At 36.4% G+C, this 116,867-nt stretch overlaps 4 protein-coding genes and 1 long non-coding RNA gene across 5 annotated transcripts; 2 read left to right on the top strand and 3 right to left on the bottom strand.

Moving 5' to 3' along the window:
* Window positions 1–955: 955 nt before the first annotated feature.
* LOC123655676 (protein-L-isoaspartate(D-aspartate) O-methyltransferase) lies at window positions 956–8,215 on the bottom strand. The gene is made up of 6 exons (XM_045591433.1): window positions 7,974–8,215; window positions 7,657–7,793; window positions 6,697–6,922; window positions 5,721–5,806; window positions 3,019–3,096; window positions 956–1,324 (listed from the first exon to the last, which is right to left on the bottom strand). Exons 1-6 carry the CDS (start codon window positions 8,146–8,148, stop codon window positions 1,229–1,231), a joined length of 798 nt encoding a protein of 265 aa, XP_045447389.1. The 5' UTR covers window positions 8,149–8,215; the 3' UTR covers window positions 956–1,228.
* An 80-nt stretch (window positions 8,216–8,295) lies between these two features.
* On the top strand, window positions 8,296–23,797 carry LOC123655677. Its single transcript, XR_006743446.1, has 2 exons — window positions 8,296–8,335; window positions 23,486–23,797. It is a non-coding gene; the product is annotated as an uncharacterized LOC123655677 (long non-coding RNA).
* Window positions 22,300–25,037, bottom strand: LOC123655675 (TATA-box-binding protein). Its single transcript, XM_045591431.1, has 4 exons — window positions 24,670–25,037; window positions 24,313–24,443; window positions 23,442–23,685; window positions 22,300–22,583 (listed from the first exon to the last, which is right to left on the bottom strand). Exons 1-4 carry the CDS (start codon window positions 25,012–25,014, stop codon window positions 22,308–22,310), a joined length of 996 nt encoding a protein of 331 aa, XP_045447387.1. The 5' UTR covers window positions 25,015–25,037; the 3' UTR covers window positions 22,300–22,307.
* A 4,618-nt stretch (window positions 25,038–29,655) lies between these two features.
* LOC123655729 (WASH complex subunit 4) lies at window positions 29,656–44,472 on the top strand. The gene is made up of 5 exons (XM_045591485.1): window positions 29,656–29,945; window positions 30,087–30,253; window positions 31,040–31,521; window positions 38,094–40,211; window positions 44,244–44,472. The coding sequence occupies exons 1-5, from the start codon at window positions 29,668–29,670 to the stop codon at window positions 44,448–44,450; spliced, it is 3,252 nt and encodes a 1,083-aa protein (XP_045447441.1). The 5' UTR covers window positions 29,656–29,667; the 3' UTR covers window positions 44,451–44,472.
* Window positions 44,473–47,042: 2,570 nt separating this feature from the next.
* Window positions 47,043–110,630, bottom strand: LOC123656013 (pre-mRNA-processing factor 40 homolog B). The gene is made up of 17 exons (XM_045591735.1): window positions 110,622–110,630; window positions 108,646–108,909; window positions 108,359–108,514; window positions 107,955–108,103; window positions 107,581–107,741; window positions 107,302–107,423; window positions 106,567–106,715; window positions 106,319–106,430; window positions 93,473–93,598; window positions 93,213–93,342; window positions 71,838–71,944; window positions 71,082–71,187; window positions 70,596–70,825; window positions 64,528–64,725; window positions 63,499–63,768; window positions 60,859–61,025; window positions 47,043–47,127 (listed from the first exon to the last, which is right to left on the bottom strand). Exons 1-17 carry the CDS (start codon window positions 110,628–110,630, stop codon window positions 47,043–47,045), a joined length of 2,541 nt encoding a protein of 846 aa, XP_045447691.1.
* Between the last annotated feature and the right edge of the window lie 6,237 nt (window positions 110,631–116,867).

The following is a 116,867-nucleotide window of genomic DNA, read 5'->3' as shown; positions in this document are numbered from 1 at the left end:
ATCAACTAAAATCAATCAAATTGCCATAATAAATCTGATGATATCGCTAATCTGGCGCATCCCTAGCGTTTCACCATTAATCCGTTTACTACACGCCGTTGTCAAGCATAGACGACACTGTGGTGACGTCATAAGCAAATAGTGAGAAAAGTTGTGCAGTACAACATGAGCGATACCTTAGAACATCGTCGTATTTTGGAATGCGTTGCGTCGATGATTTTAATAATATACCATTACAAATAAAAAAAATATTTTTTTATCTAAGGATAAGAGCAAAGATTACGATTTTCTTTCTCATTCTCAAAATCATCTGGCAGCATCAACATCATCTCTAACCCCCACTCTCATAAAAGCTTTTCTTCAGTGCTTATGTTAGCCTTTTGGTGTCGTTTAATCAAATGGCGGGATCTATTACTCGGTACTGTTTTAGTACTATTTGCTACCTAAACGGAATAAAGTACTTCAGTAGTTGATCCGATGAAGCAAATTAATACAATCATTGCGGTCGGTGCCAGTCTTACTTTAAAAGAAATATTTACACTAACTAATAAATACTACTAAATAAATAGTAGACATATTTAGGTAAGTACCTACTTTAGAGTTTTTTAAATATTAAACTTTTATTACTCCCTTTTTAGTTATTAATTATCTAATAAGAAAGATTACAAATTTGAATTTAGTTAATTTCTTTAAAATTACTTTTCATATATATATATTCGAACTCGATATATATCGTGCGGCTTCCTTGCGTGCGGCACAGCACGTCTTTAAGAAAGTTTCAAAATCGTAGGTCAGCTGCGCCATAGTCGTCCAGTCGTGACGGTGACGTCATGGCGATAGAAAAGAGTGTTGTGCTTTACTACGATTATTTTTGTAATGCTTTATTTATGTTATTGTAAGTATATATAACGAGTGCAAGACAACACAAGAAAAATATTGAAAAAATAAATCTTCCTAGATTATTTAAGTAGTAATTTAATTGCATAAAAACCAACAAAAACAAGTCACTGTGTGGTACTCGATAACGACTCTTGGCAACACTATTTTTTTCGTAAGTATTTTTGTTTATTTTATGCCTTGGCGTACAGGGCACGGGAATGGATTTGAGGCGTGGCGGTCAAAAAGTTAAGACAAATAGTGTCATCACAGGGATCATTTAGGAAGCAAAGTAGGTAATAGTCATAACAACTGCTATTGTTGAAACAATCAACATTAACGTAATATAGGGTCACTCACGATATTGGTGGTTCTTATCGGTAAGAGGCACATAAATAACGCTCATGAGTTTTTTTACAGTCGTGGTTCCGTCGAGTGCTTTATCTACCTGAAAAAGAAATCATGTGAAGAATATTTTAGGTATTTTTTACACCTTGGGTTACATTGTTGGAGTTTTAGTAAGAATCCCTAACTTTTGAAAATATAATATAGACTGTCACTCGCGGATAGTGAAGCTATCACAACAGTGCAAGAATTTTCCAAATCGGTTCAGTAGTTTTGAAGCCTATTCAATGCAAACAAACAATCAAATCTTTAGTCTTTATAATATTAGTATAGATTATATATTAGACAAAAAAAATTAAATGTCTCCATATTTTTCTATTTTGATCCACCCATGAGAAATTACACGAATCTTTCAAGTCATACCAAGCGACTGAGTTACTTACGAATGCTAACAAAATATCGAGCATAAATGGTGAGTTATGAAACTCACTTCACTTCACTTCAACTTATCGCAGTCCACTGCTGGGCATAGGCCTCCACAAGTTTGCCCCAAAAATGGCGTAAACTCATGTGTTTTGCCCATAGTAACGTTGGGCAGGGGGGTTGGTGACCGCGGGGCTAACTTTATCGCACCTAAGACGCTACTGTCCGTCTTCGGCCCGTGTATTTCAAAGCCAGCAGTTTTATCCCGCCATCGGTCGGCTTTTTTTTAAGTTACAAGGTGGTAGTGGAACTGTGTTATCCCTTAGTCGCCTCTTACAACACACACCTTCCCGTAGGGAAGAGAGGGAGTGGCTATATTCTTTACTGCCGTAACCACACAGCACACTGCCGTAACCACACAGCACACTGCCGCTACCACACAGCACGCTGCCGCTACCACACAGCACGCTGCCGCTACCACACAGCACGCTGCCGCTACCACACAGCACGCTGCCGTTACCACACAGCACACTGCCGTTACCACACAGCACACTGCCGTAACCACACAGCACACTGCCGTAACCCCACAGCACACTGCCGTAACCACACAGCACACTGCCGTAACCACACAGCACACTGCCGCTACCACACAGCACGCTGCCGCTACCACACAGCACGCTGCCGCTACCACACAGCACGCTGCCGTTACCACACAGCACGCTGCCGTTACCACACAGCACACTGCCGTAACCACACAGCACACTGCCGTAGTCACACAGCACGGCAACAGTTATTTTAGTTTTTATTTTATTTATGAAAAGGTAAGTGTTTTCCGACCTCAAAATAGGAGGTTTTTAATTTGAATGTATTTTTTGTGTGTTTGCCTCATAACTTTTACAGGTTGTATAGATTTTGACAATTCTTTTTTTTTAATCAAAGGCGTGTCATGTGGTCCCATTTAAATTTGATTGAGATCTGACGTGCACTTTTTGAATTATCCCTAATTATGCCTATTTAATTGACTATTTTTTGTCTACTAACGTAATATTACTTCATACTTGTTGGATGTACCTAATTGAAATCAGTTATCTTCGTTAGCAAGCAAACACAATTATTAAACGTTCGTTTAAATACCGATCAGTGGATCATCCAGAGTGAACCCGGAAATTGGAATTAACTCTTTGTTTTCAATAACTTTTAATTTATAAAACTTACAAGGCAATTAAATATTAATTCTTACATTATCATTTACAGCTTTCTTTAGACTGATTGTGTTGGGCGTTTTAAAGGATGTATGTAATACAATTTGTGGCTGTTATAAATGATGATGATTCATATTGTATTTTGACATTTTAATAATTCATTTATTTTTACCTGAGTAAGATGTTGTTCACCTCCTTCTGGGCCAACGGGAACAATGAGTCGACCTCCAGGTTTCAATTGCTCAACCAACTACCATAGCAGCATTATGGAGCAGAAAAAACATTTTAAATATAAATATTTGATAAGTAAACTACTTACTTTAAAAGGTCATTTCAATTTTATTTTTCAATTACAGTTGATAGGCGATATTAGTTTAAAAAATTACCGACAGCAACTTGCTTATTTTGCATTATTTCTTTTCTATTTACTAGCAGAGGCCTTCAAATAGGAATGTAAAAAAACCATTCTTTAAGATTCATTTAAGAGTTTTCGTTTATAGTAGGTCGGGGAAAAAGTTTCGTCGTATTTTATAAAGAAATTCAAGGTAAGATTTTACAAAATTTATTCACATTAATTATAATGTATATGTACCTATGAGGTCGGCAGACAAGCGTACGGCTCACGAGATAGTAAGCAATTACCGTAGCTTATAAACGCCTAATACACTTGAAGCATCGCAAACGCACCCCAGGAGCTCCGATTACCTTACTCACCAAAAGGAACACAACACTGCTTGAAAACAGCATTATTTAGCTGTGATCTTCTGTAAGGTCGAGGTAATACTACTACCATAATCGGTCAGCTCAGCCTATTGCAGTCCACAGCTGGACATAGGCCTCCCCAAGTTCGCGCCAGACATACCGGTTTTCCGCAATCCTCATCTAGCCTACACCGGCAATCTTACGTAGATCGTCGGTCCAACGGGCCGGAGGACGTCCTACACTGCGTTTTCCAAGAAGCGGTCTCCACTCCAGGACCCGTCTGCTCCAACGGCTATCGGTCCTGTGACACAGATGACCAGCCCACTGCCACTTCAACTTGCTTATTCTGTGGGCTATGGCGGTTACATTCGTTCTCTCGCGGATAGTCTCATTTCTAATCCTATCTTTGAGAGAAACTCCAAGCATAGCCCGTTCCATTGCACGTTGAGCGACTTTAAACTTGTGGACCAGTGCCTTCGTCAGAGTCCACGTCTCGGCTCCGTATGTTAACACAGGCAGGACGCATTGCTCGAAGACTTTTATCTTCAAGTATTGTGGAATCTTCGAAGTGAAGACTCGACCCAACCGAACCGAATCCTCCTATCGGCCTTCTTCTCGAAGTTGTTGCGGCCTAGTTGGATAGTATGGCCTAGGTAAATATAATCCTGAACAACTTCGAGAAGGGTACCATCGACCGATACCGGTCTCGATATGACTTGGTTGTTAAACATAACTTTCATTTTGTCCAAGTTCATACAGAGATCGCCACGCTGGGAGAACTCGTTTAGGCCGGCCAGCATCTGGCCTAACTCATCCAACGTCTCCGCAAATATAACAATATCGTCGACGAAACGAAGGTGAGAGATGAATTCACCGTTGACGTTGATGCCTCGTTCTCCCCAATCTAAGATCTTAAAGACATCCTCCAACGCAGTGGTAAACAGTTTCGGTGAAATTACATCTCCCTGTCTTACGACACGCCGGAGGGCAATAGTTCTTGTTCTCTGGTCATGGACATGAACGGTCATCGTCGCCGCGTCGTACATACATTTCAGTATCTCGATATATCGCCAGTCGACATGACATCTCTGCAGAGAGTCCAGGACAGCCCAGGTCTCGACAGAGTCGAAGGCTTTCTCGTAGTCCACAAATACCATACACAGCGGTTGATTATATTCTTCTGTCTTTTGAATAATCTGCCGAACAGTATAGATGTGGTCTACGGTGCTGTAGCCATTTCGAAACTCAGCCTGCTCTGGTGGTAGGAATTCGTCGAGCCTTCTGGCGAGACAATTCGTAACAACCCTCGAAAACGGCTTATAGACGTGGCTCAGAAGTGAGATCGGTCTGCAATTCTTCAACAGAGACTTATCGCCTCTCTTAAAGAACAGCACCACTACACTCCTGGACCACGACTCCGGCGTGGTACCTCGGTGGATGACGGCGTTAAATAGTCTTGCCAAGGCTTTTAGAGCAGGTCGCCCTGTGGCTTTAAGGAGCTCAATGGTAACTCCGTCATCCCCCGGGGCTCTTCTGTTTTTAAGCTGCCCGAGCGCTGCACTAATCTCATCCTCTTCGAAGTCCGGGATACACTCCGAAAATTAACGCAACAATGGTGCCTGTGGATCTTCGGTTTCCCAAGTCGCAGGCTTACGCATCCTAGTCGGGCTGCTCCATATTTTTTGCAGAAAATTTCCTGCTGTGCCTCAGTAAAAAGAAATTAAGAGTAAAAAGTCCATCAGATTTCATTCAGTGAATTCAAATTTCGATCTAGCTCCTCTTTCTTAAAAATTTCGTCATGTTATTCGTATCTGGGTGACTAGAGCGAAATTCAATTTAGATATTAAAATTTCGCTTAAACGAATTTTGTGCTCTTATTGACATTAGGTCCGTAAACATCACAAACTTTTTTTCGCGGCTTGAGTCGCATTTTTCCTATTCTATAGTAAGACTTTGAAATTTACTGAATTCTTTGTTGGATTCATCCATTTTGTTTTTTACTTTGTTGAACTGTTATTATTTTCCTTTTACGTCACCATTTCATGGTTTCAAACCAGCCAGTTACAAACAATACAACCGAAAGATTATATTGAAACTTTTTACTATTATAGAAAATACCAAAATACTCTTTCCCCAACCTATTATTAAAGTTAAACACAATGATGTACTAACAGCTTGTGGTAACGTAGGGGCAGCTGCACCAACATGAATTGCACTATATGGAGCTTCAGAGGGATATCCCAGACGACCATCACCAACTATAATTAAAAAATATATTTATATAATACATTCAACACCTTCCATAATGTTTCCTATTATCTAAAGAAAATAAAATCCTGGGAACCTTGCAATGTCTATAGCTTGAATTTCGGCCTTCTCGTATTGTTTGGTTCTCAATATAGCTAAACTGAACTATTTCATGTCCATAAATTTCATTACACTTATAGCTTTTAATTTTCATACCTGACTAATTAGATTTTACTGCATAAATAATACACAGTGTTTATTCCACCTTTTAAACTCAGCTTCATAATGAAACAAGTCTCATAGTTCTCTCAGTATGATGAAATCTTATGCAGGTGTTTCAGAAACACCGCTTTGCTTTGCTTCAGCCTGTAATATTCCACTGCTGGGTATAGGCCTCCTTCCCCATTTAGGAGAAGGATCAGAGCTTAATACACCACACTGCTCTAATGAGGGTTGGCAGATATATTCCCTACTATGAGTTACAATCACTATCAGGTGTTTATGATAACAACCGGGACCAATGGCTTAGCGTGATATCCTAGGCATGGTGAGGAGCTCCACAAGGTATGTACGAACCCCAGACCATGGCAAATACTAATTTTTGTCATGTGCGGGGATCAAACCGGCAACAGCCACAAACCAGTGCTGTGACCGTTGCACCAACGCGTCGTACAGAAACACCAGATTATGATAAATATCTATATAGCCTACAATCTATATCAAACCCACAACGGGCAGCACAAAAGCCTGGCCACTGTCTCAACTAATTATACTACAAATCATCATACATCATTTATATTATTATACAGAAGATAAGAGCATAACATAATTAACAAAACTGTATTTTCTCGTCCATAATACAAGGCATGTTAACATTAACTGCACAAATAAAATAACATACCAACAAGTTTAACTCTTTCAGATGTAAGTAATTCAGGATGATCACGTTCAATATTTTTAGTTGCTAATGATACTAATTCAGGAATATGATCAATGCCAATCACTTTTCCTGTTTCTCCAAGCATAAATGCCATGCAAGCAGTGAGATATCCGGATCCTGAACCAACATCCAACGCCTTTTCTCCTGGTAAAAGTTGATTTCGTAATCTTTCCAATGCATGCGCATGCTAGAAATATAAAAATCTCGAATTAATAAAGAGGTCAACCAGCACTTATCAGTTTGATTTCAAATGTACTAAATAGAGATTATTTTAAAAAATTTGATCCTAATAATAACCATAACTTTATATCATATAAAAAGTCATATAGCATAATTTCGCAAGCATAAGAATTTTTAAGAAACCATGTATATTAATAAAAATAATTAGCTCACTAGTAAATGAGAATTTAAGGCATTTAGTATTATTTGTTGCTAATTAAATTTCTTTTAAATTTAAATTAAGCTTTTACCATTTACATACATACATGTACATAATATGTGTGGTAGGTTTGATTCCCACTCAGGATGCATATTTGTATCTGTACAAATATTTCTTTCCGTTTTGAATGTCTGTTTTTGTAGTCCCGGTTGTTATCATAAATACCTGATAGCGATTGCTATTCATAGTAGGGAACATATCTGCCAATCTACAGTGAAGCAGTGTGGTGGATTAAGCTCCAATACTTTTCCTACATGGAGAAAGAGGCCTATACCCAACAGTGGAATGTTACAGGCTGAATGTTATGCAATGCTTTAATCTATATATTTAAAAATCTCTTGTCACAATGTTTGTCCAGGCTAATCTTCGATACTGGACAGATTTTAATGAAATTTTAAACAGATGTGAATTTCATTTAGGCATTTATCTGTTAATGTAATAATAGATCTAAAACAAGTGCCTTAAAATTACAAATACGCAACCATATGTGGTGCACTAATTGTAGCTGAATATCCAATGGACTGTGGAGAGTCGTGGTAAGGAGCGTGCGGGCAGTAATATTTCCGATCTACCGCCACCATGGCATTCGCAACTGTATCAGACTTTATAATTCCATTGACTGCAAATAAAATAATAAAATAAGTTTCTACTACACTGGTCACAAATTACAGATGTTTGATATTTTTTTTTACAAACATCCAATTTGGTATCAAGACTATTTGATGTAACCATATAGAAGTACTTGATAAAGAGTATGTTTTGAATAAATTCTGTTTATTTGCTGTTATTACACTATTACCTCTAAGGTTTCGAATCATATCGGCATTGTTGACGCCGTGACTTCTCCAAGCCATGTTTAATAAAATTAAAATGACAATGTGCAATTTTATTTTATTCCATGGGCACTTTATTGTACTATGTTGATTTTGCAGGCAAAGAAATTTCTGTAAAACTGTTATATTTTTATTTGGCATTGGCAAAATGACCAGAGTCACTTAAACCTCTTTCCTTTTTGCTCAGAGTTTTTGCTGTTTAGCATTACTAACCATAGATTATACACTTATATACTGGTATTACTAACTATAAGTTCCTTGTGCACTGCACTTTACTCTATGGTATGCATTTTTAGAGTAAAGTAGAAAGTAGTAAAGTATAATGAAAGTAAGTTTTTAATAACATTAAAATAAAAATTTAATCAATTTTTTGAATAAGATAACCATGTCGCGTAAAACTAAGTCCTTGAATCAATATTTTCTTAGAATTTTGTTATACAACGAAATACGTTTATTTATTTATTTATACGTTACATTATAAAATCTTAATATTTTGTTATTTCATACACATATATTAATTATCAATCCTTCAAAATTAAGTTATATTTTTAAAAAGTTTTTAATGATTCAACAAAATGTTAAACTATAAAATCTTCAATTTATTTTTCACTGACCTTAAAAAAAGGATGTTTATTTTATTTATTTATTTATTCTTAATGTACACCAAAATACAGACACATATAAAGAAAGATACAATGCAAGACGTACAAAGGCGATCTTATCGCTAAATAGCGATTTCTTCCAGATAACCTTCGGGTACTGGACACGATACAGTAGCAGCGGTTAGAAGTGTGCACAAATTAAGGAGGAAAAATCAATAATAAATAGATAAAAACTACGATATGATAGACTTACATAATTATTAAAGAAAAAAAATTGTACAAATAAGTAAATATTTTAGTATACAGTATATTATACATACATACATATACACACACATATACATACATACATACACACGCATACATACACATATAAAAATATATACATATATACACACACACACATAAATATATACATATATGTACACATAAAGAAAACTACAAATCGCGACAGTTATGACTTAATGAGCGACATAAATTATAATGCTTTTTAAGGCGTTGCTTGAAGCAAGCTTGCGTTGGAGCTTGTTTTATTGAAATCGGAAGAGAGTTCCATAGACGGATAGCATTTTTTTTTTTTTTTTTTTATTCCTAATCCTCCGATATAGGGGTCGGAGCCGGTTTTTTCTTGTTTCTCTTTCATACCAGTTCTCGCGTTTATTCTTCTCGCACTTTCATTCCTCATACCTTATCTTTCTAGCATTCATCACCTTTCTCACACAGGGTGGGTTCCCTCTACTTTTAAGGCCTACTTACAATTAGTAACCGCTTTTTATTTCCATGTACACAGGGTAAATAATTTAACACATTTATTTATAATAATTTTTCTTTTTACAAAATGGTTCTATCTTTTTTATTTTAAATGCTTTACAATTTGCTATGATGATAGTCATCATCACCATTACAAAGTATGCTAATTTCTTGTTTTATCTTATATATTACATCGGGTCTATCCAATTTGTTCCACATTAACGTTTCGAATATTCTATACTTTCTTAGTATCTTACATAAAACATTAGAACTTACTACTTTATCTATTTTATAATTTTTTATGCAAGGTTTTTTAATTTATTCAGCCTACATTAAACAATTTTTATTTTCTTACGTAATCCTAACATACCTAATTTATTAATTTATACAACAATTGTCTTACTTTATTCAGCCTACTACTTAACAATTTCATTGACATCAATTTACTAGTTTATACAAATTTTTTAATTTGTTCATCCTACTTCATAACTGATTTTTAAAAACTTTAAGAATTTACTAACTTAGCAAATTAGTTATTTTATAATACCAGTCTTACTATAAATATAGAATTATTAAAAACAATACAATATTTTTCCATATTCGATCTACTTTTTAACAATTCAGTATACTGTTTATCCTAATTATTCTACTTAATGCTATGCTAACGAAATATATACTTATTATATAAACTTAGCATATTTGCCTATCTTCCTGTTAAGGAGCAAGTCATTTTCCAACATCTATAGTTTTAGGATAAAATGGAAAAGATATTCCCGATTTAACCCTATGTTGTTATCCTTGTGCCCAACGCGGAAGTACCGCACATGCAACAGTGGCCGCGCATTTCCCACTTGCTCTGCGAGAATCTTGTTCTGCATCAAACATACAAGTTTCCTCCAAGGCCAAGACTCCCGCAGATCGTCCCGCGCGCGTCTCGCCAAGGGAATGAGGACTTTCATTTTGCATGCCTCTGTACCGGCCGTCGCACCCTTAGCAGTACGCGACCGATGATCGCGCCAACTCGTCCCATTTCCTCCTAATTGGGCAGGAACTGTCGAACGCATTATGCTCTACGTTTTCGAGCTTCGCCCTCCTACAGTTCCTGCACGAGGGAGGGACGGAGGACGCGACATCGACACACTCCACCTTCAAGTGCGGGCCGCCACAGTGGCTACAAGCGTCCACCGATTCAGCGCAGTACCTCTTACTATGGCCGTACCCTAGACACCGCGCACACTGGACCAGCGGCGACTGGTCCTCAGCCCTCACCCTCTGAAGGTCTATGTGAGCATACCCTTTTTGGGTAATTCTGCTCCAGAGAGTGGGCGAGGTTTCCAAGACCACATGGGTCGTATGCGGGTTCCTCGTCTTCTTTCGGAAGCGGACCCTAGCCCTGCTGGACGGATAGCATTAACAGTGAATGAATTGGAGTAGAAGGAGGTAGAATGGGGAGGAATTTTCAGAAGCAAATTGGATTCAGATCTAAGGGAGCGTTCATGGGAATTGCAAAGAAACGTAAACCGTTATTTAAGGTAATGAGGGGCATTAGGATTAAAAAGAATAGTAGAATAGGGTAAGCACGTAGGTATTCCTGCGAAGGCGAATTGGGAGCCACTTGAGTTTACTGCAAAAATCGGAGACGTGGTCATATTTGCGAAGACCAAATATGAACCTTATACAGAGATTCTGAAAGCGCTCAAGCTTATTTAGTTGTTCCTCTTTGAGATCCAGAAAACACGTATCTGCATAATCAAGGATTGGTAAAAGTAGTGATTATGCCAGCGCAATTTTGGTAGGCAAGGGAAGAAAGTACTGGAGTCGATGGAGCGAACCGAGGGCTGCAAACAATTTCCGGCTTAGCTCAATTAATTGAGGTGACCAAGAGAGATGACGATCGAAAGTTATCCCTAGATTTTTCACTTTATCGCTAACATTCAAAACAACTTTGTTGAAGAGTACAGGAGGTACAAGCAACCAATCAATGCCATTGACTAGTTTAGGACTACCCACGATAATCACTTGAGACTTAGAAAGATTAACTTTTAACCCGTACGAGTTACTCCATTTAAAAATAAGGTCCAAGTCATTATTTAGTTGGTAAATACTCGTGGGTAGATCAGCCAGCTTAGAGTGAGTGTATATTTGAAGATCGTCTGCATACATGTGATAGAGAGAAGATAAGTTGGTAGTTACTGAATTTATAAATAAAGAAAAAAGAAGAGAAGACAATACGCCACCTTGCGGTACGCCAGCAAATACGTTAGCCCAGTCAGAGAAAGTATCTTGAACTTGCAAACGCTGCCGACGTCCATACAAGTAACTTTGAAACCAGTCAATTACTGGTGGAGATATCCAGCCAGAACCGTAAGTTTTTGATCCTCCATTGCGTGTCTGATGTCGTCAGAGATTTTGACAAGTGCTGTTACCGTGCTTATGACCCATCCGGAAGCCAGATTGAAATGTATTTAGAAGATTGTTGAAGGAAAGGAATGATGTTAGCTGTTGGTGAACAAGACGCTCTAGAACCTTGGACAAGAAAGGCAGGATAGATATTGGGCGGAAATCGGAGAAGTCAGATGGATTGGATTTCTTAAGTAAAGGAATAATATGGGCGTCTTTAGAACAGGAGGGAAAAGTACTAGATGCGAAGGAATAGCTAAAGATATGGGTTAAGGCAGGAAAAATGAAGTCAATGATAGGAACGATCGTTTTTCGGCTAATGGATTCACAGTCCACGGCATTGGAGCTGACAGCAAGTATATGCTTTTTAACACCACACTCAGATAATTGACTTAAGCTGAAAGATGAAAACTCAAAAGGAGTACGGAAGGCTGAAAGATTGATAATAGTGTTATGTGTTAGGGTTCGAAGGATTTGGAGAGAAAGACCTGCTGACTCTTTTCAAGACTTTATTCACTAGCACTAGGTCCAACACAAAGCACTAGGTTCAAACACTAAGCACTAACAATGTCCTAAGTCGTAGCCAACGTCGTAGGTTTCGCTGGTACCACTCTTGATCACTGGTTTTCACTTTGAAGTCGCCTCGAAGATCGCTCAAACTGAACTGTACTCGCTCGCCTACCTGCGGCTATTTATATCGGCCGACACGAGACCCAGACCATTCTGGAAAGTTCGCGCATATACCCGGTTTTCGAGACTTTACTTCTATATAGTTCCACAATAGTTCCTCTAACGCCATCTAGTATTGAGTAGAGAGTTTCATGCGGACTCTGTCTTTGCGTGGTTTCAATGGTTGCCGCTAGATGGCGCTAGTTTCTTTGTGTGTCCTTAACAATAGTATTAGATTTACTGGTACTATCGATAGTACACGAGTTAGTAAAGTAACTGTTAAGGCCATTAATATCAACAGAATTTGTAGGAATGGATTTGGAATTTGTAGGAATGGATGGTTCTCAATTCTACTTTTTTTATGTGTCCTCAACTTTTTCCTAGGTGCACCAATTTTGATAATTCTTTTTTATTCGGAAGTTATAGTGCTTGTGTAACGTATACTTTTATTCTTTGTTCATTCTCTTAACAATTATTTCGTTTCGTCGAATTATTATTCTTCATTGCTAGGCGTTTCGCTGTTGGCGTGTTTCGTGTGACGTAGGGCTGCGTAAGCAGTCGTTGGTGGGGTTCGCGGTTTGGATTAGGCTTAGCACTATATGAGCGCTGGTGCTGTGCTCCTTCCTTTTCCTTGATCTTCAGCCTCGGTCAAGTTCAGGGTGCGATTTTGTTGGGTTCCTTGGCGTGGTGGACACGTGCGGGGCCGTTGTTGCCGGTGATACCACGTGGCAGGATTTTGTGAGTTGGCTGCTATGACCCCGACATCTACGATAAAGAACTGCTCAACCTCTTTGAATCAGCATCGGGATTCTTCTCTCTGGCCAAGCAAAATTTTTTTTTACCCCGGCTGACATCGTGATGGAGATGGCGTCGTGGAGTTTGGACAACTGAACTCGAGTGACTGGCGGGTTCTGCCGGGGAGTTTCTGCGGAGCCACGTGTCACGGAAACCCGCTATGATAAGTGACCATAGTTAACCTCCACCCACGTGTCAAAAATAATTCGAACCCGCAGTGTAGTTTAAATTAATATTAGATTAATCAAAAATGTATTCCGGTCCATGGTGTAGATTTAAAATAATTTCGGGTTGTATTAAACTCGTTCGTTTAATCCATAAAAGGAAGATAAAGTTGTTTGTTCATTCAAATTTGTATTAAGCTTATAATTTTGTTTGCTTGTATTACATTACTTTCTACATTAGTCTAATTTAATTTTGTTCTCCAATCCAATCTGATCTATAACCTTTTTTTTAAATATATATTTTCCTCTCTGTGATTTAGTTTGTCGCGTTAAGAAAGAATTAATATTCTCTTATTCAATGCTCTTTTAATTTAATCACATTTACATATATTTATTACATGTTTTTTTTTAACGCGCGACACTTGTAATGTCAGAAAAGGTTACTTAGGATTACTGGTTGGCTACAGAAAAATCGCTTAACATTAAATATTAAAAAGACAACTTTTTTTCAATTTACTACTGCTACAATTAGTACCCCTAACGTGGAACTTAGGGTCCATACATGCCATCTTTCTATGACCGATTCTTGTGCGTGCTTGTCTATCTTGAGATCCTCTACGATCAAATATTTGGGTATTCTAATAGATGATAAGCTTGGCTGGCCACAGCATATTTAATTATTAACAAAGCGTACTCGCAAGCTCATCAGGATTTTCAAGAAACTCAGAGATGTAGTTGACCTCGATATTTTGCGTAGCGTTTATTATGCTTTAGTACAATCTATTTTAAGCTATTGCGTGGTTTTTTTTGGGGGGGGGGGGGGTGCCTCAAAATCACATATGATATTAGTTGAGAGAGCTCAAAGTTCCCTGCTTAAAACTATGACATACAATCCTTACAGATTTCCTACTGTGGAATTGTTTTATTTATTTTATTTTATTTATTAGGTTAGCCAACAGTTGTTTACACTGATTCACAGACATTTAACATTTAAATATAATTAGTACATAGCACAAGTGCAACAACCACTTACAGGCTAACACCACATGCAAAAATCACCGTTGCACTTAGTGAAAGATAGATTATGGTTGCATTAGATAACACAATAACCCAGCAATAATCACATAATATCAGATAAAGTTTGGGAATTACATAAAAACACATCATAATGTCATCATTACTTACAATATAAAAATTTCACAATTGATAGAAAAATTGATTCATAGTACATTAGAGACACAAGTATTCACGTTTCACAATTTACAGAAGCATAATAAATAATTTAAAAGGAAGAAAAAAGAAAGAAATAAGTCACATACTAAATTCACACTTAATGAAAATAATCTTAACTTGGTGGGTAGAATGTAAGCACAGCAGTGATCGACAGTGTATATAATATGTTGCGGACAAAACATGCATTAAAAATGTGTGGATGTGGCATGGCCACAGAAATCCAAATAATAAGACTGACTTATTATTTAGACTTCTGCGGGCATGACACTTCAGAATAGCACAGTGATACGTAAATATAACCTATTTCCCCTGTTCTGCTTTTAGTTCTTAATATGTAATTCATTTATTTCTTTACTCATCTCAAATTCATTAATATATATTAAATAACGTATAATTAAGAATGAAATGACTTTGGTTTAAAACAAATAAAATAATAAAACAAAATAAAAATAATAATTAAAAATGAAATCAAATAAAAAAAATTAAATTAAATCAAATTTAAAATTCATCATTGCATGCATGTTTAATACAACTATACCTAGTAGTAAGTTAAAAAATGGAAAAAAAATATTAAAAATTATAAATCTATAAATTGGATCCTAAATACTGCAATACAACTCTATAGAACATTCCGTACGAGTCAAAGTTGATATCAACCATATCACTGCAAGAGTTTAAAATTTTACAAAGCCGGTACACTGGCGAATTTGAACCCAATACCGTTTTTCGCAGAGGAGGGCAGAGAGGAGTTATGGTACTGCGAGGGATCCTCGATGGAGCGTAAAATCGGAAAAGACTTAGCAAACATCCACTATCTATCATTCCTCTTATTAATTTATAAAGAAAAAGCAAATCAATCAAATCCCTACGCAGTGCCAAAGAGTCAATATTAAAATATTTCAGTCGAGATTCGTATGATCGCAACTGACTCTAGTCTTCTGCACGGTATAAGCAAGATGCCAGAGAAAACGTTTTTGTACACGTTCAAGTTTTAAGCAGTGCGTTGCATAATGTGGTCTCCAAACCACACTGCCATATTCCAAAATACTTCTAACTAAACTATTGTAAACAAAAATTTTGGTTGAAGTATGACGGAAACCCCTTACATTTCTAATAACAAACCCCAGAGCTTTGACTGCTCTACTCACCATACCATCAATATGTGGAATGAACGTAACTTTTTTATCAAAAACAACGCCCAAGTCGCGAACCGATTCTACCTCTTTTAACAATTCGTCCATGTGATAATTTGAATTAATAGTATGTAATTTACGCGAAAACTTCACATGTATGCATTTTTTTGTACTTAAGTGCATTTCGTTACTCTAACACCACTCCATAAATCGTTCTAAAACAGATTGAAGTAATTTAGCGTCATGTTCACACTTGATGACCCGTGCAAATTTTAAGTCATCGGCATACATAAAAACACGCGAATACAAAAAGCTACTAACTACGTCATTTATAAACAAATTGAATAAAACGGGACCTAAGTGCGAGCCCTGAAGAACTCCTGAGGAAATTGAACATTCTTTAGATTGGGATCCATTTATAACGACAGAAAAAGAGCGGCCAGATAAATAAGAAGTGAACCAAGAGAGTAATGCGCCTTCGATACCGTAAACCGACATTTTATATATCAATAATGAGTGTGGAACCCTATCAAAGGCTTTAGTGAATTGTATAAGAAATGCTCAGTATTAACTGTTAGGCAACCACGGGCGTAGCCAGGGGGTGGTTTTGGGGGTTCCACCCCCCCCCCCCGGAAAGATACGATATTAAGATGCATAAAATTAAAATAAAGACAGGCGTGCGGCATATCTCATTCTATTACTATTCCTACACTAAAAAAAATATGTGGTTTGGATTTCCTATCATCCCACCCGCCGAGCGTTTCGCCACCGTCGATTATCCGATCTCGTTCGGTAAGCTTCGTATGTTTTCGTGCCGTTTCCTATTCCACAAATTTTGCATTTGAATTACCAACGATGAACGATTACCGAGCGAGACTATAGTAAAGCAGATTGCATTTTATTGTGAACGTAAAGTTATTTTGAAACAAGTGACAAGAAGAGTTTTAAAAGTTATTTTGTAATTTTTGTGATTTGACCTACGTAAGTGTTTTTAGAATCTCCACTACATAATACGTTTAAAGGACTTTATAACTAAATTTGTAAAGTACTAACCTAATCTTATCTCTTAGTATAGTATTTTTATTATTATTTTAGGTTACAAGAAAATGGAGAAAAACAAAAGAAAAGGCGATAAGCTTAAAGGTATGGAGCATTGGAAAAAGTGGTGCGGTCTAGTGGCTACCCGTAAAGAAGTGTTTATGGAACCATCAACAAGTCTGCAAGCTGACTATAAAATTGTGATGACAAGCGAGCCTTCGACTTCATCTGCAGTGTCCAATGTCGAGACCGAGTCGGTGGTGTCGCCGGCGCCCTGTTTCATGTCTACCACTACCGAACCTACACTTAGCCAGGAACCGACTAGCAGCAGCACCAGCTCACCGCTATCTTTACGTTCTGCTAAATTGGATGTTGGTTTCTATGCGACTAAAGACAATATCGAGGACGAATATCTAAGGCCCAAATTTTAAAAGAGCCTTGGACTCCACCTAAAGATTACAAGTTTCCCCGTTTCTACAAAACGAAATTTGCGCTTTCAAATGAAATGGATGGAAAGATTCCCCTGGTTGGCATATTCTGAATATGTAAGTGGAGCATACTGTAGAATTTGTGTCGTAATGAGACGTTCGCTTGATGAAAGTAAAAGTCCATCAGCGGGTCGGACAAAAAATGGAGCGTATTTGCACGGTGCCTAAGCATATATTCATCAAGACTGTCCTTTTGCTCTTTATGGACATTGTAGTGCACACTCTCTCAACCTCGCTATTGCTGACTCGTGTTCACAAGCAGATGTAAGAAACTGCGTTGGGATCATACAGTCTGTTGGTTCCTACTTTAGACATTCAGCTCAACGCACTGCCGTTCTGAAAGAAAAAATTAGGAATTTCTTACCGGCTGATCATCAAAAAAGTTTGCTTGCAATGTGCGAAACACGGTGGGTTCATAAGCATGAGGCCGTTATAGGATTTAAAGAAATTTATCCAGCAATTGTGCATGCTCTCGAAGAACTCCAATCTAGCCACAATAAAGAAACATCGCAACAAGCTGTCCAAATACTTAACACACTTCGATCTTCGAATTTTGTTATGTGCCTAGTGATTCTGCAAAAAGTCATGAGCTATACATTGTCGCTGTCAAAGCAACTGTAGGCCATTAACACAGACATCATAACAGCATTCAGCCACGTGGATAATGTTATTAATGCTTTGCAACTTTTTTTTCATTACTCATAGTAGGGAATATATCCGCCAACCCGCATTGGAGCAGCGTGGCGGATTAAGCTCTGATCCTTCTCCTACATGGGGAAAGAGGCCTATGCCCAGTAGTGGGATATTCCAGGCTGAAGCGTCAACTTTTGAGGCATAAAGTTGACGAAGAGTACATCCATCTCTATGAAGAAGCAAAGGTGTTGCTCGAAGAAAATGGTGGTATACTACTTATGCCACGTATTGTCGGAAGGCAGTTGAATCGATCAAATATTCCTACGTCGGATATATCCACGTATTATAAAAGAAATTTATTCATCCCATTTCTCGACCATACAATTCAGCATTTGATTGAGAGGTTTACAAAACACCGTAAAGTTAATATCGGCACTATCTGGTGTGTTACCATCAAATTTTGCGACCGGTTGTGAAATTGAAGAGGCATTTCGTATGTATTCGGCAGTGCTGCCTGAAAAAAGTATATCTGCCGTAAAAGCAGAACTTGAAGTGTGGAAAGCAGCTATGACTCTCACCTCCTCTATTCCAAAATCAGCTCTGGAATGTTTAGATAATAACTGCGACCAAAAACTATATCCAAATATTTACACATTGTTGCAAATATTGTCTACCATTCCTGTTTCCACTGCTACCCCAAAAAGGACTTTTTCAAGCCTAAGAAGACTAAAAAACTACTTGCGGAACACAACGAGTGAAAACAGACTGAACGGCTTGGCTCTCATGAACATTCACTATGGGATAGAAATTGATGCGAATGAAGTAGTGGATATATTTAAAAATAAAAACAGAAGATTAATTTTGTAATGCGTAGGTATATAACAGAACGTAATTTTTTATATTTAGTCTATACTGTTCCACTGCTCAAAAAAGAACCCAAATTACAATTTTCTTACGAATATAAGGTTTATTTTATGTACTTTTGGTCATTTCATTTTCTTGACTTTTTCTTTCTTTCTTTTTTCTTGAATTTAACTCGCTGCCGGCAACACTGCAAGAAACTTAGAAACCAATCAGCAACCTCAGGAGATGTGTTAAGAAAACGTAAAATATCACATAGTATATCAAAGTCCACAGTATTAAAGGCGTTACTAAAATCGAGTAACGTTAATACCGTGACCTGTTGCTTTTCCATATTTGATCGTATATCATCAGTTATTTTTACAAGCGCAGTAGTCGTACTGTGACCTGGGCGAAAACCGGATTGCATGGGATTCAACAGACGATGTTTCTAAAGGAAACTGCTGAGCTGTTGATACACAAGCCGTTCGAGTGCTTTGGACAAAAAAGGGAGGATGGAAATAGGACGATATTCGGATAAGGACGACGGATTAGTTTTTTTGGGGAGAGGTACAATTTCAGCATCTTTCCACATTGATGGGAAAGTGCAGGTAGAGATGGAAGTATTAAAAATGGATGTAAGTATCGGTGTTAGTATATCAAGGAGATGAATGATCATTTTACGACTAATGCTATCAGAACCAACGCAATTTGAAGTTATTGCTAATATATTAAATAAATAAAATAAATAATAATCTTCTTAACATCACATTCAGAAAGCTGATTAAGAAAGAAAATGGGAGTATCAGGAATTGACAAAGCTGAAAGTTGATTTCTTGAATGGGCTTTAGTTGCACTATCCACGGCAACAGACGAAGAGAAGTGGAGGTTTAACTTATCAAGATTAAGATTTTGAGAACTATTATCCAGACGCGCTTTGCCAACTCCAAGAGATTTAAGAAAATTCCACACATTGCTAGCATCTTCTTCTTCGATGACAGATTTGTGGATATGGCCACGATGTGCATCTCTACACACCCCATTACAGTTATTCTGAACCTTTACGTATAACTTCCTATTAGCCTCACTGTTATTCAGTCTGTACCGCGACTTAGCACGAACGTTTTTTTTTCCTGCAATTTTTTAATTTCGGGTGTAATCCATGGGGCAGGCAGATGTTTTATTCTTACTGGTCGAATAGGTGCGTGAATATCGTAAAGTTGTGTTAGCAGAGAGCTGAAAACAGCTACCTGGCTGTCAATTGTACCTGCATCGTAAACCGCAGTCCAATCAATTTCAGCTGCATCCCTCCGCAGTTGTTCCACATCTATTCCACCAAAACTACGCTGCAGAAGAATTCTTGAGGTAAGCTTAGGAGGTTTGATTTTGTCGATAATGATTTTAATAGTAATGGCAGTTCACAGGACATAGGTTAGGCACCCTATATTACATTATTTGGTTGTTATGGACATAGGCCTACTCGGGTTCGCGCCAGATATCCCGGTTTTCCACAATCCTCTTCCCGCCTACACCAGCAATGTTATGTTTATTTACATGTTAGCCGTAATAATGCTTTTTTAATTTACTAATTACTACTACTTTGATAATGTTCCTATTTTTAACCGACTTCCAAAAAAGGAGGAGGTTCTCAATTCGACTGTATTTTTTTTTATGTATCATCATTACAGCCTATACAGTCCACTGCTGGACATAGGCCTCCACAAGTTTACGCCAAAAATAACGTGAACTCGTGTGTTTTGCCCATAGTCACCACGCTGGGCAGGCGGGTTGGTGACCGCAGGACTGGCTTTGTCGCACCGAAGACGCTGCTGCCCGTCTTCGGCCTGTGTATTTCAAAGCCAGCAGTTGGATGGTTATCCCGCCATCGGTCGGCTTCTTAAGTTCCAGGGTGGTTGTGGACACCCACGGGAAGAGAGGGGGTGGCTAAATTCTTTAGTGCCGTAGCCACACAGCACTTTTTTTTATGTATGTTACATCAGAACTTTTGACTGGGTGGAGCGATTTCGACAAATTTTCTTTTAATCGAAAGGTGATGTATCCCAATTGGTCCCATTTAAATTTATTTGAGATCTAACAACTACTTTTCGAGCTATATCTAATAATGCGTTTTTACTTGACGCTTTTTTTCGTCGACCTACGTTGTATTATACCGCATAACTTTCTACTAGATGTACCGATTTTGACAATTATTTTTTTGTTGGAAAGGAGATATCCCTAGTTTGGTACCGTGATAAAGAAACCAAAATCTGATGATGGGATCCCAGCGAAATCGAGGGAAACTCTCGAGAATCCGCAATAACTTTTTACTGGGTGTACCGATTTTAATAATTTTTAATTTAATCGAAAGCTAATGTTTGTCATGTGGACACATATAAATTTCATTGAGACCTGATAACTACTTTTTGGGTAATCTTTGATAACGCGCAGTTACTTGAGTATTTTTTCGTCGATCTACGTTGTATTACTCGTCGATGTAATTGAAGTCGGTTTTTTTTCGTTTGCGAGCAAACACAATTATGTTACTTTTTTAACAGACTTCCAATAAAGGAGGAGGTTCTCAATTCGACTGTATTTTTTTTATGTATGTTAGATCAGAACTTTTGACTGGGTGGAGCGATTTCGACAAATTTTCTTTTAATCGAAAGGTGGTGTGTGCCAATTGGTCCCATTTAAATTTATTTGAGATCTAACAACTACTTTTCGAGCTATATCTCATAATGCGTTTTTACTTGACGCTTTTTTCGTCGACCTACGTTGTATTATACCGCATAACTTTCTACTGGATGTACCGATTTTGATAATTCTTTTTTTGTTGGAAAGGAGATATCCCTAGTTTGGTATCATGATAAGGAAACCAGGATCTGATGATGGGATCCCAGAGAAATTGATGGTAATTCTTGAAAATCCGCAATAACTTTTTACTGGGTGTACCGATTTTGATAATTCTTTTTTTGTTGGAAAGAAGATATCCTTAGTTTAGTACCATGATAAGAAAACCAGGATCTGATAATGGGATCCCAGAGAAATCGAGGGAACTTCTTGAAAATCCGCAATAACTTTTTACTGGGTGTACCGATTTTAATAATTTTTAATTTAATCGAAAGCTGATGTTTGTCATGTGGTCACAGATAAATTTCATTGAGATTTGATAACTACTTTTTGAGTAATCTTTGATAACGCGCAGTTACTTGACTATTTTTTCGTCGATCTACATTGTATTACTTGTCGATGTAATTGAAGTAAGTTTTTTTTTTAGCAAACACAATTATTATGATAAAAACACAATCATTCACATTATTTGCAATTAGTATAGCCAAATTTTTCAAAAATATTTGGTAAATAATTGGTTTGGCTGCAGAAATTTAGTTTACCCAACAGAAATCTTATGACAACAATAAGTGTTAAGTCATTTTGATCTACAATTTCCAAATAGGTTAAAATTGTGGGGTATAAATAAAAAAAATAGGAGCTCCTTAAAGTAATATTTATTTATAAATATGAACAACATACAAAAAAAACTAATATATAGATTTACTACTGTTTTTTAAAACTTTTTAATATAGGGTAAATATTGTCAAATGCTTCATATATTTCTTGACGCACTTTTGCACCGGTTAACACTACTTTACCAGAGACGAATATAAGCAAGACAATCCTAGGTTTAACCATTCGATATATAAGTCCAGGGAAAAGTTCAGGTTCATAGGAACTAAACTGTCCATGAGTAAGTACTAGACCTTCAAGACGAATAGGAAATTTAACATCACAACTGCCAACCATATTTTGTATTTTGAAGTCCAAAAACTTTGCCTGAAATAGAAAAAAAAAGAGTAAATAGTTTGAATATTTCCATTTTTTAAATCCTATTTTCTTTCCATTTATAGAATTTATTTATAAAAAAAAGAAAGAAAGACATTTATTCGGGACATCACACAAATCGCAGACAATTTTTACACAAAAAAAAAACATTCAAATAGAAATAATAATAATTAATAAGTAAATACCTATAGAAAAAAATACAAGAACAGTAATATAGACTACAAAAGAAAAATCAATATCATCAAAAATATGGGCAAAAAACATTAAATCTAAAAATTTCCAAAAAGTTATGACAAAAATACGAATAAAGTTGCAATAATGTACATCATGATGTAGAATTTTATATAAAAAGCATAGTTCGAGAAGTGTCCTGAAGACCTGAACCAAGCAAATCCTTGATTGTATGGCTGTTTGTGTGAGATGCCACTAGCAGAAAAAGCGAGATACCTCGTAAAAGTGCGTTATATACTTTCGACACGTTGAGAGTGCACAATATAGGTGAGGCTCCAAACCACACTACCATATTCGAGAAGGCTGTGAACTAAGGCATTGTTCAAAACTATTTTTGTAGCCCAACAGAAACTATTAGTATTACCTCTAATAAACCCCAGCAAACGAGGTTTTATAACTTTTATAACCACTTTGTCAATGTGGGATGTAAAAGTTAATTACTTATCAGTAATGACTCCCAAATCTCAAACTTCCGCCACTTTATACACAGAATAAATATTACATAGCTTTGTTTAATACTAATGGAATGATCATGTAGTAAAGTTCACTTAATAAGGAAATTAATGTGGATAGAAAAGCATGCATGAAATCCTACATACTATAATCAAAATTACTTACAGTGAAACCAAGCTTTTGAATAATTCTTGCATATTTTCTTGCAGCTAGTCGGGAATCTTCTTCACTTTTGGCACCTGTGCAAACCATTTTACCAGACGAAAAAATAAGTGCTGTAGTTCTTGGCTCTCTTATTCTCATAATGACAGCTGCAAATCGCTTTGGATTATATTCAGCATTTCGAGCATGCAGAGCTATTTTTTTTAAATCCAATTTACAGTTGAGGTTTACTGTAGACACAATATTCCTGAAATAAAGGAAATAAATAAGTACTAAGTTTACCAAAACTTATATTGTGGAAAAGAAGAAAAGAATTTGTATGACTACTTTTGTTAATTAAAAATTGTATTACACCATAATAAATACATTATTAATAGAGTTCTTTTGTTTTGAAAATGATCAAGAAAATTATATTTGACTATTCTCAGGAGTGTCACCATTGCCTTGGTGAGTAGTACATTTTGAAAATTTCCTTGCTACACAATAAGAGTTGTAAAGTATTTAGAGTACTTTTGCAACTGTGACAGTACAGGTAGTAGTAGAAAATTATAAGCAAACCAGGTGCTTTCTTGTACAAACAATTGTAACTGCTTTCACAAAAAAAAATCAGTGTTAAAAGTCAATTATCAAAAATATCTTTTCTTATATCCCTAAGTTTTAAGATTAAAATAATTATTGTTGCCTATACTGTATTTTTAAAAATAATAATCTATTGTCTCTGTATAGAGCAACAAGCATACAAAACTGATCTACAATATGGCAATGGTTTGCTATATGGATTATGTGATGATACTCTTGTTATTAGTACAAGGGTTTCTTTAAAATTAGATACACATATTCTAAAGATCAGTACAACATGTATGATAAGACTTACTGTAATTGAGGCAAGATTCCAGGATCAGCAGAGTGTGGGGTCATAGGAGTCATGGGTGCCGGGCTAGCTTGACTTAACATTGGTGGACCTGCTATACTACCTCCTGTTATCATTGGTGACATTAAATTTTGCTAAAAATCAAATATAATAAGTATGTAAATTTAAAGTGGCACTTTATTTCCTATAAATACTCAATAAAATTTATTGATTGAATCAAATTAAGGTCAACAAAAACTTCAATCTCATGTTCATTAAGCTCTCCATAATTTTTTGAAATAATTGAATATATAATATAAATATAAAATTGGTATATTTTATGTTTCATAAGTTTATGAATATAGTTATCTATAATTATACCGGTGTTTGTGGCTGCATCATCTGTTGGGGTGTTGAATAGCTTGCTGTAGGAGCATAGGTATGCATAGTTCTTTGTGGAGTACCCATAATTGAGGTGCCAAAACCAACAAGAGGTGATGACCCTAAAGAAACCAAGGAATGTTGTTGTTGTTGCTGTTGTTGTTGTTGATGATGTGGTTGTTGTTGCTGTTGCTGCTGCTGCTGCTGCTGTTGCTGTTGTTGTTGTTGTTGTTGTTGATGCTGCTGTTGCATTGCATTAGGTAGAATTTGTTGATCCTCTTCAGGTTGATGCAATGGGGTACCTATACCCGGTATGTTGTACGGACTCGGTAACATTTGATCCATGTTTTCTAAAGTTTGTTATGTATAAACAAGGCTTCAATGTGTAGGTCTGTTATTTACAGAGTTATAATACATTAATATTTAAAAGTTGCTGTTCTCGTTGCGGCTCCCAGGATTTGATGTTATTTTAATTGTCTTTTTGCACAGTGATTTCTTTTACAAAAGTCTTTGTTTATGTCTTTTTGTATTGTTTCACATATAATTGTATAAAATAAACAATTTTCGTACTAAGGCCTGATTTGAGAAATTGCCGTCACTTCGACAAAAACGTCATAGGGAAGGGCACCAAATATCAATATATATAAAAATCGGCGATATTTTTAATTTCAAAATATCGATAATCGATATTTATTTTTTAATATCGAAGTCGATATTTTTTTTAAACTATATTATATTTTAAATGAATTATGTATTCTACTTTTATTTCAACATATGGTCCGTTTTATCTGTAAATGAATATAAAACAGAGCGCGCGAAAGTTTGCGAGTTTTGGTATTAGTGCTGTCTATATCCCTCTGTAGTTTGTGAACGCAACCAAAAAATATGTCTATGGGTAGTTTTTTTAGACTTAATTTAAGTGTGATCAAATACTACAGTGTGAATCTAATGCTAATCTATGGTGTAACGTGTGCGTACATGTTCATTAAGCTGGACTGATTTTGACGGGTCTTTCACTAGCAGATAGCTGGTGTAATAAGGTGTAACTTAAGCTAATTTTATTTTTCATTTTTTTTTATAACTGCGAACTGAGCAATAACTTTTTTGTTAAATACCACGCGGACGAAGTCGCGGGCACAGCAGCTAGTTCGTTCGCTTCAGCCTGTAATATACCACTGTTGGGCATAGGCCTCTTTCCCCACGTAGGAGAAGGATCAGAGCTTAATCCACCACGCTGCTCCAATGCGGGTTGGCGGATATATTCCCTACTATGAGTAACGATCGCTATCAGGTGTACATGATAACAACCGGGACCGACGGCTTAACGTGCCCTCCGAGGAAGCAGCTAGTAATAATATGTAATTCATATATACAATAATATATATATATTCTTATATATATATATATATTCTTCATTTTTATCATAATACTTAAGTCTTCATTGTAATAATATGTAATAAAATTAATATACTTGCCAAATATGTATTAATTTTCAATTTGTAGTAAAAATATCGATATTTTTTATTCAGTATATATCGATACTTTTTAAAAATATCGATAAGATATATATCGATATATTTTTTTCATTTGCCCATCCCTATAAGGTACTCGCAGTACTTTGATCACGTGATCAGTCAAAACAACTCGAGTGTCAACGGCTAAACGTCTTTTAAACAATACCTCCAGCGTAATTACAAAATTATAAAGTTCTGTAATTAGTTTAAAAGAATAAATAAAACATCAGAAGAATTGCAAAAATTAATTATATTAGACTGTTTTTTTTTATGCCACTAGGTCGGCAAACAGGCGTACGGCTCACCTGATGGTAAGCGATTACTATACTCTTTGACTGTAGCTTATAGACACCTGCAACACCAGAAGCATCGCAAGCGCGTTGCCGACCCAATCCCCAATCCCCCCAGGAGCTCTAGTCTTAGACTGTGTTAAAAATGTTCAAATCGAGCTGAAAGTTATGCAGAAAATTTTTGACTGTACAAATAAAACATGTAAATTTGCCATTATAGGTACATTAACTTATACGCAAAGTTAATATAAGTTGAACAATGAAAAACATACTTTTTAAAGAAAAACTACTTAATTTTATTATATTATAAATTTAATTTACAATTAATATTAATTAAAATATTTTATATTTGATAGTACTACAACAATATTTTTTTTTAATGAACTATAAAACTTTGATACACTCATTTGAAATTTGAACGCTGCGTCATAAAATGCGGCTGACGTTCTTCGGCTCTCGTTTCAAATAGTAACCAGTTTAGCTGGCTATATAGGAACGGGTTTACAGTATACCAAGAAGCTTATATGTATTTTGTATAAGCTTCTTGCAGTATACTAAATTGACGTCAAGTGGTCGCAGTGGACATCGGAACACAGCCTTAGTGAGTAGTCATAGTGAGTAGTATGCAAGAAGCTTGGTAGTATGTAACTCTGTATACCACTGTCTTATACACAGGTCGTGCAACAATGGTAGTGAATGGATGGGGGTACGTCGGCTTCATGGTTGCGCTTTTCTTTTTAATTTACGGCCGCCAGAGGCATGACGATAGATTATGTTTTAAAATATAACCAATTACAATGAAACGTCACTCAATATAACCAATCACAAATAAACGTCACTCAACCGGCGTGCGTAGTGCGTACTGCGCACCGCACCTAGCTACATATTACCTATATACTAATCTGTGACCGCACATCGTTAGCAGTGGGCCAGTGGCGTACAGCAGCGTTGACTCGAACAAAAAGTTATGCAACTATCGTACTAATCTCTAGCGGTACCCATTAAAATTGGGCTCAGTTGCATGACTTGTGTTGCCTGTGCTGTATACTCCATTCCAAACGTCAAAAATAAATAAATATATAAGGTCGAATTGAGTAACCTCCTCCTTTTTTTGAAGTCGGTTAAATAATTATTGTCAATATCACAGACTCACGTCTCATAGTCACAGATTACGTCATGGAGTATTTTCTCTATGCTCCATGGATTACGTAGTAACTAATACTTAATCTGTGGTCACAGAGTACTTTATATCTAGACTTTATATATGTTTATTGTTTATTAAAGACTAAAGAACCTACCCCACCCCAGCCTGCAAAATAATGATATTTGTAATCAAAAAAATACTAATTGATAGATTTTGAATTGCTCAATTCAACTACGTTGTCCTTTTAAATTGCTCACCTCAAATTATTTAATTAAAAATCATTTTTTTTTTAAATCAAGTATTTTCAAACTCCTATATCTTTTGATGTATACAATATTTTAAATTGCTCAAAGTGTTAAAAAACTGCTCAAGTTGCATTTATAATTGCTCAAGTACAGTTTTGAACAGCTCCACTTTCCTTAATTTCGATTTCCTTTCCTTTCCTCCATTTTCGTTTCCAACAACTGATCGGGACGCAGACGTCCTACCCGTCGACGAAGATCCGGGCGTAGGGAAATTACCGTATTCCCGGAAATTATTCGAATTTTTCTCACCTTTTAAACCTTCCCTAGACCTCCACGAACATTTCAAGACCAAGATAAGATAAATCCGTTCAGCCGTTCTCGAGTTTTAGCGAGACTAAAGAACAGCAATTGATTCTTATATATATAGATAATAGATAATAAGATTAAGGAAAGTGCAGCTGTTCCAAACTGTACTTGAGCAATTATAAATGCAACTTGAGCAGTTCTTTAACACTTTGAGCATTTTAAAATATTGTATACATCAAAAGATATAGGAGTTTGAAAATATTGATAAAAGGATATTTTTCAAAGACTTTTTTTATTTTTAATTAAATAATTTGAACTGAGCAATTTAAAAGGCCAACGTAGTTGAATTGAGCTATTGAAAATCGAACGATTAGCATCTTTTTATTACGAATATCCACAATTTTTTTGGCTTCCCATCATTGTCTATGCGCATCTGCAGCGCTCACTTTATCGATATAAACGGTAATTTGGTCCAACTTTATATATTTATTTAAAAATTAAGGAAAGTGGAGCTGTTCGAATCTGTACTTGAGCAATTATAAATGCAACTTGAGCAGTTCTTTAACACGTTGAGCAATTTAAAATATTGTATACATCAAAAGATATAGGAGTTTGAAAATATTGATAAAAGAATAATTTTCAACGACTTTTTTGATTTATAATTAAATAATTTGAGGTGAGCAATTTAAAAGGACAACGTAGGTGAATTGAGCTATTGAAAATGTATCGATTAGTATTTTTTTTTTTTACAAATATCAATATTTTATTTGTTCAAACTATTTATATTTATTTAAAAATTAAGGGAAGTGGATCTGTTCCAAACTATACTTGAGCAATTATAAATGTAACTTGAGCAGTTTTTTAACACTTTGAGCAATTTAAAATATTGTATACATCAAAAGATATAGGAGTTTGAAAATATTTGATTTTTTTAAAAAAAATTGATTTTTAATTAAATAATTGGAGGTGAGCAATTTAAAAGGACAACGTAGTTGAATTGAGCAATTCAAAATCTATCAGTTAGTATTTTTTTGATTACAAATATCATTATTTTGCTGGCTGGGGTGGGGTAGGTGACTAAAGAGTTCCTGTATGCTTATATTACTCTTTGCTAAAGAGTATAATCACAGAGTACATTAACAGAAGTATATTAATGAAATACGGGGTATGTTTATAATTTACGTGTGTTCTTAATTTTTTATTATGAAATTTAAACATAAATTTGAGTGGGTTTTACATATATTCTATAGACAACGTTAAAATAATATTAATGTAATCAAGAAGGTAAATAATATTACTTCATTTTCGAAAACAACTACCATAAGGAGGTAGATAAAACCATCCAATACAGTGGCACAGGCTTTTTAAGTTTATAAGAATTATATCAGAGAATATATAATTATATTAGTGAATATATGATTATATTAGTAAATATATAATTATATTAGTGAATATATGATTATATTAGTGAATATATAATTATATTAGTGAATGTAGTTATGAAGAGCGATATGGAAAAAGAAGCTGGAACCTTTATTTTGAGAAGTTATGGAGAATTCTTCAAAAAACAATATCAAGATTACACATCTATACTGGATACAGGAAGTAAAGAAGAAAACAAAACATTTGCTCCAGTGCAAGTTATCATGAAAACAAATGAACTCACTTCTTCATTAGATCTGGTAGCATCTGATAATACAGTGATGACCAAAATTTTAAGCGTATTAACATCACTATGTGTTGAAGTAAATGAATTGAAAACAGAAGCTTTTGAAAGGTTTGTTTGAAAATATTTATACTTTTGTCGTGAACACTTGCTTGTAGAATTTGTGTTTTCTGTATCCCCTATGTATTTATGTATTCTAAATATTGATTTTTATATTGTAAAGTATAGTAATTCATTGATCATCTCTTTCAGGCATTTTCATTTCTTATCAATATATGATGAATACAATACAACAGATATATCTTCTCAAATGGATTCAATATGTTTGCTAAATCTGTTTGTTAATCGCTGTAATGATATTGGTAATAATTTATGCAGTCAAATATTTGCAATATTTAATGGAACTGTAATAAATTTTGGTAAGTTTTGAGTTGATATTTTTTGCCTAGGATATTCAGACACTAGTGTGACTCCAGCGGTAATTTAGCGTGACTGGTTAACCTTAGATAGGTTAATTTTATTTTTTGTTTACCTGAAAATAAGACTGTTCTTTGGCATAATTTCATTCCGTGACTTCTCCGGCTACTAAAGAACACTATAGGGTTTTTCAGTTTGAGTAATTTACGGAAACAGAACCACAATAGATTTGAAACTGTACTTAGTGCCAGTTACGCTAGTCGTGCTAGTATCCAAATATCCTTATCGTTTTTTTAAATCAGTTATTGTACATACTTATCTTATAATATGTACCATAATATTAAATAAATTATTAAAAAATACATAAGTTAAATTTTATATTGTCTAAGCTTACTTGTAACTAATAAAGCAACTTAAGTTTAATTATTGCTTTTACAATGTAGTTAAATAGCCATTTTGGTGAAAATTTCTTAGTCCTATTAAGTAGTGATTAAAAGCCACAAACACTATATGTTATGTTATGTTATGTTAGTATTGAGTGCTTGCTGCAACCTACATTGCCATTGCTAGTGATTTTAATAGTAAGTATGTAAAATACAAATGTAAATAATATTGCTAAACTGTGTTTTTAGTACACTTTTTGTTGTTATTTTGATTAGCTTATTATTGCTCCTTTTTTGTGGCTATTTAATTTCAAAAGGATATGCTCAAGTTATTTTTGTCAGTATAACATTTGTAATTGTTTAATATCAAAGCAATTCAAATTAAAAATTATTATATATTTTTAGATGGAATACAGTGGCACTTTCTGATAAATAAAATTGGGGAAATCTTAACAATTCTGGTTATTATTGAGCTGCTGATATCTAGATGCTCATTGGTAGCTAACTGGAACAAATTCTGCAAAACTTTTAAGAACTGCTATGATAATATTGATTTTGAAGGAGAAAGACTTAAAGCTCTGACTGGAGCTGTTAATAGTATAACATCTAAATTGATGAATGATGATATAGTACAGACAACTTTTAATAATTTATTGCATTTAAGAAAAAAAGATTTAAATACCAAGAACTGCTCTCTTGTGTCAGCAGAATTTACAAAGTACATAAGGCAAGCTATACAAAACCTAGATAAACTGTCACAGGAAAAGCCAAATGGAGAAATTATGTATAAATACATTAAAATAAATGTACTATTTGCTTTCAACTCACACTTGTTTGGAAATAATGATAAAAAGACATTTAAAAGTTTGATGGAATTAAATACAAAGGTATGTGGTAAATACACATGTGACATTAAGTGCTAATTATATTTCATACTATATCCATATGGGTTCATATCTGTTCTAGCACATAGTTTTATTTGTGTTTTTGTTTTGATGATAATGAGAGAAGCCTGCTTGAAGTATGCTTGGAATGGAATCTTTGCGTGGCCAACACAATGTTTGACCACAAAAAGATTCATTTGTATACAAGAGATGAGGCTGAGTCTAGAAGTATGATTGATTTTGTAATAGTGGATGAAAGATTTAGGAAGAAAGTGCTAGACAATCGGGCATACCGTGTTGTAGGCCTCAAAACAGACACTTCCTGGTCGTAGCCCGAATGCGTGCCCTCTTTAAACGGTGGCGTCATCGAAGGGCCGAGCCTACGAGTGTTTTGGACAGAGTGAAAATGGAAAATCTACAAGAAAAGGAAAAGAAAGACGAGTATGTAGAGAAACTGAAAGAAAGTTTTAAAAGCATAGAAGAGATAGGTGTGATTGAAGATTCATGGGATAAATTTAAGAAAGGGGTGGTGAATGTTGTTATTGAGGTATGCGGGGTAGCTAAAAGAAGGAAAGGAAGTATTGTATTGGGCTCAATTTTCTGCATTTAGACGCAAAGGTGGTCCATTATGCGTGAAAAGAGGGCTGACTAGTTCAGCGAAGGAAAGAAAGAAAGAACTATAATGTGTGGATAGATAAAGATGTACAAAAGGCTGTGCAAGAAAAGAAGAAAGCGTGTTTCGTGTTGAAAATCTAACCAAAAAGTTCAAAAGGCAACAGATGACGAGATAAAGGAAGCAAGAACGAAGTATAAAAGATTGAAATTAGCGGCGAAAGAAGTTGTGTCTAGAAATAAAGAAGAACGATAGGATGATTTTGATAGAAGGCTCACTGAAAATTTCCAATCAAAAATCAAGTTTTTCGGGAAATCCATCAAAACTGCCAGAGGAAAAACCTCTACATCGGAACTGAGTAAAATCAGGAGTCAAGATAGGAGCATTATAAAAGGAGAAGAATGTGTGTTAAAGAGATGGAAAGAGTATTTTGAAAGTTTGTTCGAAAGAAAGGAAGTGCAGGTACAACATACGGCACCTTCCATAGAAGAGGGTATAAATAGTGATGAAAGTGAGATAAGCATGGATGAAATAGTGAAAGTGTTAAAAAGTATGAGATTAGGTAAGGCTGCAGAGTATGACAGGATTACCGTCGAAATGCTGAAGACGGGACATGGCATAGTGGCTAGCCAGCTGTACCGCCTTTTCAATTTGTGCTGGCGAAGTGGGCAAGTACCGGGAGACTGGTGCAAAGCCGTAATCGTCCTATTATACAAGGGAAAAGGGTCACGGCAGGACTGCAGGAATTACCGCGGTATAAGCCTCCTCAGCGTCGTCGGTAAATTGTATGCAAAAGTGTTGATTGAGAGGATTGTGAATGAAACAAACGATAAAGTATGGGATGTACAAGCGGGATTTTGAAAGGGAATGGGATGTGCGGATCAGGTCTTTTCTTTGCGGTGCATAGCCGAAAAGTGTTTGGCCAAAAACAAAAAAGTTTATTGCGCGTTCGTGGTTCACGTACACCGGATAGCGATCGTTACTCATAGTAGGGAATATATCCGCCAACCCCCATTGGAGCAGCGTGGTGGATTAAGCTCTGATCCTTCTCCTATATGGGGAAAGAGGCTTATGCCCAGTAGTGGGATATTACAGGCTGTAGCATAGCGTTCGTGGATTTAGAAAAGGCCTATGATAGAGTGATGAGAAATGAATTGTGGTCAGCATTGTCCGTGAATGGTGTGAGCAGTGTCCTCATACGAGCATTGCAGTGCTTGTGTGAGGATAAATGGGGCATACATAGAATGGTTTAATATCGAAAAAGGTGTTAGACAGGGATGTGTAGCGTCACCGTGGCTGTTTAATCTGTTCATGGACAATTGTTTGACAGATTTAAAAGAGAATGAAAATGGGTTGAGAATGAATGAGTTACTCGTCAAATGTCTTCTCTATGCTGATGATCAAGTATTACTTGCGTCTTCGCCCGAGGAGTTGCAGGAGATGGTAACTGATATGAGTGGAGCTTTTGTAAAAAAGGGAATGAAGATGAATGTAAAGAAGACGAAAGTGATGGTGTTTGAAAGAGACGAGGCAGTGACAGACTGCAATATCGTGATTGAAAATGAACAAATTGGACAGGTGAATGAGTTTGTGTATCTGGGTTCAAAGTTTACAAGAGATGGCAAGTGTGAGAGTGATATTGAAAGAAGAATGAATGCAGGAAACAGGGTGAATGGAACTTTGCACTCCTTTATGAGCAGTCGGGAGGTGTCTAATAAGGCTCGTTTGGCTGTGCACGGGGGGGGAGGGTGTTGGTTCCGACACTCATGTACGGAGTGAAAGTTGGGTATGGCAGAAGAAACATGAAAGCAGAATAAATGCAGTTGAGATTAGAGCGTTAAGAAGTGTGATAGGAGTTAAACTGAGTGACAGGATAAGAAATAGTGAGATAAGGAAACGTTGCGGTCTGAAAGAAGGTGTAGTGACAAAAATTGAGAAAGGTATGCTTAGATGGTTTAGTCATGTCGAGAGAATGAGTGAAGAACGATTCACGAAAAAAGTATATAAGGCGAGTGTCGATGGAATGATTGGAAGGGGTAGACCTAGGCGGACGTTCCGAGAACAAATAAGGGACGTCTTGAAAAATGGCCAGGTCAAGAGTACCCTAACCCGAAGAGCATGTCTGAAGGGAATAATGAAAGTGGACGAAGCGAAAGAAGTATGTAAGGATCGTAGCAAGTGGAAAGAAGTGGTCTCTGCCTACCCCCACGGGAAAGAGGCTTGATTATATTGTTACGTGTTAGGTACACCATCCAATGGCCGTGTTGCTTGCATCCGTGTCGACTATAAACCGACCTTCGGTTTGTGGATATCCCAGGATTGATGTTTCACACAGATGTTTTTTCAGTTTCTGAAAAGAATCTTCACAAGTTCCATCCCAACTAAATTGTCGTTTATCTTCTGTCAGCCGATGTAATGGCTTGGCTATCTCTGAGAATCCCTTAACAAAACGCCTGTAGTATGAGCATAGTCCGAGGAATGCCCGCACTTCGGTTTTGTCCTTAGGGGTAGGCCATTTTTGGACTGCTTCCAGTTTCTCCGGGTCTGTCTGGATTCCATCACTGGAGATAACATGGCTGAGATAACTGACCTTATTCCTAAAAATGAACGACACTTTTTCGGGTTCAACTTTAATTTGGCCCCCTCTATTTTAGCGAAAACTCGCTCCAAGTTTTGCAAATGGTCCTCGAAGTCACGGCCGACAATGATGACGTCATCTAAGTAGACTAATCAAGCCTCTCCAACTAAGCCTGCCAGTACACACTCCATGAGTCGCTCGAATGTGGCAGGTGCGTTGCACAATCCGAAGGGCATGACTTTAAATTGCCATAAACCTTTACCGGTCGAGAAAGCTGTCTTCTCCTTGTCTTTTGGATGAATTTCCACCTGCCAGTATCCAGATTTTAGATCTAGGGTTGAGAACCATTCCATGCCACTCAAGGTATCCAAAGTGTCGTTGATTCGAGGTAACGGGTAACTATCCTTCTTAGAGACATCATTGAGATATAGTCCACACAAAATCTCGTGCTACCATCTTTCTTTTTCACTAATACAACAGGTGAGCACCACGGACTTGCAGACGATTCAATAATCTTATTCCTTCTCATGTCCTTCAAAAGGCCTTCAACTTCTTTTTCCTTTGCAATTGGTATCCGTCTTGCTCGTTGACGAATTGGTCTCTCACTTCCTGTGTCTATCCTGTGCTGGACCACTGATGTTCTTCCAAGGTCCCCTTCGTGACTGGAGAAGATATGCGCGTAGCGCTGTAAAAACTTGGCTTTCATGCTCTGCGAATAAGAGAGATTACTCTTGCAGTCATTGAGTAACTCAGTCACTAATCCGTAGTTGTTGCTCTTTGCCAAGTCTGCGCCTCTCATCGAACTACATTATTTCATCCAGACAACTACTTCGCACTTTCCAATGACGTCACCTTTGTTCAAGCAGATCTCGCGATCATCAAGATTCAAAACCTTGACCACAGCGTTACTGCTTCCACTAACAAGGGTTCTCGCCGTCATCAGTTTTTGCGCCGATGTCTTGGTAGGTGTGTCTTCGATCAACACGCATCTGTTTGACTTTTTCTTTCCAGCTGTCGGTAGTTTCACCAACACCCGAGCTTCCGTTCTTCCAGGTATAATGACTTTCTTTACACATGCGACTTTCCCGCAAGCACCACCAAGAATGAAGATTTCTTCTTCACCACACTTGAAAACTCCGTCAGTGACATTAATTCTGCAGTTGTGTTTCTTCATGAAATCCAAACCCAAGATGCAATCATCCATAATCTCAGCCACGATAACGTTATGAGAGTATGAGGACCCCCCTACATACATCATAACTGACATTTCTCCCAGGACGGGTATTGGCTGACCGGAGGCCATAAGAAGCCGACAGTTAATTCTCCTCTTGTGTCCCCTTGCGGCTTTTACCAGCTTTGGTTTCACTATTGTTCTAGAGGCGCCTGTGTCTAGAGTCATTTTGCAATCAGTCCCGTTAGTAGTTCCCTGAATCGCAAGACTATTCCCGCTGCATGCCTGGGAGATAACAGTTATTGGGGCTTTCTCTGCGTCAGCCAGTACTTAGTCCTGGCTTTTATTCGTTTCCCTGCTCCCGTGCAAGGGACGAAGCCCCTTGTTTCTTCAGCTCCTCTATTTGTTCCTCGATCCTTTTCATCCTTGCTATCTGGGTCTCCTTCTGCGGGCAGTTGAGCTGAAGATGACCCCTTTCGCCGCACTTGTAGCACATAACTCCAGAACTTTTCTTCGTAGGAGCCTTAACCTCCTTGACTTCTTGGTGACTGGTGACGAAGCCTCACTGCAGCTCTGACCTCCAGGTCTTTGATTCCGTCGACAAATGCTTGAACAATATTCGTGTCTACCATCTTGGTGTCTGCTCCTGGGTGTGCCTTCCTGACGAGTTTCTCAATTTCCAACGCCCATTGTTGTAGTCCTTCTCCGTTCGTTCCGTTCCCCGTATCGGGATTCAAGTGCCTCCATTAAGTCTTGGAACCCGTTTCCTGTATGTGGCAGTGCTTCCAGAACCGACAAAGCTTGCCCTCTGAGCGCAATAGTGAGAGCGGTCGGGCATTGCTCTTTCGTCCATCCGTTGGCAGTAGCAACAGTCTGGAATTGTTGACGATAAGCGTTCCACGGAGTAGTGCCGTCGTACGGAGGCACTTTCACTCTTGGTCTTTGCACCGCTCCGGTACTTCCACTAGACATAGCGACTCCCGTGGTTTCAAGGCGCACTACTTTCTTCTGTAGTTCAGTGAGGCCGGTTTTCACATTTTCAACATCCAATCCTAACCCGGTGACTCGTTCTTCCACTACGTCGACATCTTTTCGAAGCTTAGTCACCGCGTCGCTAATGTCTTTTATAGCCCAAAGCGTTTTTTCTTAGAGCTCTTTTTGTTGCTCTTGTAATTCTTGCAATGTGAAACTTCTTTGCTCTTGTAATTCTTGCAAAGCACCACGAATTTCAGCCCATTGTTGCTCCATTAATTTAATTAAACTTCCTAATTGAAAAGCCACTTGACAGTCTGTAGAAGCTACGATGTCGCTGGTGGGCATGGTAAGGTGGGCGGATCCAGTGGGCGGGGCTTGAGACAAAGTGGGTGGGGCCTGAGCCTGAGTAGGCGGGGCCTGAGCCCAAGTGGGCGGGGCCTGCGTCCGGGTGGGCGGGGCCTGAGTTCAAGTAGGCGGGGCCTGGGGGCGTGGTCAGTGGGCGGGGCATGATAGACGGGGTCAGTGGGCGGAGCTTGGTCCCCAGTGGGTGTGGCCTCCGCAGCTCGTTGTGCCCTTGTCCTGTCCCCCCTTGAAGTCTTCTCTCGGAATCAATGCCATCTCCAAATCCCACTTCTGACACCAGTTGTTACGTGTTAGGGTTCGAAGGTATTGGAGAGAAAGACCTGCTGACTCTTTTCAAGACTATTCACTAGCACTAGGTCCAACACTAAGCACTAACAATATCCTAAGTCGTAGCCAACGTCGTAGGTTTCGCTGGTACCACTCTTGATCACTAGTTTTTACTTTGAAGTCGCCTCGAAGATCGCTCAAACTGAACTGCACTCGCTCGCCTACCTGCGGCTATTTATATCAGCCGACACGAGGCCCAGACCATTCTGGAAAGTTCGCGCATGTACCCGGTTTTCGAGACTATACTTCTATATAAATCCACAGTAGTTCCTCTAACGCCATCTAGTATTGAGTAGAGAGTTTCATGCTATCGCTGTCTTTGTGTGGTTTCAATGGTTGCCGCTAGATGGCGCTAGTTTCTTTGTGTGTTCGTAACAATATGTATGTATATGTTTTGTTTTAAAATTCATCGTGCTTGGCAACGTAGGAAAACATTACAGTTACAGCTGTATATTTTATAAGAAACTTAAAATAAATTAATGTCTTTTTCGAGCAGGATATTAACAGGCTGCTTACAGAACAGGATTATAATGAAATATTGTTTTTAGGGTCACAGCATATATGTAGTTGGGACTGCTATATGGTTTCCTGAACAGTTCCTTCAACGATATGTTCCTTCACTGTGTGGTAATTATAATAAACTATCGCAAATCATGCTTAAAACTCGTCAGGCTTACATGAACAATAAAAAAATGTCTTTAAATAAAGATATTATGATTCTACAAAATGTAAGCACACAGTGGATATTAACCGTTGAAGAACTATTTTCAAGTAATAATAGACTGAGTGCTGCGGAAATGGCTCTTCATTCAAAAACGATTCTGGATGGACTCAATATTGTCTCGAATATAAACTATTCTATTTTATCTTTTATTAATCTACATCTTTCGCTCGGAATGGCGCTGTCAAAAACTATACTCATGTCATTGTTTGAGATAATGGACATTTTGAAAAGTATGTGGAATGCTATCAGGAGGAATTATAATGAGATCATAAATTCGATTACTATGATAACGCAACACTTAACATTTCAAGCTATATCTTCAATATTAGAATTGAAAAAAACATTGATGAGTGACAAAAAATACGCCATAAAAAAGTTGGACGAACTCACTTGCATTGTAATAGCGGAGCAAGCTATACGAGGGGCGTTAACTTTAAATCGTAATATAGCCACGAATATTGCCCTCAGTTTTGTGCCTGAGACAACCTTTGCAGAAGATAGCTATGTAAGACTGGGTTTATTACTTGAAAAAATACAAACCTTATCAAATTTAACTGAAAATATAAATAAATATTGTAATTGCTCCTGGATGTTGTGGCATCAGAATATAATTCCTATATACTTGGAACAAAATTTCACCATGCAATTGGAGGCAATAAAAATAAAATATTTTTTTATGGCCATAGAAGACTGTGTCGTCTTTCTAGAAGAAACAGATTGTCACTTCAAAGAATCAAAGACTTTAGATTTTAAAAATAAAATGAGTCGAATAATTGATGAAACTGTTCTACAAAATATAAGCCAAAGTATAGAAACCAATCTACGTCTCCATATACATTCTCATTTACAGTTAGATGCCGTGAATCCGTTAACATTAGACATGATTAAGAAAAACCTCTTACTTATGGACATTCTTCATTTACACAATACAAATATGTCAGTAGTACACTCCGTGGAGCATTATCTGTCAAAAACCTACTACAACTTGACCACAGTTGTTCTTTCTGACTGGAAAACGTACGGTGAAATGCGACAAATGGCAAAATTGAAATTCAATGTTTCAACCATCCATGATAACCTTCCAAAACAGACATTGGAACAGGGTTTGGATGTTTTGGAAATAATGCGAAATATTCATATATTCGTTTCTAAATACCAGTATAATCTTAATAATCAAATTTTCATTGAAAAGAGTAGCAATAACAAACACTTGAACTCGATAAATATAAGGCACATTGCAAACTCAATAAGAACACACGGTACAGGCGTAATGAATACTACTGTTAATTTTACTTATCAATTTCTGAAAAATAAATTCTTTACGTTTTCCCAATTCATGTATGACGAGCAAATCAAATCACGACTTATCAAAGACCTGAGGAACTTCAAAGAAAATGGACAAGTCTATTTCTATAAAAATGCAGAAAAATTTAATAAAGGTATAAAAGTTTTGGGAGTCGCCGAAGACGGACAAAGCTATTTAGATTTATTTAGAGATTTAATTAGTCAAATTGGAAATGCGATGGGATATGTTCGCATGATTCGTTCCGGCGGAAGACATTGTTGCTGTGACGCGACTGCGTTCCTTCCTGACCTGGAGACAAAAAAATATAAAGAATCCTGTCAAGAAAACGGTCTCAACGATAAAACGATTGAGGCCGCGGAAAATCTGGACGAGAATATTAACGACTTGATATCCAATTTCATTCAAGGAACAGAATATTTTAAGTTACTTGTTGAAGTTTTCGCTCCTGTGTTTAGAAACCCTAAGAACGTTCATCTTAAAAATTTCTTTATCATCGTTCCACCGCTGACACTTAACTTCGTAGAGCACATGATATTATCAAAAGATAAAATGTCGAAAAAAAACAAGGTGGGAGCTTCTTTCACTGACGATGGTTTTGCAATGGGTATAGCATATATTCTTAAATTGTTGGACCAGGTAAGACTTTTCTCTTCATACGTATATTTGTTAAGAATTTAACATAAACATAACATTTTAGTTTTACACGTTTTTTTTTTAATTATATGCATGCCCGTAATTATAAAAATAACTTATTTCTAATAAATTATTTCCATTTAAATAAAAAGCAGAAGCATCGCAGAAGAAGAATGTTATGCGATCGTTTTGTCAAAAAAAAAGCTCTGCAGTTGTCTTCCTATCCTCTGTGGTCCCGTCTTATCGAATTATCCTCTCTTTGCCCCAATCACATGAATAGATCCCCCTCCCTCGTTTTAGACAGCTTTCTTGAATTCACCAGTCTTCCCTTTAAATCCTCTTTTCTGCACTCCATTCCAAGCCCTAGTTTATATCCCTCCTGTTATCACAGATCTTGGATCTTCTAGTCAAAGGTGCATCTGAAACAAAAATAAACTTCCAACATGTGGTCCATCAAAATTGGTCAGACTTCCTCCACATCTATACAGATGCATCTAAGCTCTCCCCAGATACCTGTGTCGTAGCTGCCTGCTGGATACCTAAATATAAAATTATACTTCTGTATAATTGTATTATAATTTTATTTTTAAATGTCCCCCTCTAACCTCGGTATTCACAGGAGAAGCCACTTTCTCATAACATTTTGAAAACATTTATTTGCTGTGATTCCTTAAGTTGTTTGTTAGCAATTAAAAATAACCCTTTCCGTAGTAAATTTAAAATTTCCATCATTTTTACGATCAGGGAGGCTCTACTCTCATGTTATCAATATAGTTTACAAGTTGTCTTAGTATGGATCCCAGGTCACTCTGGTATTCCAGGTAACGAGACTGCTGACTTTTGTGCCAAATCAGCAATCCCACTTGGCTCCCTAGACCATTTTTATAACACATGTTTAGACCTGCGGGCTCTGGCGCGAACTTATCTGAAGTCTGAACCAATCGTGAAACACATCATGGGCATCAGTCAAAATTGGTCAAGGGCAAACATTATATGCCTCCATCCAACCTTCTATTCCAAGACGCCCTTGGTTTTTTCTTCATAGACATGCAGACCGCTGGGTAACATCTACAATCTGTCGTTTGCGTCTTGGACATTCGTGCATTCGTGCGTTCCATCTGGCTAAGATTAGGGTGCGTGATCATTCCGTGTGAATGTGGTCTACACGAAGGTATCATCCCATATCTTTTTCAACTGTCCAAAACTCGTTTGTCCCATCTATGATATCCTTCCTTGTAAAATCCCCCGTCCTGTAAATATTGAATGTCTGCTAATGCTCGTGTTTAGTCCTTTTTGTCCATTCTTATGTAAATATATTAAACGAAATTAAATTAAACTGTAAATATGTGTTGATGGTTCTAACATTACTTAACTGTACATAGATTACTAACAATGTTTGGATGTGTTTGTTGCACTCTGTATGTTTGTGTCGTTTTAGGTTACGGGCTAACTATTAAATACCTACTATTACTACGACCTTCAATAGTCTATTGATGCCGTATTCTCAACCGCACCGATTAATCTCCTGCGTGTCTTCTCCATTCCACGTGACATTCGCGAAATCATCTGTGCTAGTTTGGCACTGTGTTGGAAGCCATTAATCTGAATGAATGAATATATATATATATATATATATATATATATATATATATATATATATTCATTATATATATATACAGGGTTATTTGTAAAACACCAGCATCCTTGCAGGACAAGATAGCTAACATCATAAGTAACAACATTTGTTCTACGACTTTTCATAATTTGTTAGATTTTACTTTCATACAAAAAAAATATTAATTTAATTTTCCGTTTGAATGTTATAAACTCTACGCGCATCCCAAATATTAGGTAAACAGTTACTACTTGCGGGTGTGAATGTGAGGGGGGAAGGAAGGGCCGGAGCGGTACTAGGGCCCTTGAACTTGAACTATTTCGCTAGCCGAAGCAGTCGGCGCGGCGAGTTTGATGCGCCCGCGTCATATGATTTTGTGTGCCACTCGTATTTATTTTACTCGTATCGATCGATGTATTGTATCCGTACTAAAGTAATTTTATAACCATGGCGTACTGCTATTCTAATGTCGAATACACGGAAATGGTGAGGATGATTATTATCAAATGATAACGAATTCGGAAGTGTTAGCACGTGTTAGTGAACAGCTGATTTTTAGGTGTGGTCTGTGTGTTGGTTGTGATGGTGACTATTTTGAACGCTATGTGCGCGATGTAGAGGTAATAGGAATTTAGTTTGTAAATATTATTTTATTGTCAATTATTTATTTATTTTTAATTATTGTAAATACGCTGATTCCACTTTTTTAATTCGCCTGCATTAAACAATGAAAAGTGAATAATACCCAGCTACCAATATTTAATATTAATTTGGTTTAATTAAACTTTAGTAAACGGTAAAGAATAATAATTAGCTAAGTTAATAATTTTCACATATTTTGGATGTTCAGAATTCAGATAGCTAATCTACATACACATTTACCTAAGTCACTGCGACATACATACTGTGATACTGCCTACAAACCCACCAAGCAATTTATATTATTAACTTGAATTATTTTATTAACTAGAATTATCGGGCAGAGAAAGTGTTATTTATTATTATTATTAGCAGTGCATGCGCGCGCGAGCTTCGCGTCGTCCTTTCGATAATGAATGAATCAATGAAACATAGACTTACAAATGTTAGGACAGTACAGTAAAAGCTTAAAAAATCATTTTTAATTAATGTATTGAGTTATGTCAAAAGTCGTAGAACAAATGTTGTTGTACATAATGTTAGCTATCTTGTCCTGCAAGGATGCTGGTGTTTTACAAGTAACCCTGTATATATATATATATATATATATATATATATATATATATATAATTTTGATAATTAATTTACAAAAAAAGTAATAATAGATTTTTAGTTGTGGATGCCCGTAGAGCAAGCAATTATCTATAATAATTGTGTTTGCTCGCAAACGAAAAAAAACCGACTTCAATTATACCGACGAGTAATACAACGTAGATCGACGAAAAAATAGTCAAGTAACTACGCGTTATCAAAGATTACTCAAAAAGTAGTTATCAGATCTCAATAAAATTTATATGTGACCACATGATAAACACCAGCTTTCGACTAAATTAATAATTATCAAAATCGGTAAACAGTAAAAAGTTATAATATAAATATAATAGTTATATATCGGTAACCAGTAAAAAGTTATAAGTTATTGCGGATTTTCGAGAGTTTCCCTCGATTTCTCTGAGATCCCATCATCAGATCCTGGTTTCCTTATCATAGTACCAAACTAGAGATATCCCCTTTGCAACAAAAAAAGAATTATCAAAATCGGTACATCCAGTAGAAAGTTATGCGGTATAATACAACGTAGGCCGACGAAAAAAGCGTCAAGTAAAAACGCATTATTAGATATAACTGGGAAAAGTAGTTGTTAGATCTCAAATAAATTTAAATGGGACCAATTGGCACACACCACCTTTCGATTAAAAAAAAATTTGTCGAAATCGGCCCACCCGGTCAAAAGTTCTGATGTAACATACTTAAAAAAAATACAGTCGAATTGAGAAACTCCTCCTTTTTTGGAAGTCGGTTAAAAAGAAATATAATACGGTAGTTTTTTTCTAAAAAGAAAGGCAAACATCTTAACCTTAGCGTATTGATAAATTATAAGGGAGCGTCAATAAACCGCGTGGTCAAATTTTAACCCTTAGACCCCTCCCTTCCCCCACGTAGCCTAACGTAGCTTTCCTGCCCAGACGGAACGTGGTTTTTTTTCGCGAGATTTTCCGTTTTTTTTTTTTTACTTTACATTAATTTAAAAAAAGTATTTTAAATTAATAGGAATCCTCCCCCCTTTACGTAGCTCAGCGTAGCATTCAAACATATCCGTCCTCCCCTTCGACCAGGCTTCGTGGTTTATGTACGCTCCCTAATGATAAACACAGTAGATTATTAATTAAAATTATTTGAATGCATAACAAGTAATAATGATGAATTTTTCATTTTTTCAGGATTCTAATTTCGAGACACTTCATTGGTTTGACTCTGTATGGAATCATATAAAGGCGGAAAAGGAGACTATCGACGAGCAAAAAAGTAAAGGTTCTTTGCAACTACAACAAGCATTAGCTCTCACTGAAAAGAAAATCAAAACGATTGAGGAGGAATATAAGCTTCTATATTACAGTCTTACAAGTGCAAGAATCTTTTTTAGATAAAATAAAAATATAATGAAACAATAATTTAAATGTCTTTTGTATTTTATTATCACTGTTATAGACAGCTATAATCTATGTATATAAGCACAACTACTGTATTAAGTAATAAATATTACATTGAAATATTAATTTGATATTTCATCTTAATTACTAACATGTATTTATTATTCTCGTCATTACGACGTAACTAATTTTTTTAACAGCTCAGTGACAAACTAGTACTAGCTAATGGCTAATAAGTATGTAATTAAAATCATAAATCATGATTATTTTCATATAATTTTACAGTATAAAACAGTAACAAATATTACTAATACACCCGAAGAAAAATGTAAAGTAATCGTAATTCGTACGTACGAACTGATTTTTGTTTTAATAACATATTGTTATAAAAATAACCTCCGATAACTTTTGATAATTTAACAATTTAATGTTGGAATAGCGACCCGCCCCGGCTTCGCACAGGTCCAATGCTGATACTAAATATACTACAGAATGTCTTTATTTATGGTGTGAAGCTCGCATGGTTATTATTAACATAATAACAACAACATTCAAATATGCGTTATAGAATGCGTTGAAGAAATAAAGGTTCACTGCTCGTTCCCCGTAGGTGATAGCGTGATAATATGTAGCCTATATGTTGACCTGACATCTTAATAATATTCGTGCCAAATTTGAAGTAAATCCATGCAGTACTTTTTGAGTTTATCCCGGACATACATACAGACAAACAGACAAAAATTCTAAAAACTATATTTTTGGCTTCGGTATCGATTGTAGATCACACACCAAGTATTCTCTTAAAAAAATATTCAATGTACAGTTTTGACTTTCCTGCCATTTTATTATATGTATAGATAAACATTTTATACTATTTAACAATTATTTCTAAACAAGACTACAGTTAAACACAATAATTTCTTATATATTAATAGTCAGTACTCGCTCCATATTTACACGTCGGCGTCGGTCGAATCAGCTTACACTAAAAAACATCATGCCTTGTTTATTTGTCTATTTAGTTAACATACAAATTATACTCGTGTTAAGCTGGCCGTTGACTATCAGCTATTCGCGTCAGTTTAACTGATCAGTTTTTGGCGTCAGTTAAACTGATCTTTTTCGCGTCAGTTGAAATATGTTCCCACTGACTGACGTCACTCCGGCTCTTCAGTTTTCGACCGACCGGGCTGTTTTAAGGACGTGTAGGTACTACCTATTTTTGTTGAGAAAAAAATGGATTCTGATTCCGAAGAAGAACTATTAATTCTTAAAGCGGCTACTGTTTGTAGCCATATACTGGTCTACAATGATCTATATGAACAGTTTTTATTATTAGTTGTGCCTCATCTGTAATAAGTATGTCAATGGTCAATCGATCATGCACGGTGTCGTTAATGACCATTAATTATAAATTTATTTATTTATTTCTATGTATTATTTATATGTATTTATATAAAAAAATGTAGGTATTTATCACAAGCATTACATTGCTTACTTGCAGGAAGAGACGACCGTGTGTATGTTATAAATATAAAAAAAAAAAAAATTTAAAAAAAATTGATGTGTAAAATAAAACTTTTTGTCGATACTGTTTAATTTTATAATTTTCGTCCGTTTTCCACAAACATTCTGAATTTTTATATTTTTCAATAAATTCTGTCATTATGACGCGTCTAGGGGACACCGACGCCAACGATATAAAAACCAAAAACTTACACTAGTGCACTCTCAATCACCGCGGACGCTGCGGGCAAAATGACGCGATAGGTTGGAACGACGATTACACACACACGGGCAGATCGGCGCGACGCGCCGGGTTAGATTTTCGTGGCGCGTCGTCAGTTAAAATTCTGGAGCGATGGTTCTATACTCACGATCAAATTTTGGAGAGCGCGACAAACTGATCAGTTAAACTGACGCGAAAAACTGGTCGTTAATGCCCACCTTTAGGGTTAAAAATGAAATACAAATCGTTAGTATAACACTTACAACATGAGTAGTGTAAGGTTAGTACAGAACTAACTTCACATAACTACAAAATGTTAATACTACAAATGTAAATATATTATCATATTTACAATCTTATAAAGTAATATTGCAAAATAAGTATTCTAAAATAACTTTTTACATTAAATGTATACAAAACATGCCGACGGGTATTTAAATTTTTCATTCGTCTGAGTTCTCAGAGGACATAGTGTCCGTCATCGGTGATATGAGGGGCTGCTTGATGCAGTCCTCCGATATGGAGGAGGGGCTGGCCACGCGCACCCGGTGGGAGTGTGGGGAGGGAGGAGGGGAGGGGGAGGAAGGCTCAGTGTTTGATGGCGGTGGGGAAGGAGAGGAGGGCTCGGTGTTTGGGGGCGGTGGGGAGGAGGGCTCGGTGTTTGGGGGCGGTGGGGAGGGTGAAGAGGGCTCAATTCTTGGGATCGGCGAGGGCGGTGGGGATGGGGACGAGGGCTCGGTGTGTGGGGGCGTGGCGGGCTCGGCGCGCAGGAAGTAGTCAGCGGGCGGGAGGGGACTGCGCGGCGCGCGAAGGCGACGCGCGGGCGGGTACCGGTTGAAGACGTGCACGGTGACGCGACGTCAGTCCGCCTCGTGCTCGTGCAGCTGAGCCAGCAGAGCAGCGCGCCGCGACTCCAGCTCCGCGTCGCTCCACGCAGACCCCGCCCTGCAACACAGGCGCTCTTACACCGACCCTTTTTTTAATTAAAACTAGGTCCACAAACAAGCATACGTTTCACCTGTAAAGGTACCACACGGTAAGCGATTACCGTAGCTTATAGACGCCTGCACCACCAGAAGCATCGCAAGCGCGTTTCTGACTCTATCCCCAATCCTCACAAGAGTTATGATCACCTTACACACCACAGGAACACAATACTGCTGTGTTGAAAGCAGTATTATCTAGCTGTGGTCCCAACACTTGTTAGTTGTTGTTTGTGTTGTATTCGTGTGTTTCTACCTCACTGTCACTATTTATTTTACACCAATACTAATACTGTAGTCAGTATATTTCATTTTCTCGTAAAAATTTAATTTTTTGGCGTCTAGTAATGTTATTATTTTCCCGGCCTCGGTCTGTTCGGTTACAATATTACTAAAACAATAATATTGTTACAAAACAGTAATGTTGTGTACAAGTGTCTTTAAAAACTCACAAGGAAGACTCTATGATAAAGTGTAACAAAGATTATATAGAAATAAATGATTTTTGATCATTTTATATATTTTTTTTCTTTAATGCTTACGATTGCAGGACAAGGGGAAAACGGGTTTATTTTTATTTTATTTTTATTTTATTTATGAAGAAAACATACAGCTTGTAATTACATATATGATTCTTACAAACTAGAAAATTTATAAGCCAATTAAGTTTTCACTTATTACTTCTGACAAATATTAATTGGGCAAACTTTAAAATTGTACAAATACAAACTTTTTTTTTTTTTTTTATCCAACATTATATACGATACAAGAATTACAGTAACAGTATTTTGTGACAATCACACTTCATTTAATTAATTTAATTGCTTGATGTCAGTTTTTAATATATTCGGTTTTAAATGAAAAATGTCTAGCATATTATAATTATTATTATACAGTCTGCAGGCCCTAACGACAAATCGATTCAAAGCATAATTGGTTCTGCAGAATGGAATAGCAAATGTGTAAGATCGGTTTGATCGCGGATTATATTTAGGACAATTGAAGGATATTTCATATAGTAAATATGGTGAATCAATTTGGTTATTTAAAATCTTATACGGAAAAATGATATCACGGTGTTCACGTCGAGCTTCAAGGGCTATTAATGTTCTAGGTGGAGATGTCATAAACTTATATTTGAGTAGCTTACAGAATTAATCTTGAATACTTATAAGAAGAAGAAGCATATGCTTATATTTGTCATATTGCGGATTCCATGTAACAGAAGCATATTCTAGATGCGATCTTACGAGTGCATTATATAGAATAATAAAAGTATTTATATCTTTAAAATCAGCTGTTTGGCGAATCAAGAAACCCAACATTTTGTACGCCTTGGCAGTAATTTTCTCAAAATGTGATCGGAAAAGCAACTGGCTGTCCAAAAAAACACCCTCTCACCTCGGTCACTCTATTAAGGATTGAATTATTAATCCTATAGTTATATTGAATAGTTGCTTTCTTCCTACTGAGATAATGCAGCATTTACTAACATTAAAAATAGCTTATTGCCCAAATAATACTCATTGAGAGCATTTAAATCCTTCTGTAAATGTATGCAATCCTGAACAGATTTTATTCTGGTAAAAATTTTAGTGTCATCAAAACATTCCAAAACATCATTTATAAAGATGTTAAATAGAAGAGGACCGAGATGCGAGCCCTGAGGCACACCAGACTTAATGGGAACGAAACGAGATGTGAACCCTTTGACAGCAACCGCTTGAGAACGATCCTTAAGATATGATGACAGCCACCTGAGGAGGTCACCATGTATACCGATGCGCTCTATTTCATAAATTAACAATGAATGGGAAATTTTATCAAAGGCTTTAGAGTAATCAGTATACATTAGGTTTAATAATTTAAGGGTTTTAAGGGTTTAATAATTTTAACCAAATTTCAAAGCAATTTTAAAATTAAATTTTAAATTAAGAACCAAACGACAAAAAAATATATAAATTTAACCCAAAAAATAATACATATATTTGTGTAACATATTTATTATTTTTTTTTTTATTTTATACTTTATTGTACACCACAAATATATTACAAACAAAGCATGAAGATAGTTACAGACAGTGATGTACAATGTGCGGATTTATGGCTAATTAGCCATTTCTTCCAGACAACCCATATTATAATAGGTAGAGAAAAGTCTTTTCGTATTTTCTAAAAGTTGCAATAACATCTTTTCTGTTATATTGTTTCTAACTGGCTGGTTTTAAAAAGGTAACAAGGTGGTATTATAAAATGAAAATTAAAAGCAAAATAAAATCCGTTTCCCACCACTTTTTATTTAATAAAACTAAGATATTCGGTAAATTTTAAAGTTTTACTTTATGACGGAAAAATGCGACTCAAGCCGTGAAAAAAAGTGTGACGTTTATGGACCTAATGCAGTGTCAGTAAGAGTAACACGAAATTGGTTTAAGTGTTTTCAGTCAGAATTTTTTTATATTGAAGATGCATTCCGCACTGATCGCCCATATCGCGGGATGTATAAATGTGACGAAATTCTTGAAAAACGAGCTAGATCGACATTTGAGTAGTTACGATATAGCTGAAGATCTTAGAATTGACCATAAAACAGTTTCTACTTATTTGAAAAAGGCTGGGTATAAATAAATAAAAAACTCTATATATGGTGGGCCACATGAACTCACTGAAAGAAACCTAATGGATCGTGTACTCCTTTGCAATTTCCTCTTAAGAAGTAACGATATCGAGCCATATTTGAAGATATTGATCACTGGTGAATAAAAATGGAACACCTACGATAAGAATATACGAAAGAGATCGTGGTCAAAGCTCGATCAAGCTGCACAGACTATTGCGAAACCCGGGTTGACACGTAATCAGGTGGTTTTGAGTGTATGATGAGATTGGAAGGGCTTCATTCATTATGAGCTTTTACCGCCGGGCAAAACCATCAATTCGGATTTCTACTGTCAATAACGGATGAGAATTAAGCAAGAAATTGAGAATAAGCGGCCAGAATTGCGTAACAAAAGGTATGGCCTTTTATCGCGATAACGCTGACCATATACATCTTTACCCAATCAACAAAAATTTAAAGAGTTTGACTGGGAAGTCCTAAGTCATCCATCATATAGCCCCGATCGATAGCACCCTCAGATTTCCATATATTTCCAGAATTTTTTAGGTAGTGTAAAGTTGACATCAAAAGATGACTGTCAAGTCTCTCTACTTGACGCAGTTTTATATTGAGAAATGTTAAAATTTCAACAGAAACAGAATAGACAGCGGCAATTAATCGAACAAAATGGTACATACATATTATAATTAATGTAAATAAGTTTTGTAAAATCTTACCTTCAATTTCTATATAAAATACGAAGAAACTTTTTCCCCGACCATATATAATTACCGATAATATTAATAATTTTGAATTTTATTTATTATTTTGTGCTAAAAAGGTCTTTTTTTTAAACCCTTAACCAATATAAATGGGGAAAAGAGCACTCTTTGCCACTAGTTTCAATTCAATTTTTATGTTGACTATACAGCTTATTCTCACTATTACTACTGCGACACATGATAATACTCGTCAAGAGCTATAACAATCAATTAAATACTTTAAAAAAAAAAATTGATTTCACCACTTTTTCCCCTGGTCCTTTAATTAATAAGACGAGTGACGATCATTAAAACCATGTGACTCCACCACCGGCATAAATATACACTTGTATATTCTTCACCCGTCGAGATGAAGGGTGAAATACTTACCTCGAGCGAATTGGAAATGGAATTTTTCCAAAAATTTTGCGGCCGACCAGATTTATTCACCATTTAACTGCCCGCGATGATTTACGATTACAATACTTTGCCTGATAGATCGAGACATAATATAATTCCCGTTTTATTAACATAAACTTATGTTGTAACTGTTTCATAACAGGTTATTTAACGCAAAAATGTGTCTTAAACAGTAAGATGAGTGTATTCATCCAAACTATTCAAAATTCACGTAACAGTTGCCTAATAATTGACTTGAATAGAATGCAATCGAATCCCTGTTTCAAGTTCTATTTACTTACTATTATAGTATTACGAGTAATGGTAGATGATTTTCGTTAACCGCAGCGTTATACATATATGGTATTTGGCGTTCTTGAACATGCGATGGTTATTATCAAATCTCAAGCACATAGTGAAGAATTAATAAAAATTTCGCAAAACATACAAACCCATAAAAAGCAATTCAAAAATAAAATCATAATCGAGTACCTCTTATATATATTAATGCATAATATTTATGTATGTGGAACTCGTGTCGTCAAAAAATAGATTTTAAAATGTCGAAAAAAGTTGTACTTTGCTCACACGCTAGCTACTCTTATCACTTTTTTACTCTGTCAAACTAATCTAAAAATTGTGACAGTTAAAACCAATTTACTTTTGCTTTTGTCCTTATTATGGTATGTTTACAATGAACTTTAACCCTAGAAATATAATCATATCATAACTATCGCAAAAGATAATCATACGTCTGTTAGACGTATGTTAGTTACGGATTTTTACCAAGCCTATGTAATTTTTATCATGCGTTATTGGTTCAAATGATTGTTTATATAATAATGAATGAAATGAAACGATATTTTAGCAAAATTAAAGTTTAATTGAAAAATTACAAACAAAAATCTTTACAAATCTACAAAAAAAAATTGCTTAATTTCTAAAGGAACATTTAAAATCACTTTCAGTCTTTATGTTCGCATCTTTGGCACTTTTTCGCTTACACTAAACTTACAAAATACCTATTACAAAAACAGTTTTTAATTTTTTTTTATCAAACACACTAATGGGTGTACCATCACCATACCATTAGCATACCATTATCATACTCATTTTATGCTCTCCACACATGGGTTTATCGCACTTCACGCATGATAATTTTGACATTCTCCGGAGTTTTGATGGACAGTAGGAACAATATCTCTTCTTCATGCTGAATCTGACCACTGTTTTCATTAGCATTTGGCAACAATTCCGCTATATTTTTCCACACAGTCTTTTTCTCTAATCTTTTTTCCATAATTTTTTTACGACTTAGAGGCTTTTCGTTCTTTGAAAGAGTATTAAAACAATAAGGCACATAGGAATTCACAAATGTTGAAAATGCCATAAAGTACAGGCATTGGCCACCTGTTCGTATTTCTGGAGCATGACGTTGTCGAACACATTTGGTCGAATGTGTCGACACCTCCCTTTTCTGGTTGTAATATATGCGGCAAGCTGAAGGGAAAGCTTGGTCTATAAAAGATTCTAAATGATCTTCAGCAAATCAGTTGAGTATTTTATCTACAGCTTCGTCGATCAATTCATTTTCAGTATCACTCTGCACATCGTCTTCGAAGAGGTTGTCGTCGTAGTCGCTTTCACATTCTGATGACGATTCTTCTTCATTTTGATTGAAAAACTTCTCAATTTGTGAATTATCCAACGCATTTCGGTATGCCATAATGATATATTAATTATTAATATCTGAAAACAATAATAAGTAACTATTAATAATAATAAACAATCACTTCAAGTAATTTGCAAAAGTTGCATAAAAGATAATCATACGTCCCGCGGACGTACGACATAGCTATATCTACATAATGCACATACTTACCGTGACGTTACTGCCGCTCCGCGTGAGCTCCAGCCACCGACTGAGTTGCCTCAAGCAGCTAGCATGCTGCGATTAATAATAAAGAAAAAAAAAACAAAATTTTATTTCACCATACGTCTCGCAGACGTAGATTATCTTTCCAGGGTTAAATTAAATTAACATTAACCTTTTGAACGCCAAAGTCACCTATACTTGACAAGCACTTGCGAGCCCTGTGCTCCAACGACGTCTATAGGCGACAAAAAAAAACCCGGCCCACAAAAATATTACATAAAATTATTAAGAAAATATTTATAGTATTTTAATTTAACATTTCTCAAAATAGAATACCCCAAAATTTGAGTGAAAAACAAGTCTTTTAGAGCTAACGTGTTATATTTTTTATTAATAATTTGAGATTTGAACAAAACAAAAGGTAAAAAACACAAAACTATTATCAGCTAACTACATAAATAGAAAATGAATAGAAAATCAAATCAAATAAAATCAATCAAATCGCCATTATAAATCAGATATCTCAAATCTGGCACATCCCTAGCGCGTCACCAATAATCAGTTGACTAGTCTTGGGCTTAATCGGACGTTGTCAGGTGCGCACTCTATTCGTACAATTCGAAAAATGTACTAGTAGACCTTATTAATACTATTAGTACTTATAGTACCTGGCTACTAAACAGTGTACAGGTCGAATTTTTTTATTTTATTATTTTGATATTTTTTTTTTTTGGTACCAAAGATACGATTGTGAAATAAACCTCATTATACACATTATTTGATTTTCATAAATATAACGTAAACAAATTCCTTTTACATAAAAGTGTATTTAATTCTCAATTCTTACTTACCTACGCTAAACAAAAACTATAAAAAAAAAAATACTTTTACGTAAAAGGAATTAGTTTACGTTATGTTCATAAAACTTTGATTTAAAAGGTGACATTAAACGCGAAATGAATAGCATGCGCTACGCGATGTAACTCGTACGGTCTTAACAAATTCAACATTAATCGTTCGTTCGTACTGTTCTGCTGTGTTCTGTTTCATTTCAGAGCTAACGAACGCCGTACAAATAACATCATCTCGGACAGTCGGACAGTGTGATACTGGGACCCATAGACGTACAATACAAACTCTTCAGACCGCGGTGAACTGTGATTGTTGATAGTACTGTTACAGTGTATGATTAGTCCGATTAGGTCCGAATAGCGATTGAAGTTTGGTACTATTACATTTCGTACGTTAAAGTAACATAACCTTTTAGTACATCGTACATGTGCTACCCAAGACTACAGTTCACTACACGCCGTTGTCAAGGATAGATGACACTCTGGTGCCGTCATTAGCGAATAGCGAGAAAAGTAGTGCAGTGCAACATGAGCGACACATTAGAACATCATCGCATTTTGAAAGGAGTCGATGATTATAATAATATAAAATAACAAGTAAAAATGGTTTTTTTTTATAATTTTTTATCTAATGTTAAGAGCAAAGATATCGATTTTCTTTCTCATCCTCAAAATCATCTGGAAACATAAACATCATCTCTAACCCCCCATTCTCATTAGTTTTTCTTCTGTGCTTAAGTTGGCCAACGCTTGTGTGCGCCAGACCTGCGGCTTAGGTGTCGTGAAATCGAATGACGTGATCTATTACTCAGTACTGTTTTAGTACTATTTGCTACCTAAGCGAAAAAAGAGTAGGTACTTCAGTAGTTGATCCGATGAAGCTAATTGATATAATCGGTGCGATCGAGTTTAAAAGAAAATTTAAAATGAGTTTGATAAATATTAAGGCTGGCATCAACCTCTAAATAAATAGTAGGCATACAACGATAATTGATAACACCGGTAATGCTATAATAATAGTTTATAGGAGTATTTCAAAACCATCAAAATCCGCATAACTTTTACAGGGTGTACCGATTTTGATAAATTTTAATTTAATCGAAAGCTGATGTTTATCATGTGGTCACATTTAAATTTTATCGAGATCTGATAACTAACTAATTTTTGAGTAATCTTTGATAACGCGTATTTACTTGACTATTTTTTCGTCGATCTACGTTGTATTACTTGTCGATGTAATTGAAGTCAGTTTTTTTTTTTCGTTTGCGAGCAAACACATTTATTGATTGTTATTTCAGGAAGAAAGCAAAAAATCTTGTTCCTATATATATATATACATTTATTTATTTAATATTTGGGAAACAAACAGATCTACATAATACAAAATATTAACACAAATTAATTTTACAAAATCCAGCAAAGTTTCCACCAATTATTATTTCATAAAAGCACTCCAAAGTAATGATAAGCTTTAATAAATTAATCAACATCAAAAACTCAAAAAAAAAGCTCAAATCAACGATATAACATTCATTCTACATTAAATTGTTTTAATGAAATTCGACAACTGCTTTCTATATTCAGGCAAAGATAAATGAAATAAATCAAAATTCTCAAAATGCTCATTGTATTCACGACAAGCTCTGATCAAAAACGAATTAGTGTTATAGGATGTACGACAAGTTGGAGTATGAAAACACCTCGGATGACGTGAACCAGACCGTGGACAGTTCAGAAGTAGATTGCTGAGTAAAAATGAAGAGTCTATGTGACTATTAGCAATTTTAAATAAAAATATTTGGTCTCGAACAGAACGGCGACTAGACAGACTCAATGGCTTGTTTGGTAAGTCAGTAAATTTATACGACAAATCCTTCAGAAACTTATTCTGAATATTCTCAATCCGATTCCTATAAACGTCATACTGTGGATTCCAGACCGTAGAGGTATACTCAAGTACAGAGCGAACGTAGGAGTTGTAAAGAAGATTAAGCGTGGAAGGTCTCCTAAACTCAGATCCAACCCTCATAATGAATCCAAGCAAACTATAGGCCTTTATTAAAATGTTGTTAACATGGCTCCCAAAAGTAAGTTTACAGTCTAGTGTAACGCCCAAGTCTCTCACCTCAGATTTCCGGGTTAATAAAGTATTGTTAAGAGTATATTTATAAATTAAAGGTTTGAGTTTACGTGAGAAAGAAACTATACTACATTTCATAATATTCAGATGAAGCAAATTAGAATTACAATATATTTTGAGACTATTTAAATCGGTTTGAAGATCATAACAATCAGCTAATAATTTGATAGTTTTAAATATTTTAGTATCATCAGCGTACAAAAGGAATTCAAAGGACACAAACAGATTGCTTATATCATTTATAAATATATTAAAAAGTAGAGGAACGAGGTGAGAGCCCTGGGGCACACCCGATGTAATAGGTATAAACGATGATAAGTAACCCTTAATAGATACAGCCTGACTTCGGTTGCGAAGATATGAATCCAACCAACGAAGAAGATCACCGTGTATTCCAAAACGCTTTAGCTTAAGGAGAAGAAGACTGTGTGAGACCTTATCGAAGGCTTTAGAGTAATCCGTGTATACGACGTCAACCTGAGGTCCCTGATCCATAGAACTAGAAACCCGATGTATAAATTCACAAAGATTGGTTTCCATTGAACGTTTATTGATGAATCCATGCTGTTGATTTAGCAGATAAGAACGTATAGTTGGAAACATAGTATCGTAAATGATTTTCTCAAACAACTTTGCAATGGAACAATGTTTTGAAATAGGCCTATAATTCTGTATATCATGTTTATTACCAGATTTCAATATAGGGGCTATAAAGGATTTTTTCCATAAAGTTGGTAAGCATCCGGTGTTCAGAGATAAGCGAAACAACAAAAATATAGGTAATGCCAGCACATCACAAAATTGCTTAAAACGGGGGGGGGGGGGGGGTAAAAGCATCCGATCCAACTCCCTTGTCAACATTAAGATTTTTAAGATGTTTCTCAACTATAGAAGTAGTAAGTTCGATTGTACATAAGTCCACACAGGGTTGACTGTCGGGTAAGACTCCATTAACACGCATCTCCGGTTCAAAAGCAGACTGAAAGTACGAATTAAACAAGCCACAAATCTCTTCGCCATCAGATGATGAAGTCTCACCAAAAAACATACGATTAGGTAGATCATTAGACCCTCCCTTTTAGATTTTATAAATGACCAAAAATATTTACTATTTCGATTAATTTCTCTCTCAGCATTATCAATGTAAGCATTATAACAGTCGACCTCAACCTTTTTTTGTCTTTCCCGTAAAAGCACAAATGTATCATAGTCTGAAATCCTACAATATGTCTTGACATGACATGACATTTCCTGTGAAATTTTAATTTTTCCTTAATTATCTTTATCAAAGGCCCATTATACCAAACAGGGTACTTACGTGACTGATGCACAACGTTTGATGGTATGTGTTTATCAATAATATTAAAGATAGTATCATAAAAAGAAGTAGTGGCGGCTTCAATATCGAGGTTAAGGAAGCGTTTAATCCAATCGATTTCACCAAGAGACTTAATTATTGCCCTAGAGTCAGCCCTGTGATAAAGGCGAATAATACGGGAAGGTAAATGAAAAATATTAGGTCTAACCAGTAGTGAGCTAATTTCTAAAGCAGGATGATACTTGTCTTCATCGAGTAAAGGATAAGAGCTACTAGAAACGACACAATCAGTACTACATAGAACTAGGTCTAATAAACGCTCACTACAGTTTTTTATAGTATTATACTGCTTCAAATCAGAAAAACAAAGAAAGTGGTGCAGGGTGCCCACCAGAGAACCCCGAAAAGAGTCACATAGTTCTGAATAATTATGCACTTGATGCCAAATTCCATTACTTATGTTAAAATCACCCACAATCAAATAAACATCATTAGGTCTATCGACAATCATATTAGAAACTGTGTCAAAAAAATAAGCCTCAGATTCTTCTTGTTCTGGGCAATGTGGGAAATAGCAACAGTAAATCTTCAAAAGGCGAGAGTGTTTAAGGTGAATAGTAACAGTGACAGTTTCAGCTGAAAATTTATGGAAGGTAATATTCTCCGAAGAAACAACCTGAAACTCGCGACGCAAAGCAATAAGTACACCACCACCAAGCTTATCACCACGAGACTCATAACTACGATCACACCTATATACAGTATAACGATAATCAAAAAGTTCAGAGCTAGAAACGGAGTCTAACAACCATGTCTCGCTTAAACAGATTATATCAAAGTCATTGAGAAGTAGACTGTTGTAAAATAAGTTAGTTTTGGTACGTAAACACGAACATTCTGGTAATAAATACTTAAACTATTGTGATCAAACATAGTAAGTAATTGCATACAATATACAAATTAAATATACATTTATTTTTTATAATCGTTACATCCAGAACCGAAGCGTTATCACACCGAAACTCGGCAAAAGATAATATCCTAATTATGATTGTCAAGTAGAGCCTGAATACATGAGCACTCCGAAAAAATAGCCGAACCCTAAACACATAACAGCATATTAAATATATAAATGAGATACAACAATTTACATAAATCATACAATACAAAATTATAAATAGAGAGTAAATGATGCCTATTTGATCTTTTTTAAATCATCAACATTCGCAATGTGAATAACAGGACTGGTGTCGTTCTGTCTGACCATAATTGTACAGTTTCTAACCCAAACATATTTATAAGTGCGCTCCTTAGCCAAAACTTTAGCACGTTGTAAAAGCATTTTATTAAATTTTGTCAAATGATCATTAAAATAAATCCGAGACTCATTTTTAGCAAAGCCGAGGTCCTGGCAAATAACTTTCAATTTTCTCAGACAGGCTAAAAGTCATCTTTTCTATAGCGAGATTGCAAACGGACAACTATAGGCTTAGGTTTATTGATCTTATTAGTGGAGGAAACTCGCGTAACAAAATCAATTTCTGTCATTTTCAGATCAAATCCAGCTTTTTTAGCAATTTCCTCAGTAATGCAGAGAGGTTCTCGCCTTTCTTTTCAGGAATTCCGCAGATTTCGATGTTGGACCGCCTTGCCCATTGGTCTTTAGCGTTAGAGTCTGCCTCCAGTTTCTCATTAACCGTCCTCAAGTGCTCCACAGTTGTCACCAAGGCATCAAAAGCTTTAAACTTTGATTCCATTTTCGCAATTTTTTCATTAATCTTATTGTGTTCATCGTTAATAAAATCCATAGCAATTCTTATGTCCTGTAGTTCTTGCCTTAATGATGTGATATCTTTCGAGATACTGGTGAGATCCCGTTTCATATCATGGAACTTAGATTTTATGAAATCCTGGAAGTTTACAGGCAGAGATTGATCGACCACATCCTGCTTTGAGTTGGGGTGCAAGGTTAACTTATCTTCGGTTACAACTCCCTTTAGGTCACGACGATTTGAGCGGACAGGTGTATTATCTTTATTGCGATTGTTTGGAGCACGAATTTTTTGTAAGCAATCGGGGCAAATCCAAGTCGACACCAGATCCGAAGATAGCTTTTTACTTTCCTTATGTGGAAAAATACATTTGTAGTGAAATGAGACTCGGCAAAGGTTACAATCTAAAGTGTGGGCACGATCAGCTTCAGATGATGTGCAACAACCGAATTTATTCATACTTTATATATTTATAATGATAGTGTAAGAAAATTAAAAAAAAAAAAAAAAAAAAACAACAAAATTATATGTACAATAAAATTTTAAATTTTACGTATATTAAATTAAAATAAAAAAATAAAAAATAAATCCTAACTAACAAAAAGGAAATTTAAAATTTAAAGAAAAAAAAATTAATAAAAAGACGAGGAAAAAAGAAAAAAAAAACTTACAACGTGGGGTTTGATCCCACAGAAGTTGATATCTCTGGGCAGGCGTAGTAAGCAATGGGCCAAAGCAATATATCAAAATGACATCAAAATTATCTATCACTAGAATATCGAATCTAATAAATTTTATTAATGCAGGTTGAGTTTAAAAGAACGTTTTCTGAACACCTTCGAGATGAATCGATAATAACCAACTTAATATCACTAAATTCACTTTTAAAGACTTTAGGACGAACAATTTTAGAACACTTCACTGCAAACACTCCAAAACGAATGTCAAACGGTAAGTTAAATAATATAAATAAAGTTTACTCCTTATTAATCACGATTAAAAAATCAACACTCCCCTTCGTGTGTGTGTATAACAGTTTTCCGAATCACCGAAATAAAGACAACTACTTAATGCGAATACTGGATAACATTTGAGCATGAACTCAACAGAAAACTGAACTATTTTAAATTTTTTTTTTCTTTTAGATAAAACAGCAAACTAGATAATTTTGACAAATTTTACAATAGAGATGAGTATGAGTGCGGCAACGACTGACAACTGTATATCCTGCTGTATATATATCGATTCGATTCGAAATCGATATACAGCGTGCGGCACAGCACGTTTCTAAGGAAGTTTTAAAACCGTAGGTCAGCTGCGCCGTAGTCGTCCAGTTGTGACAGTAACGTCAGGACGATAGAGAATAGTGTTGTGCTTTACTACGATTTTTTTTGTAACGATTGTTTTTTATTTGTGTTATTGTAATTATATATAACGAGTGCAAGATAACACAAGACAAATATTGAAAGAATAAAACTTCCTAGATTATATAAGTAGTCATTTATTGTTTAAGAACCAACAAAAACAAGTCACTTTGTGGTACTCGATAACGACTCTTGGCAACACTATTTTCTTTATAGGTATTTTGGTTTAATTTATGCCCTGGAGTACAGGGAATGGGTTCGAGGCGTGGCGCTCAAAAGGTTAAAAATGAAAGTAAATTCCATTATAACCATCAACTATATTATTTTGACATTCTCTATAGTCATGTAAGTACTGCACTAAACTATTATTTAATGGCACAGCTTATAATGCGTTAGCATCAAGAAGAATATAGTGTCATTGAATGACTTCCCAAAGGGAAATTAAATGTATAATGTACATTACATTTTCAGTGTAAAAGAAGTGTTGTAAAGAAAATTGGGATCATAAAAACACTTTAACGACAATAAAAAAAAGCGTATTCACTATTAGTTTATTATAGGCGAAAATAAAATTGACAAGGAAAATGATAGTGGGTCTTAATATTTTACATACTTGTCTTTCTTTTCTTTCTTGTCCTTCTTCTTCTTAGGCTTGTGCGACAGCTCGGGCTCGTCGGGCGATGAGGGCGCGCTGCGCTTTGTTTTCTTGCTCTTATGTTTCACCGGCTCCTTGACGGGCTCCTCGTCCGATATACCGCCTTCTTCTATACTCGGTGACTTCTAGAACGTGGGAAAACAATCTCAATAGATGGACAAAAACCTGCTCTATCTCAAAAAAAAAAAAAAAATAAGAATACAAATTCTAAAAAAAAAAACACTTGTAATAAAGATATACTGAATTTGACTTGATCGTAGCAAAGTAAAAAAGTTGCGTGACACCAAAAATTTCTATCATAAAAATTTTAATAACATATTAGAATGTATAATATTAGGTCTTTACCAATGAAATTGCTGTTTCGTCGTACTGGCTATTTCAAAACTAAAAAAAAAATTGCTTATAACTCGAATTTCAAATTATTTTCATTTTGAAAATATTGAATTATTTTTTTTATAATTAGTCATTTGTTTAATGGTTAGCGTTCTGTTTACATCGCATTTGTACGTTTTTTTTTGTCATCATGCATATGTTAAAATTTCGAGGGATTATAGAGTATGAATTCCGTCGTGGTAGCAAAGCGGCACGCAAAATCAACGACGTTTACGGTGCGAACAATACTAACGATCGTACCATCCGTTATTGGTTTGCCCGCTTTCGTTCCGGAAATTTTGACCTAAGAAATGAAACACGTGGTCGGCTTAAAATTTTGTTCGACAAAGACGATTGTGGAGGCTAATGATTCTCAAACTACACCTGAATTAGCAGCAGCTTTCGAAGTTAGCACTAAAACAATATTGGTCCATTTGCGTCAAATTGTCAAGGTAAAGAAGCTCGACAAATGGGTGCTTCACGAATTGAATAAACGCCAGCGCGAAATACGCGTCGAGACGTGCCTTGCACTGCACACACAAACGAACGCATATTGAATCGCATTGTTACTTGAAAATTTGCATAATTTGATGTTCTACTTGCATCCAAAACTATGCAACTCACATTCACATTCAGATTTTTTGGAGCACAATAAAATGCTATTTTATTTACATCGTAAAAATTAGATTCATTCATAAATTCAAAAAACTAAATCAATTATAAAAAAAATTGTATAAAATTGATTTTTTTAATTTTATTTTAAGTTTATTGACTGTTTTTGTATTTTAACAAATTAATTATATAAAAAACATTTTATATCATAGTTATTAATTTTTATTAAACATTAGAAAAAATCAAGATGTAGCACAAAGATCGCGACGCGACCATATTTACCTAAACTTGCAGAGCGATAAATTGTGAAATTGCTCTTAACTTATTTCATCAAAAACGGCAACTTCATAGGTTAAGACCTATTATTTATATCGTCGGATATATTGTAAATATGTTTACATATTTATCCCGGCTTATTTGAGCTAGTTGCCTAATTAACATCTAATAAAATTCTCGTGTCGCGGTGTTTGTTACCAAACTACTACCAAACAGCTAGACAGATTTTTATGAAATTTTGCGTGAATGTGGAGTAGGTCTGAGAATCGGCCAAAATCTATTTTTACACCCCTAAATGATAAGGGTGACCCACCCCAAAATATTTTATTTCAAAATCAAAATCTTATATTTTTATTTTATTTATGATCTTCCACCACCACCTATTTTTAATAGCGTTTAGCGGCAAGACGATGTTTGCCGTGTCAGCTAGTAATTATATATGTACATCCCAGAAATGACCAAAATTACTGATATGTAGACAACTATTTATTTTATAACTTATATATCCGAAAATTACTTTAGTCGCGCCATGAACGATTGCGACGCCCCTCAACCAATCAAGTCTAAAAAAATTATAAGATGTATTTCCTAATATTCACCATTCAAAAACATCAACTATCATTAACTACATCATTCCTGTAGTCAGACATATATGACGGATGTTTTTAAGAGTAGTTCAAAACGATTTTTTTTTAAAGCCAAGTAAAAAAAATGTGTGATAATTAAGTGCGAAATTGTACCTTCATAATTATAGAAGTACTCGAATAATACTTTTCAGAAATTTAGAATTTTTATTTATTTGTGTTTCTGGGCCCCCGAAACAGGCGCAAATCGCGGAGTGCGGCTGGTATGTATAAGTAAAAAATAATAATTTTTAAAAAATTAGGACGATTCTTAACTTCATCATAAAATTTTGAGTAAATGATTTTTAGAAATTAATTTTCTATCTATTTGACTGGCCGTTGACGCAATTTGCAGTGACTCTGATTTCTGTTGGGGGGTTGCGAGTTCGATTCTTGCCTCGAGTCTGGGTGTGATATAAGTATTTGTTTAAGTATCTCCTCTGGACCGCTGCTCGTTAGACCGACGACCTACGTAAGATTACCGGTGTAGGCTGGATGAAAATTGCGAAAAACCGGAATGTATAGCGCGAACCCGGGGAGGACTATGTCCAGCAGTAGACTGCAATAGGCTGAAGTGACCAACTGGCCGATGCTTCATTTGAGCATCGGTGTAAATACACCAATATTATTTTAGGCGATTAGAAAATTTCGATAAAATATGATCGAAAAGCATGCATTAAGTCTTTCAGCACAGGAACAGACGTCTGCTGCGTACCGTGGGCTCGTGCTTGCGGTGGCGGCGGCGCGGGCGGCGGCGCTCGTCCCCGCTGGAGGAGCGCGGGGAACGCGGGGAGCGCGGGGAGCGCGGGGAGCGCGGCGAGCGCGGCGAGCGCGGGGAGCGCGGGGAGCGCGGCGAGGAGCGCGGCGACGGCGAGCGCGACTGCGACGAGTGCGAGCGCTGCTTCTTCTTCTTCGAGCGCTTGGCCTTGCGCGGCTTGGGGTGGTGGTAGTGCAGGCAGCTGTCCTCGCGCTCCTGCTGATACTCCTGCGGACGACACGCGGGTTCTTGCGTCTATATTACACACATCGAATGATTATCGCCGTCTCCGAGTGTGAAACGACACGGATATTTTAATACGAAATGTATTTTTATATAGATCGCAGTGAGATGATACATGCTGAATCGTGTAAGAAAGTAATTTGTGCCATATGACAGTAAAATTAATTTAGGTAATATTGATAACGTGAATAAAATTCACTTTAACACACCAATTAAAACACAAAAATTAAGCTCAACCATTGACTTAATAAAATATTTACAAATTTAATAGTAGTTCCACTCCCAGTATAATGATAATAAGTAAAAAGTAATCAGGTGCTGCCGTCTGCTGTCTTGCTGTATGGTTACGGTTGCTGTGTGGTTACGGCAATGAAGAATATAGCCACCCCTTCTCTTCCTGTGGGTGTCGTTAGAGGCGAATAAGGGATAACACAGTTCTACTACCAGCTTGGAACTCAAAAAGTCGATCGATAGGCGAGATAACCATCCAACTGCTGGCTTTGAAATATACAGACCGAAGACGGGCAGCAGCGTTTTCGGTGCGAGAAAGCCAGCTCTGCGGTCACCAACCCGCCTACCCAGCGTGGTGATTATGGGCAAAACACGTTGAGTTCACGCCATTTTTGACGCGAACTTGTGGAGGCCTATGTCCAACAGTGGACTGCGATAGGCTGAAGTGAGTGAAGTGAGTGAATCAGGTAACAACAATAAGCAGCAGTGCAACCGCCGGCCGCCAGACGCCACCTTGTATAGTCGCGCGCGTTCCTCCTCGGAAGACACCGCGAGCAGCTCGGGCGCGCCGGGGTCGAGCAGACCCCGCGCCTCGCTCCACGGCAGCGAGGGGTCGACGTTGGCAGCACTGAGCGCCCACTTGAACGCGCTCTCGATCTTCTTCTGAGCCTTCGATTCCTCCTTCTGCTTTTCTTTGCTCCTCGTCTCGGCCTGCAAAATTGTAGATTTGATAACTGTACTATATAGTTTTTACATGAAATGAAATAATTTATTTCGTCATAAAGTTGTATACACACTTAACGAAAGTCAAAATAATGTCATTTACAAAAATAATAATACAAATAAATGAAAAAAAAAACTCGACAATAATAAAAGAAAGTTAAGGTAGCAAAAAAATCAAACAATAAAATAAAAATTTATATCTAAACATTGGGTACATTACAAACTTTAGGTAATATACCCAGTGTTTTGTGCAACCTTAACTTAGTTAAAATAATCAAAATATTAAGTTACTTATTATAGTTTCCTTACGCGGCGCGAGGTGGTAAACCTATAAAAGGATCTTGTACACTCTAAAACAAAAGGTGTGACTTGGTTATTTCAACACGATACTATTATTTGTTAGAAATCAAACAATAAAATAGAGAGTTTTAACTAACAATAAAACTTACCTATTATTTTTCCTTAAGACATCCGGAATCCATCTTGAGTCAAGCACCTGTCTTCTTAACTTCCTTCGGTCTTTTTCTCCTCCCTTCGATCTTCCGGCGACGCTGCTGCCCTCTAGAATTGCTTTTGGCGGGAGCTGACGTTCACTTTTTTTTAATACAAAAGAACTTTTACCTCATTATAAGACTCGAGATGCACCAGGTAGGAATTACCTGGATTCCGGATGTCTTAAGGAAAAATAATAGGTAAGTTTTATTGTTAGTTAAAACTCTCTATTATTTATTCCGTGTTGACATCCGGAATCCATCTTGAGTGATGTGTTTGTTATCTCCTGGTGGTAATATGACGATGCTATAATGTGCCTGTAATTTATTAGGTTGTATTGACAATAAGAGAATAATTTTCAAAAATCATCTTTAATGCAATGTCATGAAATATGTGCCTACAATAGCTATTAACTTTTAACGTAGCGATTGAAAATATTTTGATAAAGAAACATTATGATTTTCGTTTGATTGATTTAAAATAATCTTTTGGTAGTATCTTCGGAATGTATGTTCTTGTCTCCAATTACCAGTTGCCAAAATTTTGTCAATAGGAAATTGCTCTAACCAGTTAAGAGATGCGACCGCCGATCGCACGGACCCTGGCGAAGCTTCGACTCCAGCCTCTCTCAAGACTGATTTTACCCAACCTCCGATAACAGTCCTTGATGCTGCCTTAGTTATTCCCCTTGTAGTCAAGAATAAATTTGTTATTACTTTACCGTTCAGAATACGACGATCTTGTGATAAATTCTTAAGACGACGTGTCCAAAAGACACAATCCAACGGCTTATTAGGATGCTGTGTTATTTTCCATCCAGATTGCCTATAATTTACGGTATCGGTTTTTGATCCGAACCTTGGCCAAAATATAACAACATCATTTTGATCAATAAATTTTCCTTCCTCCACAGTCAACAGTGTCAGATCATGAACTCTTCGGCCTGATGATAACAATAATAGAATTGCTGTATGCCTTGATACCTGGTGGAAATTGTTTTCATCCGGCGGATTGTCGTTTAGGTATTGAATAACTATATGAGGATCCCATATGGGTGGAGTGACAGGCTTTTCTTTCGCAACGGAGATGGCTTTTAACATGTGCTTAACAAAAAAGTTAGAGGACAAATCTACCTTTGTCGATATATTTGTGAAGGTCGAAATTACAGACTTATGAACTAATATCGTTCTGTACGCCAAACCCTCATTAGTATGCAGATAAGCCAAGTAACGAGCTACTTCAGTTGGATTTGGGTTTTTGTAGCTAATAGTATTATTTGTGCACCAAGTTCTCCACTTTCGCCAAGCTGGCATGTACGTCTTTATAGTTGATTCTCGCCAGCTAGATAGAAGCAAAGATCTCTCTTCTTCAGTCCAATTTTCTATTTCTTCTGACCACCCAAAATCAGCCAAGCTTGTAATTGTATTTTTTGTATGTTCGGTGGATGGCATCCTGTAACTGTATCGAGAAGCACTTGTTGAAGGTTCGGTATGAGATATGGTTCTCGAAGAGCACGGTGATGTATATCTGCCAACCAGAACACTTTCTCCCACCGGGGTGCTATTAGAATATATTTTCCTCTGGCGCTGTTCAGATGAGATAGGACCCGTGGTATTAGATTCGGAGGTGGGAATATCCAGGCTAACCCGTGATCCCACTGATGGCAAAAGGCGTTGTGGAGTACAGCTGCCTGATCCAATACGTCTAATGTTACATATTTCGGAACCACGTGAGCTGTTTTGGAGGCGAATAAGTCTATATCCGGCGTCCCCCACATTTGAAAAATCTTCCTCGTAGCTGTATGTAGAAGATGCCACTCCGGGGAAGGTTTTATTCTGGATAGTGCATCGACCTCTGTGTTGTAACGGCCTGGAAAATAATGAGCAGTTATGTGAATATTCAACTGATCCATTCTCCACAAAATTTTCCGCGTTAAATCGAGGAGGGCTTTTGACTTGGTTCCACCTTCCTTGTTCATATATGACACGACTGTACGGTTGTCCGTTAAAAGGAGTATATGAGAATGTAGGAGTCTGTCCTGTTGGTGGACGATGGCTTCGTGAACTGCAAATAGCTCTTTCAGGTTGACATGCCATTGCTGTTGAGCCATGTTCCACTGACCTGATATTTTCACGTCTCCTATTTGTGCACCCCAGCCTAGTTCCGAAGCATCGGTTGTGAGGTGATGAGTTACCGAGTTCATGTGAATAGGCATGGATCCCGAGGCAGCTGTCTCCCACCATCTCATATCGGCCAGTACAGAGTCTGTTAGTCTTACTTGACGGTGAGGTTGTCGCTGAGGAAGTTGTCGGCTGTAGTACTGCATAGTCCGACAGTGTAACCTCCCTCGGCGGATAACGAAAGAGGCGAAGTTGAGTCTCCCCAGAAGGGACTGTGCTTGTTTGAGAGACCAACTGCCTGCCGTTAACTGTCGCTGAAGTGCCAAGCGTAGCGTAAGGCACTTCGGTTCCGACAAGGACTTTCTGTTGAGTAAGGTGTCCCAAGTTATACCTAGAAATTCTAGTTGTTGAGTCGGAACCAGGACAGATTTGGTAAAGTTGATAGTCCATCCAAGCTGCTGCAGAATATTGACAACAAAAGCCACCTGTTCGCTCAGAAGCTGACGTGACTGGTTGACTAGAAGAAAGTCGTCTAAATATACCACGCACCTGACGTTCCGTTTCCGTAGGTATTCCGCTATCCAGTTTGTGAGGGTAGCAAAAATTCGTGGTGCCGATGAAAGGCCAAAGGGCAGGCATGTCATCTGCAGTAGTTCGCCATTGTAACCGAGTCTCAGGAACCGTCGATGTTCGTTTGCAATACTCACATGAAAATATGCTTGACTTAGATCCATTTTTGTCAACCAATCTTTTTCTTGTAAAAATTCCGGCACTCGAAAATGATTGAATAACTGAAACGGCTTTATGTGAACAAAACTGTTTAGTCGCTTTAGGTTGAAAATTGGTCTGACTGTACCGTCCACTTTCGGGACTAGAAAAAATGTGGACAGGTAACTTGGCGTTAAATCCGCTTTCTCTATTATCTGCATGTTCAACATCTCTTTTATTTGTTGTGACATTTGTAAGGATTTTTTCGTTTGAAAAGATGTTATTACCATTTTGTTGGGTATTATCAAAGGAGGCTTCATTACAAACGATATGCGAACCCCGTTTAAAATTTTGCAAATGTAGTCTGGTGCACCTAGATTGCTCCAAACATGCTGATATCGTCTTAGACAGCCTCCTCGAAATTTTACAGAGTCATTCTTTATTATTTTTATTTCGGGTAGTTGAATTATAATTTGATTTTTTACCTTTTTGGTCTTGACCTGATCGAAATTTGTTATACGAAGATCTTTGCTTGGATGAAGACTTTCCTTTACCTTTACCTTTCTTACCTGTATAGGTGGATCGAAAAAACCTTTCTGTATGCTCTTTAGCAAGTTTTGAGCCGTAATTATAGGAGCACGATGGTTTGGGATCTGTCCCCAAAGGCCGTGAGGAACGCTCCAATATCTGTGAATTAACTGCTAATTTTTCGGCACCTCCTATTTTTTGAAGGTAGATATTTAATAGATTTTCGTCAAACAAAAATTCGTAAGTTGGAGGTATTTTTTGTAAAGCACCAGAATGAAATTCGTCAGGTATTTGTTTCAACAATAATTCTCTACGAGACTGGATACAGTCTGCGCGCCTGCCACACACTATTTGAAGAATATCGTCAGTCACCTTAGCATATGTCGAATCTTTATTAAACGATGATTCAATTTTATCAAACAAATTTTTTGGTGTTAATGTCGTATTTTTATCACCTGCCCAATCTACGATTTGTTGCAAGGCTATATTTAATTCTTCTTTTTGAGAAATAATAGCATTTGTTAAGGCTGCAAATGTTCGCTCTAAATAATGTAAACGTGAGTCCTCACTCGATGAAGCAGAAAAACGTCTAAGCTCATCATTAATATTTAATTCAATAAATCCGGGGGTAGTAACATATTTCTTTTGAGGTTCATAAAAACGTATAGAATTCCAGTCGCTACTTTTAAATCTTTGTATTTGACTGAGCTTAAGTAAATGAGATTCTTTAGATTTACTGAAAACAGGATCCTTAATGTTGGTTGTCAAATCCGATAAATATAATTTTTGTTTCTCCTCAACTACCGATTGTGCAGGTGGACGCAAAATAAAATCATGAGACACGTTTATGTTTTTAGGTACCTCTTCACAAACTACAGAAGAGGCATTTATGACTTGTGGAGTATTATTATTATTCTGAGTTATTAAACTCGTTAAAAATGCCACTTGCTGGGTAAGAAATTGAAATTGCATATCTCTTACCGTTTGGCGAGATCTCTTCGCAACCTTACTGCTTCTATCTGTACTGGCCCCTCGAGACGAACAATCACTAGAACCGCTAGAATCACTTGCTTGGCGTTTTCTTGATTGCGACTGTTGTTCTTCATTATTTTCGATGTTCTCCATTTTGAAGGGAGGATTATCACTTTTCACTTTTAAAGACTTGACTAATATACGTGAACAAAAACTAGACCGTGTATTTCGTTAAGAAAGACGACGCTATAATGAGGTAAAAGTTCTTTTGTATTAAAAAAAAGTGAACGTCAGCTCCCGCCAAAAGCAATTCTAGAGGGCAGCAGCGTCGCCGGAAGATCGAAGGGAGGAGAAAAAGACCGAAGGAAGTTAAGAAGACAGGTGCTTGACTCAAGATGGATTCCGGATGTCAACACGGAATAAATAATAAAAATTTATATCTAAACATTGGGTACATTACAAACTTTAGGTAATATACCCAGTGTTTTGTGCAACCTTAACTTAGTTAAAATAATCAAAATATTAAGTTACTTATTATAGTTTCCTTACGCGGCGCGAGGTGGTAAACCTATAAAAGGATCTTGTACACTCTAAAACAAAAGGTATGACTTGGTTATTTCAACACGATACTATTATTTGTTAGAATCCTTACTATGGGGAAAAGTCAATATATAATTGTGTTTGCTCGCAAACGAAAAAAAAAACTGACTTTAATTACATCGACAAGTAATACAACGTAAGTAGACGAAAAAAATTAACAAACGCACCAGTCGTCACTACGATTTTCGGGGGTTTCCCTCGATTTCTCTGGGATTCCATCATCAGATCCTGGTTTCCTTATCATGGTACCAAACTTGGGATATCTCCTTTCGAACAAAAAAAATCAAAATCGGTTCATAAACGACGAAGTTATCCCGAGGACGAAAATACACACAAAAAAAAGATATATACCTCCTCCTATTTTGAAAACGGTTAAAAAGGTAACATTCCGATTTTGAACAAATATAAATATTTGTTAAAATATAAAATGTATTTTACCTTTTCGAGCAAAGAATTGTACGTCAGTTTAACGTTGCCGGCGTCTAGCGAAGCGGACTTACTGTCTTCGCACACGACAGTGGCGAATTCTTCAAAAGTCGTTTCAGGTTTGACTTCAAAATCCTTTTCCTTCAATATTTCTTTTATAACTTTCTTTTCGTCATGGAAACGAGCTTTCAAATTTTCAACATAAAACTTAAACAAGTCCAAAGGTGTAGAACCATTTTGCCCTGAAAGACATAACAAATGTAATTAATTTTAAAATGCAATTTTTCGCTATTTTTAAAAATAAATTTTAAACAAACATATATGAGTTGTGCTGTTATACCTCATTGAATTTAATAGTCACACTTGTGCAAGCAAAAATAGTTTTAAAAACTGGATTGGCGGTTCACAATTAGCACAACTAAAAGACTCTTTAACTTTATAATATTAATAATTTCATAATAAATAAGAGAAAGCTTATCAAACAGACGTAAGACTTACCAAGCATGGCAGAGAAACGTGTGTCAGCTGAGATGACGGGATACAATTCCACCCACAGTGACATGGATGTCAACTTGCCCTCCTCATGCAATCCATCTAACAACGCCTAAAAGATGAATTGTCATATAGATCATGATTAGCTCATAAAGAAACTACTTTGAAGTAATCTAAGGCCGTTTCCATTTTGCGATGACAAAAAATAGGACTATTGTAGCACTCAATGTACATTTAAAGCTTAAAAAATAATTCAAATTAATAAATGAGTTAAAAAAGATTTTACCCTCAACTTAAGTCTGCTTTTTTGTTTACAACAATAATAATTTATCATCGAAGTTTTCAAACCAAACATACTTTAGTAATTAATTTTTAGAGAAAGAAATTAATAAATATAATAATAATTTAAGAAAGTAACAGATCATACGAAATTGGTTTATTATACAAATAAATAAAATTGGAGTGTCTGTTTGTAATATTAAAATAACCGCGTTTTACTAAATGCATATGGATGTAGTATACACGGTACATTTACCAAAATTACATTTGTTACGATTTTTGTCTGTCTCTCTGTTTGTTTGTTCCGGCTAATCTCTGAAACGGCTGGACTAATTTTGACGGGATTTTACTTGCAGATAGCTGACGTAATAAAGAGTAATTTAATAAATATATTTTAATATATATATAATTTTTTTTTTTTAAATGATAAATGATGAAGTCACGGATGAAGTCACTGGCACAGCTAGTGTGATATAAAATTACCAAAAAGTTGTCTCGATTCTTCCTTTGTTGACGTTTATTCCTCTTTTTTATCTGTTCTCTTTCTTGAATATATTCAGCCTCTAGATTTCTTATATGCTGTTCAAAAACTGAAATGTACATTTTTAATTAGAATATTATTAAACAAAATTTGAAAATTTTGATGTTTGATTTTTTTTTAATACACAAGTCTGCGATGGAAAAGTTTTTTTGGGGATTTTATACAAAACATGTAAATGACCTATTGTTGACCTATTTATTGTAAATATAAAAAAAAATTAAAAGCACACGTCACAATTTTTTTTTTCGTTTTTATGTTGAAATCAATTTTCCATACATAGTTTTTACCTATATTATGTTATTTTTATACATTTTATGGCACAGTAGAGCAAGAAATTTACATTGGAAACTGATTGGCGCATTAGAACAAAATTTGAAGTTGAAGTAAAAAGTGTCATCAACCTGACTTTGATAGATCCAGATAAAATTTTGCTTTCATCACTTCACATTAAAGTTGGTTTAATCATACAGTTTGTTAAGGCATTATCCAAAGGTGAAAACAAGTACTTATTCAAGTACCTATATTCAGTTTTCCCTGCCTTATCTGACGCAAAAGTTGATGAAGGAATATTCATGGGACCTAACATAACGAGATAACTGTTAATGATGCTAAAAAGAAATGATGACAACCTTAGAAAAAAAAGCTTTGCAGTGGATTAAAAATGTGGTTTCAAAGTTCAAGGAATCGAAAAAGGTCCTGATTATATATTCTTTATTGCACTTAAAATTTTTGTACAGTTATTAATATACAAATTTGGTTAGCAACGGTGGACTTATCTCTAAAAGAGATCTCTTCCAGCCAACCTGTGATAGTGAGAACTAATGTTACATAGCAGGCTAAAAAAGTGCAGTAATGTAGATATATACAGATTCTTAAAAATAAAAATACAATATATATATATATATATATATATATATATATATATATATATATATATATATATATATATATATATATTATTTATATATACGCTACATTTACATACTATATATGTATATACATATATATATATATATATACACTACTTCTTATAAAGATCATACACATAAATATTACATATATATCTACATAAAATACACAAATAATATATATATTATACAATACACAATAAAAGTAAACATTAAGAGGCTCCCCCTTCTCAATGACCTTGAGCATTTAGACTTTGCCACACCCCACCCACCCGCACTTCACCTGATCAGTATTACGTAAAGGTTATTAAACTCGGCCATCTACCGGCTCTAGCTTGTACTACTTAGGACATGCGATTGATCCGTTTCCTAGACCTAGAGCTTGCGTACAAGTTGTGATCATCCATAATTATTATTTAATTTTCTTCTTGTCGTGTCGATCATTTAGGCTATAAAATTATATTAATTACTAGTTGTTACTTGTTGTTCAGTTCGCAGTTATAAAATAAATAAATTTCTAAAATAAAAGTAGCCTAAGTTACTCCTTACTATATCAGCTATCTGCCAGTGCAAATTCCGTCAGAATCGGTCTAGCCGTTTCAGAGATTAGGCGGAACAAACAGACATACAGACAGACAAAAATTGTCAAAATGCTATTTTTGTGTATGTATCGTGTATACATCCATATGAATTTAGTAAAAAGCGGTTATTTTAATATTAAAAACAGCCGCTCCAATTTTATTTGTATAGATATACTAAATTTATATTTTATTCTATTATCAGCTCGGTGAAGATCGACTTTAGGTTCGGATCTTAGACCACAAGCTAAGCAGCTTTACATTTACACAGCTCAAAATTAATAATTTAAATTATTTTTTTATTTGAAGTAAATACAATTGCGAAATTCAACAGTAAGTCTGTCTACCTGTTACATTTTGATGCCTATCTTGGATTAAAAAAAGTAAATAGATTTGCGCGTAAGCAAGAGCAGCGTGCGATGACGAGCGACACAAGTTCCCCGTACAAAGGCCTCTGGCCGTCTGCCGCGGGCCGCCTGTCGCCCGGCAAATAACCAAAAATTATATTTTTACGATTTTCTAATAAAATACTGCACTTAATAAAAAACCCTTCTGTAGAAATATTAAGTACAGGATTCTTAATTAATAAAAAAAATATTCACTATTGTAAGTAGTAAAATTAGAAAGCCTATACGATTTTTGTACGCGAAAGGAGGTCCAGGTAAACAATTATTTCTCTTTATTTAGAGAGTTTTATACAATTATCTTACAGTCACATTAATAAACTGAATCCGAGTTACAACATATATTTATTTGATATTTTTAACGTAACTTTAACGTATACTTTATAGCACATGAAAACGGCCGAATTTGTCTGGGATCCCCTTAATGAAAATATATTTATGGATTCATTTGAGCGAGGAAGTATTGTTTTAGCTTCTTTTTGAAGGTATACATAGAAGGACTAAGCTGGATATATTTAGGAAGTTTGTTCCAGAGCGATGCACCATATACCGAAAAAGAATGCAAGCTGATTATTTTAAATTAAAAGTAAAAAACCTTTTTAAACAACAAGGTTTTAAATGAATGCGCAGAAACGAAAAAAATAAATTTTTACTTTAAAACTTTTACTATCTACTTATAAAGTCATTACATAATTTATATGACAGAAAGCTTAAGGTTGTAGTCATCTTGCTAACGGTGAGTACTTACACAGACTTAACCAAGTAGCTGGGATTGTACGTAAAGTGAAATGTAATGTGAAGCAATACTCCTAAATTATGTTATGCAAAGATAAAAAAAAAATTATGACGTACTAAGTGACAAATAGTGGCAAGATTGGGCTTGTTTTATAGGAAGAGGTAGAGCGTTCCAAAGTTGAACAGCTTTAACTGAAAAAGAATTGGAGTAAAAAGAAGTAGTGGGAGCTGGAGTTTCGAGCATCAAAGTAGACTCAGATCTAAGGGTGCGTTCGTGTGTATTACAAAGATACTTGAAACGCTCCTTAAGGTACAGAGGTGTATCAGAATGGAAAAGTATACAATATAGTAGCGAGAGTATGTGAGTATTCCTGCGAAAGCGAATCGGAAGCCTTTTGAGACAATTGCGAAATTCGGAAACGTGGTCATGTCGTTTCTGTAAAATTTTTATTTTACAGTTTATGCTAGTGTAGTTGCCTTGGTGAGTCTCATCCTGCCCCCCGCTAACCCCCGGTGCCAGTTGTACTCGCAAAGTCACCCGGCTTTGCTTGAGGAAGCGGCCGGGCCGTTTTCGTGGTGCACAGCGCCCCGCCAAGCTTTCTACACCCTGATCCTGCGCGCTTTTCCTGAGGAAAAGCCCCCGCAGTATCACCCGTCGTGACTACCAACGTACCCTGACTTTGCCTGCGTTTTGTGGAAACCGGTACCTGCTCGCGGGCGCCTAGCTGGGCCTCCCTTCGGGGTCTCACCCGGTTGGGTTGCACGCGCCGAGGGCTACCGGCGACCTGGAACGCTAGGGTGCTGAGGAGAAGGACGGACCACGATGTCGGAGGGGGGGGAACCACCCCCTCCTCGCGAGCAGCGGAGTAGGAGAGGCGGGCGGTCCGGTATACCGCGTACCGTCGTCCGCCGCGACATTTTCAACCAGACGGTTGAAGCCGTCGCGCCTCCCCCCGCACCCCGCCCCCGGATACGGATTGCCAATGCCGATCGCCCGGCAGATCGCCCGGCCGATCGCCCGGCCGAGGAGACCACTGGAGCCGCTGACGCGAACTTCGCAGCCGCCGTAGCTGCATCTACGGCGAGCGCAGAAGGGGCGAAGCGGGCTCGCTCGGAGGGATCCTCGCCGAGAACCGAGGACGAGGAGGATTTGATTTTGATTTGAGTGCGACTCCTCCTCGGTTAGAGAAGCCGCCGGAGAAGCGCTGGCTATAGCGCACGAGGACCCGCCTCAATCTCCACCCTCACTGGAGCGCGGAACGCTTCGGTTGGGGGAGTCCGAGTCCGAACCGTCGTGGCCGCGTGACTCGACCAGTTACGCAGCCCTGCCCTCCATGGCGGTAGACAAGGACCCTTCGCGACCATCGTCTTCTCAGGCCGGACCGTCGACCGCGTCGTACGCCGCGGTCGCCGCCGCACCGGCATCGCCCAGGAGCCAAGCGGTGCAGCCTTCGAGGACCGCCGCAGCGACTAACGCGACCAACAAGACGCCCAGATCGGCCTACCCCCCGATCACTGCCGAGTGTCTCCCCAACTGGACCCGGCATTTCGGGGAAATAAGAAAGAGGCTCGGACGCGCCCCGAACGCACGACCGTTAGGAAAGGGAGTACGCTTCCTGCCCAGCTCTCCTGAGGAGTTTCGGGTGGTGCAGAAATATTTGGAGGAGGCCATGCGGCAGGACCAGTCTATCTCCTGGTTCTGTTACAGCCCTGCCTCGGAACAGCCCGCAAAGGTGGCCATCCGAGGACTACCCTATGACACGCCGCCCGAGGAGGTGCTGGCGGCTCTGCAGGAACTGGGGTTCCCTGCGGAGCGGGCCAAGGGCATCCCGCCCACCAGGGGCCGACACGGGTGCGTGTTCTTCGTACAGCTGGCGCACATGAGCGTTGAAGAGCTCACCCAGCTGTACGGAGTTACAGAACTGCTGTGCATGCCCGGCCTAGTCATCGAGGCGTGGCGGGGCAACAGGACGCCCCCCCAGTGCCACCGCTGCCAGGCCTTTGGCCACGCGTCGGCCAACTGCCATCGGCCGATAAAATGTGTTCGCTGCGCCGGCGAACACTTGGCGAGAGACTGCCCCAGACCTGTGGAAGAGCCTCCGACTTGCGCCAATTGCAAAAAGGCGCATACCGCAAAGGACCGCAAGTGCGCGGTATTTAAGCGAGAGGCGAGGAAGAGGGGTATCGTTGGCTCCATCCCGCCCCCCCGCGCGCCAACAGGTCGCGTTGACCGACGCCGAACCGCCACCTGCACCGGTGCCGCAACCGCGGCGCAAAGGTGCAGAGAAAAAGAAGGAGCAGCCGAAGACTCAAGCCGAGGGGTCGGGTGGAGCTCCACAGGAAGAGGGACCTGTGGAGCCCCCCTCGACGGAGCGAGCGGAACCTAGACCTCCGACCACACTAATTGCACCCGCCAACCCTCCTACCGCCAGAGGCCAGCAGCAGCAGGCTGGAACAGGGGGAGGTCAAAACACCAAGCCCAACAAAAAGAAGAAGAAGACCAGACGCAGAAAGCGGGCGGCCAGGCCGGCCCGGGTGGAACCCGCGGCCGCCTCGACTCCGCAGCCGCGGCAACGAGAGGCGGCGGCATCTGCGCCGAGCGACCGAGACCCCCCCTCCTCAAGACCAACAACAGCCAGGGCCCCGAACCCGGACACGGTTGCCGCGATCCGGCTGTTCATGGAGGCCCTTACGTCGATCCTGGTGGCGTACACCCAGGGTCAGGACATTGTGCCGGCGATCTCGGCTGGAATTGCTGCCCTCGCACAGCTAAATTCCAGCTAAGAATACTTTACTGGAACCCAGGCGGCATCAGAGGCCACGTTCGGGAGCTGACATTGCTCGCCCAGTCGAGGGACATCCACGTCATCCTCCTGGGCGAGACGAAGCTCTCGAAGGAGGTCGAGCTCCGAGTCCCGAACTTCTTCGTGTACCGGCGCGACGAGGTCTCTCCCCGGGGAGTCCCCTACAGGGGCACGGCAGCCCTGGTGAGGAGGGACATCGTACACGAGGAAGTCGAGCATGCACCGTACGCCAGCACTCGTACACAGGGCGTTAGGGTGCATGCGGGGGACGAGGAGGAACTCCTGCTGTATGCCGCCTACAAACCACCCGGACTGACTTTCTGCAGCACTGATGTCCAGACGCTCTTCAGCTCACAGAAGCCTACACTAGTCGTGGGTGATCTCAACGCGAAGCACCCCAGCTGGGGCGCGCGCGTCATCACCCCGGCCGGAAGGCAACTGTTCGAGGATAGCGAACGTCACGGCTACGGTATAATGGGTCCCGGAGCGCCGACCCATATACCGACCAATCCCAGACAGCAGCCGGACGTACTGGACATAGTGCTGCACCATGGACTGACAACCGTTGCCGATGTTGAGGTGGTGTACGACCTCAACACGCAACACTTACCGATTCTGGTCACGCTCGCCCTCCAGCGAAGTTGCACTAGTGTTGCCCAAATGCAAGAACAAGACGAGACTTAGCCAGTCTTGGTCTTGGTCTTGCGCCAATACACCTGGTCTTGGTCTTGGTCTTGGTCTTGCGCTCCCAGTCTTGGTCTTGGTCTTGGTCTTGCAGCAAGAGTCTTGCAAGTCTTGCAATTACCTATTAGTCTATTACTATTTATTAAAGTTTACTTTAAATCTTAGAAAAACGTATTAGAATTGGAACATTGTGAGCTTGAATTAACATAGCCATAGTAAAGATCAAGCAGATTAATAAATAACTGAAGATTTGATAAGAAATTCGAAAAATCAACTGACCTATATGTCGTTTTCCATGGAAGTAACTGTTTCTTAATAAACATTTATGATTTATAAGCTTACATTTGCTAAAACATGTAAAAAAACAAATTAATTACAATAACTTGACTGTATTTTAAAGAACAATACTTATCTGTCTAGAAAGAGATTGAAACCTCAACTTATAAGAAATTTAATAAAAGAGTTTTAAAATATATGTAAAGAATTAGTGATTGTGTGAATGTGAATGTGAGTGAATTTAACCAATCACTATTCTTTACATATAAGTGAATGTTTTGGCGTACATCTATACTAATATTATAAAGCTGAAGAGTTCGTTTGTATGTTTGATGACAGAAGTTTTAAAATAAATAAATAAGTCCTGAACGTCACTATACCTCCAAAGTTACTATTCCTCGTGGACGAAGTCGCGGGCACAGCTAGTAAATACTTACTCTCATCATCTCTCTCAGAGATATTCGGGCTGGTAAGTAATACAAAACTCTTATCGCAGGCTTTTTATTTTATTAGTAGGTAAGTACCTACGCTTTTTATATTATTTTATTAGTTTTGTAGAATTTTTTTACACGTTTCAAGTATATTTAAAAGTGGCTACAATATTTATTAAACGGGTGATATTTGAACACTTTTTGCTATTTTTTCTTGTAAAAACTTAAGAAATATAATGACTAAATGTACAATAATAGTACCTAAGTAATTAGTTTAAAACCATATAAGTAATCAATATTATAATATATACTTACTAGAATGAATTAATATGACATCTACTACCTATCCTTACCATTTTATCCTAATCATAATACTACTTGCGTGATCAGTATAATGTATTCATTTTCATTCTAAGCACTCTGAAACTTATTTATTCTTTGGAACACCTGTAGGTACTCTTAAAATTCGAAATTATTTTGCATAAGTATACCTACGCCCTATGGCGGCAATCAAATAGTGTCAAATGTTATGATTTCGGCGTGGCGGCAACGATTGTTTTAGATTTCAAAAGAAGCCGCCGGCGCGTGTATCATAACCATGTACTTCCGAAAAGCGGCAAATTTCTTTGAGAAGTAAGTACAAAACCTTTGATGCCGCATTATCAAAGTGCCGATGGTTAAAACATAACTATGCATGCACTCAGTTTGATTTTAATAGATATTTTTTTATTCGCTATGTTTATGGTATTAGTCGTAATGCGCATAGGTCCAGTTTTTCATATTCTTTGATACAGTTTTTTGCGTCTCATAGAATTCCTAAGCGTACCTACCTATACACCGAACTGTTACACCTAACTACTCAGTGAAATAGCGCTAAGTCCTAGCTGCAAGACGCAAGAGTCTTGCAGGCTATGTCTTGTTCTTGCTCAAGTCTTGCACGGTCAGTCTTGGTCTTGGTCTTGCTAAAAATACGCGGTCTTGTTCTTGGTCTTGGTCTTGCAAAAACGCAAGAACAAGACCAAGACTGCAAGACCAAGACTGAATTTGGGCAACACTAAGTTGCACAGTGGCCCGCAGTCCCAGATCGCGGGTCGACTGGGAGCGCTTCAGCGCTGCACTCGCGGGGTTCGAGCTCACAGTCCCTGTTGCGACGTCTGCCGACGTCGAAGCGGCGACCGCGAAAATCTGCGGCGCAATCAAGTCGGCCAAGGATGCGGCGACTATTACTCAAGGCCCGCCAACGGGTAACAGGGACCGACTATACCTATCGTTGTTGACGGCGTTACTCTAGAAGTTGTCGATGACTACCTGGGACAACTGATCCGCATTGGTAAGTTCAACTTCGAGAGAGAGAGGTAACTCGTAGAATCCAACTCTGTTGGGCAAAGTTCGGGAAATTACAAAATATATTTTCGTCCCCCAAGCTCACTCCGCGAGAAGATGCGGAGGAAGCGCCAGCTTCGAAAGCTCTGGGCGCGCACTCGCTGCCCGAGGGTGAAGCGAGACCTGAATCGGCTTGCAGAGGAGGTAAGGCACGCGCTCGTTGCTCTCGACGACGACAACTGGGAGGCCGCCGTCGATCGAGCGACTGAGCGCGACATCAGCCTGTACAGCCTCTGCAAAAAGTTAACCGGAGTGGACACACCCATCTACCCGCTCATGGACCGAGCGGGTAAAAGGGTATACTCTGCCAAGGAGAGAGCGGAGATCCTGGCAGAGTACATGGAGGGGCAGTTTATCCCGAACCCGGCCAATACAGAGAGCGAGGATGTCGTCCGTCATCACGCGGCAGTCCGCGACCAAGTGGACCGATTCCTATCGGCGCCCACTCCGATGCTCCGGGGTGACGAGCTCATCACCCTGTCCGAGCTACGGAGAGCGATCCTCCGCCTGCCTCAGCGGAAGGCGCCAGGCGCCGACGGGATCACCAACGCCGCGCTGATGCAGCTGCCTGTCGGGTGTCTCGCAGCGCTCACGAGACTCTTCAATGGGATACTCCAGTCGGAACACTTCCCCGAGGCGTGGAAAACAGGGAAGGTAATCGTCCTCCCCAAGCCCGGGAAGGACCGCCGCCTCCCTGGAAGCTACCGGCCGATCACGCTACTCTCGCACATCGCCAAGCTGTTCGAGCGTCTGCTGCTGCGAAGACTCGCGCCACACCTCCCCTTGCGCGAGGAACAGTTCGGGTTTCGCGGCGGCCACTCGACGACGCTCCAGCTGGCGAGAGTCCTCGGTCACCTGGCCAGTGAGCTGAACAACCGGCACTGCACGGTCGGGGTCTTTCTCGACATGGAGAAGGCCTTCGATCGTGTATGGCACGCCGGGCTCCTGGCCAAGGTGATCGGTACGACGACGCCGCCCGCGCTTGTGCGAGTAGTGGCGTCGTTCTTGGAAGGCCGTAGCTTCTACGTCTCGGTGGAAGGCGTGGATTCCCAACCGCGCCCCATCCGGGCTGGAGTACCCCGGACGCTCAAGGAGCACCTAATGGAGTTCGAGGACGACGTGATGTTGGCGCTGTATGCGGACGACAGCGCCTACTTCGCGTCGTCGTATCATCACTTCGTCGCCACCAACAAGATCCAACGTCTGCTGGACCTGCTCCCCGAGTGGCTGGATAAGTGGAGGATGGCCGTCAACGTTGGGAAGACGGCCGCTCTGCTTACCGGCGGGTACAAGCCGTGGCGCCAGCTTACTCTCCGAGGCCAGGACGTAGAGTGGAAGACCTCAGTGAGGTATCTGGGGGTCCACATCGACCGGAGGCTGCACATGATTCCGACCGTCAACCAGGCGGTCAACCATGCAGCGGCGGCCCGGTCGAAGCTCCACTCGGTCTTCACCTCCAGATTACCGACAAGATCCAAACTGAAGGTCTACGGAGCCTACGTCCGCTCGCGATTGACGTATGCGGCCCCGGCTTGGTACGCCCTCTGCTCGGCGAGCCAGGCCAGACGGCTTCAGGTCCAGCAGAACCGGTGCCTACGATTGATAGTAGGAGCTCCGAGGTACGTCAGGAACGACGTCATACACAGAGACACCAAGACGCCCACCGTGGAGGAGTATGTGCGGGGTCGCCTCGCACGCGCCATGTTCGCTCGCGCGGACAGGAGCGCGTGCACACACCTCCACGGTATCGCACCGCTTCATGCGAGACCGCCAGACGGACGTCCCCTGCCTCGTGAGCTCCTGCTGTCACCGCCGGTTCCCAGCACCGATGTCGGTGGCGACGAAAGTGACGACTACGACGATGGCTAGGACACCCGGGTTGCAACCGTGGTGTCCCCTCGAACTCCAACCAGACTAGACTTGCCGACCTCAACTTCTAACAGGCCATAGCCTACTTTAAGTAGGTATGGCCCTGACCCAACGGGTCAAAACACAGATCCCGAAGGCGTAGTCCCTCGGTGATGACAGCCCGGGTGGAGAGGCGTATGCCTAAAAGCTCGTACCCAGACAGGCCCGCAGGCCTGTCAGGAAGAGCCATCTCTCTCTCTCTCTCGTATGTGAGTATTCCTGCGAAAGCGAATCGGAAGCCTTTTGAGACAATTGCGAAATTCGGAAACGTGGTCATATTTGTGAAGACCAAATATGAACCGTATGCAAAGATTTTGAAGGCGCTCAAGCTTATTTAATTGCTCCTCTTTAAGATCATGCAAGTATCAGCATAGTCAAGAATTGGTAGAAGGGGTGACTGTGCTAACGTAATTTTGGTAGGCAAAGGGAGGAAATATTGCAGTCGTCGCAGTGATCCGATAGCTGCAAATAGTTTACGGCTCATCTCACTCAGCTGAGGTGCACAAGAAAGATGTCTATCAAAGATAATTCCTAGGTTTTTGACTTTGTCGCTGTAACTGATTACGGCGTTGTTGTAAACGACTGGTGGTATAAGTGACCAATCTATTCGACACACAAGTTTAGGACTACCGATAATAATGACTTGACATTTTGAGGGATTAATGTTTATTCCGTAGGAGTTACTCCATCTATATATGTTCTTCAAGTCATTATTTAAATTACTTATTGATGTAGGTAAATCTGTCAACTTAGCGTGAGAATAAATTTGAAGATCATCAGCATACAAGTTGTAGAGTTTGAGTTATTGAATTTATGAAGATCGAAAATAAGAGCGGGCACAACGCGCCACCTTGCGGAACGCCAGCATTAACGTTAGACCAGTCTGAATAATAATCCTGGACACGAACGCGTTGCCGACGACCAAACAAGTAACTATGAAACCAATCAATTGCTGATGAAAATATGTTAAGTGAGCACAAGACAGCCAGCAGTAAATCAAAATCCACCGGGCTAAACGCATCGCTAAAGTCCAGCAAGGTCATCACGGTGAGATTCTGACCGTCCATTGACCGCCTAATGTCATCAGTGATTTTCACAAGTACCTTTACGGAAACCGGACTGATAACGATTTAGGAGATCATTGGGAGAAACAAATAAAGTTAGCTGTTGATGGACAAGACGCTCTAAAACTTTGGACAGGAAAGGGAGAATTTGGTGAAATTGGGCGAAGATCAGAAAACGTAGAGGAATTGGGTTTTTTAGGTAGGGAAATGATATGAGCGTCTTTCCAGCTAGTAGGAAATGTATTGGGACTTAGGGATTCGTTGAAAATATGGGTTATGACAGGAAGGACTGAGTCTATTATAGGAATGATTATATTACGGCTGATGTTATCGAAGCCCGCTGCATTAGAACTAACAGCTAATATGCTCTTCATAACATCACATTCAGACAATTGTGTGAAGGTAAAAGTTGACGAAGAGTCAGGAGTTTCAATGGCAGAAAGATGACTAAGGGTATCGGCTTTAGTCGCACTGTCTATAGTGACAGAAGAAGTAAAATGTTTATTGAGATCAAAGGTATTTGAAGGCGCGTATTGTTTGACTTTGCCAACTCCAAGTGTTTTTAGAAATTTCCAGATTTTTCCAGGATCTGCTTCCTCTGATATAGATGTGTGAATATGGAGCCGTTGTGCATCTCTACAAGCCTTGTTGCAATGATTTCGATGAGTTTTATACTTCTCTTTATTAGATGGGCTCGGATTAGATTTATATCTAACTTTAGCCTTATTTTTGACTGCTGCAGTGCTATTTCAGCTGTTAACCAGGGAGCAGGAGCATGCTTAATACGCACAGGTCGAACAGGAGCGTGTATATCGAATAGCTGGGTCAGGAGAGAATTAAAAGCTACCAATTTTTCGTCCACCGCAGACGCGACAAATACTCTTTCCCAATCAATCCCAGCAGCATCTTCACGTAAACGGCTCAAGTCCATGCCTCCAAAACTACGCTGTAGAAAAATTCTTGACTTTGCCTTTGGGAATCTAATTTTATAGGAAAGATAAGAGATCATGGTAAGAGAATGCATCAGCTGGACACTGACCATGGTTTTCAACATGATCAGATGAAGAGACAAGAATCAAGTCAAGACGAGAGGGAGAACAGTCAGGATAAGATTGAGTAGGATTCAGGGGAAGGATGTACAAATTTGTAGAGTTCACAAGAGAGCGTAAGCATGAAGCTCTGCAGTCTTGCATGCGTTAAAGTCACCCATCACTACCGTATGGCTATATTGAGGAATATATACTTCTTACAGATTTTCGAAGGATGCAAAATAGTCAACAGTAAGTGATGGGTTATAATAGACACCTAGAAGGAGCTTTGTGTTAAATAAAAGGAGTTCAAGGAAGAGGTGATCATTGCCATGTCCATCGTGAGACATGGATTTGCTGATGATGTTAAAGGAAATGTGTGAGCGAAGATAGATGGCAACGCCACCACCAGTTCGCCCAACACGGTCGTTACGGATTAATTGGAACCCTGGAAAGGAATAGGAAGATGATGGCAGACAGTGTTTAAGCCAAGATTCACTTACCAAGATCGCATGAATGTTTTTGTTTTGAAAAGATGACAGCATATCGGGGGTGTGCAGGAATACTCTGCGCGTTAATGTGGATGATGTTAAAGTTTTTTGAAACATCTTTAAATTGAAGGTCAAAAGTTTCGCTAAGAGCGGGAATACCAGGGGGTGGACACTTGCATAGTAACCTTCATTTTCATATATAGTGGTGCCATCTGTTTAATGATTCCGATAAAATGTGAACAGATAATAAAAACAGTTAATAAATACAGATAATAATTTAAATCAAAATCAAATCTTAGCCGTTAATAATCAAAGAGTAGATTAACTTGCCTATGAATTTAATTTTTACAAAATGGCGAGAACTCATTGCGTGTAATCGTGGTTATTTGTGCTCGTTCAATTTTGTGGCTTTTTGGTTGTGAATACTAGTTTTTACGTTGAGTTGAGTTTCGTATTCCTCCGTAAAACTACTAGGACTTCGCCCCGATTCGAGATTCCAATTCGCTGCCTGTACTAACAGAGTGGCCGGTATAATATTTTAAGTTTCAAAAGACATTAATAAAAGAACGTGTTTGTTTTGCGAAAAGGACGCTATAATATTCTCTTGTGTTGTTTTGTGCTAGGATTATATCAAGATGCCGAGACGTTGTGAATTAGGATGTGAACCTTCTGGTAAGTTGAAACGAAATCATGTGGTCATATCTAACTTTCTTTTTAGATATCTTCCCTATTTACCAGTATCAGTAAATAAACAACTTCTAATATAAATGTAAATTTCAATTTCAGGTGCTCCACTCCATGTTTTCCCGGATCCGGCCAAATATCCTAAGCGGTTTAGGGCATGGGTAACTATTGTTGGTGGAAAATTGGAAACACGTCATGATTATGAAGATTATAGAAAGAGGAAACTTTGTGACATTCATTTTACAAATAAAGACCGAAATCGTAATCATCGGTTAAATGCATTAGCAGTTCCATCTTTACATTTACCTAGTAAGTTAGATTTTTTATTGCCTCTGTGTATGTATTAGAAGAAATATGTCTAGATGGTGCCATAAATTAAAAAAAAGTATTGCTGTATGTTTGTACATTAATGAATACCATTATGATACAACAGAATAAAACCTGCATTTATAAATGTTATTGTTTTTCAGGTAGGATTCTTGCTATTGCACAGCAAGAAACAAATATAAGCTCTGTTTCTGAAAGCTTATCTACTGGGCCTTCAACTTCTTTCACAGGTAATTTTTGTTAAAAATGTATACTTATTTGTTTTTATATATATATTTAGTGTAAAGAATATTCTGGTTCTCGGTTCTTAAAAATATGTAGCATTATTTACTATTATAAATATTTACTATTTATTACAATCTTAAAATTAGGCAGCGGTAGTTAATAGTTAGTAGACGTACCTTATAAAAGGATTATGTGACAGGACTGGTTTAAGGTGGATTTAAGGCTTATGTGAGTCTGTCGGAAACTCACTTAAGGTGAGCCATAAATGAGATCATAAATTATTGTAATGAAGCTGTGGGCAACTATTAGTAGCTGTAGAATATATATTTTTAAGTATCTATGTTTTAAAAACTATTCTGAAAGGAGTAATAATTTTAACATTAAATAATGTCATTATTGATAAGAATATTCTTTCATTTCAGTCAATGCAACCTGTTATGAGGCTGAAGCTGCCATGGTGGAGCATGATTACTGTATCACATATGATAAACCATCTGAAAAACGTAAATATGACTAATCCATAACATATTTTACATATAAAAATAATAGAAACGTAAAGGACAATGTTAAATTATCCATAAAATGTAATTATAATACTATTGATGAAGTTCATCGTGACTTAACATTTTTAGAAATACTTATTGGTAATATAATTATTGTCAACTAGTAAATGCAATGAAAGGTTGAATGCGGTGACTTAGATACTAGGTTGTCTAAGAAATTACCATTTTTTTCTATATCTACTATATAGACATGTCAAAGTCTGCCAACCCTCATGGGCTATATCCCCTTCATTGTGAAAAGAAACCCATGCCTAAATGTGGGTCATATAAAAAGTTTATAAATATAAACTTTCCTTTCATTCAACAATGATAGTATGACTAATTGTTGTTTTTCTGTTTACAGGTACGAAAAAAGGTGTAAAATCTTCAACAGATAATAAAATTTGTAGTTTGCGATCTGAAATTTCAAGACTGCGAAAAAAAGGGACAAATCTTAAAGCAAGATTAAATAATGCTGTGAAGCTGTCCAAAAATCCTTTGTTCTACAAATTTACCAAGGACATGACAAGGCCTGCCAAACTTTTTACACAGATGCAAGTGTATCAAACGTCCAAAAAACCAAAAGGTAGACGTTATACTACTGATGAAAAAATACTGTGCTTATCAATGTACAAAAAAAGTCCCAAATGTTATAATGTTTTATCCAAATTCTTTACTTTGCCATCAGCAAAAGCCATGAAACGCTTGTTGGCAAAAATAAAAATTAAATCTGGTATCAATACCATATTATTTGAAAAAATTAAGAAAACTGTTGCTGATAAAGACATCTCTGATTGTTTATGTTCATTAATTTTTGATGAAATGGCAATAACACCACAAATTCATTATAATACACTAAAGGATGTATTGCAAGGTTTTGATGAGGAAGGAAAAAAGTTTGCCAATCATGTCCTTGTATTTATGATTAAAGGTATAAAAGAAAACTTCAAACAGCCAGTAGCATACTATTTTACGAATAGCTTAAACACTTATGAACTAAAAAAAATCATTAAAATAGTCATTCGAAATGTTCAGGATACAGGACTTATTATTTTGAACACTGTGTGCGACCAAAGCACTGTTAATGTAAGCGCAATTACAAGCTTAATAAATGATACAAAAAAAATTTATTTCAAAAAAGGTAAAGAGTGGCGCCATGATGTCATACAAATAAATAAACAAAGCTTGATACCTTTGTATGACGTTCCCCACCTAATAAAGGGAATAAGAAATAATCTAATAACTAAAAATTTGAAATACAAAATTAATAATGAGGAAAAAATAATGAAATGGGAGTATTTGGAAATGCTTTATGCTGCTGATAAATCATATGGAGAACTGCGACTTCTGCAAAAAATTACTGAGGAGCACGTGAATCCAGAAAAAATGAGCAAAATGCGAGTAAAAACAGCAGTACAAACATTTAGCCATAGTATGTACGATTTTTATTTTTGTGTTACCCACAATTAGGAATTCTAAACATTTTTGAATATCATATCAAAAATTGACCGCTCCAGCGGGATTCGAACCCGCGTCTTCGACATACCGTGTCGACGCTCTAGCCAATTAAGCTATGGAACGATATACTCGCCAGAGCGAAACTTTTTTTTTTTTTGAACAAGTTTCGCTCTGGCGAGTATATCGTTCCATAGCTTAATTGGCTAGAGCGTCGACACGGTATGTCGAAGACGCGGGTTCGAATCCCGCTGGAGCGGTCAATTTTTGATATGATATTCAAAAATATTTAGCCATAGTGTTGCTGTGGCTACAGAACATTTGACAGGGCGGGGTGACCTATCTATAGAATGTCGCCAAATGATAGACATCGTTATTCTGTTGGATAATTTATTTGACTCCATGAACTCGAGTACCTTTCATATCCCTAATGGCAAAATATACAAAGGTCCTATCAGAAGGAATTCACCTCACCATCAGCTCTGGTTACAAGCTAAAAATGTTTTAAAAACTGTTAAATTTGTAAAAAAAACTAAAAATGGATTTGTAGACACAACAGTTCCATCCGTAAAGAACTTTATAAAAACAATTGAGGGCATGGAAGCATTATGGACAGTTCTTTCTAGAAAGTATTCATTTGACGCTGTGCTAACTAGACATTTCAACCAAGACCCAATAGAAAATTTTTTTGGGAACATCAGAAGTTATGGGGTGAGAAATAATGCACCAAATAGTATTTCGTTTGAAGACGCTTATAAAGCATTGTTAATTAATAATTACAATTCACCCCATTCATTGAAATCCAATTGTGAGGAAGATGCAAATGCATACTTACAAAATTTAGATTTTTTTTTAAAAGATAAAAATATAAATTGTAATTCTGATGTTCCCAAAGGCGAAGAAATAATTATTAACGAAAGTTTATTTGAAGATCATGTTGTAGCTGATGTAGGTCAAAGCAATTATGTATGCGGATGGGTTTTGACGAAATGTCTTCAAAGTGTGGTTAAAAATTGTAATAATTGCAAAGCGTCATTGATAGCTACTAAAGATAACAAAAATAATTCTTACATACGATTAAGAGAATATAATAAAAATAAAAAATGGCTTTGTTACCCATCGGATGAACTAACCAAATGCTTCCAAAATATTCAAAATATTGTTACATCGACATTGTCAAAAAATGTTCAGACTTGTTATATAAAACAAAACATGGTTCTACTGACAGATACTCTTGTGGTCTTCCCATTTAATTGTAAAATACATAAAGACAAATTAAAAAAATTCTTTGTAGATACAACGATAAAATTACTAATTTATAGTTGGTGTCGTTCGGTAAATAGAATTTTAGCAGGGAGAATTAGATATGATGGTGAGGATGAGACCAAAATTGCTGCAAAATTGTATTATGAAAAACATAAACATAATAAAAATAAAAAATAAACAAACTGAACATGTTTAATTAACTACCAATTTTTCCCTATCGAGTATTAATATATTTACAGATTTATTTTACTAGTTAACAAACAATATTTATTTCTAAGAATATAATAGGTAATAGGTAGGTAAAATTATTAGCAATTTTCATTTGTTACTCATTTTGTGTACATATTCATAGAAAACGTATATTTAAATCAATAATCTATTATATTGTTCTATACTATTATTTTATTGTATTCGTAAAATTCTGCTTTATAACATGTTGAATTATGCGTTTTTTATGAATATTTACAAAAGTGAGTAATACCAATACGAATACATAATTTGAACATTCATAGGTGTATATATATATATATATATATATTTACAATTGACGGAATCATTTTGCAGAGGGCGTTAGTGTTCACAGTTAACAATAAAACCTGCAAGAGGGCACTCTTTTGTATAAGCAAGTTACTTTACTCTTTGGGGAATACTAAAAAAAATGGCGTCATTACTCCGAATTTCAGAAGAGGAAGAGGAAATAGAATGGAACGAATCATCATTGTCACTTGTCATAGATTTAGAAATAGAATGTTAGTAATATAAATATATAAATAACAAACCTATAATATAATAAATAAGTATTAATAACTAAAAATAATTATATTAAAATAAAATTGAAAAATAAATATATAAATAGAATAAAATAAAATAGTATAAAGCTGTGTCTATAATGTGGTCTATACACCTGCCGGCTGTAGTGGAAACGGTGAAATATCTTTATGCTATGCAAAGCATTAATAACGAAGGAACAAAAAAGAGAAAGAAAAAAAATAAAAAAACAACATGATAATGACATACAATAAGAGGAGAAATAAAAAGAAAAAAAAAGGAACGAAAAGTAAGCAGGTAAACAAAGTATTAGATCGTTCGTCTTAAGTTATAAAAACAGAATTAAAATATAGAAAATTAACATTAAGGCAGAAGCTAAGAGAATCTATGGTCACTATTCTTAGTTGACAATAGTTGTATCCGAACGGACGACATTGACAACAAAATATTTACAAAAATATACACTATGGAATTTCAATATCAGTACAAAAAGCATAGTGTCAAAGTCTGTCAACTAGTCCGCTGTCAGTTGTCACAAATGTGGCAAATGTTTAATGTATACAAGTTTGTAAATATAAGAATTATAATGAAATACTTGAGCATACCCATATGCTTTTACAAAGATGTAAAAGCATATGAGTATGCCTGCGAAAGCGAATTGAGTAGACCAAATATGAACCGTACATAACCATTTTGAAGGCGCTCAAGCTTACTAAGTTCATCATCATCATCATCATCATCATCATCATAATCATCACTTCAGCCTATCACAGTCCACTGCTGGACATAGACCTCCAAAAATCACGTTCACGACAAGTTCACGCCAAAAATAGCGTGAACTAATATGTTTTGCCCATAGTCACCACGCTGGACAGGCGGGTTGGTTTTGCTTCCTTTTTTTTCGTTTTGCTTCCTCTTTCTTAGCACGCACCGCAAAAATTTGTAATGCCCTTCCGGCTTCCGTTTTCCCAAATAATTATAACTTGGGTATCTTCAAATCAAGAGTGAATAAGCATCTTCTAGGTAAGCGCGCACTATCTTAGGCTGCATCTTCACTTACCATCAGGTGAGATCGCAGTCAAACGCTAATCTATATATGTAAAAAAAAAGAGACCGCAGAGCTGGCTTTGTCGCACCGAAGACGCTGCTGCCCGTCTTCGGCCTGTGTATTTCAAAGCCAACGTCAAAGTTGAATGGTTATCCCGCCATCGGTCGGCTTTTTAAGTTCCAAGGTGGTAATGGAGTTCCATTGTATTATCCCTTAGTCGACACCCATGGGAAGAGAGGGGGAGCTTACTAAGTTGCTCTTTAAGATATAGAAAACTTGTATCGACATAGTCAAGGATTGGTAAAAAAAGTGACTGTGCTAACAACATAGGAACACTCTCAGGCGACTCTAAGGAGCACTGGTGTACTGCACTAACTCCCACGAAAATTACATAGGTAATCATAAATCTATATATCTTTATAATACATGCTTACATTACATTCTTTCTATTCCATTATGCCTTTACGATAGTTGATTATATTATAGTCCAGTCATTTTAGGTTTTATCTGCAGAAAAATTCCTAGTGAGTTGAATTTTTGTATACACCATTATTACGGCGTTGTAATGAAGATGTGATAAATCGACATTGATATCGTGCCAAAAGTTATAAAGGTCAAAAGGTCACGCAAATCAGTTTTTTTTTTGCAAATACCTCGCGACCTGTCGCCACCGCGACCTGAGGCCAATAGATGTTATTATAAAAATTGTTTGTCGTAAAATTATCTATAAAAAATTCCTATAGAATTTTTCTGTAAAATGAAGTTTTCGGGGTAGAGCGCTGAGTAAGCGACTACATTATGACGATACCTCACCACCTTCAAGGTAGAATGCAATGCCTTGTGTATTCTTCACTTTTCATTCATGCAAAAAATGCGTTTAAGTTTTAGGAATTTCGTCATTAATATTATCTAACATTCGACTTGGTGGTGGATAAGATTCATGAACAACTTTAATGGAACGAATATCTTCTTTAATATTGATGCAGCAGCTTCTACAATTCGAAACCGTCATTACAATGATTTGTTCTTTTCTTTGTACCATGAATTTGTCAAAATAATAGTTGCAGTATTTCGAAAGCAAATGATTGTTAAGGATTTACTTTTCGTGGTAATTATACTCCCATATCGAGCAATCAATTTTCTTACTATAGTTTTATCGTCTGGAACATAACCTTTCATCACATCTTTGAACTCAGCCAATATGAATTGAAAATTTTTCATTATTTTCTATGTAATGAAAAACATTCTCCATGGTAATTCTAATATATAGGGGTGGGTCTCGGACCAATAAAATACGGAATATCTGCCATTGGAGGTCGTTTGTAAATAGATTTTACTAAGTTCCAAAACCTCTATAATTTAAGTATATTTTTTAAAAACCGCCTAAAAGTATCAGATAGAAGTTTTTAAAACGTTGAATGCCGCCTTGATTTTTTAGTTTGTCTGTTTGGGGAAATTGTGTGTCGACTAAATGATGTAGTCGACACACAATTTTTCCGTTGATGTCGCGGGGGATACAACATGACCGCGAGCCAGAGTCAACTTAAAAAATATATCTTATAAAAATATGTCATATAGTGTAAGGAAAAATAAGTAATAGTTTTAAGAATAGGTATAGTAGTGCAACAATAACTTACCATAAAAATTTTGTAAATAAGAACTTTTAAACTGGCCCCATGGACCAAACAAGTAAGGCCTAACTGGTGTCCCCCATAGCGTTCAACGTGTTAAGCTTAAGACACTTATAAACATGAATAAAAAAACCGGCCAAGTGTGAGTCGGACTCGCGCACCGAGGGTTCACACAAAATTATTAAAAATATTTTTATTATATGATGTATTTTAACCCATAACAATATGAGTTACTCCATTTAAAATATTGTTTAAGTCTTTATTCAGTAAATTTACACTAGTCGGTAGATCTGCATACTAGTGGTAAAGAGAAGACAATTTTTTGGTAATTGAATTGATAATCGAAGAAAATATGAGAGGAGGCAATACGCCAACTTGCAGTACGCCAGCAATTACGTTAGCGCATAAAAGTAACTGTTAAACCAGTAAATCACCGATGGAGATCTACTAAAGGAACCTAACACTACTATCTTATTGAATTTTTGACTTATTAGTTAGTACATATATGTATATCCATATACGATACCGTCTTAATCTGTTATGTGTGATGTGTAACATGTGAACATGGTTTGATATTATTTTTAAAACAAATAAAAATAGTGTTCAAAAAAATAAAAAAATCAATTATTTCACAGACCTGTGTAATTATTAGTAGTAGTACAAGAATATAACTTTACCTATTAGAGCATCTTCTTTGTCCATTCCAAGTAAGCTCACATCGTTTTTAAAAGACGCATTTTCCAATAAAAGAACTTGAGCCTCACTCCACGTGCTACTATATGTTATTTCGTTCATATTTTCTAAAACCTACAATCACAGAAATGACGTTTTATAAATAAAAACCGGACAAAAAAAAAAGCTTGTATTTTGGATAACATAAATGGAATTGTGCAAAACTGTTTACTAAACTACTACTTTTACAAAGATTAGTTCTTACTTGAGCTAAAATCTTCATATTTCGTTTTTTTAAGGCTTTTGCTTCTTCCTTTTCTCGTTTTGTAATAGTAAATATACAATCCTCATATATATCCCTTCTATCAGAGTCAGGTACACAGCGCCATATCTGTAAGTCAAATAAAAAATATTTAAGTGTTTTATAAAATTAATGGAAAAAACTTATCTTTATATTATTTATTTATCTTTAGGGCTCGTACGCAGCACAGTCAAAATTTAAAAACAAAAACCAAAATGTATTATAAATGCCAATTACAAAATCAAAAACAACTTTATGCAAACAGGCCTCAAAAGCACCTTCAAATGCTCATTTTAATTTTTTTTATTGTGTTTATTATTTTTTTTTTTAAAGTAAAGCTACCATCGATTTGGAATGTAAATTCTCCAGAGAAGAATCAGCAAGAAATTCCGCAGTTACTCTTTTGAAAACAATGTATTGTAGTGTGTAAGTAGATGCTATATACTAATATAGCATAGTACCTTGTGTAAGGTATGCATAAAAGATAATTGACGATATACTAATATACATATTATATATTAAATACTTTAAGATACATAATATTAGGCGACAGTAAAATTTAATTCATTAATGAACTGGACGTGAAACAATAAACTCGTTTTAATAAACATCCCGAGCTCCCCACCTTACAATATAAACTGTGTTTTAGTACAAAATCAGTAATATCTTGCATGAAATACAACCATCATCCTTGTAAAATTTAAGTAGAACAAACATGTGCAAAGAAAAAAAAACAAAACATACATTAAAGGCATCAATAAACAAATGCCTCACACTCAAACGGCCCTGTAGGATTAACACCTGTGTCGAATGTCCGGGAACACACACAATACCCAAGCATAAACGCCCAGACCACGGCAAACATCTACACACAACCACGAAAACATACATTACAATAACCGATAATAAAACTTGTTTTCATATTAAACTAATTAATACAATTGATACCCGTGCAAAGAGCGAAATTACATATTTATAATTAACTATATAGTTTACTAGCGACCCGCCCCGGCTTCGCACGGTTGCAAAAACTATCAATGTTCGTCTATTATATTACGCGTGTATTATACATATAAACCTTCCTCTTCAATCACTCTATCTATTAAAAAAAACGCATCAAAATCTGTTGCGTAGTTTTAAAGATTTAAGCATACATAGGGACAGAGAAAGAGACTGTTTTATACTATGTAGTGATTGTTATTTTTTAATACAATTGCTCAAAAAGTGGCGTATTGCAGGGACGTATAGCGTTCGGGATGTGGGCTATTACATACTCGTGCTTTTTTCTTTACCTTCGTGCGTTCTCTTTCCCAACTGTCAAAATAATGTCTATTAAAAAGAAAAAATAACCATGAAGTTTTTACTACAAAAATTCATAGAAGTTTTTATGATTCATGCAAATACGTATATTTCTAAAAAGAAGCTACTAATTTGTTTCAATATCAGATTTAATGATTTGATTGAATGAGTTTGGTTAGATTTCATTTCATTTCATCTCATTAAATTTCATTTTCATTTCATATCAATAGAAAACTTCTACTGAAGACTAGGCTGTATGGGCCTTTGCCTACCAGAATGGGTGAAGAAAAAAACAACTCTGCTTATATTCTACGGTTGGCGCCATTTTTTAGAAATTTTCTTTTTATTATTTTATTAAATTGCTTCATTTTTTCGCAACTGTATTAAAAATAGTCGTTCAGTACACGTGTGGAACCGTCATTGCAACTTGTTCCGACTGTCAACCCTCGCCTTCGGCTGCGCCTCGGCTTGGGTAGACATTTCACTGATTTGCGAGAATATCGACGTAATTCAAAATTCTGTCAAATTGAATTCTGTATGCCAAACGATCATAAATCTATACGATATTTTATCGTGAAGATGCAACGTCAATTTCGCGCAAAGTTTCGTTAGAAAGAGGAAGTGTCATTATTCACTTGAGACAAAACATTCCAGCATAAATCACAAATAAAGGCTGATTTCAGTTGAGCCGCTCATAGCTCATTTCACAACAGAGTGAACGTACGGTTGATTCTCGTAAATACCGACGTATTTACAGTTCGGTTGCAATAGTTATTGAAAATTTTTCAAGAATAGTGATATATTTAGTGATTAGTCGTTGTTTTTGATAAAAGTAAGTATATTTTTATTGTTTATTTTTATTTATACCTGTATTCTTGAATAATTATGGGTTATTGATTATGATTTATGTTATTTTACACGGACATTGTCTTACTTGAATCTATATTCACGTAAATCAGACAGATTTATTTTGTCGTAAAAAAGAAACGTCGTTATTTTTGAAAAAAAAAATGGGCATGTTTTCTTTTAATTAGAAAATGCGTCTGTGTTTAAAAAATTTTGAAATAGAAATATTGAGTTAATTTTTACATGATATTCTTGATAATTAATTATTAACGTTAAATTATTTGTTTTAGACAATTAACTTTATAGGAGCTATTCGAGATGGCAGAAACAATATTATTCTTGGAAAAGTTGAAATCGGCCAGTAAAAAAAAAAAAAAGAAAATGAGGATTAACATGATTTAGCGAATAGTGAACATGTACCTACAATTTTTATATATTTGCAGTTTGTCTCAATGTTATTTATTATTCCAACTATTTAACTATTAAAAATATTTTAGGTACCAATGTATATAAAAGCAGTTTACCGTTATATTATGCAAGACGTCGCGAAGAAAATATCGAAAATGATATAAATTATAGTAACACATCAGGCAAGTAAAAGAAAATATTTGAATTCAATTAATTAAAACATTTTTTGATATTATTTTATTCATATATGTATTGTATTGTTCCTCCTGGATTCGATTCCCGAGAATTACAAAAATGTGAGTATACATATTACACAATGGCTTTTTCCTCTTGAAGACAGCTGTGAAATGCATGCCAATACAATAACTGTTTATTTTGGTATTTATATTGTACATAAATAAATGCATATTGAATTTCAGACAATAATTCAGAAGAAAATAAGTTGAGTTTGCGACAAAGATCACCATCCGTATCGTCCTCATCGTCATCCTCGTCTTCTAGCTCATCTTCCTGCTCGTCTTCCTGTACAAAATGTAATTCAAGCGACTCCAAAAATAGAAGAAACTGAAGAGTGTAATAAAGAACCTGATAGCATGATAAATTTAAATGAAGAAGATCTCCACGATCATAGCCTAGAAAATAAAATCAAAGAAAATAAGGTAAGTATAGAGTCAGTAAATGATAATGAGAAAGATAAGACTGCAGTAGATAGTAATTTACAAATAGAAAGTGAAACAAAATTGACTACTATGAATGCTGAAAGTGAAGAAGATAAGGAAGAAAAAGATTTTTCATCGGATGATAGTATCGCAGATCCTAATTATCAAATTGAAAATAATGATTTATCAGATTCAGACGAAACAGTAGAAGAGAACAAAGAAGAAAATATTTCAAGTAATTCAAACCAAAGTATTAGAAGAAAGAGTAAAGCACAGCCAGATTTTTGGAAAACGAATGTAGCAAAACGTCTACGAAATGCAAGAAAAGAATATGTAGGCAAAAATAACAAAGTTATACGAGAAAGACGATCAGGACCAGGATGTACAGAAAGGTGCATTTTATTTGAAAGACAAAAATGGTAAAAAAATTCGGGTTTGTAAGAGTTTTTTTTATGTCTACACTGGATGAATCTGACAGATTTATTCAAACCGTTACCGCAAAATCAAGGAGTGATCTTTCAGGCATTATAGTGGAGGATCTGCGAGGGAAACATGGCAATCACAGTCGTGATGATAATAAAATTAAAGATAGTGGTAGAAATTTCGTTAAGGCGATACCAAAAATAGAAAGCCATTACTGTCGGGAAGATACGCGAAAAGAATATATTGAGAGTGAGAGTGTTAAAATGACAGATATAATGATTTTAAAAGTAGATGCTGACCACAAAAGAATGTTTTTTATAAAACTTCTTACAGCGAAAATGAATTTAAATGTGTGAAAGTTACTAACCGGGCATCAAAATCTTTGGACGAAAATTATAGATTGCAATCTGCTCATAAAAAAAGGAACGGAATCTCAGAAAATAAGAAGAGTCCTTACTATTAGATTTAGTTAACAAAAATATAATTCCAAACTATTATCGACAATTTTACGAGGGGTTGTAATAATTTTACTTACCTTTTAAGAATTCATATTTGTTTTGATTTCGTTTATTTTAAAGAACAGGGGATTTTAATGCCTAAACGTAAACTTACTATTGTATGATATACAGCTATTTTATATTAAGCTATTTTTAATTATTTGTTATAATTACAAATGTTTTATAAACACTGTTGTTTATTTTTAATTACTATTTTTAAGAGGCTCTTAAATTAAATAAAAAAGACGTAAGTTGATTTTTATAGTTTGTAGTCTAGTGAATAATGACTAATATCTGAAACCCACTTTGGATGACGATTTTTTTTTAATAATTTTAATAAAAGTTTTAAAATATTTCTACGTATTTTAGTAATAAGATAAATTTCCTTTAATCAGTAAAGTCAAACCCTCAATAAATCATTTAAATTTAGCGGTAGGCACTAAATCATTTATAAAGAAATTTAAAAATGCCATTCTCTAAAATCAATAATTTTTAGTTCCGTCGCTATTCTCGCAAACCAGCGATTTGTCGGAACTCTTTGCAATGACAGTCTTTCCACACTTGTAATGAAATATACTATTCCTCGCTAGAGAGCCCCGGTAATAAACGAGAACCGCGGCCTCCGACGCGCTATTTATACGCATGCTCCCGCCGCCCTGGCCGACCAGAACTACCGCAAACGCTACGTTTAAAATCTGTAATAAATTTTTAAATCTGTAATATCCCGCAATTTTTAAATCTGTAATATCTTCGAAAATATTCATTTAAATCATATGCTGTAAAGGGTTATATAGACCTATATTTAATCAACAATGTATTTAAGGTATTAAATTAGATAAGGATTAATGCTGTATTAGTTAAAATCGCTTCGAAAATTAGCCATTATTTGTCGTAAAAAATGACAAAAAAGGTTATTGTGGGATATCCATAAGGGATAGACATATACCATAACGGAGTTTTCTGTAGACCTTTTTAATGCTTACAATACTTAGTACATTATTTTGATAAATCTCGTAGGGTTCAGACTGCGTTTGAAATGTAAGCGGAAAAATTTAATTATTTACGACATCACATTAGAAACCTCAAAAATAACAATATTTCTCCACTATTTAATGGATGTTATCCTCTTTAATCACTTTATCTATTAAAAAAAAAACGCATCAAAATCCGCTGCGTAGTTTTAAAGATTTAAGCATACATAGGGATATAGGGACAGAGAAAGCGACTTTGTTTTATAATATTTTGTGATAGTGATTTAACATATTTAACATTTTATATAAATATATATCTGACTTAAAACACCGCCGCTAAACTACGTCCGAAGCTGCTATTATACTAGATTTCATAAACCACAGGTTCTCGTAAAAGAATACCAATTATGATATGAGACTATTGGATGAAAAAATAAAACTAAATTTCAATAGAGAAGGTGAAGAGAGCTGGCCATAACCACCTGCTGGGGATCCCATTAAAATAATTAAATCAAAAACCATGCCCAATATGCCACAGATTAAAGACTCAGTTAGCACTTTCTGCTTAGAGAGGACTAATTAAAATATTGATGTATCACAGGGTAGTTTCAAATAACTTTGTAATGTTAGGACGTCTGACATCTCAGTCCCCCGTGACCACGGTTGTTGTAAAGTATCAGAATTCTCGGGCATCAAAAAAATTTAATAAACTGCGATAAAATCCTAAAAAAGTAGTTTTTTTATGTCGCTAGCTCGGCAAACAAGCGTACGGCTCACCTGATGGTAAGCGATTACCGTAGCTTATAGACACCTGCAACACCAGAAGCATCACAAGCGCGTTGCCGACCCAATCCCCAATCCCCCCAGGAGCTCTGGTCACCTTACTCACCAACAGGAACACAATACTGCTTGAAAACAGTATTATTTTGCTGTGATCTTCTGTAAGGTCGAGGTACTACCCCAGTCGATTATATTTTGAGCAGGAAATTCCTGCTGTGCCCTACCTCAGTTGTTTCATAATAATTAGTGAAATTCGCATAAACATTAATAATAGTAGGTCTTTAGCCGTTTTGTCGTACTGGCTATTTCAAAACTAAAAAAAAATCGCTAACAACTTAAATTTCAAATTATTTTTATTTTAAAAATATAGAATTCTTTTTTTTATAATTAGTCAAAAAAGTCAAGTCAAGTACTAACTTAACTAAGAAACTACACAGATGTTTGCCGTGGTCTGGGTGTTTGTGCAGTCCTAGTGGGTCTCCCCACCGTGCCTCGGAGCACGTTAAGCCGTCGGTCCCGATTGTTATCGTGTACACCTGATAGCGATCTTACTCATAGTAGGGAATATATCCACCAACCCGCATTGGAGCAGCGTGGTGGATTAAGCTCTGATCCTTCTCCTACATGGGGAAAGAGGCCTATGCCCAGGAGTGGGATATTACAGGCTGAAGCGAATTAGTCAAACAAATGTTTAATGGGTAGCGTTCTGTTTACATCGCATTTGTACGTTTTTTGTCACCATGGACATGTTAAAAATTCGATTGATTATGGAGTATGAGTTCCGTCGTGATAGCGGCACATAAAATCAACGACGTTTGCGGTGCGAACAATAATAACGATCGTACCATCCGTTATTGGTTTGCTCGCTTTTGTTCCGGAAATTTTTTCGTAAGAAATGAACCACGTTGAACCATGAAGCGCTTAGCTACTTTGTTAGATCCTGGTTCAGTACCCAAACAATGCCCTAAACGAAAAATGACCCCTTGTAACGTTATACATACATTATTTATATTATTACATTAAAATATGCTTAAATTTAATGTTTAAAATACGTAAAATGAATTTAAAAAAACACCATTAATTTATTATAAGTCATTAAATCTTACATTAAAATCTACATTAAATTATCAAACACCATTTAATCATAAGTTATTTTTTCTACAAACCAATAATATAAATTCATCAACCGGTATTGATATATTCGAGCGGGCAACATTTTAGCGCTTCAAAAATTCAAATAGATCTTTTGTCTCGGGTTATATAAACGGTAGTACCGGTCGCCGCAAAGATAAATAAAAAGCATAGATGGAGTATAATAAGTTGAACAAAGTTCCTTATCTAATGCGCTCTATACTCTAACGTCAAACTACCTGTGTTGAAACGAGCTAGCATTATGTCTCCAACTCTATCTTCAAGCCGTGCGCCCCACATCACCTCGGCGGCCATATTGCTTGATAGCCAGCCAGCTGGATATCAAAGGCGCTTTTGTGTTTTGCTAATAATTTGTGGTTTTTAGTGTTGAAAGTGAACTTTTAGTTACTTGTACGTAATTAACAAGAAATATAGCGTGTGTGGTACCAGGGTGTTCTCACCGAATGGGTGTACTAAGTGAAAATAATTCAAGTATTCATTCCACCGGTAAGCTTTATGACAAATATTGTTAATTTAATGTTTGTTAAGTATGAAATACCTGCAGATCTAATTGAATATTGATCATTGGAAAAGCATGTATAATTTTGTGCATTAATTTTGCGTATGTGCATCGTCATTACATAATTATTTTAATTCTAAATAACGCAACCCGTCATTTTGACACTTTACATAACCTGATCGTGTTGTACGACTAGTAACATAAAATATCGATAACGTTCGATATTCAATAATTAAATTAATTGATATTAAAATAATTCAAGTGTATCATTCCACCGGTAAGCTTTATGACAAATATTTTTAATTTAATGTTTGTTAAGTATGAAATACCTGCAGATCTTCTTGAATATTGATCATTGGAAAAGCATGTATAATTTTGTGCACTAATTAACAAGGAACTCTTATGAGATCTCTTTTTTTACTGTTTTAGACAAGTCTTAACATAATAATTGACAAAGGGAAAGTTATCAAACCCGTAAATTTAAATGAATGTCTTCATTAATTTCTATATATGATAGGTATATTCAGAATAGTTTTCTTGTTTTCAGAAATTCACAAAAAAAAAGGAAACTTATAGCTAAGTACGAAATTGATTCAGTAGCAACAACATCAAGTACTACAAATTATGAAGAACAGGTGAACTATTTAGTGAATTTATTTTATTCTACAGTTTGTTAAATTTTTGCAGTAGTTACCACAAACGATTTCATTTTATTTCGTATATGTATAGATACTTATACAGTCTAGTAAATATGATACTGTCAGTTTTGTTTATTTTATGTTCGTTCTAATATCTTAAACCACTGCCAATTTAGTTAAAATGTTGTATAGAGACAATGAAACCCTTGGAAGGTTATACGATAGTTTTTAAAATTATCTATTCTACGCAGACAAAGTTGCGGGCACCAACTAGTTATAAATATAAAATAAAAAAATGAAATTGATATTTAGGTTTATTGGATTTTATGTATTAATATAAATGAAATTATAAAATAATTGAATTAAACTAAAAATAATTTTTAGAATTATTTATTTTATTGGAAATTTTTATTTATTTTAATAAATATATTGTTTTACGATAGAACTGTATAAATATCGACATTAGAAATAAAATTAAAACGTTGGTGGTAACCACTGAGAAAAAAAAATCCCATGTGTACCCAGTGGTGACTACTGGGAATAAAACTCCCAGTACCCCTCTTCAACGGATCTTAGGCCATGATTATGTAGATACCTACAAAAGTACAAGACTGATCTTGTTTTTTTATTTTCATTTGCAGATTCTTTCTGCGCCGCCAAAAAGAAGTCGGACCTGTCAAACGGAGAGTGTCGATAATAATAGCAGTGTTGAAGAACTTAACAAAATGACAAAGTTATTAAAAAGATACCAAATTTTAGCAGCAAGGCGTGGCAGAAAATTGAAAAATTTGCAACGTAAATGTACACGGCTCGTAAAAAAAACAGACTTGGAAACTATAATTCAAATACTCCATGAGGAAATGAAAAGTGAATAAGTCAGTATTCTCAAGAATACTTTAGAAGCTGATAATGAGGTATTATCAACATATCTGAAGAAATCGGATGGAGCTCCTTTACCAAAAGAATATCCAGACGAAATCAAAAAATTAGCCTTAACACTTCATTTTCTGTCACCAAAAGCCTACAACTTTGTACGTAACGCATTTAATGCGGCTTTACCACACCCAAAAACCATATCAAAGTGGTACCTATCTGTCGATTGTGGTCCAGGTTTTACAAAAGAGTCGCTGGAGATATTAAAAATTCGCAACACAATTGCGAGTAAAAATTATATTGCGCATTAACCATGGATGAAGTTGCGATAAGGAAGCAGTTACAATGGGATGGCACTAAATATTACGGCCACATTGACTTTGGCACTGAGGTCGACGGCGACGACCTTCCGATAGAATCCGAATCCCTAACTTTTGTACTAACCTGTAAAAAATAAATTGTGGAAAATCCCCATCGGGTACTCTTTGATACATGGATTGTCAGTTGCAAAAAAAAAATATAGTTTAGCAGTGCGTACGACTTTTGACTGAACATGGCGTAACAGTGGTGTCGCTGACATTCGACGGAGCAGCAACAAATTCAGAAATGGCGACACATTTAAGGTGCAACCTAAATCCTACAAATTTAAAAACTACATTTACAGTAGATGATACGGAGGTTGCCATCTTGTATGACCCGTGCCACTACATCAAATTGGTCAGGAACGCATTAGGAGAAAAAAAATAATGCTTGATCCTAATATCCAGATCATGGAACTACTTAGAAAAATTAAATGATTTACAATTGCACGAAGGCTTCCATGCTGCGAATAAATTATCTGTAAAACACATTGTATATGAAAAACAAAAGATGAAGGTTAAACTCACCACTCAACTTCTAAGCAACTCCGTAGCGGATGCTCTAGAGTATTGTCGTGCAATGAAAATCCCGGAGTTCGAAAATTGTTCCGCGACAATACAATTCATAAAAATTTTAATGTCTTATTTGACATCCTTAATTCCCGAAATTTGGCTTGCAAAGGGTACAAAAAACCTCTGAATTAATTCAATATAATCAAAATAAAGGAGAAACTAGAAGAAAGGGACAAGTATATTGATGGACTGAAATTGCAAGATGGGACATTACCAGGAAAAAAACCGGATTTACAGGATTTAAAATTTGTATAAAATCTGTTTTGTTTATTTATGAAAAATACATTGCACCAACGAATCCGGACCTTTCCTTCTTGCCGGTGTACAAACTGTCTCAAGACCACATAGAGATATTTTTCGGAGTGATCCGATCTTTAGGAGGATTCAATAATAATCCTTCGGCTAAAGCTTTTATGACAGCCTATAAAAAGTTTAAGTACATGCTGAGTTTAAAATGAACAGAAACGGTAACTGTTTACCCCTTGATGACATCAGAATGCTACATACAAATAAAATACAATATATTAAAGCCATAAATCAGACAACCCAAAGAATAAAGATGTTGGATGATTCAGAAGAGCAACACCTGCCGGTCAGTTACGGTATTGAAATGGACTATGACTATATTCCAGACCCTAATATTCTGACTAAATACAGCGAAGATGTAATTGGTTACCTTGCTGGTTTCATAGTCAAAAAAATAAAAAATAAAATACTGTGCGAGGACTGTTTCCAAGTTATAACAACAGACAAAGCAAATGCAACTAGACAATGTTTTATTCAAGATAAAGATAGAGGCGGCCTCATCAGGCCATCCAATGATGTCTTCCGCATTTGTAAATTTGCGGAAAAAAGATTCCGCTATTATATGAAAACAAATAGCCTAATTAAAATCGGCCAACCAAATCACTTATCCAAGATGGTATTAGAGGTGTTTGAAATTTGTGCAGAATCTGATATATTTGGACAGATCACACATGGTTACGATAATTGTATTTTAAATAATCATGTACACTTAATTATCAATGCGATAATAGACCTGTACTTCTAAATACGCATTCATTATGAATGCAAAAGGTTTCACAGCCTAAAAGTGAAAATATTTGCAGTTTTTATAACAAACTTGTATTGTTTAAAGGTTTATAATATGTGCAAGTGAAGTTGTCATTTAATAAATAAATAAAAAATTATAGGTATCTACATACGTATCTAAATTTTTTCGCTTTAACCCTATAGATATAGAAGCTGTCATATAAAGCTTTAATGTATATAAATATCTAAAACAAAAGTAGCCTAGTTTACTCCTTATTACGTCAGCTATCTGTGAGTGAAAGTCCCGTCAAAATCGGTCCAGCCTTTTCAGAGATCAGACGGAACAAACAGACAGACAGACAAAAATTGTAAAAAAATGTCATTTTTGTCTATGTATCATGCATACATCCATATATGCATTTAGTAAAAAGCGGTTATTTTAATATTACAAAGAGACATTCCAATTTTATTTATTTGTATAGATTAAATATTTTATCGACAAAAACTTACGATGAAGATTGCACGTCACTAGTCGTGATGACATCTGTCAAAAATATGGTTCAAATAAATGGGTCCATTGCACCATTAAAGACCAAGTAGAGTAGCCATATTTGTCTCTCTTTCTCGACGATGACGACGGAAACGAAGGACGGCATTAGTTATTCAGATCCTCCAAGATACACTATGCTTTTTATTTATCTTTGGGTCGCCGCGTCATTCATTATTGAATTTTCTCTCGAGAGTTAGTTAACGCACATCACATTTTTTTATTACGGTCTCTGATACGGAGACGAATAATTTTGATAATTAAAGCATAACTAACCGTAATACGTACATAACACGTAACCGTAATCTAAAATTATTGTGATCCTTGCATAGCGTGTCCTCGAATAAAAGAATATATCGTGTCGTATCGTTATGAAAGAGCCCAGCTCCGACTACTGGTCGGGGCTCTTACTAGATATGCCTTGCTTAACAAGCACTTACACAATCTAGGTGTTACAGACAGCCCCCTATGCAGAGCGTGCATGGAGGCAGAAGAAACGGCCTCACATATCCTGCTGGAATGCGGTGGTGTGGCGAACTACAGGGAACTACACCTCGGGACACAGAGGTTGCTCCAAGAAGTCGTCGCCAACGTGAAGGGTCTGTTAGACTTCCTCAAGGAGCTAGGCTGGCACGAATAGTGCCCCCAGCCAATCACGCAAAATAGGCGCACCATGACGTCAAGTTGCGAAAAAAGCCCGTGTATAACAACAACAACAACATGGGTAATTACTTTGAATAATAAAAATAATAAAAATAAAAAATATAGGAAAAAACGTGCATTAACATATTTGATCAAAAACGGCAATTTCATAGGTAAATACCAATTATTTAGCGGACCCAGCAGACGTTGTCCTGGCAACGAAAACTGCTACCAAATTTGATTGCTTACATGCCGATAACGGCACCACCTACCGAGTCCAATTGAGATAAAACTACCCTATCTCCCCTGCGCACGTTGCTACGCTTAATTTCTTTTTGTTTTTGATTGTACCAACTCAAAAACCTTTGTGGCGTCAGAAACAACACTGCTGAAGATCATGACATGATCAAATGCATAGTTTATGATTCTATATAGGACATACAAACATTCATATATATACTAGCTGACTCCGCAAATGTTGTTTTGCCATGTCTGTATTAACCCTGTTAATCCCCTCCTCCCCTTATAACTTAGGGGTATGAAAAATAACTTTATTTTATATTGAGCAATCACTAATCAGCGTACAGTAAAGTTATTCTTGGAAGAACTCACCTCAAGATTGCTAAACATTTCCTCACATTTGTAATACTTAGTTAATGAGGTCACTCTTTCACAACTAAGTAAGAATTCTTCTAAATTTTCTCTGTTCTTTTTAGTTTTTAATCTAAAAAAAAGAGATAATTTAGTTTAACAGTGATAAATCCTAGAATATCATTTTGAAATAGTGATATAATAACTCCTACAAATCATTATTTCTTTATGATTACATATAATATTATTATCATAGATTAAATTCATACCTCTGCTCCTCTCTTTCATCTTTTAACTTTTGAGTTTTGTATGCATTGAACGCCTGTTTCTTTTCATTAAGTTTTTTGAACGTTTCATACCGAGGATCTTTTGATAAAATTTTCACACATTGTTCCCATGTTGAATTAGATGGAACATTCTATAAGATAAAAAAAGAACAGTAAATAATAAAAACCTACTAAACTTCTAGCATTTTTACCATCTATAACATTAAATATTCAATCAATATAAAATCTCAAACACTTTTACATCGACAAGTAATACAATGTAAGTATACGAAAAAATTAATCAAATAAATACACATTATAAAAGATAACTTAAAAAGTAGTGATCAGATCTCGACCTAAGTGGGACTAGAAGACAAGTATCAGCTTTCGATTAAACAAGGGCCATCAAAATCGGTAAACCCAGGGAAAACTATGCAGAATAATACAACATAGATAGATGAAAAAATTGTCAAGTAAATACACATTATTAGATATAACTCAAAAAGTACTTGTTTGATTTCAATTTAATTTAAATGATCACATGATATGCTCCACCTTTCAATTAAAAAAATTATATATATCAAAATTAGTCCACCTACACAAAAAAAAAATACAATTGAATTGAGAACCTCTCCCTTTTTTGGAATACAGTTAAAAAGAAAGCTTTTCATTTGTTATGCTCCAGCTGTATGTATACATTTAAATAAAAAATATTGTCATAGAACTATAAATACCAACCTTATCCCTTAGCAACTCTTTAAAAGCTTCAATAGCTTCCTTTTTGTCTTTATATTGAAGTTCTGGCTCGGCAGAATCAGTGCCATTAGGTTGTGGTGGAGCTGCAATTTCTTCTGGCTTTACTGTAAATAAAAAGAGTAATTAATTAAGTTAATACAAATTTACTTTTTTTTCTGTAATATGTGTTTGTAACTATGACCTACCTAAGACCTAAGGTTTTGCTTTCGAATAGTATATCTAAAGAAAAAAAATTCCATGTTCTGAAAAAATTACACTTACTCTCTTCAGGAATAGGAATAGCATTAGCTAAAGAAGGGTCAATAGCAGCTAGAGTTTTTGCCATGGCTTCATCGAGAGCTGAGCTACCACCGGTCCCCATTACTGCCGGTGAAGATGGTAGTGGTACTTCTCCAGGTGGTATGTCTGCATTCATAGCAGCCCTGCAGTTAATGCACATATTTCATCTTTACATTTTAGATGCTATAATTATATTCCATTAACTTTTGCAGAAAATATAATTTAAAATAAAATGTTTTAAAAACTGAAGCTTTATAAATTAAGACTACTTTTTATTATTTTATTTTTTAGTAAGTGGCTTTTACGATAATTTTGTTCTGTTTAATGATTAAAATTACAAAAAATTAAAGTATTACTGTGCTGCTTCTTCCGCTGCTATTTTGTCTTTTATATCTTGTAGTTCCTTAGGAATCACCCAACTTGACTCTTTTGTTTCAATATTGTGATAATAGACTCGTCCGGCATCTGTAGTGTATTCTTTCCAAACACAAGATGATAGCAGTTTCTGTAACAAACATAATTTATCATTCCTCATTTTTTACAAATTTCTTTATAATTACTGTTATGAAATAGATATTTAGAATGCAGACAGAAATACGAAACAAAATTGTAATTCAAATTATATTTCTGCAAGTATTATAGCTAGCTATACTGTAAATGTCAAAAAGTCAAAATAAAAACTTTGTTTAAGTTGGCTTCTAAAGGATTTTTGAATCAATATTTTACAAATTCTAAATACATTAGTGTGTACAATACTAACCTCAGCTGGAGTCTTCAAATCATCTGGTTTTTCCCAAAGACTCTGTTTGGTGATTGAGTTATAATAGTAAGTACGACCATCGGGAGCTTTGTGCTCAGACCAAGGAGAGCTTTGATTAGCCATTGGGGATATTTCTGGAGCTGGTGCACTTAATTCCTTAAAAATATATTCAAAGAATATACATGGCTATCACGACAAACCACACTGAGAATCATTAACTGAATCTTTATAAGAGAGAAATTTAATTTTCAGTCTTATTTTGATACTAGATTATAAATAGTATTTACTGGTTTAAATGGTGGAAATCCAGGAGGTGGCAATGAAAAAGGAGCCATCATTGGTGGAAAGCCCATTGATGGCGGTAGTGGTCCCATATTCGGTGGGATTCCCGGAACCGGTGGCATTCCCGGAACCGGCGGCATTCCTGGAACCGGTGGCATTGCTACGGTCGGCGGCATCGGCGGCGGCATACCGCCAAGCATTGGTGGAGGTAACAGAGGTGGAGCAGAACCTATTAAACCAGGTGAACTCGTCCCTGTAGTAGGGCCATCCTTAACAGAAAAATTAGTATGTAAATAATGTTTTCAAGTAAAAAAAGTAATATAGGTAACGTGGTGCTTACCATTGTTAGTGACGAATATTAACGTTTTATGAATATATATATTTGGCACCGTTGAAAAAAACAATTGTAATTACAGTTAAATTTGCTTATCATATGAGAAATTGCAGTTTCAGAGAGCACTTAGGTGTAATGTATAAAAAAAATTATTAACTGGAAACAAACTCTCTCAATTATCAACAATTCTCAACGAATCCAAAGTAGAGAATTAGTCAGTGTTGCAAAAGTGTAAAATAAAAAATCGGTATATTTGGCTCCGAAAAATCGGTAGAAATCGGTAGATTTTTACTCGGAGTAAAACAAAAGTATTTTAAGTCAATAATGCGTTCATTTATTTAAATTTGTTCCGTTAAATTAAATCAAATTCTTTATTTGCATGAATATAGTTAATACATAAGGTGTCATTAGTTACAATGTCTCATATAATCTAGTTTAAACGGCGTGCAAATTTTTGTTCCATTTATAATTATAATTATTTTACATTACAGAAAAAGAAAATACTCAAAAGCTATACGTTTTATCACTAAGAAACATTAATTATAGAAGTAGTATATACAAGCATTATAAATACAAACAAACCAAAGATTGCATAATTTCATTCTTCGCAGCAACTGCTAAATTGCTAATAATGAAACAGATTATTAGTATTCCCGACTTCCCGTGGGTCCGATAGAATAGCACGTTGCCGCAAAAGACGTATGAATTAGCGATGAATTCGCTTAACACTTCACAAAATTTCGCAACTACATTTAATTTGTTAAATGTGAATTGAATCTTCCCATGTCAATAATGAATCCGAATACTAATCCTAATCCATCGATATAATCCAAAAATAATCTATCATTAGTCCTATACCTAATTCAAGAAACAAACCCGAAGAAAGTTATCTTCAGGGATTTTCCCTTCTATACTCACCAGACAATAATAAACTCTATTATATGACGTGTTAGTACAATTTGTTTTAACACACCGCGGATTTGAACGGTCATATTCGACGTGGTGGGAAGAATTTCGGGAAGTCCTCGTACATTGATTTTGTGTTACCGTTTTCTTTTAGTGTTACAGTATTAAGAATATTATTTTACCTTTTTTTTTAGAAAATTATTTTACATAAGTTGAAAATTCAAAAATTCGGTAGATAGCACTGCTAAATCGGTATATCGGTAGACAAGGGCCAAAATCGGTAGATCTACCGATAAATCGGTAGCTTTTGCAACGCTGGAATTAGTATTGTGCCACAGAGTACTATGGTATAAACAAGTGCTTTAAAGGCACAGATTAAGTATTAGTTACTATTACGTTTAAAGGAATTAAAGGTGTGAATGTGAAACAGTGAAAATAGTAATCCAAAGAGTAACACGGCGGGGAGTAGCCATAGCGTTTTTACACCTACCCCAGCCTGCAAAATAATGATATTTGTAATTAAAAAAATTACAAATCGATAGATTTTCAATAGCTCAATTCAACTTCGTTGTCCTTTTAAATTGCGCACCTTAAACTATTTAATTAAAAATCAATAAAGTCGTTGAAAAAAATACATTTATCAATATTTTTTAAACTCCTATATATTTTGATGTATACAATACTTTAAATTGCTCAAAGTATTAAAGAACTTTAATTATTTAGTATTTTTTTTTTAATTACCAATATCATTATTTTGCAGACTGGGGTGAGGTAGGTGTTTTTTACCGATACAAAACTGTCTGTCATTTTTTGCGGGGGAAATCACACAAACGCACACTTTGTCTAATTCCCACACAAAAATAATCGTTTGTCACTACAAAACTCACACATACTAAATTAAAAACACATTTATTTTTTTCACACACGCATGGACGTTCTGTGTCATTACAGTATAATGACATGCCACAACTACACTGACGAGTTGCTTACAGCCGTGGTTGTAACAACTGTCGATACGCATTATCGATAAATTCAAGTACTCGGTTAGAAAAGTTAGGTTTTTAAAGTGATACAAAGGTAAGGTGACATTATGAAGATGGACTTTATTTATTATGTATTACAATAATTATTATGTCAAAAATAAACTAAATGTTTATATCATTTAAAAACCTGTGAGAGTTGTATTTATTACTGGTTTTAAAATGGATTTATTTTCGATAAATATGACGAATACATTTTTGTGGGTTTTCTTTTTTCATTAAGAAAGAAATGCTTAAGCCGGTATATTTTTCCATTATTAATCTTGCCAGTTCCTCACCTGGAAGTCAAAGGTATTAAAATGATTTAAGCAAATGACACTATTTTTTGTGGGCGTCCAGGTTAGTTTATTATTTTAAAAAAATTGCCATGTATGCCTAAAATGTGGATCTTTAGGAAACCCGCAAAAATTAATATAAAACACTATGGTCGAAGTTCACACTAAGTAATTCTAGTGAAATGTGTTAATACTCGTTAGTATTGTATTTAATTTAATGCAATTTTATTTTAAAACTATGTATATTAAAATAAAGCTCGCAATATTATATTAAAAAAAAATCAGAATCTCAAATATGTCTCTCTTCTCCTTTGCATTTGCCATTTTTATCGATAACTATCGACAAACAAACCGGTAACAGCACTATCGCTCGGCGACAGCAACTTCTCGGGAATAGACTCGGATCAGTCACTCGACTGATCCGCATATTGTATGAGGGTGAGCGACCTGTGTTGGTAAACAAATACGAAACAAAACGACCGATAACTTTTGTAATTTTTACGTTTAAAAAAGGTTTAAAAGAAGTATACATTAATAATGTGATTAAAAAAATACTTACATAGGAAAGGTGAATCTTTTAGTAAATTTGACGTGGCAGATCTCTTTTTGCAGCAGGAAACATAACAATTCGGCCTTTTTTGAAAGACGTTGATTCAATCGCGCAATTAGATTTAATCTAGTGATCAGTGCGGCTGCAACTAGTTTTATTGTACGCGTAGGACCATTTTGCAATAAAACGCGATAGACTCCTGCAGCCGAACTGGCTCCACACGTATCGACTCGTCGTAGCTGTGGGCCAAAGAGCAACACGGAGGGGAGTAGCCATGTACAGGCGTTCCCCTCTGTCAAGGTATAAGGCCGAATGGCTATATGCATACAATAAAACTAGTTGGAGCCGCACTGATCACTAGACTAAATCTAGTTGCGCGATTGAATCAACGTCCTTCAAAAAATGCCAAATTGTTCTGTTTTTTTTGCTGCAAAAAAAGATCTGCCACGTCAAATTTACTAAAACATGGCGTTACCTTACATACGTAACTATTTTTTAATCACATTATTACTTATATACTTCTTTTAAACCTTTTTTTAAACGTAAAAATTACAAATATTATCGGTCGTGTTGACTCGATTTGTTTACCAACACCGGCCGCTCGTCCTCATACAATATGCGGATCGGTCGAGCGACTGATCGGAGTCTATTTCCGAGAAGCCGTCAACACTGTCGCCGAGCGATAGTGTTGTTACCGGTTTGTTTGTAGATGGTTATCGATAAAAACGGCAAAGGCAAAAGAGGAGATAGACATTTTTGAGATTTTGATTTATCTAAAATATTATATTGTAGCTTTTTCTAATAAACATAGTTGTATAATAAAATTGCATTAAATTAAATATAATACTCACAGTACTCACGAGTATTAAAATATTTTACTAGAATTCCTTAATGTGAACTTCGACCATAATGTTTTATATAAAAATTTGGCAGGTTTTCTAAAAATCCAAATTAAAGGGATACATGGAAAAAAAATTGTAATAACAGATTAACCTGGACGCCCACAAAAAATAGTGTAATTTGTTCAGATCATATCAATACCACTAACTTTCAAGTGTTGGCGAACAATAGGAGGATTAGTCCAGGGCACCAAACCAACACTAACGCCACACTGTTTTTGTCCCGTAAGTTTTTTTTTGTCTCATGTACAAGGTAATCAAGATATGGTTCACCTTAGTCATATTAGTGAAAGTACCTGGGTGACCGAGCTCAGCTCGGTATTTTTAGTAAATCGTGAAGGATTAGTAGTAGAAGAAAGAGTTAAAATGATTCGCTGATATATATATATTATATATATATATATATATATATATATATATATATATATATATATATATATATATATATAATATATTAAATATATAATCGCGAAAGGCCATTCATCACGAAATCTCCGAAACTATAACACCTACAAACTTGAAATTTGGCAGGTAGGCTCCTTATAGGAAGTAGACATCCGCTAAGAACGGATTTTACGAAACTCAACCCCTAAGGGGGCAAAATGGGGGTTGGAAGTTTGTATGAGAGTCCCATGTTTTTGACGTAAGAGACTTGAAATTTAAAATGTATGCTCTATAGATGGTAACAAGGTGTTCAAATAATGTATCTTTAGAAATCAACTCCCTTTTGGGGTTAAAACGGGGGATGCTACGTTGACTCACTAATCACGAAATCTCTGAAATTTAGCAGGTAGGCTCCTTATAGGGCGTAATCTATTGCTAAAAATGGATTTGACGAAACTCGACCCCTAAGGGGGTAAAACGGGGGTTGGAAGTTTGTATGAAAGTCCCATGTTTTTGAAGTAAGAGACTTGAAATTTAAAATGTATGCTCTATAGAAGGTAACAAGGTGCCCAAATAATGTTTCTTAGAAATCAACTCCCTTTTGGGGTTAAAACGGAGGATGTTACGTTGACCCACTCATCACGAAATCTCCGAAACTATAACAGCTACAAATTTGACATTTGGCAGGTAGGTTCCATATAAAGCGTAGTCATATGCTAAGAACTGATTTAACGTAACTCGACCCTTAAAGGGGTAAAACGGGGGTTGGAACTTTGTATGAAAGTCCTATGTTTTTGAAGTAACAGATTTGAAATTTAAAATGTATGTATAGATAGTAAAAAGGTATCCAAATAATGTATCTTTAGAAATCAACTCCTTTTTGGGGTTAAAACTGGGGATGGTAGGTTGACTCACTCATCACGAAATCTCCGAAACTATAACAGTTATAAACTTAAAATTTGTCAGGTAGGTTTCTTATAAGGCGTAGGCATCCACTAAGAACGGACTTTTACGGAACTTGACCCCTAAGGGGATAAAACGGGGGTTGGAAGTTTGTATGAAAGTTCTATGTTTTTGAAGTAAGAGACTTGAAATTTAAAATGTATGCTCTGTAGATGGTGATAAGGTGTCCAAATAATGCATCTTAATCTATAATATATATAAAAGCGAAATGTCACTTACTCATCACGAAATCTCCGAAACTATAACACCTATAAACTTGAAATTTGACAAGTAGGCTCTTTATAGGACGTAAACATCCGCTAAGAACGGATTTTACGAAACTCGACCAGTAAGGGGGTAAAACGGGGGTTGCAAGTTTCTATGAAATATATGAAAGTTCTATGTTTTTGAAGTAAGAGACTTGAAATTTAAAATGTATGCTCTATAGATGGTGAGAAGGTGTCCAAACACTGTATCTTTAGAAATCAACCCCCTTTTGGGGTTAAAACGGGGGATGGTAGGTTGACTCACTCATCACGAAATCTCCGAAACTATAACACCTACAAGCTTGAAATTTGGCAGGTAGGTTCCTTACAGGGCATAGACATTTTTTAAGAACTGATTTTATGAAATTCGACCCTTAAGGGGGTAAAACGGGGGTTGGAAGTTTGTGTGAAAGTCCCATGTTTTTGAAGTAAGAGACTTGAGATTTAAAATGTATACCTTATAGATGATGAGAAGGTGTCCAAATAATGTATCTTAGAAATCAACTCTCTTTTTGAGTTAAAACGGGAGATGGTAGGTTGACTCACTTATCACGAAACCTCCAAAACTATAACAGCTATAAACTTGTAATTTGGCAGGTACGTTTCTTATAGGGCGTAGACATCCGTTAATCTAAAGGGATAAAACGGGGGTCGGAAGTTTGTATGAAAGTCTTTTTTTTTTGAAGTAAGAGACTTGAAATTTAAAATATATGCTCTATAGATGGTGAGGAGGTGTCCAAATAATGTATCGTAATCTATAAATATAAAAGAGAAAGGTCACTAACTCACTCATCACGAGAACTCAAAAACCGCTGGATGGTCTATCCATCCAGGTTGGACAAAGATAAAATTTGGCACGGAGGTAGATTATAGTTAGCAGACGTCCGCTAAGAACGGATTTTACGATATTCCACCGCTAAGGGGGTTTAATGGGGTTGATAGTTTGTATGAAACATGTACAGCCTGAAAATAAAACTAAAAATGTGGTGTATAGAGAGGTTTAAAATAACTATTAAATTATACTAAATTGTGCCTTTTAAAAAGTTACTGTGTTTGATAAGCATTTCAAGTGACTGAAATAAAAAAATGATTTGCGTTAAGCAATGGTAATGCATATCTTCATAACCACGTGGACGTAATCGCGAGCAACAGTTAGTGTATTATAAAACAAAGTCCCCAAAAGTGTATGTGACCGATTTGCTCAAAATCTACTGAACGGATTTTCATGCGGTTTCACCATTGGAGAGAGGACTAATAGGAAGGTTTACGGAACCGCTAAGCCGATTTTGATGAGAGTTTAACTATAATTTTGCCGGGAAAACTTTGTGACACACTAATTTCAACGCGGGCGAAGCCGCGGGCACAGCTAGTGTATATATATATATATATATATATATATATATATATATATATATATATATATATATATATATATATATATATATATATATATAATACTTAACATACTACTGGGTGTACTGATTTTGATGATTTTTAACTTAACCGAAAGCCGATGTTTATCATGTGGTCATATTTCATCGAGATTTGATTACAATTTTGGAGTAATCTTTGATAATGCGTATTTCTTGACTGTTTTTTCGTATACCTACGTTGTATTACTTGTCGATATAATTGAAGTCGGTTTTTTTTTCGTTTGCCTGCAAACACAATTATTAACCGCAAAATAAAAATAAAAAATAACGATAAATTAAAAATTGATACAAAATACACAATTACAATGCTTCAGCCTCTAATATCCCACTACTGGGAATAGGACTGTTTCTTCATGTAGGAGAAGGATCAGAGCTTAATTCACCACGCTGCTCCAATGCGGGTTGGCGGACATATTCCCTACTAAGCGAGAAACGATCGCTATCACGTGTACGTGATAACAACCGGGGCCGACGGCTTAACGTGCTCTCCGAGGCACGATGGGGAGACCCACAAGGACTGCACAAACACCCAGACCACGGCAAACACCTGTATGGCCAATACAGATGTTTGTCACGCCCCGCACGTGACAGATAGATACATTTTGTGTCATTACAGTATAATGACACACCGCAACTACACTGACAAGTTGCTTACAGCCGTGGTTGTAACAACTGTCGATATCCATTATCGATAAATTCAAGTACTCGGTTAGGGAAATGAGGTTTTTAAAGTGATACAAAGGTAATGTTATTATAAAAATAAACTTAATTTATTATATACTACAAATCAAAAATCTTCATGTAAAATAAACGATTATAAAGAGTAAAGATTTGATTGTTTGTTTGTTAGCATTGAATAGGCTCCGAAACTACTGGACCGATTCAAAAAATTATTTCACCGTTGAGAAGCTATACTATCGCTGAGCGACTTCGGTTATACTATATTTTCAAAAATATTAGGGATCCTTACTAAAACTCCAATAATGTAACCCAAGGGATAAAAAAATAACCTAAAAAATTCCTTACATTGCGTGCGCTGCAAAAACTAATGATAATAGAAATATATAATGTAGTAAGACTTTGTAGAACACATCATTATCTACAATAATTGTATTTGCTCGCAAACGAAAAAAAAAAACTGACTTCAATTACATCGACAAGTAATACAATATACGTAATATATACGCGTTATCAAAAA

The sequence above is a fragment of the Melitaea cinxia genome, chromosome 8 (assembly GCF_905220565.1).
Source record: "Melitaea cinxia chromosome 8, ilMelCinx1.1, whole genome shotgun sequence".
Taxonomy (NCBI): Eukaryota; Metazoa; Arthropoda; class Insecta; order Lepidoptera; family Nymphalidae; genus Melitaea; species Melitaea cinxia.
The sequence above is the reverse complement of the archived record's forward strand: the minus strand, read 5'-3'. Positions and strand labels throughout refer to the sequence as shown.

Coding starts and splice junctions, on each gene's coding strand:
- LOC123655675 (XM_045591431.1), bottom strand. CDS start 25,014: ATGGATCAAATGTTACCGAGTCCGTACAACATACCGGGTATAGGTACC. Junction 23,686..24,312: donor GGAATCTTGCCTCAATTACA/GTAAGTCTTATC, acceptor CCTTTATTTCAG/GAATATTGTGTCTACAGTAA. Junction 22,584..23,441: donor TTCAAAAGCTTGGTTTCACT/GTAAGTAATTTT, acceptor TTTCTATTTCAG/GCAAAGTTTTTGGACTTCAA.
- LOC123656013 (XM_045591735.1), bottom strand. Junction 108,515..108,645: donor GATTTCCACCATTTAAACCA/GTAAATACTATT, acceptor TATATTTTTAAG/GAATTAAGTGCACCAGCTCC. Junction 71,188..71,837: donor AGAATCGAGACAACTTTTTG/GTAATTTTATAT, acceptor TTCATCTTTTAG/GCGTTGTTAGATGGATTGCA.
- LOC123655729 (XM_045591485.1), top strand. CDS start 29,668: ATGAAGAGCGATATGGAAAAAGAAGCTGGAACCTTTATTTTGAGAAGT. Junction 29,946..30,086: donor AAAACAGAAGCTTTTGAAAG/GTTTGTTTGAAA, acceptor CATCTCTTTCAG/GCATTTTCATTTCTTATCAA. Junction 30,254..31,039: donor TGGAACTGTAATAAATTTTG/GTAAGTTTTGAG, acceptor ATATATTTTTAG/ATGGAATACAGTGGCACTTT.
- LOC123655676 (XM_045591433.1), bottom strand. CDS start 8,148: ATGCCAAATAAAAATATAACAGTTTTACAGAAATTTCTTTGCCTGCAA. Junction 7,794..7,973: donor TATGATTCGAAACCTTAGAG/GTAATAGTGTAA, acceptor TTTTATTTGCAG/TCAATGGAATTATAAAGTCT. Junction 3,097..5,720: donor CCCCTACGTTACCACAAGCT/GTTAGTACATCA, acceptor CTGCTATGGTAG/TTGGTTGAGCAATTGAAACC.